The sequence below is a fragment of the Zingiber officinale genome, chromosome 7A, assembly GCF_018446385.1.
Source record: "Zingiber officinale cultivar Zhangliang chromosome 7A, Zo_v1.1, whole genome shotgun sequence".
Classification (NCBI taxonomy): Eukaryota; Viridiplantae; Streptophyta; class Magnoliopsida; order Zingiberales; family Zingiberaceae; genus Zingiber; species Zingiber officinale.
The window spans coordinates 108,847,323-108,991,501 of NC_055998.1; the positions used below are offsets into that span (position 1 = coordinate 108,847,323).

The 144,179-nt window shown below is 36.1% G+C and overlaps 1 protein-coding gene across 3 annotated transcripts; it reads right to left on the reverse strand.

The window, feature by feature from the left end:
- Nucleotides 1-2,500: 2,500 nt before the first annotated feature.
- On the reverse strand, nucleotides 2,501-112,718 carry LOC122001977. 3 transcript variants are annotated; one of them, XM_042556976.1, is made up of 42 exons: nucleotides 112,238-112,718; nucleotides 112,026-112,104; nucleotides 110,151-110,228; nucleotides 109,985-110,065; nucleotides 109,371-109,444; nucleotides 109,213-109,267; nucleotides 109,096-109,144; nucleotides 108,798-108,935; nucleotides 95,376-95,457; nucleotides 90,917-90,995; nucleotides 90,794-90,840; nucleotides 90,475-90,669; nucleotides 89,199-89,274; nucleotides 81,210-81,290; nucleotides 81,012-81,092; nucleotides 71,632-71,708; nucleotides 71,473-71,527; nucleotides 71,328-71,376; nucleotides 65,906-66,043; nucleotides 56,518-56,599; nucleotides 56,322-56,400; nucleotides 38,447-38,493; nucleotides 26,775-26,986; nucleotides 26,497-26,584; nucleotides 26,252-26,371; nucleotides 25,872-25,990; nucleotides 25,719-25,791; nucleotides 25,518-25,637; nucleotides 25,070-25,138; nucleotides 24,822-24,992; nucleotides 24,684-24,731; nucleotides 24,398-24,539; nucleotides 22,563-22,660; nucleotides 22,193-22,337; nucleotides 22,032-22,114; nucleotides 21,829-21,939; nucleotides 21,509-21,583; nucleotides 5,354-5,419; nucleotides 5,033-5,221; nucleotides 4,842-4,952; nucleotides 3,427-3,507; nucleotides 2,501-3,038 (listed from the first exon to the last, which is right to left on the reverse strand). In XM_042556976.1, exons 1-42 carry the CDS (start codon nucleotides 112,337-112,339, stop codon nucleotides 2,859-2,861), a joined length of 4,125 nt encoding a protein of 1,374 aa, XP_042412910.1. In that variant the 5' UTR covers nucleotides 112,340-112,718; the 3' UTR covers nucleotides 2,501-2,858. The 3 variants fall into 3 exon arrangements, with proteins under 3 accessions (XP_042412910.1, XP_042412911.1, XP_042412909.1); XM_042556977.1 differs by having other exon boundaries at nucleotides 71,632-71,702; nucleotides 109,371-109,447; XM_042556975.1 differs by having other exon boundaries at nucleotides 109,371-109,447.
- Between the last annotated feature and the right edge of the window lie 31,461 nt (nucleotides 112,719-144,179).

The following is a 144,179-nucleotide window of genomic DNA, read 5'->3' on the forward strand; positions in this document are numbered from 1 at the left end:
TTAGTTGCTTAAGAAAAGATTTTAATACAAACAGATCAAAATTTAATAAATTTAAAAATAATTTCGTACAAAATGCAGAGCTTGCACAAGTTTAGTAGAAAACTGACTAACTAAATGTTGAAACTAGTAGGTTTATCTAATAATAATATATAAACGCTAATATCGTCGATCTCACAATAAGATATATAGAAGCAAATCATAGAGATCATTTTATTCTAAGTATAACGACTCTTTACATGAGGAGATCATGCATTTAATGAAATATTTTATATCCATAGATATTTAATCTTAAAATTTATTAAAATAAATATTCATATAGCTACCAACTATATAAATCCGCATAGAAAAAATAGTTAAGGTGAAATTGCTCTGTGAAACAAGCCTGACCGATGCCCTTCACACTAAGCCGGGCAAATCGAGCCTACGCCTGATTTTACCGATTCAAACTTGGAAAGGACATTTCTAGTACGTTGGATCCACGCCTCCTCGTATATTAACCCAACGGCATCATCCAAGCCATCCATTGACGAGGCTTGAGTCAAAAGCTGACACTGCTAAGCTCGGCGAAAAGGTCTCCGTATTGAACAAGTACTCATGATGTAGATTAAGAAAAATCAAACCAACAAGATTACACATTGGCAATCATACAAAAATAACAAACACAAATAATTACCAATGAAGATGTTATGTGAGGCGGCTGCGTGAGGAAGCCACAGGCGATGAGAAGCCTGCTACTTGTGGTGAGAGGAAGGAAAGGGTTACGAGCAACTAAGAGCATGTCATGCCAACATACGATGAACAATTTGGTCTTTGGAAAAGAAGAATGGACTCTTGGTTGAAGACTGACTTTGGAATGGTTCCCATCAAGTGGAAGTTTGAGGTCTTGGATAATAAAAAAGCTCAAGACAATGAGAAAATAGTTGAAGAGGGGCAAGAAAATTCAGAACTCCACAAGCTCAGAAAGAGAAGTTTCATGGTGGACCCAAGTCCCTCTTCACTGGATTAGTAAAGTGTTGAGCCATCCACCTCTTCAAACATTTGACTATGTTATAGATAAACCATCTAGGGAGACAAACGCTAGGAAGACATTTGGACCTAAAAGGCTTACTAGAGATTTGTGAACTCCATAATGTTTGAATCCCAAGAAAGGAATTCCTTGGATGATAAAAGGGCTCATAGGGTGCCAATGGATTTAAGGATGAGTGCCAGGGAGTTTCATCTTAGGAAATTGATTCACTGGGGTTAGTTTCATGCATAGGAGCATATGAGATATGTTCAAGAGGTATAAAATGATGTAAGAATATTAGATTAATGAGTCATTCGTTGTAAATACTTTCTGATTTGCTCTAGTTGCTAATGAAATCATCTTCAAAATTAGTTGATGTAAATTAGATACTATAGGGTCAACTAAAGAAAATATAAAATGATATTGAATTGTATGAAATATCAAATATGCTGATGCAATAGGTGTATTTTAGTTAGGATTGGGAGATACAAAAGTTTGGGATCAAAACTAGGCTTAAGGATATGCTTATAAATATATATATATATTTCAAATAGATATACGTAAAACAAATATCTCAAAATGACTATTATTTTTAGAATTTATAATTCATTTTAAAAATTGGGCGCTCGAGTGTGTTAGGTGTTGAATAGAATATGCTAGTGATTAAGCAACTGGTCTATGTGGAGAGTCAACCATGGAAGAAGGATGATTGACAATGCAAAAAGTTTGGATTGACACCTTCAACATTGAAAAATGATCAAGAAAATTTGATATGAATGTTACAATCCATTAAGGGATACAAATTAAGGATCATTATAAATGCATAATATCAATAATAGAAAAACTACTGACGTATTTTTTTTTAACCCCATATCTAATTCTTTGAACCAATTAAGGTAACCAACCCAATTCCATATAAATTTCTCATCAATCACTGCAGTAAATCTGAAAATGCCATAGTATTACGTTGGTAAGCCGACCTATGCGGTTCTTTCCCCCCACTGTAGAATTGTTCGGACCCCAAACCGGGTATTTATTGATGTATCTTTTTTTATGTATGGAGAGAAAAAATTTAATTCTAATTGGGAGTTGCCTAACCATCCACGAGAGTCTGGGTATTCATTTGCTATAGATAAACCATCTAGGGTGACAAAGACTAGGAAGACATTTGGACCTAAAAGGCTTACTAGAGATAGGAAGCACTAGTAAGAGATTTGTGAGCTCAATTGGGACCCACCCATGATGTTTGAATCCCAAGAAAGGAATGCCTTGGATGATAAAAGGGCTCATATGGTGTGCCAATGGATTTGAGGATGACTAGGTAGTTTCATCTTAGGAAATTTTTTCATTGGGGGTCAATTTCCTGCATAGGAGCATATGGGATATGTTCAAGAGGCATAAAATGATCTAAGAACGTTGAGCAAACACAAATGGAGAGCCTCCAAAATATGTGTGCAAGTGTACGACTTGTCAGAACCATGAGCAATAACCATGTTTTTCAAACACAAATGGAGAGCCTCCAAAATATGTCACTACATTATGCACGTGTACGACCTTATTGTTCTTATTTGTTCATACTCTGCACCAAAACAATTGGGCATTTATCACAGCCAAGCAGAATGTGCACTCCAATTTTGGAGAATTATGTTGAATTATAAATGTATAGATCATAAGCAAATGAACGAAAACACCTGTCTAACACAGTCACATGGAAAGCTATCCCAAATATGTCGAAATATTGTGCCATGCTGAAGAACATGACTTCGAGCGGCTCCATCCATGTAAGAATCCTCAAGTAATGGGCTACAAATCAAAATTCATAAATGGAGGAGAATGATATTTGTTGCTACTCCTATGCTTTTCCAGCGGAACCAAAGAGGTGCATTTTCTCAGCAACCACAGCTTTCATTGCTTCCTTGGTTGATGCCATTAGATGAACCAAATCTTTATGAGGCTTCTCCAAAGACTCCAAGTAAGCATTCCGAACTTCTGTATTAACATTGAACTTCCTCACGCCAAGAGCTATGCACTCCTGTTCAAATAAATTAGATTTGAGATTAGTAATATTTGGTGTTAAGATTTTGGTATTTTCATTTGCTTGGAGTTACTTGGCTCATTATTTGGTGAAACTAAGGAGTACAACTACAGGGATAGAATCTCATCAGTTACGTAACCGTAATCCAGCTCTAGTTCATTTGAATCACTAATGAACTAGTCTGAATATATCTACTGTAGGTAAATCAAATTGGATTTCTGATTCACCAAGTCTTTTGATTGATACTATTTGGCATGTATCTACTTAATGGGCTCTTTTGAAGGCAAAATAAAAACTCTCATATGCGCATGCAATTTTTATTGTGCAAGAATAGAGACAGGTAAATGGTAAAAGTAAAATAATAGTATTAAATGATACTGTGTACCTTAACAAGATCACTAGGAAGTCCAGATGCGCCATGAAGAACTAGATGTACTCCTTTGTTCACAGTCAAAGCTCGAAGTTCCTAGCAAAAAAATTGAAGAATATATTTGTATGAATAGTGTAGAACATAAAAAAAACATATATCCTGTTAGTTTTGTAAGACAAATAATGTAGCTAAACACAAGCAACTCAGTTTTGGAACATCAAAGTGTAGGCTTACAATCATCAAGGAAAACCAACAGTGGCTAAAATTTCAGCAGCTCTTCTAGTTCAAAAACAACAAAGGTATTGAGTATATAGTACATACAGCATGGCAACGAAAGTACAGCAGGTTAATTAACAAGTTTGTGGTTCAGTTTGTCCATTCAGAAAGAGTGAAGAAAAAAGGATCAGACAATATGCTTCATTTACCAAAAAACTTCGAAATTATTGAGGGGTTATCATCTCAAAAAATTGAAACCAGCCAGGTACAGCTTCATTAACTTCAAACTTGGTCCAAGGGGTATTCAACGTGAGATATATTTTTCTTGTCAGTTCATAACACCTTGCAATAACCCACTACACGCCTTGTCTTGGGACTATCAAACTCATTCTAATCAAAGTGAATTTTAAACCATAGTATTGCTACTCACTATCTTTGTTTTAGTGAAGAAACAAGGACAACGTATTAGCCATGTTTATGGCCACAAACTTTTGATGTGAGGATTGTGAAACATGTGAACAAACTGTGGGAAATCAAGCAGTTTAACCATAGAACAATCAAGAAATTTGCATCTCAATCGGGTACAAATTCCAAGAATAATAATTTATACAGAATGACAATCTTGGACTCATTAATATAAAATGAGCAGGTCACGACTGTGATTCTACATAACATATGCATTAAATTTCCAATTTCTATGCAGACTCATTAAGTACTTACATAGAACAAATTAATAAATTTATCGCATTTGGTACAAAGTTGTAAGAATGTATTTTATGCAGAATGATGCAATCTCTGACATTAATATAACATGAGCAACTCAACCATGATTCTACAGAACATATTTATTGCCCCTAGGGCTATGGTGCAGCAGTAAGGATGCTCAGCTGTCTTCCAGGCACCCACAGTTTGATTCCTAACTATGGCGTATTTGTAAAGATTTTTCCTCAAAATAAGACTTGCAACTAAGGATGCTGGGCTTTTGGGCCGCCCGCTGCAAGTGCTTTCCGATTTACCCTGGTGGCTGGTGGAAAACCTCCGTAGAGACAGGCCGGTCATCCGAGACTCGACGCTACCCAGCCTAGTTAATCATTTTTTTTACATAACATATTTATGCATGAATTTTCAATTTCCATTCAGAATCATTAAGTATTTCAAATTGCCAATTGATGTATGGCTGCATATAGTGCTAAAAAGATCAATTAATATGTTACCTTTAGTAACTGAAGCCGAAGATTTGGACCACTAGAAGGGTATTTCCCATGCACATTACCAATGCAGACTGCTAAAGCATCGATTCCTGTCTTATCAATAAATTCTTCTGCCTGAAATGGAAACACCAAAAATAAAAATGATTTTCAGTATGACAGACGTGGATGATCTAAATCCTGCAGAAGTTACATGCCTGCTTAGCTTCTGTAAGTCTAGCTTCATAGTCTTCAACTGTCATGTCATCTTCTGTGCCTGACAACCGACCAAGTTCAGCTTCAACAAGAATGCCTTTATCATGTGCCAATGTCGATATGAATTTTGTGTACGAGATATTCTCTTCAAATGGGAGATGTGAACCATCAACCATCACTGAATTGAATCCCTAAAAGATAACAGATAATTGGAATTTTGGCAACAGATATTAGTTCACTTTAGGAAACAGATTTTAATTAACATTCCAAGTGCATGACACAGCCATATATCAGATGGACTGAGAATATTCATTGATACCTACCAAATCGAGAGCTTCAAGTACCTCAACTTTTGAATTCCCATGATCGAAGTGAACAGTAATCGGCACCTGCCACAATACATAGTGATGTCAACGATATTCTCTTAATTAAGAAGAGAAACAATTTCCAAAATCAAAAAGAAATTAATAATTCTATGATACCAACAAAAAGTAATTAGTGCACGATGACGTACAATATTAAGTCCATTAATAACTGGAAGTAAAACTTTCTATACATGATCCAGAAAAGATTGGCTAACATAGCATGAGTGACTTAACAATGGCAGAAGAAACAAGTATCCAGAAGTTAAGTTTCTGTCAACTTGCAAATCTAGTTATAGTATAGTGATCCTAAGACCTCAATAGGTGATAAATGGAAGCTGAAGTTGTTACTGAGATGTGAATCAGTGTTGAATACGACTATTTCTAAAATATTTATATGTGATCAATAAGAATGTTCCACCAAATCTAAGTGTTGGAATGTGATATAGTACGATGGGAATAGACAAAAGGGTCCAAGAATCAAAGAGTACAGAAATAGAAAACTAATGACTAAATGTAGTTAATCTTTTATTCTGTCAACTTGCACTTTGCATCAGACTTGGTTCATTGCTTGTATCTTTTTGAATTTAAACAAGGAATATGTTGAGATTAAAGGGAAAATATTCCTTGTTAGAACCCCAGGTAGTTTCCCTCTACCTCTATATGTATTATGACAAATATGGAATATTACAAATAAATCCTCTATGCTTGCACATTTACACATGAACCTCTTGCCTATAACACTCCTTTCAAGTTGGTTCCAATTCATTGTAAAAGAACACTTTGTTCAAATATGTTCAACTTTATGTTCTCTTAAAGATTTGGTCAACGAATTTGCTAACTAATAGTTAGCATGATGTTCTAAATTTCTAATAATCAATATCTATATGCTTTATCCCCTTATGAAGGACAAGATTCCAAATGTATGCATCACAACTAGATGATTACAATAAAGCTCCATTAGCTCAGTAGGAGTACATCCTAGCTTGGGTATCAAATTTAAGTCATGAGAGCTCACATGTTGATACGGCCATGATTCTATATTTTGCTTTTGCACTTGACCTTATTGTAATTGTGTGCATTTTACCCTTCCGAAAAATAAAGTTACCTCCTAAGAAAACACGATAACTAGATGTAGAATGTCTATTTGGAGGAGAATATGCTAATTTGCATAAGAGCAATGCATGACCTAAATATAACCTCAATCAAGAAATAACATACCTTTTGTTGAAGTACTTTTCAAGTAATATAGAATCCTCTTAGCTACTACCTATTGACATGGGCTCTCTAGTAACTAATCTCAAATAGTTATTTTTCTTATAAACCTTTTAGCCTTTTGTACTTTTCTAAATCAACATGCAGCCTCCCATGTTTAGGTATTAATTTAACATTTGGATCCATACAAGTTTCTACAGGTCTCTAGCATGCTTAACTCCAAGCATATCCAACACATACTTACATTGTGAGATATTAATAACTTCTTTGGATAAGCAATTCATATACCAAGGAAGTACTGAAGGTGATCCAAATATTTGTTCTAGAAATGCTGATGAAGATAATCATTTAATTTCAAAACTAAAATGGAGTCATCACTAGTGATGAAAATTTTTTAGCTTACACACCAGACCAACCTTCCTATATGAGCAACAAACCTCGAAGGTTAACCTCAAGGCAAAACTAACTCAACTAAAGGGCCAGTTGAGGGGGCTGAATAAGAAGCACTTTGAGCACATCTCGGAGAAAGCTCGTTGGGCAAAGGAAAGTTTGGAGACAACCCAGCATGTCATTCTCTCAGGTGGGGAGCTACCGGCTGGCTATGGGGACTTGAGGAAGCAGCCACATTACTTGGGGAAGCAGAAAAACTATTCTATTAACAAAGAGGGAAGAATGTGCACCTCAGAAATTCGGACCGGTGCACTAGATTTTTTCATGATCTAGTCAAGAGGAACAACAAAAGGAATGTTATTGTCATGCTCACTAAACAAACAAACAGGGGAACAAACAAGTTTAGGGGAGGTGGCTGAAGAATTTGTGGGGTATTTCGATGAGCTGCTGGGTCAAAAGGTGCAATGTATAGATATGGACTGCTTGCAACTGCCTAAACAGTGGCTACATAGCACCCAGGCAGCAAATATTGTTAGGCCAAGTCATGGTGGAGGAAATCAGAGCTGCTCATTTTGATATTGGAGAAGATAAGGCCCCATGCCGGATGGGAATGGAATTTTTCACTTCATGGGAAACAGTTGAAGGGGAGCCTTGGCGCAACGGTAAAGTTGTTACTATGTGACCAAAACGGGGTCGAATCCTGGAAACAGTCTTTTGCAAAAAGCAGGGTAAGGCTATGTACAATGGATCCTTCCCCAGGGCCCCACATGGCGGGAGATTCGTGCACCGGGCTGCTCTTTTTTTTTCATAGGAAACAGTTGGGCCAGATTTTATTGCTGCTGTTCTAAAATTTTTTCAGATCGACAAACTCCTCAAATATTGGAATCATACCTTGATTGCTTTGGTTCCTAAAGCAGATCACGCACCGGGAGTGGCGGACTATCGACCAATTTCCTACTGCAGTGTTTTCTACAAGTTAATCTCCAAAGTCTTGGCTGGGAGCTTAGCTGCGATTATGGGCAGCTTGCTTGATCTAGCGCAAGTGGTGTTTGTGCAGGGGTGATCCATAGGAGACAACATCAGCTTAGGATAGGAACTGCTAAGGAAATATGCCCATAAAAGAATCTCTCCTAAATGTATGATCAAGGTAGACTTACGGAAGACATTTAACACGATGAATTGAGGATTTCTAAAATGTAGATTCACTACATTAACGACTCCCCTAGTACCGGCCCCACAGATATAGATGAAGGTAAATATAAGTACACAGACGTTAAACGCATGATGGGATAAATCTCAGGTCATCAGTTCCTAAGAATCAACCCCTGACCATTACATCAAAGATGTCATGCGCCCACCGTATGCGCTACGCCCTGGGGATCGAATTGAGGTTTTCTAGCATCCGCACTTGATGGTTTTGGTTTTCCTTAACAGTTTCAAAAGTGGATACATGAATGTGTTACAATAGTCTCGTATTCTATAAGTATGGCGAGCTTCATGGTTTCTTTAGCGAGTGGTGGGGCTTAAGGCAAGGTGATCCACTATCACCCCTATTATTTGAATTATGCCTTGAGGTTCTATCGAGGAGGTTGAAGGTGGTTTTTTCACTGCCTTCTTTTCACTTTCATCTCATGTGTAGAGATACCCAGATTACGCACCTAGCGCATGCAGATGACCTGCTGATTGTTGCTAGAGCATATATTACCTCAATCACATTAATAGCGGATTGCTTGAAGGACTTTGGGGATAAAGCAAGGCTGAGAGCTAATCTTTTGAAGTGCAACATGTATATGGCAAGGGTGGATGACACAAAGGGCAAATCTACTTTAGATCACCAATTTTCAGGAGGGCACCTTTCCTTTTCGGTATTTGGGTATTCCTCTTGCTACGGAAAAGTTGTGAATTGCCAATTATGGACCTCTACTTGATGCAATAACGAAGAAGATAAATGCCTGCCCCAAGCACACATTATCCTATACCGGGTGCTTAGAGCTCGTCAGATCAGTCCTACAAGGAGTTGAGTGTTATTGGCTTGCTATACTTTCCATACCTTGTGGAGTTATTGATAAGATATATGACATATGTCGAACATTTGTTTAGTCCTCAAAGCATTCGCCAATTTCCTGGGCCAAGATTTGTCTTCCTAAACAAGGAAGATATGAACTTCGGGATCTATAAGCATGGAATAATGCTCTACTTTGCATGATACTTTGGAACATCCAATGCAAGACGAATTCTTTATGGATGCGATGGGTCCATCACCACTACATCAAAGGAGTTGATTTTTTTTAGCAATGACGCTCGAAACCCTTGGACTCCCCATTGGCTAAGCGACTTATTGACATATGAGACCAAGTGGTTCAGGAGCTAAACGGGCAAGCAACAATGAATATGAGGCTGCTGGAATAGTTTGGTGGGAGAAAAATCGGGCAACAAATGTGTACAATTTCTTTTGGCCAAAGGGGTCGATGACCTCTTGGGCATGGAGGCCAGGAATTCTACCCAAACACCACTTTATTGTTTGGTTGCTTGTTCATGGAAAGCTAACGGCGAATAGACTTCCGTATATACCAGACAAAGGTTGTGCTTTGTGCCACAAGTATGATGAGTCAAATGCACACATCTTTTTTTGAGTGTTCCATTACCAGACTCCTATGGAACAAGGTAAGAAGATGACTAGACATTTGACATAAGGTCAGAACCATGGAGAGCCTACTGTAGGTATTCCAACAACAATATAGAGGCGACTGACGCATCATGAAACCGCGATACTTTGCTGTTTATGATTTATCTTTTATGGGAATGTCGCAATAGACGTTGTTTTGAGAATGATGTACCTGATGTTGATAGGATGCCCCACAAACTACAGACACATGACTACCAATTTGTGGATCTCTATTGATAATATGTCATTTTGACAACCATATATATATTTACCTTTCCCCCCCAAAAAAACAAACCTTGAAGGTTTCTCTATATGAACCATGGTTTAAAATCTCAAGCCATGCCAAAATTTCGATCTAGGATTGAAAAGATCTAGTTTTGGTACCGTATCGTGCCGATATAATTTCAATATTTTTTAAATATAAAATATATTAATTAAAAATAAAAAATTTAATATATATATATATAAAGTCTAATTAAATTATCTCAATATAGCTAGGAGTTGATTAAAATTATTAACCTAAGTTATTTAATTAAACCTAAGTTAAAAAACCTTACCCCTCCACGTTGCCAGTGACCACTAGCCCACGTGAAGAGTCTAGCTATGTTGACTCATCGTCAGGTCCGCAGGACTCGTCCAAACTCATCGTTGGGCCCGCGTGACTAGTTTGAACTCATCATCGGGCCCACGCGACGCATCCGAACTCATTGTTGGGCTCGCGCAATGCGTACAGACTCATTGTCAAGCCTGTGCGACACATCCAGACGCGTCACAACGTGTCGACACCAGAGGCATGCTTGTGTCAATGCCGAGCTACGGGTGGAACGGAATGTTTTGCTTGTATTAGGTGAAACAACTTGAGATTTAAACTATGATATAACCAAGGAGCCAACAAAAAACAACTAATGACTGAAAGAGGCGAACTATAGCAATCTTGGCCGCTAGAGAATGTATAAAGGTAGTCAACATTATAAATTTGTGTACCCTTTGCCATAAGGTAGGCTTTAATTAACAATACCATCTGGTGAGCACTTAACAAAGAAAACCTATTTGCAACTCATGGTGAACTTCCTTGAATGAAGAGACATAAAAATACCTAGTGTCTTTGGAAATGAGAGCATTTATCTTGTTAATCATAGCTTGTTACTACCATGGATCTAAAAGTGTCTTCAAACCTGGGAACTATAAGGGTAAAGAGGAGGCAAATTATTAGGTAGCACTTAATGAACACCTTTACAAGACACAATGGGAATGTCAAAGTTAGATGAAGGGTGCAAGACGGTGACTCTAGAGGGGGTGCTTGAGTGTCTCCATAGTGCAACAATCAAAGGTACACTTGCACGGGGTGCCTCAAGTAGTGGATCACAAGTGGGTGACTAAGGTAGTGGATCAATAACATAAGAAGTGGTCGGTGAATAGAGGGTGGTGGAAGGCTTATAGGTGGAAATGGAAAAGACAATCAGGTAGGAATAGAAATTCAGATAGAATAGTGTAGAGGGAAAGAAAGAAGTGGACTCGAAGACGGTACCATCCTGATTCCTGAGACAAAAGTCTGATGTATATTAGGAGAGTAACATAGATAACCTTTATGTAGATGACTATAACCATCTACAATGCAATTGATGGAAAGTGGAGACAACTTATCACAAGGACACTAGGTGAACCAAGCAAGTCCACCAAAGATCTATAGTGAAAGACAATATATAGCATCTTAAGTAAAGAGAATATTAAAGCAAATTTTCGAGTGTAAAATGAAGGATGATACATGGTTGATGTGATAACTTGTAGTGAGAATAACAACACTCTAGAAAGAATAAGGGACCTACAACTTAGAGTCCAGGTATTTGAATATGATGTTGATTCTTGCATTTTGCTACACTTCTTTGGAAGTGTATAGGGACATGCCATAACTCAATAAAAATGATTGAAAAGAGTGCAACATAAAAGAGGAAAGGATAGAAACAACTGAGGCCTATCTTTCCTAGAAAACACCATGTTGTTTGAGACTAATCATCTATAAAGGTAACAAAATATATAAACTAAGGGGACATTTGGTACATGGATTTGGGAATGGGGAATTGGATTCATTCCCAAACTTTGTATTTTGTTGATGGGAATGAAATCAAGATTTTGAAATGAAACCTACAAACATGGATATTGATAAAACCCACTTCCCACTTGGGTTTTGATGGGAATGAGAATAATAATTAAGTTTTGGACAAAAATACCCTTAATATCACTTTCTCTCTTTGTTCTCTTTCATCGTACTTTATCTCTCCTCATTTTCTCATCACACTTTATCTCTCATCATACCTTCGCTCTCCTTCTCCACTTATCACACTTTCTCTTTCATCGTACTTTCTCTCTCCTCATTCTCTCATTGTATTTTCTCTCTCATCATACTTTCTCTACTATTTTCTCTCTCATCACACACTCTCTCTCCCATCACACACTCTATATTTTTTCTCATCATTCTTTCTCTCTCATCATACTTTCTCTCTCCTCAATCTCTCCCATAACACTCTCTCTCCTGATTTTCTCTCATCACACTTTCCCTCTCTTCATTCTCTCCCATGACACTCTCTCCTTATCTTCTCTCATCACACTTTCCCTCTCTTTATTTTTTCCCATTACACTTTCTCGCTTATCATTCTCTCTCATCATACTTTTTCTCTCCTCAATCTCTCCCATTACACTCACTCTCCTCATTTTCTCTCATCACACTTTCCCTCTCTTCTTTTTTTCCCATCACACTCACTCTCCTCATTTTCTCTCATCACACTTTCCCTCTCTTCTTTTTTTCCCATCACACTTTCTCTCTCATCATACTTTCTCTCTCATGATTCTCTCGTTATATTTTTCTCTCGCATTCAACTTTATCTCATATCTAATTTTTCTTTTATTTTCCTCTAAGGGTAAAAAAGAAAATTTAGGTTTATTCCGATAGTCATGCTCACAACTAACCAAATATTATTTTTAAGAATGATATCCATGCTCATACCCATTTCCATTCCACAATACTATGATTCTCATTCCCATTATAATTTCTATAAGTGAGCCAAACACCACCTAAAAGTATAACTAACTTGACTTGGACTCAAACTATCTCTATGAACTAGAGAAAAGGGTCCAAAAGCATATTTATAAACACTAAAAGGGGACCTAATATGCTTACCTAACTACATGATTCAAATTCAAGAGTTTGAAGATTGGAAATTATATGCATCAAATTTAGGGAGTGAGGAATGACCAAAACAACACTAAATTTGAAGGGGAGATGGTGAAGCCAAGAGAGACATAGATAATGGAGGCACATCCAGCTAGAACAACCCAAGAGACTCATGCCCTAATTCAAATACCCTACCTGTCCTAGAATACTAAAATATATTAGTCATATCAAAGGTTAGAAAAATTCAATGATTTATTAAGTTTCTTGATAGACAATAAATTTATTAGAAACACAACAATATAAATACATAACGAATGTCATAAAGGAAAATGAACAAAAGGTGTCACACAGGCAACCAATAGTACGTTGATGTGACCAGCTAGGAAGAAGCACTAACAATGATTTAGAGCAGGAGAAGACTTGAGTACTCCTTTGTTGGAACAATGATGGGACTGGACTTTATCGACGAGAAAATATCTCGTTGAATGAGAACAGAAATAGATACCAAAAGGGGCTTTGAAATGCCCAAGTAATCCATCAGCACGATCTTGTTCTTATTGTTGGTCTCCTAGAGACATTGATATTTGAGGAATGTAGTGTTGGTGCAATCGGCCTCTAGGTTTCGATGTTTGACAATATACCAACGTCGGGTCGGTTGACTAAAAGTTAATCCAAACAGGATTTGATGTTTGGAAGAGAGAAGTCTAGTCAAGACTAGATGACTAATAAGAGTAAGTCCTAATCGAAGGTTAGGCAGGTGAGAAGTCTACAAAGTGACTAATCTTAATTGAAGGTTAGACAAGGGTAAGTCCAAGAGGTTAGGAAGGTGAGAAGTCTACTAGTGAGTAGTCCTAATTGAAAGTTAGGCAAGTGGAAGTTCTGGTGAGTGAAGTCAAGTCCTAGTGAGTGAAACTAGGTGGTGGAAGTCCTAGTGAGTGAAGCCAGATCCTAGTGAGTAAAGCTAAGTGGCGGAAGTCCTGGTGAGTAAAGCCAGATAATGGAAGTTCTAGTAAGTGAAACTAGGCAACCCTAGGGGGAGGTAACCCTAGGTAATGAGAAGTTTTGGAGGAGTAAACTCCGTATGACTAACTGGTTTCTGTCAACCACGCACGGTCAACTAGACCAGCGAATTCTTAATACTGCTAACACTGTTTTACTTTATGATTTTATATCTATTGTACTAACTCAGTATTGCAGGTAAGTCTTAGTAGATTAGATTGATTAGACACTAAGCAGGACCAGATAAATCCTAACAGGTCTGGAGGACCAGATGTTTGGTAGATAAGTGGAGGTAAGTACTGGAGGAGAAATCTAATGAGAACACATTCCCCGTTGAGGGAACAGTAGGCGCTAGTCAACTTAGATCCATTTTAAAAGTCTAAGTTGAGACCATGATTAGATTTTAGTCTCGATAAAGATAGGATCTAATTCATAAATTTATTTTATTCATGTACTAACTGTTTTACAAGTATCTTTGGTATTTGGGATAACATGTTTTGCAGAAGCTAAAATGCAAGTTAGCCTAGGATGAACAGTGTTTGAGGCACCTCTGAGCTGCAGGGAGGCGCCTCGGAGCTGAATGAAGGTGCCCTGGATAGGGCGAAGGCACCCTCGCAGGGATAAAGTTTGAAGATAAGGTTTTGCTGCAAGAAGGCTCCTCGGAGGTGCCTCGGAGCACTTTGGGGGTGCCTCAGAGCTAATAAAGGCGCCCTTGTATGGATAAAGACCGCAGTCTTCAAATTAGATAAGTGCCATTGGAGGTGTCCTGAAGCTTTAGAGACGCCTCCAACATTGTTTAAAAGGAGGTTAGCAGTAGCATTTAGAACACACATCTTTTACACAATTCCTTGATTGTCCGGCTGCTCCGACCTCTTATTACTGTTGTACTGCGACACTGCTACACCCGACTACTGCAAACGGACCAACTCCAACACCCGAGCTAATCAATTATCCGTTTTCATGTTGGTATCATTTTCTTAAGTCATTTAAAAATTCCTACATAAAAGAAGTGTAGGTTGTTACACTTCTTGCTTATTCATTCATTATTTGATTACGATTGATTAATGAATTATTCATCGGAAAGGTCCAAAGGACCCAGGTCTTGGAGTAGGAGTCATCGAAGGCTCCGAATCAAGTAAAACCACACGCGTTTTGTTTTTATTCTTTCTTACTTAATTGTATTTCTCTTCGCACTCAGTTTTAAAAATCCGAAAAAAACAAGTTTTAAAATTCATGTGATTCACTTCCTCTCACGTACCTACGATCCTACATATAGAAGGCTCTTAGCAAGGCCAATTGGAGTAAAAATAGGCTAAAATTATGACTATGGAAGGCCAAATAAGAATGGACTGAAACACCAATACTTTGGCCTTAAAATAAACTTTCGGGTTCAATAGGAAAATTGGGTACTTCCAAGGATTAACCTAGAGATCCATCTAAGGATGGAATCTTGACTAGATCTGCTGAAGCAGATTAGGTGATGGAATAGCGGATATAGGAGCCGCACTAAGCTTCACTAATGGAGAAAATCTACAATAGTGGCTATGGAAATGGTTAAGAACATGATGCTGCTTGGTTCTTGTGATTTGGGAATCAAGTTGAGAGAGAAGACAACAAAGAGCCGAGTAGATACGAACACGAATACGAATGCAAGCAGAGCAAACATCAATGAAAATGTGAAGAGACTAACAAGACTCATGTGAATGCCAGCGTTACTCAATGAGGCAACATGATGCACAAAATAGACGAGAAGAGACATGCAACCAAAGAAGATGAGTGCACAAAGAAGAATGTAGGATAGATGGCCATAAAATGATGCATATGAACATAAGATCCAAGATAAGCATAGGAGATGAATCTGATAGCATGTTGAGATTAAGGGGAAATATTCCTAATTAAAAGGAATCTTTAGAAACCCTACAAAAAGATATATATGCATTTATAATCCTTACAACTCTTTAGAAGACTATGAGGTGCATTAGCATATTTTTTATAATAATCATTAAACTTGTTTATAGTATCAACATATGTCTCTCTTCTACAAAATTATCAATTTGGTCTATAGTAGGCAAAAGGACCAAATCAATAGTCTAACGAGTTTTAACTTAAAAAAATACTATAAACGGATGCATACATGTAGATTTGTAGATGTCTTGCTAGAATCGTTATCAACGATTTTACATTTATTTTTACCTTTTTATTTTGAGTCCCTAAGATAGTGTGATAGTTGTAGATTTGAACCATAGTGAAAAGAAGGATAGTCGAGAACCGAGCACTCTTTGGGAGGCTCAAGTAAAGGAATCTTTAGAAGGTTCAAAAGAATGCCATCAAAGCACTCTTGAAATGCTTTAAGTGAAAGATTATTAGAACCTTTACAAGGTTCATGTAATGGATCCTTAGGGGCTCATTAGAAGGCTTAACTTGAGGATTGTTAAAGGTCTCTTGAAAATATTCAAGTAAAATATTGTGAGAGGATGTTTAAGCGACCCAGTAAATTAGTGGTTTCCAAGGAAGATTCAACAAGGTTGTTAAGGGTTCTATAGGTGTTATGGTTAAAGGATCATCAATGTTGGGATAAAGGTTTTGATGACGCGTTAAGGGTGCGTTTGGTTCGGGGTTATCCTTGATAACCTTGGTTATCCATCCAAGGTTACCAACGAAAACCTTGTTTGGTTTAGGTAATCGATGATTCCCGAGTAATGTTCCATGCCCAACACGTCAGCAAAAGGAGCATGCAACCTGGAATCAGAAAACCTCGGAAAACTGAGGTTTTTTTTTTATTCCGGGGTTAACGAAATTTTTTTATCAAAAATACCCTCGAATAAAAGAAAAATATGATAAAAAAGAAAAATGTAAAGAAAAAAATAAAAAAAATATAATAAAATAAAATAAAAAACTTAAAAAAAATAGAAAAACATTAAAAAAATTTAAAATAGAAAAAACATAAAAAAATAAGAAAAAAAATAAAAAATAGAAAAAAAACGTAAATTTTTTTTTTAAAAAAATTAAAAACGTAATTTTTTTTTTTAAAAAAATTAAAAACGTAAAAAATAATAAAAAAAATATAAAAAATTTAAAAAATATATAAAAAATGGAAAATAGAAAAAAAATATATAAAATAAATAAATAAATAAAAACCATAAAAAACATAAAAAAACTTTAAAATTTTTTAACAAAATAAAAAATGAAAAAAATAAAAAAACAAAAAAAAATAAAAAAATAAAAAAAACACATAAAAATAAAGAAAAATGTGAAAAAGAAAAAATAAAAAAACGTAGAGTTTAAATAATAATAATAATAATAATAATATATGGTTAGTTTTATAACTAAGGGTAATATAGTAAAATATTAAACTAGGTTATTTATTAAAATCTTCAAACAAACAAGTTTTTGTTGTATTACCTAGGTTGAACCAAACAACATTTGGTTATATTTTATTCCCCATAACCTTGGTTATGTGATTACTTGATAATCACATAACCAAGGTTATACATGATAACTTGAACCAAACACACCCTAGGGTTTTTGATGAAAGATGGTTTTCATTGTACTCCCTTCCAACTAAGAGTTAAGGTTTTGAGGGTCTTTTGATTTCAAAAGAAAACAAATTGACAAGAGGCTCTTTAAGGGTTAAATATCAAGGGGCTTACTTAAGGCATTATTGGAGGTCTCTTTAAAAGTCTAAGTCAGAGGATTTTTCTCCGGTCAAGACATTAAGAGAGTTAATTGAAGTCAAACTATTGGGGACATCTCCTAAAATTTTGGTGTTATCAGGAGTCTTTTGAGGTTAAGTTATAAAATATATCTTTTTACAATTAAGTCATCAACAGATCAATCTAATTATTAGAAGCATCTTTTACCATTATCTCAATCAAGAATTTTTTTTAGGTTAGGTCTTGTACTTCAATTATGAAATTTCAATAAGGTGAAAGCTTTAGGTGTCTTTTTGGTCAGGTAGAAGAATAATTATCCTGTGAAATTTCCCAAGACTAAGATTATTTTCAATACTTTGGCCTTTATAACAAACATCCTCTACTTAAATAAATAAAAATAACTTGTATTCCGGTAGAATTTTTGGTCACAGACCATTAATGAATCGAAGGGTCGACCTAGGTTCTTTGCTAATATCACAACCATGGTTTAAAATCTCAAGTCATATCGAAGTTTCTATTTATGATTGGAACGATACAATTTCGGTACCGTATTGTGTCAATATGGTTTTGATATTTTTAATATAAAATATATTAATTAAAAATAAAAAAAACAATCTAAATACAAAAAAAAAATTAATATGGGATTAATGTGATAGTTCTATTAGGGTTTGATTAAACATGTTTAGATTTTCTTATTTATAGATAGGAGTTGATTGAAATTATTAACCTAACTTTTTCTTCTTCTACATCCCACCCGCATGCGCACGATGTCTCCTTCACGCACTCGTGGGCATCCCCACAAAGGTCATGGTGGCCTTTGCAACTTGCATGCCCGCAAGCGCCCGAGTATCCCCGTTGTGACCCACAAAGGTCGTGGTGGCCTCCCCGACCCTACGGAAATCACCGCCGGATCGCGACGCTTCCATAACTCCACAGATTTCACTGTGAGATCACAGTGCCTCTATGACCCCACGGTGGCGAACCGAGTAGGTGTCGGTCCCGAGCAACTCGTAGAATAAGAAATTTTGCCCATTTCGCTTAGTATGGAACGAAATTTTAAATCATATTCACAACTTATGTGGTATTCTGCTTCAGTGCTGTTTATTTTAGCCTTATAAATTTGTTTATATTTATCATTAAAGTACGGTGTAACATATTTTATCTAAGCTTGCATTCCATTTCGAATCAATATCTAATAGGTTTTGTACCATCACTAAAGGCTTAGGCACACGCCAATATTTCCTAATAGGTTCACTAAAGGTGAGTTTGGCAAATCATACATGTCATGATAGTCAAAGAAGTATTTTATTTCAATTAAACAATCAAGGAATGCATGAGGATCCATTCTTCTATAAAAAAACAAAACTTTTATCCAAATATATCAAAACTTACTAGAGTTAATCATTTCTAGAAATATGGCGAGTTCTCTTTACACATAGGATTGGGTGATAGTAGGTGAGGGTTTTATAATTCATAGGGCTATATCTATATGAATGGTAATATTTTCTAAATCATTTGGATGGTTCATTTTAATTCTCATAAATCTAAGCTCATTTTTTATTTTGATTTTAATAAATCTCTCATCTCTTTTATAGTAGTGGGTTGTAATTTCTTTTCAACATGTTGACCTAAGATTTTTGGTAAGTAATGGTTCTTATAAACAGAAGTCTGAAACATAATAAAATAGATGTAATTAAACTAAATATGACATTTGTTTTTTTGGTAAATGATGGTTAAAGTAGGATAAGAGATAATGCATAAACAATAATAACAACCAAATCTTATCCCACTAGGTGGGGTCGGATATATGGATCATTCTATGTCATTAGGCTCTATCTCCTACTATATCATCATCTATATTTAAATATAGTTTATTGTTTCTAACCAAGTCTTTTTTTAGTCTTCCACTTCCTCATTTGATGTGCATATTTGTTATAGTTTCACATTGACTAAGTGGAGCATTTATTATCGTCTAAGTACATGTTAGTGTCATCTTAAACGTGTCTCTCGGAATTTTCCTTCAATAGATGTAACCATGACTTCCAGTATTTCCCATTAAGATTCGAGTTTAGCAGTTACTCCTTCATGTCTCTCCTGTAAATAACATGTACCATAGTACCGTGTCTTGGATGTATCCAGTGAATTCATCGATGATTAGGACTTAAAGCTAATCCTTGATGTAACCCTATCTTTATCGGAAACACTTCGCTTAATCCACTTGAAGTCTTCACTTTACATCTTCGTACATATCCTAATTAGTTCAATATATGTTACATTAACATCTCTCTTTTCTAGAATTTTCCGTATAATTTCTCTTAGAACTTGATAAAGTTTTTTCTAGGTCAACGAATACTATGTGTAGATCTTTCTTTTATTCTTGATACTTTTTAATTAGTTACCGGAGAAGTGTATAACTTTTATTGTCGACCGTCCATGCATAAGTCCAAATTGATTTTTAGTCGGGTCTCTTTCCTTAATTTTTTTTCTATTACTCTTTCCCAATTTAAAGCTTGGGAATTAGAGTACTCTTTCCTTATAGTATGACTCATTAGTTTAATACCCTTATATTTTGCACAATTTTGTACTCCTCGTTTGTTCTTATATAAGAGAATTAGAATACTTACCCTCCATTAATCAAGTATTTTTTTCATTTTCAATATTATGCTAAATAACTGTATAAGTTATTCCATACCTTATTTTGGTAGGCATTTTCATACCTCTATCCGAATATTATTTAGTCTAACTACTTTTCTATTTGTGCCTCATTTAAAGCTTGTTCTACTTGTGAAATTTGAATTCTACAATAAAAATTTAAATTTCTATACTCATTTAACCTACTTAAATTACGTAAGTTAAGTTAATCACTTAAATCTTTATTAAAAAGTTGATGGAAATACCTAAGAGATAATAGATGAGGGTGTATATTCATGTTTTCAAGGACATATGATGTTATGTAGAAATTTCATGTGAAAAACTAATTTAATGCAAAAAATTAAATTACCGGCTAAATAGGAGCGGTTGTATTTTGCTAAAATTATACAAGTTTTGTGGATGTTAAAGTTGCCACGGTATTTGATATCACTTCCTTTTTGTAAATTCCTCTTAAAATCGGAGTTAGAATGATTTTCGACTTTGTATTATATCCCAAAACAGACTCACCATTTAAATATTTTGTTTCTTTTGATTTTTTTTATCTTTCTCAAAGAGGCGGCATGACAAGAAAACTTCTTAAGTAATTAATGGAAACTTTGGTTAAGAGTATGGAATCATGACAAGATGCAGGAGTGATGGCTAGTCTAAAGCAAGAATGGCAAAGATGGCAGAGAAGTAGAAAAAACTAAGTTTATTTGGTTGGTGAGGTTTTGGATGATGATGCTGTGGACAAGCAGTTGACGTTTAAGGTGATTGGAGAAAATAGTGTTGGTTTGATTGGGCAATGTGGGTGGAGACGGTCTGCCATGGTGGTGTGCAGGATATAACATGAATGGATCCAAAGGGGACTTCGTAATGTCACGGTAAGTGGGGCTCAGATACCATTTAATGCAAAACGAATTAATTGTGCTAACAAAAATTCAACCTCTCGACTAATGACGAAAAAAATATTAATTTAAAGGTTAGAAAACCCATGATCCTTTTATCAAGTGACTATAAGACCATTTTTTTTAAATAACTTACTGTATTTCAGAAACTTTTTACAGTCTTTTCTAAAAAATCTAAACAACTTAGACATTTTAAAAAACTAGTAAAATTCAATAAAATTGAAGAGATTTAAAACTGCAAACATTAAAGAAAAACCCTAAATGTTTCTCTAAATCTCAAACTGAATCAGTAAAGTTGCAAATTTGAAGAACAAAAGCAACAAGTCATGTCAGACATGTGCAGATAAGGACTATTGGGGTAGGCTAAGAGTTGGGAAACTGAATGCTTAGAATTTAAAGGCGAGAAAATAACGAAGTTGACTACAAATTGTGGAGACTTTATCATTTTTCCTACAAGAGTGCAAACTCTAGATAACAAGCACTTACACTGGACATTTCAGCAGCACAAATGCAACATGAAACTAAAGGAGCACCACCATATTTCAGAGCACCTGGGTGAACCTGGCAACAACAAAAGTAGGATAACTAAGCATTGAAAATTGAAGGAAATTGTTGGGAGAAGTCAAAGACAATATTGTGTACACGAAAAGCTGATCATATTAAGCATTAGATCACAGATTGCAATGTCCAGCTTATTTCAATTTTCAACTAGGAGAAATTAGAATACACTTTCAAACACATCTGAAAACTATAAACTATACTTGTTATTCATTTTACTTTGCAAATCAATAATTGGTATTTTGTACCTGCAAAATTGCAGGACTATTTTCAGCCTCAGCTGCAGAAACAACTGCTTCAATTCCTTCAAGATTATATACATTGAATGCTCCAACAGCATATCCACCCTTCTCAGCATCCTTATGACAGAAGGTTAAAGTATACAAATATATGTCAATATAGATTTCAGTTAGCACAATCTTTAATATGGTAAAAAAGAACACAAGCTTACACGAAGAATGTCTTTTGTTGACCAAGGAGGGCGAATCCAATTCGTTACAACATCAGTAAGAGCATTGTTATCACCCACATTACCTGTTAGAAATCAAAACTAATATTTAGGAAATATAGTGATGGCGATCTGGATTGGTGTGTTGTAGAGACCTATACAACCTGGGAAAACAATATATGGGACCCCTGGATGACGGCTTTCTGGACCTAGCTGCCATAAGGGAATACCTGGTAATGCTTGTCCAATTACCATAGCACGCTTTGCTTCTAAAGCTTTTGTAGCAATATCTGAAGAAGTAATTCCACCCTGACCATCAAAACTGAAGATTAGAATGAAAAAATACATATGTAAATTTTGCTATTAAAGTTGCACATGCATTGCAGTTTTCATAAGTTCAACAATATTGCATAGCGTTCAAATGCAGAAAACAATTTTATACATTATCATAAAATAAAAGAGCACTTCTGATGGAAGTAAAAGGTTCATCACACGAGGGAGACATAAGAGGCATCATGGTAGTTTGCTGTGTACCTTGGCAAGGATATAACGGGGGCGTGTAATAACCCGTTGCACAATAGCAACCAGAGAAGAACTGACTTTTGAATTGATATCTAGGCTTTCTTCAGGAGCTGCATATGAGCACAGAAATGCATATGATATTTAAAGGAAAATAGTTATCTGGGTGTCACCATTAACTCAATGTGTGCAGATGACATAGGAGATGTTTAAATGAAAACCACATAAAATGCATCATTTTATGGAAAGTAGGGCCAATCCCCCCACAGTCATTAATTGATGAGGTGTACATAGAAGGGCCGACTATTTGTACATATGTGGTCCTCTCTATCAGTGGTGCATGAGTAAAGCCAACATGACGAAACATTAACACGGACATTGCTTAAAGAAGCATCTAAATGGTCTATCCACCTGAATCAGCCAGTTCACATACTGCTGTTTGGCATCAATCTTGCATTGTAAAGATTTGGTTCACTAATCTATGTAGCCCATAGCTGTGCCAGTCAATGAAAATGCATAGGCTGACTGATTGACGAGGAAGAAGGATCATACATTTCATAAACCAAATACCCAAATAATTAAACACTGTTCTCTATGAATAGATATAATTATGATATAGTGAAAGCACATAGATCAAGATCAACAGTCCAAAATTTCCCATATATACTTAGTACAAGGATTATTTGAAAGTGTCTTGTGAATTTCTTTGGTTGTTGAGATAAGTCAAGCAATAAAACTAATATTACTCAAGAATTTATTGGTGGATTTACAACTCAACAATGCATGCCAGTGACTTCAAAAAGAGTTACTCTTTTCTCTAGCAGTGAATTTGGTTCCTAGGATTAGCAATGTGCCCCAAATAGGCCAACTTAAGCATGCTAAGCAAATTGGATGGGCTAAGCAGGATAAGCAGACTGGGCAAGTAGAGATGACTGGAGTGAGTTAGTAGGCGGTCAGGTGGGTTTATAACTCCATAAATATTAGGATGATTGTCTATTGAAACTTTTGCCTATATGCATCTTGATAAAAATATGAAAATATTTTGATTCTCTTTGACATGGGATAATTCTATTGTGTGCAAGAATGCATGATATTTCTGAAGTTACAAATGTAGAAATTCTTTGATGTGATGAAGTCATCTTGTGTGTTGGTTAACAGGTGGAGCGGTAAATTCCGTTTGTGTGCAGACTAGCACGGCTCGACACTTCGATCCTTGATTCTTCACATATTCTATTCATTTCATGTGAATTTAGATATTCTTCATTAATCATTCTATCCTCACGCCCCACTAAAATTGTAGAAAAATAAAGAACCACTGCTCAAGATAGCTTGTACCTTCTATGGATGTAATTATTTAGGGCACCGTATCTTAATCATTGGGAAGATTTTAAGGTATTTGACCACTAGGCATATATATATCAATTTGGATGTGATTGATGTAAGACTATTCCGCTTTTGAGGAAAGGCCTCTTTTTTGGGATATATATTGATATATATTGGGTACATTATTCCATAAATAGATGATCCATCTTAGTCTATTATGGAAGTATGTAACTTTTTTGGAAGAGCAAGATTCACATTGTATTGATAGGTTGAGTTTAAAAAAACGGAGTCTATAGCTTTGGACTTTGTGAGATGTAAGCTTAAGATGACCAAGTTGGGACATGCTAAAATTAGAATGGTAATTCTATTCTTTCTATAAACAAATCCATGAAATCTTGGAAGTCCATAACAACTCTGAAAGCATATGTCCATGTAAAGGAAAATTCACAAACATAGAAGAAAGGATAAAATCATAAGTCTACAAATAAAAGAAAATGCACAAACAGAGAAGAAAGGAAAATACTGACATGTTCCAGTAACAAGTTGCCTGCTGGTCACCAGAAGAGTATCCTTCCCTGCTTTCAAAGAAACACTCGCAATTTCAGCTACACGATTGATCTCTTCATCCCGTTCTTGAAATGATTTCATGGAAACATTTTCAACTGAGACCTGCTCCAGAGAAAAATGCCATAACTCAACGACACATGAATAAGAAAACAAGGAAATTTGTATATGCAACACAAAATAATCACATGATGAAAAGTTTCATGTAATTGATAGAAATTTCATGGTTGATTTGAAAGAGTAACTTACCTCAACACATTTTAGTTTGTCAGCAAATTTTGATACAAGTGCTTCAACCTGAGCATACGTCATAGAAAAAATAAAAGAGCATGATTAAGTCATCTGAAATCACACAAGAAACACAGGCATAAAGAGAGAAGAATAGACCTGTTTTGTGGTTTTAGGAACATATGAGCCCACTATTATGAGGCCTCCCGTATTGACTTTGGTTATGCCAACATCACTTGGACGGATAGGAGGTTTTGCCTCTATTCCAATTCGAGCTGATACAAAGCTTGCAGCAGTACGACATAAGAAACGTTTTCCTTTGACTTCTGCCTGTAAAGGTTTAGAGAACTAAGATGCAGCAAATCTTAAATGGGTAAGCTTGGAAACAGAGAAGCTCATATTCATACCTGGATCATTCCTGAAGCAAAAACGGAAATGTCTCTTTCACTTGCAGCATTTACAATGCAAATAGAACCCTGACAGACATGGAATGCATTTAAGATTTATATCAAAAATGACTTGACTGCAGCATGCGCGAGATCAACACTATGCTACACAAACATGATAAAAAATAAGAGTTCAAAGAAAACAATGGGCTTCAAATGAGATGAACTTCAAATAAGCTACAATCCCAGTTCTTGTCTAATGGAAGAATGAATTAGAGCACCCTTTTTAGATTAGGTTGCCAACTCCAGGGATTAATTACTTCTGCATTGTATAGCAACATTGTTTAGCATTTCTGGCATATCTGTAGTAGCTTGGTTTGCTACTCTAGAATATAAAATTTAAGGAAATACCAGTGGCATCTTGCAAATTTAAAAGAAGCTAGCAGATATTAAGTCAATCTTTGCATACCTTTTTCAGGTTACAAAGAAGTTCGCAAACAGCAGCTGGCCCTCCTTTACGCAATAGGTTTATAGAAACTGAAGATACATTGCTGGCTGCAACTCGTCCTTTAGTTTTCTCTTCAATCCACTATAATTTATATTGACTAGTCATTCGCTGAACCCTGAACTGAAGTAACAATCAAGCTGACAAATTTATCATTAACTCTACCTCTCTTAGATTGGAAGAACTGTAACCAAATGCAGCATCCTTGGCAAATTCAGTTTCTCCAGCAGGAACAAGCCTATATAAGAGACATGATGAAACTTGAAGGCAGGTTGGTTTTTAGAATTCACAATTCCAATGAGTGAATTGAGTATTGACCTATCAGCATCAGCAACATAGTGGATGTCATTAATCGTATAACGTCCTCCTTGTAGAAAGAAAGGACAAATAATCCATGCATCCATCTCTCCTAGTACTGATACAGCAGCATCAGCTTCCTGGAAATACATTTACAATTAGATAATCTAGATAAAACTTTGCACATTATTTGATCTACCAAAAAAGAGAGCAAAAACTCCAGTATACGCTAGTGTCGAAATTTGCATGCCACTGTACTCTATGCCTCATTAATATATATCACCAGTGCCTATGGACACTCCACATAGCATGTGTAACATTTTCATCTTAGGGCTGTCTAAGAACAAAAAAGGTATGGTTCCCCATGCGATTGCAAAACAAACATACATTCAAACCTTTACCTCAGGAAAGTGACCCCGAAGAGTTGAATCACCTCTTAGTACAATTGTGTAGTCAATGCCACTAACAATTGCAGCTGCAGCTTCTACATTTCTACATATATCTTTTGTCAACAAAATGGCCTGTGAAAAGGCAGATGTAGTTTATTACTTAAAGAACAAAACAACCCACGATTCCGATAATAATATTTCTTTGGATAAGAGACAGACAGATTGATATGACCTCTTAAAATGGCTATAGATTATACCTTTTCAGTGGTCAGAGATCTTGAATTAGTTAATATAAAAAAACATTTCGGTCTTTTGCTGAACTGCTCAACAAGCATATCCACTTTCCTACATTTCCAGACTTTTGCAATCAATAAGGAGAAATGGCCTATCTAAAAAATCATATACTGCACTAAAATTTTGCTAGTCATTGCAAAACAAATCATGGAAAGCCTAAGGTAAACATGGGATAATAATCATAAGATCCACTAATTAAAATTCTTAGAGATAATTGTGGTATGATTTCCTGGATGCCTACCATTCTGTCATGACTTCTATGTCGTGAACCGTCTGAGTTCCTGTGGGATCATCATCTAATACTACGAGAACTTTTGATGTATTTTCACATTGTAGTGAAGTAACACACAAGGGGTTGGTGGGCCATTCTGGTGGGAGGGATTTGAAAATATCTGCTTTACTGATGATAGGGATTTTCCCTTCAACTCTCACACCAGTTAATGCCTCGTATACCTGTCAAGTAAAAGAGCAGTGCTTCTACAAAATCAGCCACCTAACCAATAAAATAATATATTTCCTTGCAGAAGATGGAGACCAGAAACGGAATAGACGAGTTCAATAACAAAGTTAAAATTTAATATTAATAAGTGGTCAGGGTAGAGCAATAACACTAGTTTAAACTAGTTAAAACTTACTATTAATAAGTAGTCAAGGTAGAGCAATAACACTAGTTTAAACTAATTAGCACGTAGTTTGTTGACCGGATAAGAACATTTTGACAAATGAGAAATAAGACTATTTGATTGCAGTTGTCTCCAAAGAAAAACAGTTCTGATGCAAGCTTATTTCTTCAAGGCGATGTAAATATAGGAGAAAGTTATAAACAAAAAAAATGAAAAGAAAAAAGAAAAAGATGAAAAAGACACTATACACGTGGTAAAAAATCATCAAGGAATTCCCAATTAAAACTTCATTGTAACATGAATATTTTGATCACTGGTGTACGATGGTTATCAATGGATAGATTCAAAGAATGAACATAGATTAACTATCTGACTTGAGGACAAGGAGAACAATCCCTCTGAAAGTCTACCATGGCACACAAACATCACAAGAAAGTATTCCTTGAGCTATAAGGAGACCAACTGAAGTCAATTCTTGTAGTTGACATTACAAAGAATGTGCTAAAAGAGTCTGTGCTCAAGGAGAAAACACATTGCTCTGCACACATTAGTGGAACAAATTTTGGCAAAGTGATCTTCATGTAGAACAATGTCATCAAAGAGGATATCTCGAAACCCAATTCCAAAGAGAATAGTTTTTTGTGCATCGAAGTGTATATATGTAGATATATCCATATAGTCATATGTTGCAGTGGAAGGTGCTGGGCAGACCACATTGAGCCAATTGTACACATTCTTATCTTGCATTTTGCAAGAGGCTGTTTTCACGATTCGAACCCGTGACCTCAAGGTCACTTGACAGTAACTTTACCGTTGTGTGTGTGTGTGTGTGTATATATATATATATATATATATATAAGGGCAGCCCGATGCATGAAGCTCCCACCATGAGGGGTCCCGGGGAAGGATCCATTATACGCAGTCTTACCCTGCTTTTATATATATATATAGTTTAAAATTTCATAATGTATAGGCATTCCGATAAAGCTTCTTCAGCCTCAAATCAACTTTGCTTCTCCAAAAAATGATAACAAAAGTTTTATAGTATCTTTAAACAAGATGGGGAAGTAAGAACTAGGGTTCTAGTTGTAATTGGTAAAACACATGTAAATGCAAAGTTGATGTATAACGTGAGGACTATCTAAAGAGATTAATCAAAATAATAATCCCGTAATTAATAGTTTAGATCTTTTTCAAATGGGCGGTAGTGCATCTTTAAATGGTTTTACTATAAGAGCTTTATGTAGGACCATGGCGAGGTTTTAAAAATATTGAATTTCTTGACCACATTTTCAAACTTAAAAAAGCTTTATATGTTAAACGAAAGCTCCTAGAGTTAAGTACGAATTACCTACAAAGTTTTTGAATGAACAAGGCTCTAAGGTCAGAGAAGTTTTAGTATTGAGCATGATCAAAATGATTTATTATTTGTACTACTGTCTGTTGTTTTTTTGGTGCTAGTAATGAATTCTTGAATCAGTGATTTAAAAGTTGTATGCAAAAAAAGAGTTCGAGATTAGCATGATGGGAGAGCTCAGATTCATTATTGGGACTTCAAATCACTTATTTGAACTAAGTTGTCGAGCGTGCTAAAAACTTGTGTGTCATTGTGTTGAGAAGGTGAAAGGGGAGAAGAATGAAAGAGAAAATAAGTGAATGATGATCACTGCCCTCACGAAAGCATAAGAAACACAACTAAGTTGTCGATTTTTGTCACAAACTGTGAAAGAAGCCTTGCAGCTAATTCAGGCCACTAGCAAAGCCATTGTCATCATTGTGAACCACAAGTGAAGCCATCTCCATCTCAAGATCACATGGAAAGCATAGTCTCGCAGATCTCACATTGAGGTGATCAATTTCACTTGAGGTCAACAATTTTACCATTGTTGTGAACAATTATTGAAGCGCGTTTTGGGACTTCGCGGAAGCCTTCATTATTTTGTGGATCTCTAACTACTAAAGATTTAGAGAAAATAGTGAAAGCATTATTTTCAATGGCTAAAGCTGAATCTGCAGTATCTATGAGATAGATGGCTTTGCAATCACTCGTGAACGCAATTGTCGGTGGCAGTGGCCTTAGCTAGTTACTTGTGGAAATGAATGATCCACCAGTAAAAGAAGCGTAGAGTGTTCTAAGGCGATTTAGGTGGATTTTTCTTGTTTGTTTTATTACATATAGCTTGCGTGAGATTTAATTTGCAATAGATGATATAATTATGCAGTTATTGTAAACAAAATTATTTATATTCTATCTCTACTCTTATTGCTTGACAATTTTCTCCCATATTACTTGTCTTTTTATATTCACTATTGTATGTTTATTTTTTTTGTTCCCTTTTAAAAAAACATGATGAATTAAAGAACATAATTAATTATGTTAAAAACAAAATAATAAATAAAGTACATTACAGAGTTTTGGTTCCGTCATCTAAAAGAGTTACATGATGATTTAAACTAAATTAACAAGATAATGGATGGAGCACTAATTATAGAGTTTTGACTTCGTGCTATGAAAGGGTTGCATTATTAGTAATATAAACAAGATAATAAATGCATCACTTACATTATAGAACTTCGATTCCGCCCTATGAAAGAATTATGTGACTACTTATAATATCCTGTGAAATAGTTGTGTGATTATTTGTAGTATAAAGCTTGGGCTCCATCCATTGAAAGAGGTGCATGACTAGTTGCAGTATAGAACTTCAACTCGGTACTCTAACAAAGTTGTGTGAATATTAAAGTATAAAATTTCAACTCCATACTTTGAAAGAGTTGTGTTAGTATTACTACTATAGAGCTTCAGCTATGCTCCAAAAAGAGCTATATGTCTACTTATAGTATAGAATTTTGACTCCATCCTCTAAAAGAGCTGCATAACTGTTTGTAGTACTAAGCCCTCTAAAAGAGCTACATGACTACTATATAGTATAGAGCTTCAACTTTAAACTTTGAAGAAACTATGTGAATAATTATACAAATTAATAAAACAAAAAATGCATCATTTATACAATAGAGCTTTGGCTCCACGTTTTTTTTTGGAGTTGTCTGATGACTTATATTGAATTAGTAAGACAAATGTATTACTTATATTATAGAGCATTGACTCCAAGAAAAAAAAAGCCCTTGTGTTATATTCCATAAATTTTAAAGGGGTCTAGTTGTACGTACAAAATATATTGGACTTTTTGCAAAATTACAAATTTAATAAATCAAACTCAAAATTTCCAAATTGGTGTGTTCTCCACTTTCCCCACTCACGACACCACATGTGTCGGTGCTGCCTATGTTCATTGCTACCCATATATCATACTTACTTAAGGCGTGAAACACTCAAAAGCATATAGGTGTTATGGGGCCTCAAGCACATGACGCAAGATGAGGCGCACATCTTATCGAAGTAAGGTGCTCTGGGTATAAAGCTTTACAATTCAAACGTATATAGGGAATTTTTGCCAAAATATTTCACTAATAAAACTATTGAATAATAATGCAAATATAAAATTCACTAGCAAATACATATGTTATACACATAATTCAAATTAAAGCAAAACAACTTCAAATATCTAAATCATCAAAATCTTCAGCATCTTCCTCAATCATATCATCATCACAGGATATTTCATATTTGTATAGCTGAATCTTCATTGGTTTCCTCGACCAATTTCTTCCTCTGCTTTATCAGTAAGTTGGCTTATAGAAGATCTTCTATTAGTTCCTTTTGATGTAGTTGCCCTTATCAAGTACTAAATCATTTTCTTAATAAGTGTTATCATTCAATCCCCCATCAACCATTCATTGCTATTGTCTATCTCATCAAAAGAAATAGGATCGACAACATCACACATATCATATCAACGACTCAAAGCCCTATTATACTTAATAAAAACTAAATTATTTAGTCTTTTTTGCTTCAACTTATTTATTCTTTTGGAATGAAGCTTCACACAAAACAAAATTTTATTTTTTATAACAAATTTATTTAATATGTTCTTAAATATTTGTACTTATATGTTCAAAATCACTCCAGTTTCATTCACCAAGAGAGAAATAAGTGCCCCATGCATGCTATGTAATTATTTAAAAGGGTAATTAAAGATATGGGTTGAGCTTTAAAAAAAAATTTTTGGGCCTGATTTGCATCCGTAGGTCTTGTTTCAATGAGGTGAGAAAAATCATGCCTCGAGTGCACCTGTCACCTCTCACAAGGCGCGTGCCTAGGTGTAGCCAGGCAAGAACCTTTAATAACTATGCCCTGCATCTTCCCTCTCACGATCTCCCTAGCGATATCCAATCTTCCCTCTCCCGATCCTATTTTTCCTCTAACATGAATATGATTGGGGAGCAGCAGTAAGAATAGTTGCAAAGTGTTGTGGTCGCAACTTCATTGTTAATTGAAAAGAAATTCTCTTGGTGATTTCAATGAAGGTTAAAAATAAAGAAAAGCTCAGAAGACCAAGTGCAATGTGGCTTCTTATAAGGATTGGATTAAGTACTGAGATTTCATTCGGTAAAGGCTGTGGGAAATTGCTTGGTAATAGTCTCTCTCATGACAAAAAAAACATACACATGTTTCTTTGATAAAGGTACATGCAAATAATCTAAAAAGGAAACTTGGTTTGAAACAATTCAATGCAATGAATTCTGCACCATGAATTCTGCAGGTATTGACCCATATTGTGCTTCATCATAATTGGAGTCCTGATGAAGTGGTTTTTGGACAATACTAATTGATGGATTTTTAAAGGGAAGAAGGATGATCAATTAGATTGGATGATGTTCAAAGTTGTCTAATTTATTCACACACAAAGAAAAAAGCATACAAGTATCAGTTCAGCCAATGCATGAACCCATATGATTCTACTAATGGTATTCGTGCAGTTTGTAATTACTGTAGCAAATGTATTTGAGGGTATATTTTGATGCATTTCCTAAGCCAAGCTAATATGACTTGAGTCCTCAACCAGATGAGTTTTCTTGCTTGTTTCATTATAGATTCAATTTTATGAAAGTATATAATTATCAAGTGATTAGGCAAAAAAATAGTTCTATATTTGTAATTATCATTGAACATTTGGCTAAAAGTGAAAGGTATAGACTTAATAGAGTAAAAACATAATATATGGAATTTAAGTTTAGTAATATTAGACTTAATGAGACAATTGTTAAGATAGGAGATGACGAGTTGTCTATAACTGAAAGTTTTAAGTATTTAGGATCATTTTCTTAAAAGGATGGAGGGATTACATAGAATAGAAGCATGATGGTTGAAATAGAAGAGAGCGTCAGATGTTCTTTGTGATCATAAAGTACCTCTAGCACTTAAAGAAAAGTTTTACAAAACGGGTATTAGACTTGATATGTTATATGGAACTGAATGTTGGGCTATGATGCAAGCACATGAGCATAAGATGAGAGTTGAAGAGATTAGTGAATGTGCGGACATTCAAGGATGAACACGATAAGAAATGAAAATATTTGAGAGAAAGTCGGGGTTACACCTATTGAGGGAAGGCTCCGAGAGACACGTTTAAGATGGTAAGGGCATGCACTTAGACGACCAATAAATGCTCGAGTTAGCGATATGAAATTATGACAAATGTCCATATCAAACGAGGAAAAAGAAGATCAAAAAAGACTTGGTTAGAAATAATAAAATAAGATAAAATTTATTTAAATATAAATAATGTAGTAGGAGATAAAACTCAATGGCGTAGATTGATCCATATAGTCGACCTCACCTAGCCGAATAAGGCTTGGTTGTTGTTGTATGTTTGTAATTATCAAGTATATATGCCTTCACATTGCTTGAACGTATTGTTATTTATCTCACCTTATTGCTTCTTAGAATTTGTTTATGACAAAAATGATTAATAGAAATAAAAATATAAAAACATAGAAATCAAACGTAAAGAAACGGAGAAACTAAATGTTTAATTATATAACCGAATGAATAAAGTAATCGATAAATTGTTTATTCTTAGTTTCAGCTTGGTACAATGAAATGAATTGTGTGTTATTGGTACTAAATTAACAAAATGATAAATGCAATGCTTATAGTACTGAGTTTTAACGGTCTCTAGAAGAGTTATATGATTACTTGTAGTATAGAGTTTTGGCTTCGCACTTAAAAAGGGCCTTTAGGTCTTTTCAAGCATGTAGGCTTCGACCATTCTATATGAGATATTTTTCTCATTAAGTGGATTGCATGTTGTTCGACATATTCTTATATGTATGTATATGTGCATACACATGATATATTTCATATTGGGTGGATTGTAGATAATTTATCACATATATACACAATACATCTTTACTAGGTATTGTGTGTCACTCACCCTATACTTTTATATATCTCTATGATGCACTTCGTTTTAGATGGATTGTGGTATGTTCATCTCTATATACGTTGTATATTTTATTGAGCAAATTGTGGATTGTCATCCCTATATATATATATATATATATATAAAGTTAAATTGGTACAAAATAATAATCATGATTATTTGTCATTCATTGGATTCTTTTATAAAATATTACATCATGCACTTTTCTCTTATATTCATTTTTCATTTTATGCTTACTTTTAAAGTTTTTGACCTCTGTTATTTGCTGAGATAAGTACATAGCAGTGATGGAATTTTATTTTGGAGGTATGCATTTAGTTATCTTTTGTCTATATTTTGCTCGGCCATTGTTGTATTCATGCGCAACAAATGAAGCTAGCTTCACGACAAGTTAGCTCATCCGGGATGTGACACATAGGTCTTTTCGTGCTTGTGTATGCTTCAGTCATTTTACATAAGATGAATTTCTCACTAGATAAATTACAAGTGCTTCACCCTTTCTTTTGTGAGGTGCATCTTTAGGTGGATTGTGAATCATTCACCATTTACATAATTATATGATATGATTCGTATTGGATAGAGTATTGGTCATTCATCCCATGTATATGCTATACATGTTTACCGGGTGGATTGCAAACCGTTTATCCTATATATATTAATATGTACTTCTAATGCACTTTGTACTGGGTCGTTGAATTTTATAATAAGAGATTAATGATGTTAAGTGAAGAAAATGATAACCTTGTCTATTTACATTTTAATAACTACTATTTACATTGTGCACTTCTCTCTGATATCTACTTTACATTTTTATGCACATGTTTTGGGTACTTGACCTTCAGGCTATTTGCATTATTTGCTAAAATTTGTGCATAGTATTGGTGCAATTTCTTCAAAGGAATACATTTAGTTAGTTTAGTTAGCTGTTATTTATATTTTTGCTGACATTATCATTATTGTAATTCGGGCACAGCAAGTGAAGCCAATTTCACGGCAAGTCTAGATTATATAGGGCGTCATATTTTCTTAATGAGAAACATGAAAAAATTGTTTCTTAAATTATCCTTAAGCTTAGTTCTAGGTTCTCTTCTTCCATCTTTCATCGCTAACTTTTTTTCTTTATTCTTCATCATTGGTAGTTTATCTTTGTTGCTTGACCTTCATTGCCGATTTCTCCTAGATTCTCACAAATATTACAAAGCATTTAGAGGAGGTTGTTGAATCTCAAATAATAGAGAATTGCAAAATATCAAGGCTACCTATAAACTATCTCAAATGGTCCTAACTTGTTCATATTGTGCTACATAAAGGAAAAGGAAGGCTAAATCAACTTACAGATACAGAACCAAAATTAGGAGACCCCGAGTTTAAAACATAAAATTCAATGGTTCCTGAGATTAGTCACATGTGTACGTTCTTGGCTACTTCTAAAAATATTTGGGATGCAATGGAACAAGTCAAAGCAATATATGTGGCTCAAGTATATTGTAAAAACAATGGCTGCTAAACAAGGCAGTAAAACAGTTACTAATTGTGTCAATCAAATGAAAAGTTTATAGCAAGAACTTGATAAATATAGGGTGACAAAAATCAAAGGTTGTGAAGGACATCAATGAGAAAGATAGAATTTATGATTTTATTTTGGGGATCAATCTAAAATTTTAATTTAATGCGAATCTAGATTTTTGGCAAGTGCTTTGATAAAGTGGTAGCACTAATTTAAGAGAAGAAAGTAGAAAAGAACTTATATTCGAATCACAAAGCATGCACAACTTGACGATGGTAGATAGTGGTGGAGAGATTCAACTACAAACATGGAAACAATGTTATTTTCTGAAAATGGAAAACTTGGACAACCAAAGGCCCCTAATTGTTATAACTTATGGTGAACCTATTGTCAGAAGGCACGTGAGGCCCTAACCATGACAGTTTGTGACAAACCCATAGTAAGATGGCACACCTTATGAGTGTTGAAAGTTTCATGGCAAGTCTCCAAGCCAAGAGTGGGGACAAAAAGGAGAACAAAGAAGAAACAAAGGTCAGGTGCATATTGCAAAGACACAACAAATGAAATAACATCAAAGGAGCCAAGTGGTCTCAATCAACAACGCATAAAGAGTTGAGATTGCTAATTTGTACCTTTGTCAATCCTTTAAGTACTTAATACTTATTCATTGGCGTCCTCAAGTGAGTTTACATCCTTTTTTAGATTAAATGTCTCAGATACAACCTTTAGATTAGGGATTCAAGAGCTACCAACCATATAGACACACTCACCAATTCTCTTTTCCACACTCTTCATATCCAAGTAATAGGAAAATAGCCATAGCTAATAGTTCTTTAACTCAGTTAGTTGGGATTTCTTACATGCTACATTGCATGGTCTAGATTTTTTATGTCAGTTTATTGCTTGGATCATAGAGCGTGTCACTGCTGTCACTTTTTCAGTTGTTGCTAATGGAGGATTATTTAGGCATTTCAGGAGAGGACGAAACCTCAGGCAAGTGGACCCACAATCTCCTTATTTATTTAGATTATGCTTAGAGGTCTTATCATGGCTACTTCTTCGGGCAACCTAAAGCACAACTTTTTGCTATCATCCAAAGTGTGCAGAGATGCAAATCACACACCTGGTTTGTTTATGCAGATGACCTACTCCTCTTTGCTAAAGGTGACACTACATCAGTTCTTGCTAGTTGTCTGAAGCAATTTGGGAACATGGTGGGATTGCACACAAACAAACTTAAGTCCAAGATTTACATCGCTGAGGTGGATGAAAGGGACCAAAGCTATCTTGATAGAGACTTCAAGAGTTTAGGAAGGCACATTCCCTTTTAGATATCTTGGCATTCCATTGGCCTCAGTGAAGCTTAGGTTCTTAGACTACAACAACTCGATGGATTCCATTACTAGAAGGCTCAACTCCTGGTCATGACACATGCTTTCATATGCAGGGAAAATGCAACTGATAGCATCATTGAGTGCTTCTAGATGTTCATTTTACCATTGCCATTTGGAATTATCGACAAAATCTATGCTTTGAGCAAGGTTTTTATATGGACTTCCAAGCATCCACCAATTTCATAGGCTGATATTTGTAGACCAAAAGCAAAGGGAAGTTATGGGTAGATATATCTCAAGGGATGGAATAAGGCCTTACTATCTAAAATGGCTCATTTAAGACAAGCAAGAGTACTAGTGGATTCGATGGATCCATCACACTTGAGGCAAATAGACCTATAGGCATGGCAGGCAAAGCACATAGACTCCCTATGTTGGTCCAAGTCCTCTTTATTTACAACGATGATGGTGGTGAGTTCTTAGCTGAATGACCTCTAGCTGATCCTATGAACCATAACGAAACTCTTGAGTTCTTATAATCATTATGTTGTTAGTTTACATTAAAGAAATGTTAGTGAACTTACCTTGATCATTATTTCTCTTAATGTTGGTCCAAGACATGTTTCATTCACAATGATGGCGGTGATGAGTTCTTAGCCAAGCGACCTTCTTTAGTGAACTAAACCGCAATGAAACTGTTAGAGGCAATTTATTTTAAGGAAAACAAATATGAATCTCAATGATATATATTATGTAGAATTCTTACAATACATTTGTCCTTATGGAGTGGGCAAACCTCCTAATACGGAAACAAATAGTAATTTTTTAGAGATAACCTCCTTATTAGTCCTAAGTAGTAAGTACTATATATAGATATAAATAGGTGCTAGTTATCAATGGAAGTTACAACCAACTTCCTTATTTTATGCATTGTAGTATAAGTGTTATGCTTTCTTGGTTTTTCTAGAATATGTATAAATGATGTTCTTATGTGGCACCATGGCTAATAATGTGGCATGCAGATCATATCAGAAACTCTCAAATTCTTCCAATCATTATGTTGTTAGCTTACAATAAAGAAATTTTAGTGAACTTTATTTGGTGAGAAAACCTTATCATGCTACTAATTGAGCTTTGATGATGACAATGGAATGAGAACAAGGAAGGAGAGGTGGCCAAGCTATGTGGAAGGTAGGTAAATTGAGTTAACAGGAGAGTTGGATGATATACAAACTGGGTGGATGATGTATTTAATAAGTTAAAGTATAATAACAGTTTGATATAATTGAAAGGGGCCAAATTTGGTAATAACTTTAAAAGTACAGAATATAATGTTATGATTCTCCCAATATAGTTTCCAATAGGAATGCAATAGATTACAAACAATTTTATAATTACTGAAGTGATACTTGAGTTTCCTCCAGCAGGCGTAGTGGTTTAAGACTGATTCATTCTCATGCAGCATTATACCTAGGAGAAAGCTCGAGGACTGAGACCAGCCAATCATCAAATCGCCATTGGATTCCCTGCTAAGTTCTCCCTAGTACATTGATGATTGTGGACTAATCCAAAACCAATCACTTGGCAATTGTCAAGCCTCAAACAAGAGGAGAATTTAAGGCCACTGCTTAGTTCATCTGGAGTATGTTCTACTGGTTTACATGGCCATGTAATTGTATACTGGTAGGGGGATGAATTTTCTGTTGGTTGACCTAGGACAAGCAGTTTAGTTACATGGTACAAGTGCCAACAGGAAAAAGAAATCCAAATTGCAGATCTAAATATAGGCAAGCACTTGGTCAACTACACAGCTCTCCCAAGATATAGCACTTTAGTTTTTCCCCCTGCAATCAGATGGGTATTTTCACTATTTATATAGCTGATTAAGCTATACTGGTAGAACAAAGTACTTTTGTGGAAATCTGTTTGGCAAAGTAAGCAAAGGCAAACCTGAGCATGTTTGTCAAATTTATACCTATAATATAAGAGTTTCCAAGAAATACAAAAATTTAATACATATTTCAAAGGTTTTGACTGTCTAGAACAACAAATAAAAGACAAATTTAAGAGCGTAAGTTCATAGAACTTCACTGGAAATGTACCTTCACAACAGCTGCATCATCATATCGACCCCAACCAGATGCAGAACCTGCCACAAAATATGTTCATAAAACCAGAGTTGAACAATTAAACAGAATATCTGAGGATAAGGATTTTCTATGACAATTTGTAGCTAGTTCAATCAAAATGAATCGAACTGTAGAATGCAATTGTTCCTCCATCTATTTGTATTTAAAATCTACAGTAAACTGGAGCATCTCATTACACTGAAATATACAAGAGATGCATATGTGCCAAGAAAAATGTACATTTATAGCTCACTTCCAAGGGATTGTTTCTTAAATAACCGGGTGAATGAAGTACCATTGTGAAGAAAACATGTTTAAAATTTTGAGTCGTGCCGGAGTTTCGATTTTATCACAAGAACGATACCGTTTCGGTATAATTAATTAAAAAAATTATTAATATTTGATTTCTATAGATATTTACTATTGAGTTATATTTAAAATGTTGAATTTAAATTTTGATATATGTTTGATAAGGTTATTTTTAGAGACGGATGGAGGATAAAATTAATGAATAAAGGAGGAAAAATTAATGAATACAGGAGGAAAAATTAATGAATGAAAGGAAGAGAAAAAAATAAATAGGGAAAAGGAATTACCGTTTAATAAATAAAAAATTATATCTGAAATTAAAAAAAAAACAAAAAATCAATTTAAAAGAAACGCAAAGTCGCAACAACCACCACTACCTCATGGAGACATCCACTGGGTCACGACAACCACCGCAACCTCGCGGAGGCGTCCACAAGGTCGCAACAACCATCGTGACCTTGTGGAGTTGTCTTTGGGGTCGTGGTGCCAGTGCCCATCGGCGAGTGGAACCATAAATTCCATTCATATCAACCGGCATGGGCCAACACTTAAAACTGTGGAAGAAAATTCAGTAAAATAGAAGAATGAGGAAAAGTGATGCTTCTAAATAATAGCATATAAGCTTCAACAGTGGTTATCCAAAGAACCTATTCGTGACTTCGAAAATACGACTATAAGTGATGCATATGTAAAGGTAATCATAAGACAATGGATATAGTTAGAAAGGACTACCTAGTGGACTTAACCCAAATTTTTTTGGCAAATCAACATGATATGACGGCCTGTGTGTTCGTCACTAATTCCATAGAATCGGCATGTGTGTTTGGGATTATAAGAGATGCATATGTAAAGGTGATCATCAGACCATGTATATAGTTAGAAAGGACTACCCAGTGGACTTAACCCAAATATTTTTTGCCAAATCAACATGATATGACGGCCTGTGTGCGTCACCAATTCCATAGAATCCGGACTGCCAACTTCTCTTGTACTATCTATCACTGCCACAGCTTCTCCTACAAGATTTCTGCTTGCCACTTTTGGATATCCTTCAGCAGCAGCATGCTAGTACAGCAGATCTCCTTCAGCATCCCTTGGGCAGCAACATGCTCATCTCCCAGCACAAATCATACAAACACATGTTCCCATGTTTCTCTGTCATTCCCCTTAAGCTGGGAGTATAGATATTATCAATGTCTAGCTTGTTACTAAAGAAGGAAAGGTCTCACAAAAGAAAAAGATAAAATTAACTAAGACATTTAACAAGAGTAGATGGAGCCCTCATACTAGTTCAGCAGATTACATCCTCTTTCTTGCATCTTTCTAAAGGTTTCTTGTCTTCACATTACTCCAATTTATTTCAGATCTAAGGTAGAGACAATGTTATGATGGATAAGATGAAAGCATTCTAAGGATACATGTAAACTTGTCACTCTCCCTTATAGAAAGTCTACTGGTTGCAAATGGAAAGTCAACATCCAATATCCCCTGATGGCTTAATTTACATAATGGTGGTCAAAGAATTCATAGATATACGATATTAGCTTTATATTCACATTCTCTTTTGTAACAAACTGCTTCCAGTTTGTCTCTTCCTTACATTAGGTGGCCTTCCTTTGAACACTCCACCTTCTTGTTTCTAATAAAGAGAATTCTGGCTTGGCACAGGACAGGACTAATAAGTGGCAACAACATAAAGGAAAGGGTCAGTGTAGTTGTTTGGCCCACCCACTGCGCATTTAGGTTCCCATGAAAAAGGGGAACATCAATGAAATGGTCTACAATCATTGGCAACTGTATCCTAGTGAGCATCAATTATTTGTTAAGAATGTTTTCCTCCATGTCAATTTAGATGAGGTGTACAAGAGCAACTGTAACCTACTTGGGCAGTATGGCTTCGTTCGCAAATTTTAAAGTCTCTATATGGCTGAAGCAACATCTCAAATAGTAGTTTGGTAAATTTAGTTCCCTTCTCAGTTTATATGAGCAAGAGTAAATCATATCATTCAATATTTCCCCTTACTTCTTATTGTTTATGTAAATGATAACATCATTACTAGAGATGATCTAAGGATGAAAATGTTCCATCATTAGCAAGTAAAACTAAGGATATAGGTAATCTGGAAAAAGCAATAGTGTAGAGGTTGCCCATTCAAAGGGAGATATTTATATCTGACAACTAGAATATATGCATGATATACAAGAGGAGGCTAATGTGGTAGGAGCTAAATTCAGTTGGCACTCTCATTGATCTAATGTTAGACAAATGGTAAGGCAAGGGGAATCATTATCATATCCATATAAGTATAGGAGATTAATTTGAAAATTAAACTATTGCTAGACTTCAAATCTTTTGTTGTGAGGGTGATGAATTAGTTTCTTAAGGCTTCATATCACGATAATTAGGAAGGAGCTCCAAGGAGTATGTGGTACCTCAAGAATGATACAAGAAAGGGTTGATTATACTAGGGCTGTAATCAAGCCGAGCCGAGCTTGAGCTTATGCCAGCTCAAGCTCGAGTTTGAAAAAACTACATAGGCTCGAGCTCGAGTCGAGCTCGAGCTCGAGCTCGAGCTCGGCTTAAAAAAATAAATTAAATTCATTTTCAAATGGGGTTCGAACCGTGTATCTAAAATACATCAAATGACACGCTCTAGCCACAAACTCCTCCTTGACTTATTCTTTATTTTAAAAGTAATAATAATTTTAATTATTAAAAAATTAAATTAACCTGGCTTGATAAGGCTTGATGAGCCCTCGAGCCAAGGTTAAACGAGCTCAAGCTCGGCTCGAATGTTAAACGAGCCGGCTCGAGCTTGGCTCAAGCTCGGTCAACTTCGAGCTTGAGTCGAGCTTTGATCGAGCTGCTCGCGAGCGGCTCGGCTCATTTGCACCCCTAGATTATACCATGATCATATAGATCGTTAAATTGTAGGTTACCTAGATGAAGATTTAGTATGTTCTACTAGGTGAGTAGACACTCTCCATGTGTCCATTCCAGCATAAAATTGTAGCACTTTCATCCATACCATCCATATTAATAGCTGGTAAATTGGATTAGTCCATAGCTAAATAGGGGATAATATATTTGAATTAGAGCATGTGAATCATGTAAATCATTCCGTCATCATGTACATGTACAGCATGTAAGCAAGACATGATAGCATCAATCTATTAGTTTATATTTGCACATTGAAAATGTAGTTCTCTGATTCTTACTTTGGGCTCATGATTCCTCCTACATTCCAGGAACTGCAGCCATTTCTTCCAGCCATACCAGAAACAATTCCAGTGGCAATTTCAGCCATTCCAGAAATTGCAACACACCCACACCCATTTTAATAATTCATAAGATACTGTTTTGTAAGAATCGCATCACCCTACCCGCCCACCCACCTACCCAAACAACAATAACAACCAACAATCATAGGATTGTCTATATGGATCCTTCTACGTTATTAGAACTTATCTCCTATTATATTATTATTTATAATTAAATAAATTTTATTTTATTTTATTTTATCGTTGTTAATCAAGTCTTCTTTGTTGTTCCACATCCTCATTTAATGTATATATTTGTACTAGTGGGAAAAGGCTTGGTTGTTGTTGTTGTATTTGTCCTAACTTCACATCACCTAACAAAAGCATTTATTGATCGTCAAAGTCAACATTTAAAATTTCGAGCTATATTAGAGTTTTGACAGAAACGATACAGTTTTACGTGTCGTGCCAATACGGTTTCAGTACTTTTAAAATATAAAATGTAATATAAGATTAAGAATCATATTGTATTATAAGATTAAAAACATGTGATTCAAAATTTAATTAAAATAATAGTATATTTATAAAATTAATTAAATTATATTTATTAACTTTTAAGGGGGGCTTTGGCGCAACGGTAAAGTTGTTGCTTTGTGATTAGAAGGTGGTTCGAATCATGAAAGCAGCTTTTGCAAAAAGCATGGTAAGACTACGTACAATGGATCCATCCCTGGAATCCCACATGGCGGGAGTTTCGTGCCCTTTTGATCATTATGGAAAAAAATTGTCTAAAAAGGAAAAAAAATTGTAAATTAGGGGAAACAAAAAGGAACAATAAGTAAATAAAAAATTAATAAATGAAAAAGGAAATGAAGAATAAAATAAAGAAAAAGAGAAAAGGAGAAAAAAATAGTGAAAGAGAAAAAAGGGAAATAATTAGTAGAAAAGAAAAGGAATTAGTAGGAAAGACAATAAACAAGAAAGGGGAAAGTAATCAATTAGTAAGAAAGGAAAAAAAAACCAAAGAGAAAAGAAAAGAGGGAAAAGTAATTAATAGGAAAGGAAAGTAATTAATAGCAAATAAAATAAAATAAAAGGAATAAAATTTAAAAAGAAAAGAGGAAGAGAAAAAACAAATAACAAAGTTGTAGGCTATTCGCGAGTTGTAGTAGCCTCGCAAACACCTCGCAACTATACGAGGCCACGATAACCTCACGACCTTGCTTGGTTGTCGTGAAGCCGCAACGAGCTCGAGGACTTGCGGTTATACAAGGCCACTACGACCCTACAGCTAAGCGAGGTACTCGCAAGGCAATCACGACCTTGCGGAGGTTCCACGCTTCGTTGTTTTGGTGAGAAGAAACCTCACTCTATGGTTCCATCATTGTCGGTAAAAATTCTCTTTTCTTTTCCTCTTTGGCTTTGTGCCAAATCCAATGCTGTATCAATCTACAAACACAATGACAAATTTTGTCCGTGCTAATCAGGATAGCACGAGACTTTAAACCTTGGTCTAAGAATATGTTTATACGATCTTAAACGTCTACTGGAGTTTTTCTTCAATAGATGCAACTCTGACCTTTTTTTTCTAATGTTTTAATTTTTTTCATGTAAATCCTCATATGTTCTTACATCCTTATATTTGTGACTTTTATCTTCTGTTTATATGCTCGAATCATAATTAAACATAGCTTCATAATAGACCTAACCACCATTTTGTAAAACATCCCTTTAAATTTTACAAAAACTTTACGTTCACAAAGAACACCTGACAAGATCATTCAACCATTCTATTGTATTATATGTAAGTCATCCCACAACTTCTCCATCCTTTTGCAAAATTAATCATAAATACTTAAAACTCTTAGTTACAGCTAGCTCATCATCTCCTATGTTAACAATTGTGTTACCATATCTAATATTACTAAATTTAAATTCTATATATTCTGTTAATAATCTACTAAGCCTTAAAACTTTTCACTACCAGTGTTTCCTACCAAAATTCAAGTTTCGATTTACTCCTTCCAAAGACATAAGAAAAAAAAAGAAGAAAGAAATGAGTATATGTATAACAAAGTATGAAGAGTTTCAAGAATGTGACCATTCTATCTTTCTGCAATAATATTTTTCTATTGGATATGGTGGGGAAAGGGCATGGAAGAGTGGTTAATAATATCAAGGATAGAAAGAAATGAGGATATATTAATCTCAATTTTAATATTGGCAAAATAAAGTTCAAAGTTCTAACTCATTTTGAAAAGCACCATGTTATTCAAGCATAATCAATAATGTGAGGTATAGCTATCATTTAAAGTGTTGAGCTGTACCGATAGGCACAGCTAAATTTTATCATTCAACCCTGTAATTAGCACGTGAAACCCTTTGGCATAGTGGCACATGTTGGTGCGGGTAGCACTAACAGTCTAACCTAGGTTTTGATGAATGACAAATAGGTTAAGTTAGTTTTATTGTTATCTGACACTTTGATCGAGTGTGCAGGAGAAGTCCAGACAGGTCGACGGGCTGACCGGATGTCTGGCACGAAGTCCAGCTAGGTCGACGGGCTGACCGGATAGCTGGCGAGAAGTCCAAGCGGGTCGACGGGCTGACCGGATGCTTGGCGAGAAGTCCAGCTAGGTCGACGGGCTGACCGGATAGCTGGCGAGAAGTCCAGACGGGTCGACAGGCTGACCGGACGTCTGGCAGGTAAGTAAGGTAAGTCACTGGAGGGGAGTGACTGTGAGGACGCGTTCCCGGGAAGGGAATATTAGGCGTCGATCCGACTTAGATCCATTTCGGATATCTAAGTCGAGATCGTGACTAGATTCCGGTCTCGGAAAGACGGAATCTAAGTCATACTATTTGTGCTAATTCATACTATTATAAAATGTGCTAACAATCTATGTTGCAGGTTATATATTGCCTCGGACTAACTTTGTTTTGCAGGAAAAGGGAGTTTTCTGGAACAAAGTGGTCCGGGCGCCCGGAAGGCAAATTATATCCAGCCAAGTCGTCGCCACGTGGAGCATCACGGTTTGAGCAGCTACGTCACATTCCAGGCGCCCGGAAGGAATCCAGGCGCCCGGAACAACATATAAAAGAAGCCCCAGGCAGGAGCTTCAAGGAATCAAGCATCAATTATCAATCATCAATCTGAGAACTCTTCTACTGCTGGTCCTGCTGCTCTGCTGCGACGCCAACAAAGCTCCGACAAAGTGCTCCTTCGGTCTTTAGTTAAATTCCTTGTCGGTATTACTTTGTTTCATTAGCATTTCCTGTATTCATCTTGTAATTATATTCGAATTGCTAGTGATTGCCCAACGAAAGTGGTCAAGGACCACGGGCCTTCGAGTAGGAGTCGTCATAGGCTCCGAACGAAGTAAAAACAACTGTGTTCATTTACTTTTCCGCTGCGCTTATACTTTGTATTTTCGAATCGATATTCCCCCCCCCCCCCCCCTTATCGAATCTAACGGTCCTACAAGTGGTATCAGAGCAGGTACCGCTCTGATTTGGTGCAACCACCAATCAGACTGGGGGTAAAATTTTTTGTTTCCTTTTTTTTCCTCGGTCTTCAGTTTTACACTTAAACTCAAAACTGGTCTATCATTTTTTTTAATATTTTTTGTTGAAATTAAATCTAAATTGGTGCAACACCAATCTAGATTTTTCTTCTATTCTCTCTTCCCGCACTACTAATCCAAGACCAAGTCTTGGGATTCTTTTTCGGTTATTTATCTGTGAACAGGATGTCCCAACAAGAAGGCTTCAGCACAGTACGACCTCCACTCTTCAACGGGGACGATTTTCCGTATTGGAAGAAGCGCATGGAGGTCTACCTCAAAACAGACTTCGACCAGTGGATGAGCGTTACGAGACCCTACAAAATTCCAGCAGACACTTCCGGGAATATACTGGATCCTGAAGACTGGACAGCTGATTTGAAAAATAAAGCGTCAACAGAAAATAAAGCAATCAACACTCTACAGTGCGGATTAACAAGAGAAGAACTAAACAGAGTCGGTCCACACAAAAACGCTAAAGAGCTGTGGGACAAATTGATCGAGCTGCACGAGGGAACGAGCGACGCCAAGGTAACCAAACGAGACTTGCTCTTAAATAAAATTTTTAATATAAAAATGCAGGAAGGTGAAACGGCGAATCAGCTCCACGCGAGGATCAAGGATATCCTCAACGAGCTTCATGCGATAGGCCACTAGATGGAAAATAGAGACCTAATAAGGTACGCATTAAATGCTTTTCCACGTAATAGTTTGTGGGCATCAATAGTAGATGCCTACAAAATTTCTAAAAATCTTTCCAAGTTAAAGTTAGATGAGCTTTTCTGTGAATTAGAATTACATGAACAAACTAATGCTGGAGCCGAGAAAGGTATAGCCTTATTTGCAGGTTCCACCAAAGAAAAGAAAAGCAAGCCTGAATTTGAAGAAGATTCCGACCAAGATTCTGAAGACGAAGAACACCTGGTGAACTTGGTAAGAAAAATGTTCACCAGGAGAAAAAGGAGCTTCAGCAAAAAGGATCTTCAAAAGATCAGTTCTCCCTCAGAACAAAAGAACGTGACTTGCTACGCTAGAAGAACGAATGCCCAAAACTGAAGTTCGACAAATCAAAGCCAACCAAAAAGAAGGCACTCAAAGCAACGTGGGACGACTCCTCGGACGAATCGGAGGAAGAAGAGCAGAAACATCAGAGCCACCTCGCACTGATGGCCCGCGAAGACGAAACAGAAGACGAGTCGGAAGATGAAGACGGGTCTGAACCCGAAACAAGCCACGAGTCCGTACTCGTTTCCGAAGGCCCGAATGAGGTAAATTTTAATTTAAACAAAAAATTTTTTAGAATTATTTCCTGTTTAAATAGTAAATTAACTAAAATAGAAAATGAAAACAAATCACTTCTTGAGGAAAATCAAAACCTCAAGGAACAAATCAAAATTTCAAATCCAACTCAAGATCTAACACTTGAGGAGGAGAATTTATCACTAAAAAATGAGATTAACAATTTAAAAGAAATGTTAGAAAAATTCACAACAAGATCAAAAAATCTTGACTTAATCCTGAACAATCAAAAAGCATGTTATAATAAAACCGGACTCGGATACAAGTCAAACTCAAATAAAACTTTTAAGTCATTAATAACTCAATACAAATCAACTAATCAAGCTTGGGTTCCAAAAGCATGTCTGACTACGCAAATAGGACTTAATCAATATTATATACCTAAAGAAAAAATACATTATATAAAATCGAATAAACCAAACCAAAATCCAAAATACAAACCTAAATCAAATTCAAAATCTAAACACTTTAAAAATCAACAAAATTATCACCAAGTTAACCATAACTATAAAAAGAATCGACACAAACCTAAAACCAAAATTTAAATTAATGGCCAATAATTCAGGGGGAGGCTCCAGAATAGCTGGCACCTCCAAAACTAATTTACCCGACAGGGTAACCCAAAACAAACTAACCCGGCAGGGTAATTAGGATTAGAGACCAAGTTTAACTTGAATCATGGTACTGGTGAAATTTCTGGATGATAGTACGTTAGGGAAGCTTGGGCATCGCATGTCTAGAAAGATATGGCTTCGATCTGAAGCATTTGGCCAAGTGGAACTGACCGAAGCTACCCTCAAATGGATCCTAATCAGTTAGACCAAGATTTAGTACTAAGCTCCGTGGATAGGACTATTCGGAAAATCTCGAAAGGTTGGTTATTTCTAATGACGTCCATGTGACTCACCAAGCATAGAAATTTATCCGAAGAATGCCTATTTGTGGAGACCAAAGCTAAATCTGAATCTAACACAAGTTAAACCAAAACTCCATAAGAAAAAAAAAAATTTAATTTCAAAATTTTAATGTTAAAACTTAAAAGTTAATTTCAAAATTTTAATTTTAAACTTAAAAATTAATTTCAAAATTTTAAACTTAATAATTAATTTCAAAATTTTAATTTTAAAAATTAATTTCAAAATTTTAAACTTAAAAATTAATTTCAAAATTTTAATTTTAAAATTAAAAATTAATTTCAAAATTTTAAACTTAAAAATTAATTTCAAAATTTTAATTTTAAAAATTAATTTCAAAATTTTAAACTTAAAAATTAATTTCAAAATTTTAATTTTAAAAATTAATTTCAAAATTTTAAACTTAAAAATTAATTTCAAAATTTTAATTTTAAACTTAAAAATTAATTTCAAAATTTTAAATTTAAAAATTAATTTCAAAATTTTAATTTTAAAAATTAATTTCAAAATTTTAAACTTAAAAGTTAATTTTAAACTTAAAAAATTAATTTTAAACTTAAAAATTAATTTCAAAATTTTAAAATTTTAAAATTTTAATTTTAAACTTAAAAAATTAATTTTAAACTTAAAAATTAATTTCAAAATTTTAAACTGAAAATTTTAAACTTAATTTTAAACTTAAAAATTAATCTTAAAATTTTAATTTTAAATTTAAAAATTAATTTCAAAATTTTAAAACTTAAAAATTAATTTCAAAATTTTAAACTTAAAAGTTAATTTCAAATTTTAATTTTAAAACTTAAAAATTAATTTCAAAACTTAAAAATTAATTTCAAAATTTTAAACTTAAAAGTTAATTTTAATTTTAAACTTAAATATTAATTTCAAAATTTTAAACTTAAAAGTTAATTTCAAAATTTTAATTTTAAACTTAAAAAATTAATTTTAAAACTTAAAAATTAGTTTCAAAATTTTAAACTTAAAAGTTAATTTTAATTTTAAATTTAAAAATTAATTTCAAAATTTTAAACTTAAAAGTTAATTTCAAAATTTTAATTTTAAACTTAAAAAATTAATTTTAAAACTTAAAAATTAATTTCAAAATTTTAAACTTAAAAGTTAATTTCAAAATTTTAATTTTAAAACTTAAAAATTAATTTCAAAATTTTAAACTTGAAAGTTAATTTCAAAATTTTAAGTTTAGAAAGTTAATTTCAAAATTTTAATTTTAAACTTAAAAAATTAATTTCAAAATTTTAAACTTAAAAATTAATTTCAAAATTTTAATTTTAAATTTAAAAATTAATTTCAAAATTTTAAACTTAAAAGTTAATTTTAATTTTAAACTTAAAAATTAATTTCAAAATTTTAAACTTTAAAATTAATTTCAAAATTTTAATTTTAAACTTAAAAATTAATTTCAAAATTTTAAAACTTAACTTAAATAATGTCTGCTCAAAAAGACTAACTTTAAATCGTACTTACTGTAGGAAACCAAGTGGATTTTGGACAGTGGTTGCTCCAAACATATGACTGGAGATCGCACCAAGTTCACTCAACTCACTTACAAAAGCTTAGGAACAGTTGCCTTTGGAAACAACGGCAAACTCAAGGTAATTGGTATAGGTAATATTGAATTAAAATTAAACTTTATAATTACAAATGTTTTACTTGTTGAAAATTTTAAATATAATCTTCTGAGTATAAGTCAATTGTGTGATATTAGGTATAAGGTTAAATTTCTATCCACAGAGTGTTTAATCAAACATTTAGATAATCCTACCATAAGCCTAAAAGGTTTTAGAAAAGACAACATCTATGCCATCAACTTAACCATTTCGTCCATTAAATGTTATTTAACACAAAAAGAAGAAACTTGGCTATGGCATAGGCGGATGTCTCACACCAACTTCAGAAATATAAGTAAACTAAATGGACTTGTGAGAGGCTTACCAAAATTACCTAACTTAGATTCAACCATATGTAATGCTTGTCAACAAGGCAAACAAACTAAATCCACTCACAAACAAACAAATCAGCCACAAGCTAACTCAATATTAGAACTTCTACATTTAGACCTTTTTGACTCCCATGGAGTCAAATCTATAAATGGAAATTTATATTATTTAGTAATTGTAGATGATTATTCTAGGTTTACTTGGGTAAAATTCTTAAAACATAAAGATGAAACTTTTGAAATTTTTACAAATTTTTGCAAACAAATTGAAAACGAAAAAGATATTAAAATTAAAAGAATTAGGAGTGACAACGGGGGAGAATTTAAAAATCACAACTTTAACAGTTTTTGTCTTGAAAACGGTTACCATCATGAGTTCTCATGCCCTAAAACCCCCCAACAAAATGGGATTATAGAACAATGTTAAATGAGTATAACCTACCTAAATACTTTTGGGCAGAAGCCGTTAGTACAGCCTGCTATGTACAGAACAGAACAACAATAAATAAAACCCATAACAAAACATTCTTCGAAATGTTTTATAATAAACAACCAAATATAAAATATTTTAAAGTATTTGGGTGCCCAGTTTTTATCTTAAATACAAGAGAACACTTAGGAAAATTCTCCTCTAAAATTGAAATTGAAATTTTTGTAGGATATTCCCTAAACAGTAGAGGCTATAGAATTTACAATAAGGTTACCTTAAAAATTGAAGAAACAACTAATGTAAAATTTGAAGAAACTAAACAAGACTTAGAACTTACACAACCACCTGAATTTGTTCCAGAAACCAACCAGACTCTAAGTCATGAAGAAGAAGAACAACATCAAGAAAATGAACCCCCTAGAACTACAAGAGTGAATCCCAACCATCCAACTGATCAAATAATTGGTGACCCAGACCTAAGGGTTCAAACCAGATCATCTTTTAGGAACTTGAGTCAAATCTCCCTGATTTCAAAAATAGAATCCAAAACTGTGGATGAATCCCTACTAGACCCAGACTGGATTATAGCCATGCAAGAAGAACTAGCCCAATTTGAGCGTAATGAAGTTTGGGACCTAGTACCACCATCTAAGAATAAGAAAATAATAGAAACAAAATGGGTATTTAGAAACAAATTAAGTGAAACTGGGGAAATTACTAGAAATAAAGCTAGACTAGTTGCCAAAGGGTTTAGTCAGGTTGAAGGACTTGACTATGATGAGACCTATGCCCCAGTAGCCAGATTAGAATCCATTAGAATGTTACTAAGTTATGCAGCCCATAAGGGATTCAAACTATACCTAATGGATGTTAAGTCTACCTTTCTTAATGGACTAATTAAAGAAGAAGTTTATGTAGGTCAACATCCTGGGTTTGAAAGTCTAGAACACCCTGATTATGTATTTAAGTTAAAGAAAGCATTATATGGACTTAAACAAGCACCCAGGGCATGGTATGAAAGGCTAACATCCTACTTAACATCTAAAGGATTCAACCAAGGTCAAATTGACCCAACCTTGTTTGTTAAATCATTAAATACAGACATATTTATTTCACAAATATATGTAGATGATATAATATTTGGTTCAACGAATTCAGATTTTTTAGAGGAATTTATTAATCTAATGGAAAAAGAATTTGAAATGAGCCTAGTAGGAAAATTAACTTATTTCTTAGGATTACAAATCAAACAAACAAATGAAGGAAATTATATTTATCAACACAAATACACTAAAGAATTACTTAAAAACTTCGGAATGGAAAATACAAAAGAAATAAAAACACCTATGGCAGTAAACACAATCTTAGATAATGACCCAAATGGAAAATCAGTTGACTTAAAATATTATAGGAGTGCAATAAGTAGCCTACTGTACTTAACTGCAAGCCGACCTGATCTAGATACCAAACTTGTGCTAAGGAATCCCATTTGACACAAGTTAAAAGAATTTTTAGATATCTTAAAGGAACAACAAATGTAGGAATTTGGTATCCTAGGACCAATAATTTTGAACTAGTAGGGTATTCTGACTCAGATTATGCTGGATGTAAATTAGACCGCAAAAGCACAAGTGGTGGATGTCAATTATTAGGTTCATCACTTGTTAGCTGGTTTAGTAGAAAGCAACATTGTGTTGCTCTATCTACAACTGAGTCAGAATACATAGCTATAGGTGAATGTGTTGCACAATTATTATGGATGATGCATACTCTAAAAGATTTCAACTTAAATATCACAAATGTAAAAGTATTAATTGACAATATAAGTTCAATTAACTTAACCAAGAACCCTATGCATCATTCAAAAACCAAACATATTGAAATTAGGCACCACTTTATCAGGGATCATGTTACTAAAGGTGATATTGAACTCAAATACATTGAGTCCAAATCAAATTTAGCAGACATTTTCACAAAACCACTCCCTGAAAGTGAGTTTAGCAACTTACGTCGAAAATTAGGGATGTGCTCAATAGACTAGGAATTTTAAATTTCAAAATTGTTTTCAAAAATAATTCTTTCAAATTATAAGTTAAACTTGTTTGTTTTCAAAACTTTTCATTTTTAGATTTTCAAAAACAGTTTTTGGCCTTAGACTAGTTTTAAATCCTTAGAAAACATGTACCCATAGGACTAGTTTTTGAGCATCTCACCAATACCTTAGGTTTACCTTGCTTGTGTTTGACAAACATAGAAAGAGGTGAGATGCATAGGCAATTGTCTGGACTTAAGATGCTTATTTCAGTGCATCAGCATAAGTCTGGACGTTAAATACAACTCGGATATTAATCAGATTAAGTTCATCAGTCAAGTCAAACACTGACTGATTATAATCAACTTAATCTGACTAACCAAGTGAAAGCTACTATCTTCTGATAGTTAGTTAGTACCTAATTGGTTAGACAACTGGTTAAATTTAAGTATCAAGTTCAGGGGGAGAAATTAATTAAAATTTTGTGTGTTTAAAAAAAAAAAAATGCTTTTTAAAATTAATCTATGTTTGAACATTAGTTTACAAAAAGTTAAATTTAACTAAGTGTTTGAAAAACGTGGAAGTTTAATTCCACTTAATTTTCAAACCTGATTTAAAAAGTTGACTATTGAAAATTAAACTTTCCAAATTTAGCTTTTATCAAATTAGCCTTAAAAATTTATTTTGGCAAATTTAATCTTACTTAATTTTTGCTTTGTTTTGAAAAATTGAAGTTGAAAATTTACCTTTTGAAAAATAAATGTTACTTAAACCAAAAAAAAAAAAAATTTGAAAAGTTGAAAAACCTGATTTAAAATTTTACACGCTTGAAAAGTTAAAACTTGATCAACTTTAAATTTATACTTTTCAAAATTCAACTTGTCTCCCCTCAAGTCAACTTGATTTTTTTTACTTTGATTTTTTACTTTGAATGTTGAACCAAACTCAGATATTTTTTAAGATCAGCTGTTTTATAGTAACTCTACACTTTGTTTACCCTTGTTTTTTTTTATGAATGCCAAAGGGGGAGGGTTAGGCGGTTAAGTTAGATAAACCAAATTGAAAACACTAAAACTAACTTTAAAACCGATGTACCTGTTTTTTGCGTTCTTTCACTAACTTAACCAGGTTGTCATTCCATCAAAAAGGGGGAGATTGTTGGTGCGGGTAGCACTAACGGTCTAACCAAGGTTTTGATGAATGACAAATAGGTTAAGTTAGTTTTGTTGTTATCTGACACTTTGATCGAGTGTGCAGGAGAAGTCCAGACAGGTCGACGGGCTGACCGGATGTCTGGCACGAAGTCCAGCTAGGTCGACGGCTGACCGGATAGCTGGCGAGAAGTCCAAGCGGGTCGACGGGCTGACCGGATGCTTGGCGAGAAGTCCAGCTAGGTCGACGGGCTGACCGGATAGCTGGCGAGAAGTCCAGACGGGTCGACGGGCTGACCGGACGTCTGGCAGGTAAGTAAGGTAAGTCACTGGAGGGGAGTGACTGCGAGGACGCGTTCCCTGGAAGGGAATATTAGGCGTCGATCCGACTTAAATCCATTTCGGATATCTAAGTCGAGATCGTGACTAGATTCCGGTCTCGGAAAGACGGAATCTAAGTCATACTATTTGTGCTAATTCATACTATTATAAAATGTGCTAACAATCTATGTTGCAGGTTATATATTGCCTCGAACTAACTTTGTTTTGCAGGAAAAGGGAGTTTTCTGGAACAAAGTGGTCCGGGCGTCCGGAGGGGATCCGGGCGCCCGGAAGGCAAATTATATCCAGCCAAGTCGTCGCCACGTGGAACATCACGGTTTGAGCAGCTACGTCACATTCCAGGCGCCCGAAAGGAATCCAGGCGCCCGGAACAACATATAAAAGAAGCCCCAGGCAGGAGCTTCAAGGAATCAAGCATCAATCATCAATCATCAATCTGAGAACTCTTCTACTGCTGGTCCTGCTGCTCTGCTGCGACGCCAACAAAACTCCGACAAAGTGCTCCTTCGGTCTTTAGTTAAATTCCTTGTCGGTATTACTTTGTTTCATTAGCATTTCCTGTATTCATCTTGTAATTATATTCGAATTGCTAGTGATTGCCCAACGAAAGTGGTCAAGGACCACGGGCCTTCGAGTAGGAGTCGTCACAGGCTCCGAACGAAGTAAAAACAACTGTGTTCATTTACTTTTCCGCTGCATATTTCCCCCTTTATAGGATAGAGAAGGAGAAGAGGAATGCCAAATGGGAAGTAGGCATCAAGTGAGCGCTGATGCATAGCATTGTGCAACGCAATCGAAGAAAATCAAAAAAGACTTGGTTAGCAATAATAAAATAATATAAAATTAATTTAAGTATAGATGATGATATAATAGGAGATATAGCTCAATAGCGGAAAATGATTCATATAGCCGACCCCACCTAGTGGGATAAGGCTTGGTTACTGTTGTTGTTGTAATAAATAAGCCTAAACCAACTACTATGTATATAAATTTAGTTAATTTTAAATTAACACAGTACATCTAAATCCTAATCACCATATTGAAAAAAGGGAAATCATAAATATTAATTTAATTTAACTTAATTAGTAGAATAAAAAATTAAATGAAACTTTTTTAAATAAGATTAAATTTGAAAGATATACAAGCAGCAACAATAACAATAACAATCGATCTTTTACCCCACTAAGTGAAGTTGGCTATATAAATCCTCCTACACCATTAGACTTGATGTCCTATAATATCATCATCTATATTTAAATGAAAAATATGCAAGCAAGTGATAAAAAGATATGATCAAAAAATTAGAATTCAGTGAGACGGGAATCATTAATGATTAAATAAAAATTATTGAAGTAAAAAAGCAATTTATTTATTTCACTATTTTATTTCATTTAATTAAAATGACAAATATCATTACAATATTTTTAAAAAGACTATATTCACTTTAAGTTAAAGTTAGAGGATTAAAAAAATAATTTAAATTTGATTTTATCATAAAAATATTAAATCTAAAATTTTCAAATTTGTGTAAATCTAATTTGAGTCAAATTTATATTTTTATTTAAAAAATTAGTTTAAGACTAAATCATGATATTTTACATCCAAAATTTAAAAAATAAATACTTTTTTTTTCATACACTCTAGTAATTGTGGCCCCTTACATGAAAAAAACAAATTAAAACCAAATGAGAGGATTTAAAATTATTTTACTTCATCTAAGAAAGTTTTGTTTAGGTTTTACTAAACAAAATATATAATGATATATAGTGCACGATTTTATTTTAAATGCTAATGAATAAATTTCAAACACAATTACATAAAGTCATATAAAATACGTTTATTCAAACAAAAAAATACATCAAAAGAAAAGTTGAATATAATATAAGTGTAAACTATTATGAAACAAGAGAATTATACAATTCACAAATAACTAAATTTAAAATTAAAACATAATTAGTCGCAACTATATTTAATCAAAAAATTGAGATGATTAAATTAATTAACAAATATGTTATATATTACCAATCTTAATTAATTAATTGTAAAAAAAGTTAATCATTAAGTGGAACTGCTATTATTAAGAATTCAATTAAATAAGTAGAGAAACTCTATTGGCATGATATGATACAATGCCAAAACTATATCATTCCGATTAGAGACCAAAGCTTTGGTACTACTCCAAATTTTAATCCTTAGATATAATGTGCTTTATTGGAACAAACACAGCTTTTAATCCATACATTAGAATCAACCAAAACAAATGGTGCTCATGCATATTTATGGATACTATGCGGAAACAAGGACATATTATATTTACATAATTGGCATGGCTTGCACTCAAGACAAAAGACTAGACGCAAGGAGAACTAACCACTCTAATGCTATTAATCAAAGTGATGAAATGATAGTTTATCTAAAGAAAAAATGGAGCCGGTAGAAGAGATGACGACTAGCTAGTACAATCCACAACTAAATTGAAAATCATTGTTTGGACAATTATCTTAACGAAAAATCAAATAGAAATGAAAATCAATCTATGACTTAGTAGCTTCACTTCTTTCGAGGAAAATGAGGAAATGATTTAACTGACCTAATACAAAAAGCTGGTGTGCCACACTTGACAAATGAAGTGGGATTTTAAGAGCAGAGCTTTCATTCAGTACAATTCCCTACAAAAAAAAAAGTCAAAAGCATCAAATAGAAAATGGCAAGGTATATTTGTAAATGGACTTTATATAACAGTTCACTAAGATAAAAAATGAGAAAACCATAGAAGGGTTTCATACAAGATCTTTAACAAAGATGTCGATTGCAGAGTATGGTGTATAGTCATTTTCGAGCATGTGAGGTACACGGTTTCCAAACATCCTGAAGCAGAAACAATATGATGTTTTAGGTATTATGATGGAAACAACAATCAAATATATAATAAAAATGAAGTGATTAATTATACATCCAAGTGTTATTATCCAATTTTGCATATTTTAAAAATTCCATTAAAATCCTTAGCTCTTTTAAAGAATTGCAATCCTAAAATCGTCAAAAATAAATCAGATCTTAATTGTTTCAATGAGTTTGTTAGATCATACTCGCATTCAAATGACTAGCTGATGTTTATATTTAATATATATATATATATATATATACAAACATGATCTGAGATCCTAATGCATTAGTGAATTAAAATTCCACTTTTTGCTATTTTTTTATCATTTATTTAACTTCTCACAATTAAGTTGGCAGTTATGATTCTTAAATGAACATTTTGGATCAGATCAGTTACAGTAATAAGTGTCATGGACTAATTAGACCTATTTGTAATATTTCATATTTGCAATAATATGTATATGTGGGTAGAAGAGTATTTACCCACGATTAATTGAGGAAGAATTGTCCCTGACCTCAACTTGGTATCAAAGTCACCCCTATTCTCTCCGACCTCCACATGACTTCTCAATGCAGATTAGGACCATCATGCTGATCATCTGTATGATCACAATCTCTGGGTATCCATGGAAGCCCCACCCACTAGTGTCTCTTCCTTGACCTTTCTCTGTTTGAGTTTGTCACCCATGTGCATCAACGTTGGAACCAAGTCATGTGCACAAGCCAACTCTCTCTCTCTTGAGGTTTGCAATTGCATCTCGTTTTCTGGGTCCACTATGCACACCCGAATCCCTGACTTATCTACTGATTTCTCATCTCAGACTTATCTCAATCTTTGGTGACTTACGTTTCCTATTGTCCTAAAGCATAACTTGGCCAGGAAATCTTTCTGCGGCCCATCTTCAGGCCAAGAGAAGAAAATTCTCAATCAACCAGTACCAATCCACAACACAACAAATTCTCCATCAACTTATTCAACACCTTGTTCTCCATTGCAGCAGGCACCTCATCTCGCAGTCATCACAAGCTCATTTGATCATTAAATGCTAGCCATGTTCTGATTCTGGATCTTCTTCATTGTTATCAGTTCATCAAATTGACAATATTGGTGGTTGAACACAATTTCAGCTGCCACTCTTGAGCCCAACCCACAACAGCAAGGTTCTCTTTCCTGTTTAGGACGGACACATCCCAAGCCCAAGCAGTGGGTTGAAGCATGTCTAGCAAGTTCAGATTCAGAAATAGCTTGAAGAATGTCTAGCAAGTCCAGATCCAGTAATTTCAGATTTCCAGCCAAGATTTCCAACCCAATTCTTTGTGGGCCTGTAGCATAATTTTAAAGTCCAATCAAGTGCTCTTCTCATGAACTGGTCACAACAAAAGCATGTGAGACCAACAATCGAGTGAAAATTCACCAGTTTGAAATGTCAGATTTTCAAGGAGGTCAACAGTGGGTTGGAGGAAGTCAATCTGGAGGACAATTTCATCATGATAAGCCCCTTTTGGTCATCCATCGCTCGCTGTAGCTCATTCAGATACTCCCTCAACAGCTCAGTTATGTTCCATGGTTTTTGTTCCAGTGAAAGAATACTTAAAGATCTTTAGGCTCTAAGCTATTATCAGTGTTTTCTCCTAGCTCATCACCTTATCTGGCTAATGGAGGTGTTTCTACTGTTTGTCTATCATGTGCCTCTAGGTCATCTCCTTGAATCCAATATTCAAGGGCCGTTGAACATATCTATGGTGACATATCCTCTTTTGCTATTCTCCCACCATTTGCATGACCTATGGATCTCATAAAGTCAAAATGTTTCACTATCAGTTAAATGTAATGGAGATGCTTCCTTATCACTAATGTTGTAATCTTCTGCGTTTTATTTTTCTAGGTTTCCATTGAACCTATTGTCTATTGTTAGACTCAATAGATCATTAAATTGTTCTATCACCTTTAATGCTATTTCAGTTTTGTAAAGCCCGAAAAAATTCCCGAATTTATTTTAGAATTATTCTACGATTTTTCTGGAATTTTTAGATATTTTTCCGGAATTTTCCGAGTATCGGAAGTAGCAAAAATAATTAGAACCGCAAAATAGCTTAGGCGGGAATCGAACCCGAGACCTATGGTTTCGGGATAATGTTAGTAACCAGTTGAACCCAGCAGGGCCGTGCTGAAAGGAAAGGGAATCAGGAATATTTATAGTTGGGTTGGCCGAATTAATCACTTGATTTAAATAGGAAGATTAATAGGGTGAAGAGTTATTTGGTTTTATTTTCACCGTGACCTATTCCTCTTCCAAAACTTCACCGCCGCCCACACCTCCTCCTCCTCCTCTCTCGGCGCCCAAGCCCAAGGACCATCGGGTCATCTTCCGGCGACGACTCCAACACGAAAAAGGTTCTTCTCCGCGAGAGGAACGCGAAGACGTGAGCGGATCGTCGAGAAGATCATCTCCACCGGAGTTCTAGCGATTAGAATCGTAAGAAATTACGAATAGGAGGTAAGAAACCCCTCACCTGCAGTATAATAGCTTCCGATTGAGTTTTTATGATTTAGTTAGGATGTATGCAAATTTTTTATCGATGTCTAGGGTGTATTTAATTCTCTTCGCAGATTAGGGATGTAGTTGAACACCTCTAGATGGGCCGGACACGCTTTCCCTCTTCAGATAGGAGGTTAGACGTTGTCGGGTGCCTAGAGGTGGTCTCCCTAATAGAGAGGAGAGTTAGGGCACACTAAGTGTTCGATAAAATAGCTAGTTTAGTAAAATGCACCATATGCATCTCCAACAGCTTAGTTAGATACATTAGAAGTATCTATTCAGTATTCTCAGTTTATTACAGCTTATATGGATCAGATATCCAATGGGTGGGCTCCCACAGTCGCCTCTAGGTTTAGATAACCTAGCTCTAGGTTCAGATAACCTAGAAACAATAGAATAAGCAAGTATTAGCTATTTCAGTATTTTATTTTCAGTGGCACTGTACTGGATCAGATATCCATTGGGTTGGACTCCCACAGTCGTCCCTAGGTTTAGATAACCTAGTTAACCCTACTAAATTCGGGACTTGCAAACCCGGGTCTAGTCAGGGATGCGCGCACAGCAAGTACAGTTGCCGGGCCCAAACAGCATGATTATGTATTTTCACTTACTATGTATTAGTTTTCAAAACTCATAAAAATCAGTTATGTTAGTTGAGTTTGAATTCAGTTAGCTTCAGTTTAGCTCTTCCTTGCTTACACATTATGATAGCTCATGTTCAGTTCTTGATTGCTATGCTTGTATGATCACATGCCATGTTTATATGTTTAGCCTAGTCAGATTATTTCAAATAGCATGCTTTAAAAATCATATTGCATCGTCACATGTTTTTGTGAGGTAGATGGTTTCTTACTAAGCTTGTTAGCTTACAGATACTACTTTTCTTATACTGCAGATAAAGGTAAAGGAAAAGTGGACTAGCAGTGGAGGCTGGAGGTCAATGCAGATGAGGATGTGTGTGTATGGAACTGGAATCAAAGGTCCTTAGGGGACGTAGCAAATTGAGCATTTGACTCTTTAGCATTTACTTTAGCATTTTATTATTGGTTTTGGTTTTCATGTTCTAGGCACTTTTAGTTGTGTGTTGCCATGAATTCCTAAACTATGTCATATGTTAAGTTAGATTACTAGTTTATGTCGTTAGAATGTATTACATGTTGTTAGACTAGTTTATGATGCATTAGTTAGATGTTATGTGGGGTTTTGGCACGTCAAAGTGCTGAAATCAGAGTTCCCCGGGTGAAATCAGACTCTGATCGGTCTCCCGACCGATCAGGGCCTGGCTGTGTCACTGGATCGGTCAGTCGACCGATCCAGTACAATACAGTAGCGAGTCCCCGGATTTCCAGGTACCTGGATCGGTCAGCCGACCGATCCAGTACAACACAGTAGCGAGCCCCCGATTTCCAAGTGCCTGGATCGGTCAGCCGACCGATCCAGACATACCTGGATCGGTCGCGCCGACCGATCAGGACACTCCTGGGTCGGTCGGTAGACCGATCCAGCTGGGGACAGAAGCGATGTAGCTTCGGGATCGGACAGCCGACCGATCCAGGGTCTTGTAACCGTACCAGTATCAGCAGATCGGTCTGTGAATCGATCCGGAGGGTGTTACCAGTTGTAAATACCTCCCCTAGCATGTGTACAACTCCAAGGTACACCCGGAATGTTAGTGTCAGAGTTAACATTAATCAGATAATTAGCAAAAACTCAAATTAGATCAGTTTTCCGCACAGTGTAGTTTAGCATTAACTGTAGCGATTCGCCTTACAGCCTAGTCAGTAGAAGGCGGGTCGTTACAAGTTTCCATTTAGGATTTAAGTACAGGAAAGGTAATTAGTTTTGGGCATAAGTTTGCAGGTTTTACAACTTGATGAGTCGGCATTGTATGTGGCTCTCTTAGCTACACCTTCATTCACCCCTCCTAATTCATTCGTCTTGCTCATCCATCTTGCTCTAAAACATGAGGTAGATGACTCAAAACTATCAAAATCTTCAACCCTTAAATGTGAATCATGTCACTTAAGGTCTCAGCAAACTCATAAAGCTGCTTCTGCATCATGCATCACCTGCTCTAGTTCATTCATATGTTCACAGTACAAGACATCTCTACCTTTGGTTTCTAATATTTTGTCACTTCTAAAATGATGTTTTCAATTATTGATGATTATTCTCAAATATTCTGAATTTCTGATGCTTTCTAATGAAAGTTTGTTTTGAACGCTTTTCTATCTTCTACTCCTCTTATGATGAAATTAAAACCAATTTGGCACCAAGTGTGTACCATTGTCAATATTAGGGAATACTTATCTCTCTCTTTTCAATTATTTTTGTCTCTCTTTTCAATTATCAATCCTCATGTTCATATAGACCCATGCCCCAGTAAAATGGTGTAACAAAAATGAAAAAACCAACATCTTTTGAAGACTGCTTAGACTTTACTCCAATATGTCTCTCTTCTTTCTACATGTTATTCTTACTGCATATTATCTCATTATCCTTATGCTATCCTCCACTCTTCATGGTCAAATTCCTTTCACTATTCTTTTTCTACAATATGATATTATTCTCTACCAACACAAGTCTATGGATGTACTTCCTTTGCTCCCTTGTGTCCCTTACCATGATAAGTTATCTTCATAGTCCATCAAATAAATTTTCTTGAATTATTATTGATTTGAAAAAGGTTATTGTTGTTGTTCCACTAACACATGTCATACTTTTATCTCTCCTGATGTGACATTTTTGAGATCCTTGTTCTCCCTCTTCATTATATCTACTAAGTCTGTTCAAGAAGTTCTGCCTATTCCTACTCTATTGTCCTTTCTAATCCAACTGGTGACCACCCTTTACTACTATGGCCCCTCAAGGCACCTCCAATGCGGGTGCATTATTAATGACTATTTCATGGAAACGCTTCGCACCTCCCCAAGACTATTGCTCTCCAATCGATAGTCATCAAGCATCATCCATCAGATCCCCCTATTTACATTTTGCAAAGGTACACCTAAGTATGTAAGTGTTCCACTTATCATCCACTTTATTATTTTATATTCTAAGCATCTTAGATGACATGTCATTGTGTCTTCTTTATTCTTATACACAATTCCTAGAAATGTCTCATAGACACTTTCGTATCTAAGTTGGCGGCAGGCTATGATAAAGTTTACCATGGGTGGCAAATGAGTTTTCTCAATTAAATATTCACCAAATGGTATTGTTGAACAAATTAAAGTTAGCCTAGCGGTCAAGGATTACCAAGATTTATGTTGTTCGCCACCATAATACGTTCTCTCCCATGCTAAAATAACTTCAATCTACCTTTGTCTCTCCATAGTTGTTGTCTTTCATTGCTCCATTAGCTTGATATCAAAAATGTCTTTCTTTCAAGGTAATCTTTTAGAGGAGGTTTATTTAGAGCAACCTCCAAGAGTTGTTGCTCAAAGGGAGAAAGGTATGGTGTGTAAGCTGATGAAGTGTTTGTACAAACTGAAACAATCTTCAAGAACTTGGTTTGAGAAGTTTAGCTCAACTCTTATTTAGTATGACATGACCAAATGTGTGCTATTATCAAAGTGTTCTACCTTGCTTCATAGTTTTAGAAACTTATTATTCTTATTGTCCATGTGGACGATATTAACATTATTCGCGATTGGCGACACCATTAGAATTAAAAATTAAAAGGATATATTTGTCCACATGTTCAAACTAAATAGCTTAATAATATTAAGCGTTGTTTCGTATGGAGGTTGCTCATCAGAAAAAGATTTGTATATATTACAGCGCAAATATGTATTGTATATGCTTGAGGAGGCTAACACGATTGGCAATAAACCTATGGATACTCCCCCAAGAATCATAATGTCAGAGCAGTACCAGGAAAGGGGAGTCGTTAGCTGATCCAAATAAACATAGAAGGTAATAGGAAAATGACTATTATAGTTATCAGACATCTCATGTGTTGCTAGTGTGATTAGCCAATTTCTAAAGAACCCATGTCATGAACATTGAATAACAAACTACAAGGATCGCATGTTACCTAAGGGTGTTATAGGGAAAGGTATCTTATTCCATGATTGGCATCCTTTCTAGATCATAGGGTGATCTAAATATCTAATGCAGATTGGATAGGTGCTCCGACAGATAAGTGATCTACAACATGCTATTGTATTATACTAGAAGGTAACCGTATTTTCTTACTGGAAGAGAAAGAAATAAATAGTGGTGGTAAAGTTGAGTACAAAGACAGAATACAGGATATGTCTTTAGCTATATATGAGCTCCTAAGGATTAAACATTTGATTGTGCTAGATACACTCCTATGGAGGTGATGAAACTGAGAATCAAGTTGTGATATATATAGCCTAAAATCAAATTTTTCATGAGAGGACAAAAGATATAAAGATCACTATATTGATTATCATTTGATTCAAGAGAAGTGCAATATAATGATATCATCACCTCCTTTGTTAATTCTAATGATGAATTAGTAAATTTGCGTAATGAATCGTTAAAGTCCCTAGAGTTGAATCCATTTATAACAAGCTAAGTTCCTACAATATATTGGAATTAGTTTGAGTTGATTATTTGACTAAATTGTTAGAGACCTTGAGTTGAATACATTTGTAACAAGCTAAGTCTCTATAGGACTATCATATAATTGGACTCATTTGTAAATATGTGTATAGTAAGGGTTCATTTATGATGTTCTATAGGGTAAAAATAAAAAAGGCACCCCTAATTATCATTTTCATCAAAAGGGCGCCACTTTTCAAAAAACATCAAAATAGAGCTCCAACATATTTTCTCATCTTGACAATATCTTTATTCCAGGGTTGTTTTAGCAGCTAGAGCATAGTTGTTCCAACGTGTAGCAACTACAGCTAAAGATGATATAACTTATTAAAGTAAACCGACTCAACTTATTCAAAATTACTATACATAGAGCACCACTATATCAAAATACTCTTGGACAACTTTGTTAAAATTGCTTGAAAGTAATCAAAATCGCTTCAAATTGATCAAAATTACTTGTTGTAGTCATCATAGTTGCTACAACCATTTTAAAGCAAGTTTGACTAAGTTGATAAAGAATATTTTGGTACAACAATGCTTTATGTGCAGTAAGTTTGACTAAGTTTGAGTAATTTTGTACTATGTTGTAGCAACTATGCTGTAATTACTACTTTGTCCGAAAATTCGGCCTAAGTGGCCGCCTAGGCGCTAGGCGGCCGCCCGCCGACCCGAAAACCACCCAGGCGGCCAGCCTAGGTGGCGTAGCCGCCTAGGCGCCGAACTGTTCGGCGCCCAGGTGCCTGATTTGCGTGGGCGGGGTTCGGCGCTCAGGCACTACTAGGGTTTAGATGCCACTTCAGTGAAAAAAAAATGTGGACAAAAAAAATGTTGTTTCTCCTCTCCGCAGCGACACTGTTTCTCCACTCCGCAGCAACGACAACAATGACAACACTTCTCCTCTCGACCTCTCTACAGCAGCGGTGGAAGAACTTCTCTCCACAGCGTCTCCTTCTCATCACTTCCGCTGCCAGCCAGAGAGAGAAAGAGCGATCGAGCTTCGGCAGTGATTGTTCCTCCCATTTCTGCCTCTCTTTCTCCACCTTCGTTGAAGAGATCGTCGGTGAGTGCATTTTGTTGTTTCTCCCTTTTTTTTTTCTTTTTTGAAATTTTGCTAGGGTTTAGATGTTGTCGCCGGTTAAGTGATACTTTCGTTGTTTCTCTTTCTTCGTCTTCTTCTTCTTTCATAGTATTTATTCACTGTCATTTAGTATTTTATATGATTTTGGGCAATGTGAAGTATCTTTCAATTAGTAAATCGTTTCAATTAGTAAATCTTTCAATTAGTATTTTATATGATTTTGCATATGTCCACATAAATCAAGGGATACCGAGGAATCTGCCTAAGCTCTAGGCGCTAGTCTGCCGCCCAACTAGCGCCTAATGAATTTTAGAACCTTGAATGACTATAATGGCACTGAAATTTGGGTATTTTGGGATGAGAGATATGGTGAGTTGTTGTTTTGATGTTTTTTGGGAAAGGAGGGACACCCTTTTGGCAAAAACAATAATAAGGGGCATCATTTTGATTTTCCCCTATTTTATATCAGTATTAATATAAAGAAGGATACCTAAGATTTATTGAGAAATAATCCCCCTATTCTCAACAATCACATTATCCTTCCGATCAGTTTTTTAATACCTAGAGTTTAGCATGATTTTCTTGCTTTTGGTTAAAACTTGTGATGCTGATGGATATAGTTGTGGATTGATTTGCAATGGGTATCATTAGCTCTGTATCAGCATGATAACGCTGTCTTTGGTCAAAACTTGTGCTGCTAATTGGATATAGGTGTGGATTGATTGGGAATGGGTATAATTAGCTCTATATCAATGAAGTTCATGATTTTGCATGGGAATTTTGGCCATGTCTATGACTGAACATCTAATCATTCCATTCAACTTCAATAAGAAAAGGCAACTCCAGAAACTCTGAACCTTTTCCAAATCAGTTTACATATAGAATTTAAGGCATGCCAGCAAATAAAAATAATTTCAATTGGCTAATTACTTGGGAACTATTTAGTACAGGAAAAGTGAAGTGGACAATTAGCTAGCCCACATTGTAAAATAGTGCCAGCAAGAAGAGCTCTATCCATAATTATTTTACTCAAAATGTACTGCATAATAAATCAAATATTCAGTACAAGAAAAAAAAAATAGAATGAGGACAGACCATGAAAATCCTCCTGTGTGTTGAATAAGCTCAAATAGTTCTCTGGTTTTTAATCCAAGACGTGCACTAAAGGCCATTGCTTCAGCGGCAGCAGCAATGTGAACCCCAGCAAGCAACTGATTAACCATTTTTACTGAACTGAACAAAAATACGAAAGCAAATAAGCTCCTAAATACTAAAATCTTGGAAGATGATTAAGAGTAATTATAGCATGCATCAAGATAACAAGTCACCTTTCAGAAAATAAGAGAAGGCATTCTTTTGTTAACAGGGTAGCTAAAAATCATGTCAATTTAAAGCGTCTCTGGATGGGTTGAACTGAATTAATCTCCAGTATGAATGAGCAAATTCAGCCTTGTTTGGTGTCATCAGCAGTGAATGAGTATATGAGATTATTCGTGATTGTTTAGATAGATGAAATTATCATTATAGGTGATGACATGGAAAAAATTGCAAGGCAAAGTGCATCTTATAAGTAGTTATAAATGAAGAATTTAGATGATAAAATGCTTCTAGGCAAAATGGATTGCTCATTCAGCAGAAGTCATTTAGATCCCACAATAAAAAAAAATGTTACGCTTAAAGGAGTTTGCATCCTAGGTGCTAGGCATATTGACACTCCAACATATCCAAATGTCATATTAATAATAACGAAAGTCAGTATCCAATCCAAGGAAATACCACTAATTTTATAAATTGAAAAGATTTCCTATTACATAGCCTCATATTTGCTGTGTGATAAACTAATTTTTTGAGTCTTCATATTTGGATCCTCAAGAGAACTCTGACAGTTCTTTAAAATCCTTAAGAATGTCCCAAATAATGGGTTTCCTATATTTCAGTCAAGGATATGTTGATTTATAGGGTAGTTGATTGAGTAGTTTTCCAACTGATAGACCATCAACATTGAGTAGTCTTTCTCTTAGAAAGAATCTAATATCTAAGAAAAACAAATTATAGTGGCAAGATCAAAGGGTAGAGATAAAATATAGGGTTATAGCTAAATGTAGCAATTTGAGTCAACCAGCTATAAACAAGTCATATCTCATTGACCGCCCCAAAGTTTAAAATCTCATTTTGACTTGGTGTTTTGGTCATTGGCTAGAATGAAATTTGCCAGTGCATGCCGACAATGATGACACTCATTGTCAGAGGTACTAGCAAGGTGGAAGGAATCAAGGAGGAGAGGAAGAAAAAGATTGAAGAATGAAGAAGAGAATTATGAATCTTGATCCCAAACCTTTGCATCTCGCTGACTCGCACTGCCTTGCCATTGCCACAGAAGGGTCATGTGCTTAGGGGAACTCTTAACATTGTGTCATGGAAGCATCACATGATCAGCTTCATCATAGTCTCGCAAAAGCTTTGTAACAAGTTTCATTGTTTCGAGCTATTTTGCATACAAGTCAACAAGCATAATGAAATGGCTCACTGTGCCAATCAGTAGAATAGAATTTAAATTTTTGCTCATGACACATTTAATACAAACCCAACCTGACCTATATAATACACAAGTAAAAATTATTCAACAAGTTGATCCAAGTGCTTTAAGGTCATTTAATTAAATGAGTTAGACGGTCAAAACGGGTCATGTTACCGCAGATGAAACCCGACTCAACCATTTAAGGCCATTTAATTAATTAAGTTTGAAGATCATAAGGATCCTCGTGTTATTAAGAGGTTGAACCAACTCAACCCATTTAATTAAATGAGTAAGACGGTTATCAAGAGGTCATTTCCTATTAATTAAATGAGTCTAATGGGTTGAATGAGATGACTTAAACTTAAAACTTTACAAAGAAATAATTTATTAATTCAAATAATCATGCACAAGCTTGAAAGCATAATCCATATGATTATATATTATAATTTATTTGTAATTATATTTATATTAGATTATATATTTATAATTTATATAGATTATTATTAATATGAATTAAGTATATATATACATTTATACTTTTTTACCTCAATTGGTTTGAGCCTAGTAGTGTAATAGGTCATGTCAAATTTTGCCACCCTAGCTATGACTCTTGTTGAATGCGGATTTGTCTTGGTGAAAAAATTAATGACCCAATTAGACAGTGCATCTGCTGAACAAATAAAACTATATTGTGATATTCAAACTACATGCTCAGTATCACTAATCAAATTTTTTTCATGAGAACAAAACTTATGGAGATAGATTGTTATTTTGTCAAAAAAAAGAAACAAAATAAGGTGATCGTTCCAGCATGAGTCCAAATGATCAACTAGATTGCTAACTAAATCTTTAGTAGGATTTAGAATCAAATATATTGATAACATGTTAGGATTTTGTGATATCTTTGAACCATGTTGAGTGGTTCAAATATATTGATAACATGCTAGGATTTGATTATTGATATTGTAAAACATGTAATGTGGCAAAAGGCGATTTGCTCGCCCCCAGCGCCCCCGCCAACCAGTCCTTAGGTCAACACGGAGGAGGTAAATCACGGGTGGCTACTAGCCATTAGTGCAGTGACCAAGGCATGCTTAGACGCACTGAGTTTCGACCCCAGGAAAAATAGAGAAGATATTGTAAACATGTAAGGACCTAGAAGGGGCTGCCTAGAGTTAAGAATTTTTCAATTCTTCACTGTAACTTAACTCACACATGGAAAAATAGAGAAGATATTGTTCAATTAACAAGGTAGCCAAAGAGGAAAATAAGCTCCTTACTTTTGTAAGCAGTCCCCTCAATCCTAGTGTAAAATAAGTCGTCGTGTTATTATTAGAGATGTTAAAGTTGATAGGGTGATCACTGATCTCTCGTGATGCTACTAAAAGGATTAGTCAATACATTGATAGGCTACTTTTATCTGGCAAACTTAGAAGTCAATATTTAATTAACAGGATAAATACGCAAAATAAATATCACCATATGCAATCCTATCTTATGAAATTTAGTCTTGATATAATAATTACTCTGCAATTCTTGACTGTTAAACAACCTTAGGATGCAATGAACATAAAAGAACGTAATGAACATAGCCTAAAGAAAAGTAGATTAGGATACCCATTCAAGATTATATAATTAAAAATGGCCAATTTATCAGTATAAAATTCACAACGCTTTCCTTCCCTTCCTCTCGCTCCTCCCTTCCTTTCTTCAACTCTGTTTTTTTTACACCCTTTACTCTCCTGCATATGGACTAAGATGTTCTCTATATCTATGTCATCCTCATGCACAATATGGATTCAAGTTAGGCTTCCTCGTGTCAAGCGTCAGAAACTTTGTTGAACAACAAGTGACACCAAGGTTTTAAATTTTGAGTTGTGCTAAAGTTCAAGTTTATGTACGGTTTCGGTATGGTATTGTATCATGTCAATACAATTTTAATACATTTTAAATATAAATATATTAATTAAAAATATTTTTAGTAATATTTGATTATTATAGATGCTCATTATTGATTTATATTTAAGATGTTAAATGTTGAGTTCAAGTTTTGATATTAACTAATAAAATGCTTGATCCTTATTGAGTTGGGTTAGCTGAAGTCACCAAATAAACATGACATGATGAAGTAGATTTAAATTTAATTTAATTTGCATTTATTTTGATAAATTTAAAATTAAAGCAAATTGATATATTCAATAATCTAGTTCATAATAGTATATTTTATAAAGATAGATATTATATCTAATTTTTCTTAACAATTTATTTCCTTTATCTTAAAGAATTTTTTTTCTCTATTCATGCCATGAGCAAATGAAGGAAAGAAAATAATCATCCTTTAAAAATGTGTATTTTTGTTTATCTCGTGGACTTACAAATGAAAGAAAAATTAAGGTAAAAAAGTTTTTTCTCTTTTTTTACTTGAGGAAAAAATTAAGAGAGGAAAAGGAATTGGAATTAACTTTCTAAAAAAAATAGAAATGAAAATTTTATCTATATATATATATATATATATATATATATATATATATATATATATATATTAAAAAAACAACGTTGCTGACCTCATAAGGCCGCCAAGAGTTCTCAACTCCGTGTTAGTTAGCGGGCGGAATAGTAAATTTCACAGGTGTCGATTGACACGATAGTATTTTATACCATGACTAACACATCAAGGGTTGGTTTTATTACAATCAAATAACAAATTCAAGTTGTTCCTCACATCCCATATTTGTCCTCAATATCACCCAATGCATACTTGATGAACCTTTCACTAAAGCTTAATATCTCCCGAAGGCTCTCCACTTCTGTATAGATGATATAATATCTATAGAATATATATCTTTCTGCAAATCTCAAAATAAGCAGCAGGCACTAATACTCAGGTCCCCATTTCAATTAGCCTTATAATTATATATGGGCAAACTTATAGGGCAAAAGAGCTTTATTTTTATCAAAAGACACCCTAAGCCTAAATTGTTCCCAAATTACCTTTGCTTGTCTAATTTGATTCATAAAAAAAATACAAACTCATCTAATTAGTAGAATAAATCTTAATTTTATAAAATACAAGAATTGAATAAAAAAGTATATTAATTTTAAATATATAATAAAATAATTTTATAAAGTATTTAAAATATAAAAAAATCATGTCGGTATAAATATAAATATAAATTTATTCAAAAAAATGATTTATATTTTTATAAAATACCTAACATGATAGAAAAATAATTGCAACCATAAAAGTAAAAAAAGTTGCAGCTAAATTTATCAAGAAATAATTTTATAATATCTACTAAATTCATCCATAAATTTTAATTTTGCAAAAAAAAAGTAATCATGTCAACAAAAATAGAAGTTTAAATTTATATTTTTTAATAAATTTTATAAATGATTTAAAAAAATTAGAAACGATAAAGATAATCAATTCTATTATAAAGGGTAATTTGGGAAAAAATAAGTTTTAGGTGTCCTTTGATGATTTAAGAAGTAGAGGAACTCTTATAATTTTTGCTCTTGTATATTCTTCACCTTTATACTTGTCAATGTGTCGGTAGTTCAAAGATAAGACAATAAGGTTATCGCCAAAGGGAAAAATGAGAGATACTCAAGAAGGTGCCTGCTTGGAGCAGCCAACCAAAGAAACTATTGCTATTATAACTCAGGTGACAAGTAGGGAGGAAAAAGAGAAGGAAAAATTAAAATAGGAGAGAGGCTGAAAGGAAACAGAAAAATTATAAGAAATATATTTTAAAAATACTGTTAACAAAACGTGTCGCTCTTTTCACACTCCAGCAATATAGCTTGTAGTGGACAAAATTTATCATTTCTGAACTTCATCTATGAAATTGCATCAATAAATAGGTTAGTGTGAAATGATAAAATACTCATAGTATTGAAGAATATACTCAATATATATATATATATATATATATATATATATATATATATATATACTGTGACAATAACTTTCTAATTATTTCGGGAGAGAATGTTTACCTTGCGGCTCCACATCCACCTTTGATGACATAGAGCTTCTCACTAAGCACTGTTAGACATGGATGTTAGGTTACTGCATCCTGTGTTTATATATTGCAATTGAAAAAAATGTTCACAGCATTAATGACCAACTCAAGTATATTACCAGAGAGTATAGATCCAGCACATAAAAGAGCTTCATCAGTGCCTGAAGTCATTATCTAGAGGTTTAAGAGAAATAATGGCAATAAGCAAATATGTTTTGTATTTTTTTTTCATATGCATAACATTAAGAAAATCATTCAACACAAAGGCTAGGTTTAACCGTTAGTGTTCCATCTGCTGCTCTCTTAACACCGCCAGATACTGGTGCATCCACCAAATTCAGACCCTTGTCTTCAGCTACGAGAAAAATACAACAGCTTAGTAGATAGCAGTCATAATGCACTCCAAATCATGGAGAAATCAGTAATCAGGACTTTCAAATGTAATTTAAACCACCAACTTGAAGGGATCTAAGTGTGAAGATGAAAAATGTTTCCTTGGAAAATAAATAAAAGACAAAAAACAACATGGATTTGAAAGATTTTGCTAGTGATAGATAAGGATCATCAAATGTCTCAGAAAATATAGTAAAGTTGAAAGGAATAAAATACTATTCTTTTGAAAGATAATTATTCCATTATATTTATAGGCCTCAAAATAAACTCCTATAACTAAAATACTTACCTAGGACTAAACCCACACGTAATCAATGGCTTTACTTAGATAATCCTAAATTTCCCTGCTCAAGTTGGAGTATATGTGGTAAAAAAGTGATAATGCTCACCCCAAGTGCCCAAGTGCCCCGTCACTCTAACCCCACATTGTGTCACTCTGACCCCACATTGTGACAGGGTGGTAAACCATGGTACCGAGCAACCATCTAGCAGAGAGGGTACTTCGCCCCAGGAGCATGCACTCACCTGGATTCAACCCAAGCTTTATGTGGCAACACCTCTGGCAGGTACCCAGGGGGGTGCTCAAGTTGGAGTATAGGTGCTATGTATATTCAACTTGTTACATAAACCAAAAGAGATCTCAAAGAAAAGACTAACTAAAAAACTAGACAAAAATGAAGACACGATAGTACAACAGCTAGATTGAAGCGGATAACATCTTCAAGAGAAAGATCATCAACAAAACAAAGTTGATGGCAATCTTTTGATATAATCTTATCCCATGATTCCCCACAAATTGAAGATACTGAATGATTCAGAAGTTCATGAGGATGACAATTTATGAGAGGTTGTGTAGAGTTTCAGATTGATCAGGAATTAAGCATTGATCCTTGGGACAAGCTAATATTGGCAGAGAGACAGTTTAATATTAATCTGAGAGACAAAGATATTATGGATATGTAAAATCTGACAACTACTCAAGATAACGAGGATACTGGAAGAAAAGCTTAAGTTAATCTATCTTTTCAAAGTTACAATAAACAGAAGACTAATGAATGTCTTGCATACTTTAATGGAATTAGGATTTCAAACTCTTATTTAAAAAGGAAGAAAGGTCATGAGGATACTCCGAGAGATAAGAAACAAATAATAGATAATAACCAATCCCATCTTAAATCATGCACACCAAATCTTGCGGACAAGGTACACAAGAGATGGTGATATACAATTTAGCAATTCAAAAAAAAAAAGGATCCATCACCTTTTCCTTCTCTTGATTTTTTTTTTCCTGCTAATTAATCTCTCTTTTCTTTCAAGCACGCCATGGTCGATCCCAAGCTTGGATGAGAAAGAGTGAGGATTGTGTTAGATTGTCAGCCAGCGCCCCAGACATTGAATTTAGTTAAATATTCAATGAATGGATCCATTAAACTATTGTGTGTTCGGTCATTCCCCCAAAGGAATGCATTGCAAGGTCCAACTGTAGCATCTCGGTAAGGACCTGGTATAGTTTAAATATGCAAGCATTCACATTATAGGTCCGACTATAACGTATGAGTAAGCACCGCTATATCTCTATGAGAACTTGAAAGTAGTATTAAATATGCAAGAGTTATCATACATAGGTTGCATAAGAACAAATATTATAGAAAAATTAGTAGTCTAAGATTTGAAACATGAAATAGAGAACCGCTCACTGATAAAGCAATGGAGGTGGTAAATAGAATGATTTGGAGAAGTTAGTATTTTGTGTGTACAAGAGATAAAATGGGTAAAAGAGAAGGTAAAAATGATAGAGAACTCGAGTTTTACACAGGAATGAGTAAAACATGAAATGGAATAGGTATTATTTAGATAGTTCATTAAAGGATGAAGTTTAGAAAGGGGGTAGGATTATAACTCTCAAGATAGTAGTGGCGAAAGAACTATTAAAGTAATTCGCATATATGCACCTCAAGTAGGATTAGATGAAGAAGTCAAATCAAGTGTTGGGACAATCTAGATGAGTTATTACAAAATATTATGTCAAATGAAATGATTTTAATAGGAGATCTAAATGGGCATGTGAAAAATAAGGAATATGATAGAGTGCATGAGGGTTATTGGTTTAGAACAAGAAATAAAAAAGGAAAAACCATATTAAATTTTGCTATAGAATATGACCTTATATTAGCTAACACGTTTTTTTAAGAAAAAGTAAAGAAGGCTAGAAAGATTTTAAATATTGCAAGGTTATCTTTGGAGAAAACTTAACTACCCAACGTAAGTTAGTAGTGTTAGATATATGCCTCAGACATAGTATAAGTAAAATATGCACGACTCTTATAATTAAGTGGTGGAAGTTGGATGGGAAGCAAAATATATTTAAAGAGACAGTAGGAGTACAAATATTAGGAGAAATATACAACAACTCTAATGGATAAGATGGTATCAAAGTTGAAAATAATAGTCAAGAGTGTACTTGATGAGTTAAAGGGATGTGCACCACCAGGGCATCTAGTAAAGAATATTAGTGGTGGAATGAGAAAGTATAGGAGAAAGTGAAGAAAAAACAAACAACCTTTAAGTTATTATATACTTGTAAAATGATGAAAACTTGAAAAAATATACAATAGCTAAGAAAGAGGCTAAAAAAGTAATGAATGTAGCTAAGAATAAAACGTTTGAATGTTTATATAAAAAATTAGATACAAAAGGGGAAAGAAATATTTATAGAATAGCTAAAGCGAGAAAGAGTAAGACATCATATCCAAATAAGATGTATTAAAGATAAATGTAATAAGGTACTAGAAATGATAAGGAAATAAAAGAGTGGTGGAAGAAGTATTTTTATCAACTTTTTAATAAAGGTTGAAGTGACCTAGGTAATTTAAGTAGATTAAATGAGTACAGAAATTTAAATTTTTATCGTAGAATTCAAACTTCAAAAGTATAACAAGCATTAGATGAGATGTAAAATGAAAAAGTAATTGGACTAAATGATATTCTGATAGAGATATGGAAGTGTATAGTAAAATAAGGTATTGAATGACTTACAATGTTATTTAACCAAACGAAAAAATATCTAATCAATGGAGGGTAAGTACTCTAATTCCCTTATAAAAGAAGGGAGGAGACGTACAAAATTACGTAAACTATAGGGGTATTAAACTAATGAATCATATCAAGAAACTTTGGAAAAGAGTAATAAAAAAATTAAGGAGATCACAACGATCTTAAGTCAAAGGTTAACAATAGAAATTATACATCTTCTCGGATAACTAATTAAAAAACATCGAGAACAAAAATAAGATCTAAAAATGATATTCATTGACTTAGAAAAAGAAAAGGTAGCCCGGTGCACGAAGCTCCAGCCATGTGGGGTCCCGGAAAAGGATCCATTGTACGCAACCTTACCTTGCTTTTTGCGTGAGGTTGTTTCCAGGATTCGAACCCGTGACCTTTTGGTCACAAAGCAACAACTTTACCGCTGCACCAAGGCTCCCCTTCTTTCGTTGACCTAGAAAAAACTTATGATAAAATCACAAGAGAAATTATATGGAAAATTCTAGAAAAAAGAAGTGTTAGAGTAGTATATATTGAACTAATTAAAGATATGTAATGATAAGAGTGGATAAACAGAAATATTTCCCATAAAGATAGGATTATATCAAAGATCAGTTTTAAGTCTCTTCTTTTTACACTATCATGGACGAACTCTTTGGACACGTCCAATACACAATACCGTGGTGCATATTGTTTGTAGATAATATTATTTTATTGGATGAGACACGTGAAAGAGTAAATATTAAACAGGCGGGAAACACTAGAAGCGAAAGGTTTTATGCTTAGTAGAATAAAAAAGAATATATGAAATTTAAGTTTAGCGATATTAGATGTAATAAGACAATTGATAGGATAGGAGATGACGAGTTATCTGAACTGAGAGCTTTAAGTATTTAGGTTCATTTTTACAAAAGGATGAAGGAATTGAGAGAATTGTCTTACATAAAATACAAGCAAGATGGTTGAAATGGAGGAAAATGTCGGGTGTTCTATGACTTAAAGTTCTACAAAATGACGGTTAGACCTACTATATTATATGGAGCTAAATATTGAATTATGACTTGAGTACATGAGGAAAGAATGAGAATTGCAGAAATTTGGATGTTGTGGATGTGTGGAATAGAATACACTCCGACAGACAAATTTAAAATGGTAAGGATATGTACTTAAAAGACCAATAAATGCTCCAGTTAAATAATGTGAAACTATGACAAATATGCATATCAAACGAGGAAGACAAAAAAACTTGATTAGCAATAATAAAATAAGATAAAATTTATTTAAATATAAATGATAATATAGTAAGGATAAAGCTTAATAGCCTAGAAGGATCCATATAGCTGACCTCACCTAGTGGGATAGGGTTTGGTTGTTGTTGTAATCTCTCTTTATTTCACTCTAATTTCCTTTTTTCTAGATCCTTTGTTTTTGAAATTTCCTCCTTTCCTTTCAAATTTTTTTGGCATTCTTAGTTTCCTTTTCTGAAAAAGGGTTTGCTAGATCAAGCCATAAGCTAATCTTGTTGATATATGAACTAATCACTTCAGTTGTTTTGAGACTAGGAGATAAGGATCGGGCAACCACAATAAGTTCTAGGCAGCATGTGTGGTAGGTGTGACTAGACTCAAAGGAAAAAAGTATAGTGGAGACTAAGGTTCAAATCTCAAGTTGTGCCAATGTTTCAGTCTTTAACTAGAATGATATTGTATAGTATCAACGTTCCGATGTATGGTGTTGGTAGTAAATTGGAGGTGGAAGGAGAAAAGAGATAAATAAAAATATAAATAAGTGCATAGTTAACTTTAATTTTTTTCCCATCTGGAATTCTACCATTTTGATATTATCTTACATGGAGACAACTACAAAATAAAAAATAACAACACTATCTCAATTTTAGAATGTCAAGAGGGGTTGAGTACAACAATAATAACCAAACCTTTATCCCACTAAGCTATATAGATTGTCCTACGTCATTGAGTTTAATCCTTTATTTTATCCTCATCTATATTTAAATGAATTTTATCCTATTTTATCATTGTTAACTAAGTCTTCTTTAATCTTCCTCTTTCTCAATTAATGTACGTATTTGTCATGCTCTCACATTACCTAACTAGGACATTTATTGATCGCCCAAGTACATGTTCATACGCCTTTCCCTTTAATGTTTACATTTCTTATCTATTTATCCTCACATGTTTACATCTACCTTTACATCTTAATCTCTACGACTCTCATCATGTGCTCGTGTGCTCACTTCATACACCAACATTCAGCACTATATAGAATAGCAGGTCTAATCACTGTTTTGTAAAACTTCCCTTAAATTGTAGAGGTACCTTATAATCACAAAGAATATGTGGCGTCCTTTATTTTAATCATCCTGCTTATATCCTTTATAAAACATTTCTATCAACTCCTCTATACTTTTGCAAAAATAATCCTAGATACTCAAAATTTTGGATAACTCATTGTCTTCTATCTTAACAATTTGTCTTGTTGCGTCTACTATTAAACTTAAATTTTATATATTCTATTTTTACTCTATCAAGCCTAAAACCTTTAACTTCTAATAACTCCTACCAAGATTCAAGATTAGTATTTACACCACATGCAAAACAAGGTGTGTTGAGTGTTGGCATGAAATGATACTCGTCGACGTGAGACATAACAACACAGGAGACATTGTCTCGGTGCCAAGTAGTATGGAATTTATGTAATCTATCAAAACAATATGTTTCAACCATTTCATCCAGCATGATATGAGACTTCAAACCATTGTGGCAGCATATCTAATCAAGAAAGGGTTACTATTAAAGAAGAGGAAAAGATTAATATATCAATGGAGGAGATTGAAGAAAGTGAAGCAAATAGGGAGAGACACAAAAGAGGAAGGAGAAGAGAACTTGCATTTACATCCATGATAACCCTACAAAATGCTCCAAGTGCCTACCCCTAGGTGTAACAACTACCACCCCACCACCTTGAAATTCATGAAGTTCCTTGTATCTCCCAATAAACTCATTTGATTCGATACCTTTGCCACATCTTAATTTTGTGTAATTGGGGTGACATGACATACCAAGCAAAGAGGAGCGAAAGGCCTAATGCAATAAAAGAAATCAAGTCATGAACTTGACTCCAACTATGAACTCACGATGGGAGATAGGGAGCTAACATCGTGGGGGGAAATCACCTAAGAAAAGAAGATCTACACTGAAGAGTCGAAGGCCTTCTACATCGAAAAAGGAGGGAAGAGGACATAGATACAAGTTCGTGCATGTTGGCTAATTAGAAAGAGGATGAGTGGAGTTTATGTTGCTCAGTGTAAAGAAGGAAATTTTGCTAGATTATTGGTGAGTTAGGCACTTCTTGCGTAGGATACCCTTTGGCATGCTAAAGTACAAATCAAGATGAATTTATTTTTTTATAGCTTATCTCCATATGAGATCATGTTAAAATCATACCCTACATGGTAAATAAATGTTGATACAATTATCTTCTTTTTTCTTCATCCCATTTATTGGTCCCATACATCGAAACATAGGTATGATATAAACGATACCGAAACAATATCGTTTCAATTAAAGATCAAAACACTAACATGGTACGAGATTTTGAACCTTGCTCAATATAAATTCCTATAACTACAACAAACAAATTGGGACTCACAACACATAACTAAAACTCTAATTTCTTGACAATTCTAAAAGTGAGCAATCAAGGAAGCATATAAGCATGTGAATGGTTAAAAGAGGATATTATATGCAACTACAATCTACTATAGCACCACTCATAATAATAGGATAGAAAACCAACACAACAAAGATAAGGAAGATAAAATTTCTCAAGTTAAATTTATTGCCACTATTAAGATGATATATTGAATGTTGATATCATAAGAAGATATTGGTAATCTCATGTGAATTTTCTAAGAATCACAACATCCCGTCATGTGATTAGAACTGTGAGTGAATCAAATTATGGATCGTATACTTATTGTCACATAAACAAAACATAAATTGAAATTGAACATATTAGAACATAAGAAAACATCAACTAGAGTCTCAAGTAGTTTATGCGAATATTGTCCCAAGTGCGTGTATAAAACATAGAGATGATAAGATGAAAAGTCTTTATAAGAGTAGTACTATAATTATGCCCCAGTCGGTTTGATTTTCAGCTTAATGCATTATTAAAATCCATTAAAACAGCATGCTAATTTAGGCAATGTAAGCATGTTTTATTTTTCTTTTAGTTAAGCACGGTGCAACACTTCCTACTGATTCTATTAGCATGGATGAAACTTATTGTTTTGTGAGTGACCAAGTAGTTTAGAAAGTCGTGTGACATATGTCATAACAAAGCTCTACATATTTATCTTCTCATCCATCATGTCGGAGAGAATATGCTCGGTTATTTGCCTATTCTCAACTCCATGGTCACAAACAATGAACGATTACTTATAATCTAGTCAATCAAATTGCTTCATCCTATTGTAAATGTTTTAGTTTATTAGTTGCCATATCTTAGACTAATGAATTAGGTTAGGATTTGAAAACAAAGGGAGAAAAATTCAATTCGATATACTTGGGTAACATTATGTTATAGTCCCAAGTGCAGGATCCAGTAACAGGTCGAGATCCGGATCCGGACTTACTCATACAACACGTAAGGGGGAAGAGGGGGGAAAAACTAGTCCTACAGAGTCCAATTGCTCAATTTTTCTTCCTCTCTTTATTAATAATAACACTCCTTATATAAGGAGTCAAACATGACACGATTCAGGAAAGACCAACCCATAAAAGAAACAAGGAATCAAAAATAGAAAAGTTAATTAGGTCATTATTTGTTTCTACTAATTAGGCAATAGCTAATTTATTTCTACTATAGCAGTAGCTAATTAAGCAATAGTTAATTTTTTTCTACTAGTAGCTAATTCGTTTTATTTACTTCCGACTATAGTGGCGTCCAACAAAGGCGTCCACTTGACATTATTGTTGATGGACAAGGGGCGCACACGAAGTCTAAGGAGTTTAATTCTTCCTCTTGTTCCTCCACTTTTTCCTTCTATTGATTTCTCTTCCTCTTGTTCTACTTGGTCTTCCTCTTACACCAATGCAGCAGGTTGACTTGTGTCAAGCAAACCATAAACCAATACAGTTTGGGATTAGCATGAAATTGTATTGATCACTAACCAAAATAGACGATTTAAGCCTCAACATCAAAAAAAATATTTCTACGACCATTAAATGTTGCGTCATGAAAATGATTTTCATTTAAATAGACAAAATTAATTACAATATTTTGGTCCAATATTTATGCTCAAATCATAAAGGACGGGTTTCATTAATGTGCTGAAATACCAACTCATAGCGTTAGTGTCCAATTAGAGATGGAGGGAGACAGGAAATAAAGAAGAGTAAAAATAACAAAAGTCAGCTATATACCTAAGGCAAGAGGTAAAGTCCAAAATATCATTCTATGCTAAAGAATGATTGAAACTGTATGATATCGTCACCATGTTGTACTGACACAAGTCCTTCTTTAGCATGCATTGAAGCATTGTGAGATGAATGCATATAAGTAAATGAATTAAAAATAATTTTATTCATTTTTTACTTCAATCCATGGAAAGATGAATTCATAAGTATCTTATTCCACTTAATTTATTTACTAGAAGAAATAATTCATAGAGAATACATATCTAATTGAATTAACACTTTGAAAAAACAAAGCAAAAAAAGAATAGCAAACATAAATTCATCTCGGAAGTGTTGCCACAGGACAAGGTTTGTTGGGTGTAAGAACGATATGGTACTAATTAGTGTGATCGATATAGGTGGCAAAGGGGAGATTACTCTAGTTGATCAATATTGGATTTTGTTAATTATATGAATACGTTTCCACCATGACATTCAAATTTTAAACAATGCATCGAGCACCATGTTTAATATGCATATGAATACATTGTCTCATGAATATGAAAATCCAAATTTTTGTTCAGTCTTAACTAACATAATACAGCAAAGATCTCATACAGATCAAAACCACCATGCATACAAGCATAGTAGCTAATCTGATGGTTATCACTGTCTATAAAGTAAATCATATATTTATCTGATAATAATCAAACAATCAACAATGGGCAACAAATGAAGTTTAACCTTCCATCCTCCAATATTATTCTTTTACAACTAAATAAACCGTATCTGTAAACTACCTCTTATGCGTTTCTCAAGATCCATTAAGAATCCAGGTGACACAGTGGAAGAAAGAATGATGGTTGCTCCAGCAGGAAGAACTGCAAATTACAAACAAAAAAAAAATATTAGTTTTTGGAAGTACTTTTGGAAGCTTCATCCAAATCAGGAAGTAATTTGCAATTTGGTAATATTCTTTTTTCATGTCAAATAATTACCTGAAACAGAACCATCATTTCCATACAGCACATTTTCAGCTTGAGATTCATTAGCAACCATTACTATAAGCACCTCTGCATCTGAATGAGTACAAGTTGTGAGTCATACAACATTTCTTTTATTTCCATTTGAAAGGATCAATATCAGAAACAAACTATTAAGTCATATTGCATGACCAACATATCAACAACTTGAGATCTCAGAAAACCAAGAAATATAAAAAGTGGGTACTAGACTCTGTGCTACTTTGCTAATGGATTAATAAAGAAGTAAAAGTACTTTTTCGCTCGTTAATAAAAGAGTAGGTAAACATAGTAGTACGCATCACCTAATCATCATTGGTTGTTTCACATGGATTGAGTAATGGACGAGGGTCGTGCTCAACACAGTTTGCAGACCCGTTTCAGCATGAATGGATTAGCCAGGGACAAGGTCAGGTTGCACATTGAACTATTACTATTTTTAAAACTTTACTACATAAAATATAAATGTTTAAAATCTCATGTCTCTGGAGGTTCAGTATCAACGCAAAATGATACCATTTTGATATTGTATTATCTCGTGTCGGTACACTTTCATATTAATTTTATTTAGTTTATATAAAGTAATTAATTATTTTATTATAATTATTTTACTCAATGATTAACTAGATTGTAATTCATGTTTATTCTTCTATTTATATTAAATGATTAACTTGAATGTCTCATTAATGAGGGTTACAAATGTTTGCAACCAACTTTAGTCACTTGTAAATTATATACTTACTTTGTTTCACAATTATTTAAACTTATAAATTCCTCAACTTCTACAACAACGATCCGAGAATGAGCAATGAAAAAATGAAAAATCCCAGTCTTATGCAACACTAGAGCAATTTCATATTTGATCGAAGATGTAAAATATTATGCAGAGAATCAAATTTTTTTCAAAATATAAAGATCTAAAATATTATAATTTGGGTTTAGATTCGATTTTTAATTTCATAACTAAATTTTATTTAATTTGATAATTATAAAATTTATAAAAATACAAGAAAAAATTAAAACTCTGCATGAATTCAACTTAATCAAATTTGAAAATTTTAGATTGGAGACTTTTCTGATAAAATCATATTTAAATTTTAAAAATGTTTGCAGCTTTGGAATTGTGAAGAATTTTTTTTAAAAAAAAAAACGCACATTAATCTGATCCAATCAGTCAATGGACACCTATTACAAACATTGTATATTAAAATTAGTAAAAGAAAATTAAATAAAATATTTTCTCAACTTAATTAAATAAATTTATATTTAATTAAAACATCATGTCAAACCTCAACTACTCCTTGACACCCAAACCAAAGCCCCGAAAAAGCGTAGTGCAAGAAGAGAAGAAACTTGACATGATCTTGTCAAAATCTAGTTTTCCAATCACTTGCTTGCACTATCTCTTGATTTCTCTCAATGTCACAACCAAGGTTTAAAATTTCAATCTGTGCCGAGGTTTCGGTCTCAGACCGGAATGATACGATTTCGGTATCGTATCGTGTTGTGTCGATACAGTTTCGGTATTTTTTTATTTATATATAGTAATTATAAGATAAATATGTTTATGGTGTATATAAAAATAAGTTGTATATTGATTTATTATAAGTTCTCAATTATTGAATAATTTAATATTGTTAGAAAAAATAATTAAAAATAATTTTATTTGTATAGAATTAATATATCAATAATTCAAATTAAAATGGAACAATAATAATAATATAAATTAACTATTTATTCATTTAGTTAATTATTAATTAAATAATATATATTTTAAATAGTAAAAAATATTAAGTAAAAAAATTTAAAATAATAAAAATATATCAGAATATAAATATAATTTATTAGAATTTTTTTAAAAAAATTAAGAAATTTTTAGAATTTTTAGATTTTTTTACAAATTTTTCTTAAAGATTTTTTTTTATATGCACCTAAAATTCTTTGGTGTGCCCCTAATCCCCTTCTCCTATGTGCAATCAACCATAATTAGATTGACCTTAGTTAGATTAACTAAGATTTGTATTTTAATATTTAAGCAATATGTTTATTAATTATGTTAAGTCAGTTAAGGTTAATCAAATATTTAATTGTGTTGGTGCGGTTAGGATTGACGATCTAACTCAGGTTTTGATGAATGACAAAATAAGGTTAAGTTAGTTTCAATATGATCTAACACTTTGATGAAGTGTGCAGGAGAAGCCCAGCAAAGTCAACGGGCCGACCGGATAACTGACCCAAAGCCCAACTAGTCGACGACCGGATAGCTGGCTCGAAGCCCAGCTAGGTCGACGGGCCGACCGGATAGCTGGCACGAAACCCAGCTAGGTCGACGGGCCGACCGGATAGCAAGCACGAAGTCTAGCTAGGTCGACGAACTGACCTGATAGCTGGCACGAAGTTCAAACAGGCCGACGGGCTGACCGAATATCTGGCAGGGAAGTTAAGATAAGTCACTGGAGGGGAGTGACTTGGTGAGGATGCGTTCCCCGTTTGAGGGAACAGTCGAGAATCTAAGTTGAGATCGTGACTAGATTCCGGTCTCGGTAAGACAGAATCTAATTACTACTCTTTTACTATAATTGTGCTAACTTCTGTTTTGCAGGGTAGTTTAACTTTCATTTTGTCTCGGACTAACATTTTCTTGCAGAAAAAGGACTTTTTGGAGAAAGATGGTCCGAGCGCCTGGAAGGGATCCGGATGCCCGGAGTTGGTCCGGGGCGCTCGGAAGGGATCCGAGCGCCCGGAAGGCAAAATCTATCTCGTTGTAGATTTGGAGCTCGCTGATTGGCCGGACCTACGTCACGGTCTATGCGCTCGGAAGGGATCCGGGCGCCCGGAGCATGCCTATAAAAGAAAGCCTCCACGGAGCATAAAAACAAGAATGCTCCATTGCGCTTTGCTAGTGCGACGTTGTGAAGCCTCTTCGACAACCTGTGCTGAATTTTCTTTTCTCTATTGTCGGTATGCTTTGATTATTCTTGTACTTACATTTGTAACATCTTGTGAATTATTAGTGATTGCCCAACGAAAGCACTCAACGAGTGCGGGTCTTGGAGTAGGAGTCGACGAAGGCTCCGAACCAAGTAAAAACAATTTGTGTTAGCATTGTCATTCGTATTTCCGCTTCATATTTAATTTGAAATTTTAAATCGCTATTCACCCCCCCCCCCTCTAGCGAGCTCTACGATCTAACAAGTGGTATCAGAGCAGGTACCGCTCTGATTTGGTGCAGCCACCAATCAGACAAAGGATGTGAAGTTTTCTTTTCTTTTCGGTTTTCAGTTTTATGATATAATCCAAACCAGTATCATAACCTTTTTGGAAATTATTTTTTTTCTTTGCAAGTAACTGAACTGGTGCAACACCAATTCAGTTTTTATTTCATTTTTTAATTTAATCCCGCACTACTAATCAAAGACCAAGTCTTGGGATTCGTTTTCCTTTTCTCTCCTTGTGTGCAGAATCAATGTCTCAAATCAAAAGTTTTAGCACAGTTCGTCCACCTCTTTTCAACAATGACGACTTCCCCTACTGGAAGAAACGTATGGAGGTCTACTTGAAGACCGACTTTGACCAGTGGTTCAGCATCACCCGTGGCTACAAAGCGTCTGTTGACAACTCCAGAAATTCATTGGACCCGAAACAATGGAATCCGGACATGAAGAAGAAAGCCCAGACGGATTTCAAAGCACTCAACACACTGCAATGTGGGCTTACAAAGGAAGAACTGAACCGAGTGGGACCACACCAGAACGCAAAAGAACTATGTGACAAGCTCGTCAAACTTCACGAGGGAACAACGACGCCAAGGTAACCAAGCGAGACCTTTTAAATAAGTTATTTAATATTAAGATGCAGGAAGGAGAATCCACGAGTCAGCTTCACGCGAGGATCAAGGATATCCTCAACGGACTTCACGCTATCGGCCACCAAATGGATAACTGCGATTTAATCAGGTACGTTCTAAACGCGTTTCCTCGAAATGCATTGTGGGCATCCATCGTGGATGCCTACAAGATTTCGAAGAATCTTTTTAAATTAAAGTTAGATGAGCTGTTTTGTGAACTTGAGTTACACGAGCAAACTAACGCCCAAACCGAGAAAGATATCGCTTTGTTTGCTGGTTCTTCCAAGAAAAAGACAAAGAATACCTGGTGAACTTGGTAAGAAAGATGCTCACAAGGAAAAAGAAGAACTTCAGCAGAAAGGACCTGCAGAAAATCGACTCCACAACTGAACCAAGAAACGTGACCTGCTTCGGATGCAACAAGAAGGGCCACTACAAGAACGAGTGCCCAAAATTAAAGAAGGACAAGTCAAAGGCAACCAAGAAGAAGGCACTAAAAGCAACGTGGGACGATTCGTCTTCAGAAGAATCAGAAGCCGAAGAGCAAAGGCATCAAAGCAACCTCGCGCCGATGGCCCAGGAATCAGAATCGGAGGACGAATCAGAAGACGGGTCCGAACCCGAATCGAACCACGAGTCCGTACTCATTTTCGAAGGTCCCGAGGAGATATACCTTAGTTTAAATAAAACGTTTTTTAAAATTATTGCATGTTTAGATAGAAAGTTAACTGTAGTTGAAAAACAAAATAAAATGCTCCTTGAGGAGAACCAACACCTAAGGAACAAATTACAAATTCTAATCCAAATCAAGTTTTAACACTTGAGGAGGAAAATTCAACACTAAAAACTGAAATCATAAAACTAAAAGGGCTTTTAGAAAAATTTACAGCTAGATCAAAAAATTTATACCTTATCTTAAACAGTCAAAAGGTTGTTTACAATAAATCTGAACTTGGATACAAGTCAAATTCTAATAAATCATTTATATCTCTAATAACTCAAAATAAACCACAAATTAAAGCTTGGGTTCCGAAAGCGTGTCTAAATATGCAAGTAGGATTAAATCAATACTATGTACCTAAAAATAAAATATATTATGTGAAATCAATTAAACCAAAGCAAAAACCTAAATCAACTAAACCTAAACCTAAACCTAAACCAAACCATAGAAATAATTATAAAACCAACTTAAACCAAGATTATCATCAAGTCGATTACAATTATAAAAGTAATCGACATAAACCCAAAACTAAAATTTAACCCAGATCAATAATTCAGGGGGAGGCTCCAAACTAGTTGGCACCTCTAAAATTAACCTACCCGGTAGGATAATTAGGATTAGTTTAAAAAGGGACTCAGTTTAACTTGACGTATGATACTGGTGAAGTTTTGGATGATAGTAGGTTAGGGAAGCTCAGTCTATGCATGTCTAGGAAGATATGGCTTCGACCTGGTGCATTTGACTGAGTGGAACTAACTGAAGCTACCCTTTACGGATCCTAACTAGTTAGACCAATGTTTTGTACTAAGTTAAATGGATAGGACTATTTGGAAAATCTTGAAGGCATGGTTACTCTAATGATTCCTAAGTGACTCACTATAGCCCAGAAGTTTATCCAAAGAATGTCTATTTGTTGAACCCAAAGCTAAACCTGAATCTAACACAAAGTTAAACCAAACCCTGAAACTGAATCTAACTCATCTCACAAAAATTATAGGTTTCCCTGATTGAAAACTTAGATCGAGTGAGATGACCAAGGACTTCGAATCGAATCAAACCAAATTAAATTAAATCTAATTAAATTAAATCTAATTAAATTAAATCTAACTAAATTAAATCTAATTAAATTAAATTAAATTAAAATTGAAATTAAATAAATTAGAATTAAATTTAATTTAAAATTAAATTTAAAATTAAATTAAACTAAATTTAATTTAATCTAAAACTAAATTAAAAATTCAATTTCAAATTATTTTCAAAAAAAATAATTTAACTTAAAAATTATTTTAAAATTTTATTTATTTTAAAAATTATTAATTTAACTTTAAAAATTAATTTAACTTAAAAATTATTTTAAAAATTAATTTAACTTTTAAAAAATAATTTAACTTAAAAATCATTTTAAAAATTAATTTAACTTTTAAAAAATGATTTAACTTAAAAATCATTTTAAAAATTAATTTAACTTAAAAATTATTTTAAAAATTTTTAATTTAACTTTAAAAAAAATAATTTAACTTAAAAATCATTTTAAAAATTAATTTAACTTTTAAAAATTAATTTAACTTAAAAATTATTTTAATTTAACTTTAAAAATTAATTTAACTTAAAAATTATTTTAAAATTTTTTAATTTAACTTTAAAAAAAAAATTTAACTAAAAAATTATTAATTTAACTTTAAAAATTAATTTAACTTTTAAAAATTAATTTAACTTAAAAATTATTTTTTAAAAAAAAATTAATCTAACTTAAAAATTATTTTAAAGTTAATTTAACTTAAAAATCGTTTAAAAATCCTTACCTAAATAGCTAAACTTAAAATCATTTCAAGTAAAATTAAATTTAGAGGGTGTTTGGCTGAGCTTATAAGCTCTCTAAAAGAGCTTATAAGCTATTTTGGAGCTTATAAGCTCTTCAAATTTGTTTGGTAAAATTTTTTTCAAACAGCTTATAAGTTGTCAAAATAAGCTGTTTTGGAGCTTATAAGTTGTTTTTAAAAAAGTATGGAAGACCCTACTTTTTTAAAAAAGATCTTATTTTAATAATTTTTTTCTCTAAAATATCCTCATATAATTTCATAAATCCTCATCTTATTCTTCATAACTTTTTATAAGCCTAATATCTTTTTATCTCCGCCGACTTCTCTTCCAGTGTCGTGTCATCTTCTCCGTAAACGCCTCTTTCCAATTTTCTCTCCCCCAGTACAAAAATTCACTCAAAACACTCTATTAATAAAAAGCCCAAAACCCTTTATTAATAGTATTATACCTTTTTTGATAATTTTATTAATAAAAAGATCTTATAATACCAAACACATCAATACCTTTAAGTTGATTGTAATAAGTTTAACCAAACACTTTAACAACTTATTTTTAAAATATGACCTAACAACTTATAAGCTCCTAAAACAACTTATAAGTTGTACGAGCTTATAAGCTGTTTTTAATAAGTTTAGCCAAACGCCCTCTTAAACTCAAACTAATCTTAATTCCTATCTGTTGTAGAAAACCAAGTGGATCTTGGACAGTGGTTGCTCCAAACATATAACTGGGGGTCACACCAAATTCACTGAACTAACCTACAAAAGCTTAGGAACAGTTGCCTTTGGGAATAACGGTAAACTCAAGGTAATTGGTATAAGTAACATTGAACTTAGAACTGACTTTATTATTACAAAAGTATTACTCGTTGAAAATTTCAAGTATAATCTTCTTAGTATTAGTCAATTATGTGACACTGGATATAAGGTTAGGTAACCCTTCTATAAGTTTAAAAGGATTTAGACAAGACAACATCTATGCAATTAACCTAATCACTTCTTCAATTAAGTGTTACTTAACACAAAAAGAAGAAACCTGATTATGGCATAGAAGAATGTCACACACTAACTTCAGAAATATAAGTATTAATAATCTAGTTTATTAATGTCACACACTATCCTGATTGTGACAAGTATCGAGTTTCAATAATCTACCACCCAATGATATAAGATTTCAAGCCATGGTAATGTGCAAACATTGGAGTCAATTTCTATCTAAAGCATTAGCATGAGTGTATGTCAATTATAAACTAATGGTATATTTGTATTCATTCTTTTTTTTAGTTATAGGCTTAATGGTTGAATTATCAACTTCTTTTGAGAGCTATTCTTACCTTTTATTGTGTTATACTTATGTTGGGCATTGATCATTAGGCTTACTCACAACTAAGCAATATCTATTAATGGTTAGTTGATTTATTGATCGCAGGCATGTCTTGCCATTCAAAATACATTATCTCAAAGAAATATGGAAAATTGATTTCCTCAAATACTAGAATAAACAATATTAGGATAGTTATTATTCCTAACTTCTATTTCAGTTTTGCATATGATGCAGAAATCAAATCAGTAAGAACCTTTTGATACTTCCAATGGAGAGCCAGCAATGGCGCCCCCTAAATCAGCAAACCTGGATAATGTTGGCTTGTATACCTAATCACCACCAAAAGGTTACAATCAAATAGTAAGAAAGGATCATTAGATAGCGTGATCACACCTTGTAAGAACATAGCCAAAACTATAACTATTAGCTGATCCGAATGGTTGAGCAAGAACAAATAAACAAAGAGTTCCTAACATACATTAATTTTCAGTAGTATAAAACAACAATCTCTTAAATGAGTGGCTTAGGAGCAAGACAAATATTTTTGCATGTGACAAATTGATCCAAGAAACCGTAAATCCAAAAAAATCCATGTACCGAGTGGGTTTCAACTAGTTGTCTCCTAGATTACATGAAATGTTTGCCTATTAATTGATGTTGAATTTTCAGTGAATTTTTCAACGAAAACTTAAAATTACTACTGTAGAACTAAGAATATCCAGATAAACACGTGGTGTTATTAGTAAAGACAATAGAAAACTACAAGCATTTAGTGTAGCATTAATATATTAAAATTTTTAAAAAAAAGTTATATGGGCATATCCAAGGACGGCTCTAGATTTCATTGTTAAACAAGTTTAATCAATTAGATTTAGAAGATGTTAGAGGGAATGGGAGGGTTAAAAACAATATTAATTAGACAGATCAAGATGGCCTAGTATTACAAATAATGTGGCCTTAGAGCTTACTGGCCTTGCAACACTTGTAGCATCCATGATTCTTTGAACTGTTTCAATGATTAAATTCCACTGCACAGACACAAAATGACCCATAATAAATTTAATTCGAACCAATTCCTACCAGCATAGTCTCCAAATGGAAACTTATGATAGTATCTACTAAAAATAAAGATCATCATCTGGCGCTAATTTTGTCAATTAAGATGAATGAGGTCCAATCAGCTAAAAGGTGGGGTTTTTTGTTAAGGATGGATTTACTAATCTTTTATTGGCAGCAGGTTCCCATATCGCACCTCAATATTGCATAAGCCACCCTTTTTAACAATTCATTAAAAATAGAATTGAAGCATTTGCCATTAATGACAACTCTTGTGACTTTCCTCTTTTTATTCCACTTTTAAAGGGAAACATTATGATAAATATCATTTCTAAGCACAACCATTTATTGAAATGTTGTTTCTGGTTCAAAATCAAACATTTCAGATGTATTGTCTCGATTATCAAATTGAATTAAAAAAAATATATATCAAGAAAAAGAAGTAAAAAAGATAATATCAACAGAATCCTTACATCATAAGCAATAACTTGAAAGTTTGATCTTAACAAATGAGCTGCCATACCGAATCCCATTGCTCCAAGGCCTACAAAACCAATTTTATCCACAACCTTCGATTTTTTAACAATTTTATTAGCAATTTGCTCTGGGTTATATGGCTCCTTATTAGCTGCCTCACTGACATCCACTCCAAAAGTTTTTTCCCACATCTGTGAAAAATAGAAAATTAGGTTTCTTGAACAAATGAATGTTAATACCAGGCTTATGAGCATCATATGTTATGCATCAAGCTAGAATAGAAGTTCAACTAAGAAACATGAAGAATAGGGAAACCTTCCATGGTCCGGCAGAACAATCATCTATATATGTAGCAGAATATCCTACAAAATAGAAGAATTGAAAAAGGTAAACCAATATACATAAGGCATAAAGAAATAAAGTTAATTTGCAGTGTACCATGTATAGATGATTGATGAGCCACAGATAGTAATGGAAGAGGAAAAGTCACTGATTTCGCCATCCCCATCACAAGCCCCTGTATTTGTATGAGAGAATCAAATTAGAAATGCTTATTTTCTATCCTAATAGATGTTGGAGCGGAAAGAACTAGCTAATCAAACCTATGTTTTGATTTTGGCAAAGGTTCAAAGTTAAGCTTATTTGTGGTCTAACAAGCTTACCTGAGTGTGCAGGCAAGACCTAATTGAGGCTAGGCAACAAAGTCCTAGTCAAGGGATTGGGCACGAAGTCCTGGTCGAGAGGATTGGGCACGAAGTCCTGGTCTGGGCAAAAGACTTGACAGATCAAGAACATCAGGCAGAAGTCCTGGGATCGCATACATCAGGCAGAAGTCTAGGCGGGTCGAAGATCAGACGTCTAGCAGAAGTCCCGGAGGTCAAGATCGGAGACTGAGCAAAAGTTCAAATAGGTGTTTGGCAAAGGTAAATTCTCCTGAGAGGAGTAGGTGAGAACGCGCTCCCCGTCAAGGGAATAGTAGACGTCGGTTCAACCTAGGATTTCACGAGAATTCTGTAAGTCAGAATAGGGCAATCTCGAGACTGTCAAACTAAGTTAAAATGCTATATTTTGCCTTTTGGGGTAACTCTGCGGTGCAAAAAATCGAAGTTGGAAGTTGGCCAGAAAAGGGACTTCTAAATGTCTGGGAAGGGTCCAAGCGCCCGGATGTTCAGGCGCCCGGACTAGCCCGAACCCAACCACTCCAGCAAATGAGTTGGGCTCTGATTGGCCAGCACACTTCAGCGTCCAAGAGCCAGAGCGGTCTAGATGCCTGGGTGAGGATAAAAGTTGTCTGATGAAGTTTTGTTGAGGGGACGCCACGTTAGCCTGATGGGGGCACCCGGGATCGGTCCAGGCGCCTGGAAAAGGCTATAAAAAGGGCTTCGACCAGCAGCTTCAGAACACAATTCTCTACGACTTCTGTACTTGCGTGCTACTCTAAAAAACTCTCCACGACGTCCGAACGTTGATTTGACAACCAACACCAAACTCTCCGAAGGGAAGCTTTGGCGCAACGATAAAGTTGTTGCCATGTGACCAAAAGGTCACAGGTTCGAATCCTAGAAACAGCCTCTTGCAAAAAACAAGGTAAGATTGAGTACAATGGATCCTTCCCCGAGACCCCGCATGGCGGGAGCTTCATGCACCGGGCTGCCCTTTTATTTACTTTGTAATTCAGATTTCATTTAAATTCTTCAAGCTATTAGTGAATTACCCAACGTAAACACTCAACGAGTGTAGGCCTTGGAGTAGGAGTTGTCACAGGCTCCAAACAAGTAAAAGAAAAGTGTTAGCCTTGTTTTTCTTCTTCTTTATTTTAATTCTGCTGCATATCTCTCGAGTCTTATGAAAAAAGTCACGAGCGCTATCACCCCCCCCCCCCCTAAGGATGTTTCTTGATCCTACAATAGAAAGAAAGCGAGCAGAAGAAACAACAACTACAAACAATGGCATTCAAGTCTGGAAATTTTGCAACCATTAGACTATATATATAGATAGTATTTAGATATATATTCCTTTTGAACTTTTCAAATCAAAAAAAGAAAATGATTAAAACAGGGTATTAACCATACGAACTACCTAAAGATGCATATGCAAGAAAAATAAGTTTAGACACATTATGAGCTTGCAATAGGCTAGAGTGATCATTACCCAAGAAATTGAAATGTTTATTACATCCATTTAAATAATTTCTTGAAGAAACCTTGAAGTCTATTTGTGGAGCATATTTTGACATTACTAACTCTAAATAAAGATTTAAAATTTTGAATTGTGCCAAAGTTTTAGCCTTAAAATGGAGCAATACGATTTTAGTACCATATTGTACCATGTCGATACAATTTTGATACTTTTTATTTTTAAATATAAATATATTAAATGAAAATTTATTTTTGTTAATGTTTAACTATTATAATGTCCATTATTAATTAAATATTTCACATGTTGATTGCGTTGATATTGTGATAAAAAAATTATTCATTTTTGATGATGTAATTTTATTTGAAATGAATAGATATTTTTATGTAATTACTATTAGATTAGGCAAATAATTTAAAATTCTATTATTAGATTAATTTAATTTTATTTGTTATATGTAATTATAAATATAAAAGCAGATGAAAAAATAAAAAGATCCAAAAAAATTAAATTTTGAGAATTGAAACATCATATTTAGGTTTAAATTACATTTTAAATTTTATAATTAAATTGATTTAATTATATAATTATAAAAAAAATTTAAAAAAATATATATGAAATTTGATTTGGGGTCAACTGAATTAAATTTGAAATGTTCATATTTACGATTTTTTTGATAAAATCACATTTAAATTTAAAAATATAGATTTCTTAAAATCAAAAGTTATAAAACTTAGAACACAAAAAATGATATTAAATACCAAATTTTATTTTATTTAAATTTTGCATTTGAATTATTTTTTTAAAAAAATAGATATCTAATTAAGCTAAAAAATATTAGTATTTTGAGTTTTATAGTGTAAAAGTAAGTTTAAGTTGAATAAAATTCATCATATAGATATGGTGATTAAAATCAAGACGGTTCAAATCATACCCAATTTGAATTTATTTTATCTATTTAAAATAAAACCAAAGTTATATCTAGGATAGGCTGGTTCAACATATTTAATTAGGCTAGTTGTATTTTTATGAGGTTAAAAATTATTTCATTATGTTATTTGTTTATTTTTCTTTCTTTCTATTCTCATTCCCAATTCCTACAGCCTCAAAACTCACAAGCCTCACATGCCTTTATAAACTGCGATCACACGAGCTACCTATCATCATTGTCAGTAATCATTTGCTACCACATGAAGCCCCAGCCACACCCAACGCTTGTAACAACACTAGCCATGAAACTCTATTTCTCTAGTAACATGCTTTCTCTCCTCCTTCGATGTTTCTTTATTTTACTTTTTCCTTCTCTTGCCAACTTTAGTGTCAATACTGGTGCCAAGAGTTTCGCATACTAGTCAACAAATAGACAATAAATTTCATCTATGTCAATCGGCATGGCTTAGCACTTCAAACATTGCCCTAAACCCCATAAAATGAGTATTTGATAAACAAGGCGTCTTTGGCTTCAAAAAGTTGGGTAGAAAAATGGATGTTTCTTTTATAGCAAAATTTACAAACAAAAGGATCACTAAGGCATTTAAATGATTCAGGTGACATTACCACTAGCCTCCTCATGTCAGTTCTTCATTAACGTCAACATTATTTAGAACATAAATTGAAATCAAAAGATAGTATAACAAACTAAACGTTATCATGCAAATGCAAGATCCAAAAAAGATGAAAAAATGATTAACAATGTAGTTAATTTCACTCAAGCTAGGGCTATTCTGGAAAAGTGGAGGGTGAAGGGAAGCCTTCAGATTACACGCTTATTGCACTCTAGCACCTGCATCCCAGATTGGGTTGGTGAGTTTCATTTTGTTTTTATGAAAGGAAGGAATACAAATGATTACTACATGTGTGCCATGTCAATATTATCAACTAGTTTGAATCAAGACACCATCTTATTCTTGCTCAAGCACAGAAAAGAGTCCAAATTGAAGGGATGGCTAAGAAGTGCTGCACTCCAGGCTTCCATATACTTTAGTACACAGATGATACTTTTTTTTACAAAGGCAGATGTGAGGTCCATTCTTAATTTGCATATACTAACTGCAGCTTTCACAGTCTTCAACAATTTGAAACTCAACTTGAGCCCTCTTTGGCTTGTGTCAGTTGAGTCAAGGACTAGGGACTGCTGCTTCCTGAGCTGCTCAAATGCTCTCTAGTTGATCTTCCTATCTAGTATCTTGCCAATGGTTACGGCAGTTCCAACTTTGTCCTTCGGCAAGATCTTATATTGAACAGCTGCTCAAACGGTAGGATCTAATTTGGGGCAGATCAATTGTGTTTCCCTGTTTATAGGAAGACCCTTCTGTTTGCTGATCCAGTCTGTCTCACACTGTGTTCTGTTATAGTTTTGTTATTTTGTAGGACTCTCTGTGTTTGTGTTAAACCTTAAAGGCAGTCCGGTGCAAAAGCTCCCGCCAATGCGAGATCTGGGGAAGGATCTATTGTACGCAACTTTACCCTCTCTTACAAGAGGCTATTTTCCCTACACAAATTCATGATCAACAAGTGACATGGCAACAATTTTACCATTACGTGCTAAGGCTCCCCTTCATTATATTATTAGAGTGAACTACACTAATTCACTCAAATCATTTTTCAAAAAAAAACAAAAAAAAAAATCAAATGTTATGCTCTTAATGATAGCGATTCTCAGTTATACACTAGTAGAATAATTGGATCAAAAAATATGATCAGGATTATTGATTGTTAAGATAAAGTAATGCAAAGACATTAAACTGGTTGAAACCCTTACAATGTCATTCTCCAAATTTTTCAAATACTGCGTCAGAGTCTGGTCGACACTCAACAATCTGGGGATTATATCTACAAAGATCCTGCAGATAAAAATTATCAATTATATAAGTACAAATTAACCAACAACACATGGTTGTTATAAAACATGTCACCCCATCCCTAAAATATATTAATTTTTTCCCGACATATGCATGCAAAAAAGAAACATTATCCAAACTGAATGAATAAAACATCATTTATGATCCAAGTTCTTCTCTAGCAACTAATGCCCAACACTCCTTCAAAAATAGAAATTGATAAATAGCAATCACAAATTAAACTTTCTATCTTTGGATGGAAGCATTATACAATTAATAATTGCATCTCTTAAATAATATGGTCTCACGCATATTTTGACAAATAAACCACAAATGCCTACTGATGTGTGTATTTCATATAGGTTTTATCATACTTTGACGCATGTCTCATCCCATTTCATATTCATATATTTCATATTATCGTCTCTTTATGCTTCATTTTGATACTTTCATATTCCGGAGAACTGCTTTTGTGTATTTCTTTTGATAGGATGCGAAAAGGAGCGAAAATGGAGATTAAAGATCAGTGGTTGAAGTTCATAGGCCTGCCATGAGTGCTTGTGCCAGCCCACACGAGCCGTGCTCCAATCGGCAGAACCCGACACGGGCGCCCATGCCTGCTGACATGACCTGTGGCCAACGCTCCACTATAGTCGCCAAACCCAACACGGGCGTCCGTGCCCGCCGTCATGACCCATGTCAAGGCACTCGCCCTTTGCCTATAAAAGGTTGATTTCAACCCCTAGGAAGGAAATCTAGATTGGGTGCTGCCCAAGGGCCCCAAGAAGGCTTCAGAGGATGATCTAGAGGGGATCCATCGCCATCTACGCTGTAAATTGAGATCAGGAGCATCCGAAGGAGAAATCTTTTAACAAGACTAAGGGGGCATTTGGTACGCGCGTTTTCCATTTTCATTTTCTGGAAAACGCGTTTTCCAGAAAATGAAAATGGAAAACGCGCGTACCAAACGCCCCCTAAGCTTCTTCTCTTGTTTTCTAAATTTCTGAACTCAAATATGAATTGTAATCATTCTAACTTGATCTTTGGTTGTAACTCCATTTCTATGGAGTAGATTTTGAATTTTAGAACTAAGATTAGCCCTTTGTTATACAAGCACCTTTTCTTTGACCTATAAATGTTTGAATGTCCTTATTTGATGAGATGATTTATGGTCCAGATCTACTGTGTAAACACGATATCGATGCCAAAAGCACAAGATTTGTATCCCACGAGGATTTGGGAATGAACCGAAAGAAGAACTCAATCCTCCGATTAGTGGAAAACTGGGACACGAAGAGTCAGCTACAAAAGTAGATCGGTATTCCACGAGGAGTCATAGACTATCATAGAGCTTAATGGATTAATTCCAATTCATCGTCACATAGTAGTAGAGGGTTACTAGGAGGCTGTGGGATCTCGTGGTAGGGTCACCTTATGAAAGTGATCCCTAAGCTTAGCTACTCTGAAAGTAGACAATGATTTGGAGTTGATACATATAGTTCCAAAAGTTTACATTAGATATCATAGGATAGTCTACCTATTTGAATCACCATTGAGGATAGGAAATCAACATAGATTGTGTTTACTATGCCTTCACCGATTGAATTCACCTAGATCTCTCTCTCACTCTTCTGCCTTCTTTCTATCTTTTTAATTGAATCTCTTCTCTCACTCCTTTCCTCACCCCCTTCATTGGATTTTCTAGTTCTTGACACTCAACACCCATGATTAGTCTAAACAGTTGAATTTGTTTAGTAAACTAGTAAGATATCTTTTATTACTTGACGACATCTCCGTGCACTTGCGAATTTATCCACATCACCTACCTAATAAACAAATAAATAGAATCTTCAATTGCAACATGAGATTCAAGGTTTTTTTATGTTTGCATACTATGCACAAAGCTTAATTTCAGGGAATCATAAATCACTCAATTATAGCCTAACAATTACCTAAGTTGTAAGCGCTCAACGTTTGAGTACGATGAGGCTTTCTTGTAAGCACTCAACATTTGAGTAGGATAAGGTTGATCTCATCTTCTCTCAGTAAAGGAATAGCAGTGGTGCCACTGTTTACAATGTTGAGCTATATAGATCAAAATTGAGCGAAATTTTTCGTTCCACGTGTTGACCAACACATGAAAAGCTAAGAATCACAATGAGCATGACTTAACATCTTCCTTTGCAACTTCATCATGAGAGAATTCCTTTGTCATCGTCTTTTGCAAGAAGCTCCAACTTTTAATAGTACATCTGGTTGTTCATGTTGGCTACTCTGCGTTGAACCCTTCTTCTTGGCACTGAAGTCCTAGCTTCTTGCTACACCGACACTAGCTTGTGTCAAGATTCATGTTTCTCCAAGGTCAGCTCATATGATGTTTCTCCACTCCAAGTTTCCTGGTCTCTTACTCCTCTTTTTCCTCTAACATTAACGATGCCTAGATTCTTCCACCCCTCCTTCCCTTTTTCTTCTTCTACGCACCTCTAATATTGAGGACACCGACAACACATCTACAACCCTCATCAGGAATAAGAAATTGACAAGAAGGAATAAGATATTGTGTCGTGTTAGTCGACATGAATAGAATTTATAGTTTCACTCGTCATCCGACACCAAAATGGTCAGCACTCTCAAAGTCCCGACAAAGCAGCGACCTCGCGGAGGCTTGAGAGAGGCCTCACCAGGCTGCGAGGCCGTCGCAACCTCGCAGAGACCGACATGACATCCCAATGTCCTCATGGCAACCTCATGAAGACCTACACGAGGTTGTGGAGGCTGTATTGACCTTGTGGCATCCTCCACAAGGTCACGAGGTTGTTGCGCTAATGCCCAATCGTGACCTTGCAACGGCAGACAGCTAGAAACAATTGTCGCGAAGAAAAAAAAATCTCCATGGAAAAGGAGAAAAAAAATGATTATATTTTTTTCTTGTTTATTTCCTTTCTTCTTTTTCCCTTTTTTAATTTTGTCATAGTTAATTCCTTTCCTTCTCTTAATTTTTTTCCTTTATTCATCAAGGATTAAAAAAAACTCTTTAGGAAAGGAGATAGACTGCTAGAAAAGATTAAAAAATAAATATAATATAATTTTTAGCCTTATAAAATTTTAAGCCCGCCATGGCGGATCCCAAACTCGAATGAGAAAAGGTGAGGGTTGTATTAGGTTGATGCAGCCAAGGCAAATCTTCCAAAAAAAAGGCAAACGAAATGAATAAAGAACAAAAATTTTTAACAAGCAAAACAAGAGATAGATTCAAACCCACCAATAGTTTTTTGTTCAAACTATACTGGTTTTCAAGACCGGAGCTATCAACCAATCAACCATCTCTCCCAAAGTTTATTTCGATTTTATTCCTACAAATGGAATATGACTATATGATACACTTACTATCCATAGAAACATCTTAGACACAAATCTATCAAACTATTGTGCTAATGGTAGATTGTTCCCAGAAGGAACGCGTTGCAGCGTCCGACTGTAGCATCTTGGCAAGGAACATCTCCATAAGAACTCAGGTATAGTGTTAAATATGAAAGAGTTCTCACACCATAGGTTGGATGAGAACAAATATTATAGTAAAACTAGTAGTCTAACGTCTCAACAAGGAGAGCTACATCGGTGTAGTATTAAATATGTAAGAGTTCGCATTGCGGAATTCAACTGTAACGCAACAAATATAGCTACATTTTTTAGAACTTCGGTGTAATGTTAAATATGCAAGAGTTCTCATAAACATAAGTTGGATAAAAATAAATATTATAGGAAAACTAATGGTCTAAGATTTAAAACATGGAACATGTAACATAGAAATACTCGTAAAACAATAGAGGTAGTAGATACGATTAGGAGAAGAATTAGTATTTTGTGTGTATAAGAGACAAAATGGGTAGGAGAGAAGGCAAAGATAATAGAGAACTCGAGTTTTAAGTTATAGTACACAAGGAGGAGTAAAATAAGAAATGGAGTAAGTATTATTGTAGATAGTTCGAAGTTGTACGAGTAGTTAGAAGGGAAATAGGATTATAACTCACATTGTAGTGGCGAAATAAACTATTAACGTAATTAACATATATATATATATGTATCTCAAGTAGAATTAGATGAAGACGCCAAATCTAAGTTTTGGGATGACCTAGAACATTCCGCCAAACAAAATGATTTAATATGAGGAGATCTAAATGGGCATGTTGGAGTGAAAAATAAGGAATATGATACGGTGCATGGAGGTTATGGGTTTGGAACAAGAAATAAAGTAAAAAACTATATTGGATTTTATGATAACATATGGTCTTATACTAGCTAATATGTTTTTTAAGAAAAGAAAAAAAAACACTTGGTCAAGTTCAAAAGTGGGAATAATAAATTGTAAATTAATTTTCTTATGGTTAGGAAAAAAGATAAAAAGATTTTCAAAGATTGTAAAGTCATCCTTGAAGAAAATTTAACTACCCAACATAGGTTAGTAGTGTTGGATATACACCTCAAGTATAGTATCAATAGATTAAAAAAATATGTACGACTCTAAGAATTAAGTGGTGGAAGTTAAAGGATGGGAAGAAAAACACATTTAAGGAAAGGGTTGGAATATAAATATTTTTAATCTATTGATGATGTGGGATGTGCACCACCAAATAAAGAATATTGGTAGTGGAATGAAAAAGTACAAGAAAAAGTGAAAGAAAAACGAAAGCCTTTAAGGCATTATATACTTGTAAAAATGAGAAAAACATATATATATATATATATATATATATATATATATATATATATATATATATATATATACTAGCCAAGAAAGAGACTAAGCGGTAATGAAACAAAAAAAAATGAAACTTTTGAATGCTTATTTTGAAAAGTAGATATAAAAGAAAGGGAAAGAGACATTTACAAAATAGCTAAAGCGAGAGAGAAGAAGAAAAGAAATCTTATTTAAATAAAATATATTAAAGATGAATGCAATAGGGTATTAGTAAATGATGAGAAAATAAAAGAGTAATGGAATAGGTATTTTTATTAACTTTTCAATGAAGATTTAGGCGACCAACTAACTTAGGTAATTTAAGTAAGTCAAATAAGTATATAAATTTAAATTTTTATCGTATAATTTAAATTTCAAAAGTAGGGCAAGCTTTAAATGGGATGCAAAATGAAAAGTAGTTTGACCAAATGATATTCTAATAGAGGTCTGGAAGTGCCTAGGGAAACAAAGTATTAGATGGCTTACAAAATTATTTAACTTGATATTGAAAATAAAAAATATCTGATTAATGAAGGGTAAGTACGTTCCCTTATATAAGACCAAAGGCGACGTACAAAATTGTGCAAATTATAAGGGTATTAAACTAATGAGTCATACCATGAAATTTTGGGAAAGAGTAATAAAAAAAATTAAGAAAGGAGATCACGATGACCGAAAATCAATTTGGATTCATACTTGGAAGGTCGACAATAGAAGTCATACATCTTCTCAAGCAACTAATTGAAAAGTATCGAGAGAAAAAATATCTACACATGGTAGTAGATCTAGAAAAAACATATATATTTAAATGCAAGATCGCATACCTAATCAATATATTTAAAGATTGAATCTAAAGCTCCATCTTAAATATAACTCAATAATAAGCATTTAGCAATCAAATATTAATAAAAATAGTTTTTAATTAATATATTTTATATTTAAAAATGAACCAAAATTGTATTGACATGACATGATAAGATATCAAAATCATATCGTTTCAGTCAAAAATCACAACTCTAGCACGGCTCAAAATTTTAAACCTTGATTAACGGTTCAACTCAATATTTCAATCCTTACTAGCCACATCTAGCACCCAATGCATGTTTTCTTGTTCCTCATTCTTCTTTTTCTTTATCTTTGGCAGTTACGACTTAGCACAAGGGTCAACTCACATCTCCGCCATCAACTATTAGGGCTTGCGACAAAGAATGGCACCAGGCTCAATACAGCGGCTTAATGCCATCACATCTTATTTTAGTCCCTTAAAATAAAAAATAAAATATAACATTATTCTATGGAAACCTACTAATGCAAGAGCATACAGTAGCACAACCAATTTATTTCCTCTGATACGGTTATGTTCCCCTTCGAGTTGTGACGAGAAGAAAACCAGCCTCCCTTTTGGGTCTTGAAGGACGATAGAGACTACTAATAAGGAAGATGACCCGTCCGTGGCCTCCTGAATCGGTTGCGCTCTATTCAGAGTCCAGGCGAGGCAGAATCGTCTTTCTAGTGGCTAACATGGCATGGCATGAACATATTATGTTATGTCTTTTGATGAACTCTAGATTTGGTTTTTTAACGTTTTCTTTTATTTATTTTAAATTTTTAGGATTAGTTTTCTTTTCTAAAAATTAGTTTAGATTTTATCTCCTTTTTTAGGATGAGTTTTCTTTTACTTTTCATTTATCTGTTGCGACTTTTTCTTATTTTTTAGGTTATTTAAATAAAGGTTAGGGTATGTTGAGTTTGGTTTTAATTTGAATAAAAATTTATTTTCGTTTAAACCTAGAGGCAACTCCTCTTTGTTTACGAATTATCTTTCTATGTCTTTCTCCGCAAACCTCTAATTCAAATGTCGCACCAGGAGATTTCTTCCCTACGTCACCTACTTAGAAAAAAAAACTAAAAATATATGATTACACTATGTTAACATATCCAATAGTATTTATTGATATATTTTGTTATTAATTATATATTAATAAACATTTTTTTATCAATAAAATATGATTTAGTCTATCGATAATGTGAAAGACATATATTTAATTTAATAATATAATATAATAATATAATTTTAACAATATCATTCCATTAAATAATAACAATAACACAAGTCTACCTAATAATAACAATAATATGAAATCATCAATACTATGACTAATATAATAAATTATTCATTTTTATATTGTGTTATGTGATGTTTGTTATCTTTAGTTTTAAGATTGTTGAACTTCTTTTTTTTTGACATTTTCTAACAATTTTGATTTATCAATCTTAATACAATATGGTAGATACTTAAAATGTTAATACCAATTTTGGCAGTCATGCTCCATATACCATTTACTTCTTAAAAGGTATTATAAATCAATGTAAAATTTTACAAGATGGCTAATATTATTATATTCTAAAACACTGCCCCTTAAACTCATTCAAATGAATTATGGCAGATGTACTAATACTTAATACCATCTTCAGATATGGTTAGTAAATCTACTAGTTGGTCATTAGAGCTAATAAAGGTGACAACCTTGACCTCTATGTTTTTGATTGTCTTAGGAAACAACAGATAAGCGGCCATTGCATAGTAGCTAAATTTGATGTAATAGAGCTTCATTAACTTTATGAGGGGAATGTCCCAACTTGGTCATCAATGTTGACACAGATAAGCTCATATAAAAGTTAGCTTCTTGATTTTCAAGAAAATTATACGAAGAACGCACTATCCTTATGTGGATATTGTGTCTATAGAACTTAACCAATTAGCATGTATATACACTACAATTACCTCAATACAAAAACAAGATACCTTTTCTAGGAACAAGAACTATTGAGGTAATGTAAAATTTTCAAGATTTCTTTCTAATGATCATGGCATGGGATAGCCAAAAACGAACTGATCGCACTGAATAGCAAGCCTTGTAATTGGAAGATAGTTCAGATTCTCTATTACTTATATGACTCTTGAAACCAATTAGTGGTTACCCTATCCAAGTATCTAAATGAATGACATCAGTTTAATCCATAACATAGCAGCATCCTCAAGCTATTTCCGATAGGTATGTAAATGTTTCATTCAGTTTAATCCTTAACATAGCAGCATCCTCAAGCTATTTCCGATAGGTATGTAAATGTTTCCCGTGAGATAGCAACCTCTATACTAAGAAAGAACATGACATGACCAAAATCTTTTAGTTCGAAATGTTGAAAAAGAAAGTCCTTTTGTCATGCAATCCTAATATAATGTTGACCACTATCAAATATAACCTTGACCACTGAAGAAAATGTGTCAAGATAGACTACACCCATTCTCAGTGTCCACCCGACAAGTTTTCATTTGGTTTACAATACCATCAAGAGTGTATTCAATAGTGAAAATTCACTTAGAGGTAATTGTAAACTTCCCTAGAGAGAGAGAATACACTCTCAAGCACCATTAGAACAAAGAGCATCCATCTCAACTATCATAGTTTGCTACCAACTGAGATCTAAGCCTATTGACATTGGTAGAAGATGGCTATATAGCTGAAGATGATAGAACAGAAAAAATATGATAGAGAAACATAAGATCATTAACAAGAAAATGGAGAGGAAGAATAATACTTTCTAGTACCTTTGCAAAAATACAATAAGGAGGTCCAAATAAAAGGCAACAGGAAAGACTGAGAATGAGAATAGGCGACTTGGATGACTAAAGTCTCCAGAAAGTGTGAGAGCTTGCTCATGTCTTGATATTTGATTGTACAAGTGGAGGCAATTTGTCGACGATGGAGATCATGGTAGTAGAAGGTGTGGAAGCAACAATAAGATGAGAATAGTAAGCACCATCTACTCCAGCTTAAATGGAGAGGGTGAAGATATTAAGAATGGAGTCAACTAAAGAAAATCTCATCAATGAAAATATGAATGCACACAAGTTGACTCGAGTTAGCAAAAGGAGACTACGCTAGCCTCAACGCCCCCGCCAACCCATTCCAGGGTCAACACGGAGGAGGTAAATCACTAGCGGCTACTAGCCCTAGAATAGTAACAAGCGCATGAGGGAGGCATTTACCTCGGCTATGTCGAGATTCGAACCCCAAACCTCAAGTTAGCAACACCTCGTATACTAGCCACTAGACCGTCCCAAGGGGACGGATATAGTAGTTATAATAGTCCTAGAGATAAGAATGTCCAAGAAAGACATAATAAGTTGGGATAATTTATCTCATTCAAGAGATATTGAATGTACAAAGCATGATATCCATGGTGGAAGAGAACATAGAGGACTCTAAAAGAAAAGACAACGTGTCATTTGTCAAATTGTATGTGGTAGGAAGTTCACCCCAATGAGAAAAGAAGGAACATTTATATATAGTAGAGTACAAGAAGCCTCAAATAAGTCGTGATTCTTCCTTTAATTCACACATTCAATTGTAAGGTGTAGGTATAGGCATGGTTTGAAATTTCGTACCATGTCAGGCGAATAGTCGAAATGTATCATTCCAATAGATTACCGAAACTCAATACTATTTAGCACCAAGACGTCTCCTGTGTTGTTGAATCAATCATGTCGACAAGCATCATTTCATTTCATTTCATTTCAATACTAGACACCCCTTGGCAGGTTAAAATTTAGATAATATTATTATTGTTATAATTTATCTTCATATAAGATAATGTCAAAATAGTATAATTATAGATGGAAAACGAACATTGAACTTAACTATATAGTGTTATCTTTTTCTTCTTAATATCTTTCCCCCTTCCACCTCTTATTCGCCATAGTCACCATACATTAGAACATTGACATAATACTAACATAATATCGTTTCATTCAAATATTAAAACACCAACATGGCTTGAGATTTCGAACCTTGGTAGAGGATGATTAGTAAAGTATATAAGGCCTAAAAGATATAAGTGAAAGATAAATACTATCACTAAGAAGAACTTTAATAGGCAAACCAAATTAAGTGTTTCACAATGATCTTCCGCTAAGAGTCACCTTGTAATTCAAGAATAATCATCTATTAAAAAACAAAATATTTAAGGTTTAAGTGGACCAAAATGGACCAGGTGCGATCTAAATCCCAATAGCAGTGTAAAGAATGAATTAAAGAAAAAGGTGCATATGCAAGCTCATTGATATTATTAGGGATTTCTCAATTGACATGATACACTAAGTAGATGAAAGAGTGTATATTACTCCTTACGCCTTCTACAATGTAAGAGGATGATCTAGAAATATGGGTTACACAAAAAGTGGATATACTAGCTAGGCCAAAGAGGTAACTAGTTAAGATAAGGCATCAACTACAACTTGAAATTGGAAGGACCAAATATACTACTCCGTAAGAAACTATGACAGTGGGGCTAGAATAAACTAATGGATTCTTCTAGGAAGTAGCATCTAATTGCATCACACGAGTTCTCTAGAGAGAATAACTGAGTGGGTAATGATGGAGAGATTAGCAAATATTGTGATGACCACCATGGCCTTACAGACAGCTTCATGAACCTCCACCTAATCCTCTAGAAGACAACTAAATGGCTCAAGCAGTGAGGAGTTTTAGTTACCCTTGGTCTATGGACTAAACCTAGTTGATGATGCCCATAAAACATATTTCCCCATTTAATTCTTACATGGTGATAATCTTAGAGATCGTAAGCCTAGAAAATATAATTATTAAAGGTATTGAGGAGGCAATTGAAGAATCAAACATTTTGAATTAGTGGAAATTATAAAGGATTCACTTGGCAAAAAAAAAAATCACATTACAATTTTTTATTATTGCAACAATGATGAGTGGGGAAATGATTATGAGTGAAAGAAGAATATATGGGATTTTTCAAGGACAATTTCTAGAATGGACAAAGGGAGGATTAAGCTTTGTTGCTCCCTCCCTATTTTAGCAAGGTCGACTTGAATCAAGTAGGCTTAATTGGTTCATTCAAGGAGTTGATGCTAGTGTGGCAGCATCACTATATTTCAAATTTCAAAGGGATTAGAGCCATGATGGTCAGATGTAAGATCGACTGAATACCTTACTGACTGACAAGAGTCTGTTGAGAGAATGATTACTTAATTGTTAGACACAACCAAGCCTTGATCACAGCAAGGATCATACCATGGTTTAAAATCTTATACCACATCAGGTTGCACGGTTGAAATGTATCACTCCGATAAATTCTCAAATCTCGATACTACTCAGTACTATCTTGTATTGTTATGTCAATTATGTCATGTCATACTGCATTCAAACCTCTTGGCATGTTACAAAATGCTTCAAGATAAATTGAAATAATGTTTGTCATTTTTTTATCCATACAAATTTGTACCATTCCAAATGGGACACGGTTGTGTTCTCTTATTCTTTATTTTTATTTTCTTCCTCTTTCTCCCTCTAATTTTCCATCGGCGCCATACTGAAACAGTATTATTCCAATCAAAATTTAAAATTCTAACATGACCCAAGATTTTGAACCTTAGATCAAACAACTACTTCAAATGTAGTTCCATCAATGGTAGTAGAGTAAGGAGACACAAAGGTTAACTCCATTGCAGGAAGGATCATGGATCAAGATCACATGACCAAAAGAGAGAAGGGATCACTATTCAGTATTATAAGGCTTAGATACCATGATATAGGGAAAAATTAAGTTAAATACCCTAGCAGTTTGCTATGCCTTTATATATTATATAATTAATGTAACATGTTACGAGCAAAATCTATATAGTAATCCTTGCAATTAGGTCTTTTGGTCCTAACCAATTTTGAAATCCCAAGTTGTGTCTAAGTTTTAGTCTTCAACTAAAATAATCAATTTGTCGAAGTGTCAACACATGGTGCTAGTGGCAAATTTGAGGAGGGGGAGAAAGAAAAAGAAGAAGACGATAAGACATCAACATAACTTTGGGTAATGTTTAAAGTACCATTTTATACTAGAGTTTGGAGTTTGGGTCCCAAATGAGAATGGCACGATTTAGATGCTATATTGTGCTATACACTTTGGATGCATCAAAACATGTTGAGATGAAATTAAGGATTTTTTTCAAATAATTAATTGAATTAAAATTTTAGAGAAATAAAGAATAGAAACTAACAAATATTACTTGAATTTGTCTTAAAGCATGCGGTAGCATGTCAACTATTACTATGATATAATATCAGTCAATTAGCACACATGGCACAAAAGAGATTACCCATGTTGATAAATATTAAGTCTCGATAATTTATTGGAATGATATATTTCAATTGTATTGTACAAATATTGTATAAAATGTGAAACCATGGTCCTAATATCAAGGTGCATGACCCCTAATTAGGCGTGGGCACAAAGAACAATATTCTGGAGTTGAACCAAAAACAAGCCAAATTGAGCACTTGAGAGTTTTCCAATTTAAGATATGGATAATATGTTAACTTTTTTATACGGAATAAATTTTAGATTTTCATGAATTTAGCCTATTCTACAATGTCTTATTAGTTCATATATAGTAGCTCTAGGTCTAAGTTCTCACTTAGCTACTTATTCCATTTGATAACCATGTCTATTCCAAGGTTTTCTTATTTTTAGGATACTGATCCATTATTCATTCAACAGAACCTTTGATATTCACTAGGTCAAAGTCAGAAAATGATTCTATTAGGCAATTTCGAAAGATATCATTAAATTTATTTTGCACAAATAAAATATATTGTGTGTATAGAGGTTCCAAACCCTAAAAATTTTGAGGCATGCTGGTTTTGATAAAATTCATAGTTATACATACAGTGTAATAAATTATATATATAATATTTCTATTCTATAGTTCTTGTTTAGCACCTTTACCCGCTCACTAACTCGCACATGTTTACTTGATTGTGCAAGTTATGTGCTAGGGTGTCCTCAATGCTAGACAGCATCAATTGCAGCTCCTGGATCCAATAACGTATAGCCTCTAACTATTGCCTAATGGCCTTTCTTTGTGCTTTGCAACTACACGATCGTGACCTTACCCTTTAGCTCTGACCCTAGCCTCTACAACCGCATTCGTAGTTCCATTTAGCTAGCATTTCCCTTCATGTTCATGTACCTTACAAGCTTAATGTATGCCAGGGAAAGTTGTGCAAGGCATTCTGAATTCGTTCGCATTATATTATTTTGCTACAATATATATGTTAACTCCATCGAAGCATGTAACCATTTCCTTCGGATTAGTTTCCAAATATTAGGATCCAGGATCTACTAGTTTCTAATATTCCTTAGATGCATATTGTTAAGCATCAATATAACATTTTGCCAGCATGACTAGTTCAATCCTTTAAGGTACAGCAAATCATATGGGATCCAAAGTTGCAAGTCATGCTAATGCATGCACAAGCATACCCAAGATCCAGAAATGAAATGATAGGGACAACCTGAACATGAATATATAAGAAAATTATGCAAAGTATAAAACCCATCCTGAAATAGTGAGTTTCTACAGTGACATGTTAGTATCTTGGAACCTATGGTAAGATACAAAAATAATTTATGCACCGATTGATATACTTAATGCCAGAGACAAAAGACTCTACAAAAGTAGAATAGGTAATACAAGATTTATTCTAAAATAAGAAATGACCAAATATGATATTCCTACCAGGAACTTCCAGCAGCATTTGAGATAATGTCATAGAGAACTCGTGGATGAATTCCTGCTCTAATTCCAAGATATATGGCTTCCACACATGCAACAAAATGAATACCCTCTAGAAGACGATTCACTGTCCAAATCTTACTACAAAGATGAGACAAAAAAAGGCTTTATCGAAAGCAATACTAGGTAATTGTAACATGAACTATGATGTCAAAACTTGCAAATTGGTAATTAACTAATCTAAAAAGAAAAGAAATATTTTTCCTGGAAAGAACAAAAGGTTAAGAAAGAAAATGTTTACCTTGCAGTACCAATTTCATCATGAAAAAGGTAAACATTTTCACTGATAGCTGTTCAAGTGCTAAACAGTCAGGTATCCTAAAAGAAGAATCATAAAGAGGCAACATGTGTAACATACCAGAGAAAAAGGGTCCAGATTTTTCATTTGTGCTTTCCCATCCAGATGCAACAACCTATAGATAGGAAGAATGGTAATAATAAGTAAATAGCTGCAAACTAACAATAAGAAAAGCTGACAGTCCAGAATAGACATATCATATGGTATGCAAAGCTTACAATAATTTTCCCCTTCAGCTCCTCAGAAACTCCACGGAAAATATAGGAATCAATAAAGCCGACATCTACTCTCTCTTCTGGACCAAATAGAGACAATTAGGCATAAATAGCAGTTTTGACATTTTAAGAAAGGTAACAAAAAAATTTGCAATACTAGATGGTCCTAATTACACTTCTCTAGAGTATAATGATGAAGAATTAATTTCAAGTCAAGAACCAAGCCACAATCACAATACGCAAGCAGTGCATAATTTCATGCACCATCCAGACTAGCAGGAAGTTCAAAGATGAGGATTGTTAGGAAGAATCCTCAGTACAATCACCATACTATAGCAGTCCATTACATATTAAATTAGTTCTGTTCTGACTATTTCTAGTTATGCACTCATAAGAAGTACATAAAGTTTTTTGTATTAGCTTAGTGAAGCATGCCCAGGTACAGTCCAGTAACATTCTTATACTGCATATGGCACTTTTGCAAGAGAAATAGAATGAGGAACTGTGCTTACCTAAAGAATACTACATGCACATTTCATGACAGGAAACAAAATAAATAAGAAATAGGACATGATCACTGGATGACAAGAATTATCAAGATCTTATATCATCAAAACCTGTGAATAGCTTTTGTATCTTCTGGATGTGGTTTCCTGAAAACGATGATCGAGAGATAATGACTGCGTGTTTGCATAATCCTATCAAATACAAACTAGTCAGACTCAACACCAAACATAAGTTAATACTTAATAAAGAACCACGACAGGAAACGGAATATGCAACCTTTAGCTACATTATTCTCTCCACAGAAAAAATCATATATTTCATTTGCAGAAGCCATAACCATAAAAAACGTAGCACCTGCAACAAAGATGATAAATCAGAAGGCCTTCAAGAATGTAAAGGAAAAGGACTTGTAGAAACAAAAGAGTGTCCACATATGACATCGATGAGTTAGTTCATGCCCTCATTAGCTTTGCACTAAAAACTACATGACCAACCATGGATACAGAAATGATACTGCTTTCTTATATCTATTGAATCTAACTGAGATATGAATAGATAATTGTAAGGAACTAATGGGGCAATAAATTTGTATTTTGGAGAAAAAACATTATCCATTGAAAAATTCCAAAAATTGCCAGTCTCCACTGTGTAAGGAACCAAGGTACACATAATAGTATTTTCCATCATCACGTATGAGAGCATTTGATCAACATATTCATATCTAGTATACCTCAAGGTTTAAAATCACGTCCCAAGCTGGGGTTTTGATCTTAGCCAGGAACAAGGCATGTCGGCCGGGTCAAGTGCCAATAGATGTGCAAGCAAGTAAAAGAGGAGAAGGGAGAACAACAAAGGAAGATGATGTTGTGATGAAGTAGGATCTACTTTCTTCTCTTTTGTTTATTTAGCAAATTGATATCTTGTTATATTGTGGTTTTGGCTATTTGTATTGAAATTTCATGTTCATTGTAAGCAAGATTCAAAATCTCGAACCACTTTGGAGTTTACATGAATTAGTACTGTTTTGGTACCGTACATATAGCGTCAGTGGAAATAAGACGATGAAAAAGAAGAAGCGAACACAACTTTATAGTTAACTAGTATCAAGTTTTGATAAATTATGTATGCTAACTAGTATCAAGTTTCGATAATTCATCAAATCAATGCGTTTCAACCATGCCACTCGGCATGGCATGAGATTTCAAACCATGATTGTATGAACTAATTTTGATAGTCCAATGTGTAACTTTTTGATATAGAAATTTAATGGCAATTTAAGTTAACTCCACATTCAAATTCCTAGATAAAATATGAATTTCTATTGCACCAATGTACAACATCTAGGTCCACTTTGTGCCACAACTAATTGAAGCTTGCAACAATTAGTGAGGTGGAACTCTTCACATCCAAAAATAACTAGACATTTAGAAGAGTGACATTGTCTACATGAAACTTGTCCGTGTGGAACTATCAACTGGACCAACTTGGATTCAACATGCCTCGTCATGGTTCTTGTGGTTTATGAGGTTAGCATCTAGCTTTGTTGTTCATGTTGAAACAAGTATTGCGTTAATGGAGATAGATGGCCAAATAAGTTTTTGCTAAATGATTTTGTCAACAAAGAAGCCTTAAGTGGCTTCAAGAGTTGGCAATTTAGAACTAAAGAAAATCTCTGTAGCATGGTATCGAATTTGGAATGCTTGAAAAGAAGGTGCCCCTGTATGCACCTTTAAACAAGCATGAGGGGATTGATGCTCCTCGCCCATTGTTCCACATGGAAGAGTGCAACAATCCCCTGAGTGCTTACATTCCAATCTCAAGTGAGTAGCCATTTTGAATGGAATTGCTCCAACTCAGTTAGCCAAACTCTAAGTCATTGATGAGCATAAGGGAAACTATAGAAGTTAAGGTGCTCCACACCCATAATCTCACATGGAATAGTGGGATTGTGCTGATTTTATTGAGGAAGTGCTCTCTCCCAAATTAACAAACATTTTTGGATGGCCAGGTTTTTCCTTGCTTCAACAGCAATGCATGTTGATATTTTTCACAAGTCGCTTCACTAGAAAAGGGTTAATAAGCATTCTCTAGCAACTAGATCATAGTACAACTCGGAGGAACCAGTAATAGAAAACAATATTACTCACTGACCCATTGCAGCTTCCATAGCACTTGCGCACTTCACTCCGCCCAACTCCACGAACCTGCTCATCAGAGACGACTCGACAATCTGAAACCATGATGTAACTAAACCACATCAATAAACAAAGATTTAAAAAAAAAAAAAGAATGGAGCCGTTGCACAAAGAAGAAAACAGAAAAGGCCAAAATAAAATTTTAGCAATAAAAACCGAGAGAAAAACCTCGAATGCTTGGAGGCGAAACCCGGACTTGACAAGCAAGGAAGCTATCTCTAAGCCGAGCTCGTCGAGCCCCATGAATCCGACGACAGTGGAAGACGCCATGATATCGATGAAGAGGAAGACGATGGCGATCGGCGGAACGAAAACACGAAGAGACAGTAGTGGAAAGTAACAGAGCCGTAAGTGACTGACTGCCGTCGGAGGTAGTTAACCGTGGTAATTTAGATCGGCTTTTTAGCCTCTTTTATCTCTATCACGATTGCCCTAAACACCGAGTGCAATTTTGTCTGTGGCTCAAACTCACGTGATCCGAGGAACCCCTCCTAGTTTTAAGCACAGAAATGCATTCCGCGTCGAGTGAAACTCAGTGGAACGATTTCCTGCTTCCAATCGCGCCGCTAAATTTGGACGCTGCGTGCTCTCTCGAATGGACGAGTGCCGCGATTCGGTATCTCTACTGGATGTTGATCTTTCCGGTACAGCTGACGCTCGAACTTTCGTTGAGATTAGAGATCCACGTATTGTAGACGTGTCCGGTGATTAATTTGGCGTTCGGATAATTGAATACGACGAAATAAAATAAGTTTTTTAGTAAAATGGAGGGTGATGCGCTGCATGCCCCATTTTTTAGCCAGTATCATGCAATGTGGGCTGGCATGCCAGTTGTTCATTCGATCACAACAGGTTGTCTTCCGCATGATGATGTCACGAATCCACCCCGATTAGATCTCATAATTAATAAATTTAATTAATCTTATTAATTAATTAATTAATTTTCAGATGATATTTTTTTTTTAATTTTTTCATCGATTATCAAGATAATTATACATCCCATTTAGAGAAAAAACTTTTACAAATACATTATACTTAGGATCAAATCATGGATATTTGAATGACAATTTGAATATCTTACCATTATACCATAGCCCCGGGGGCTCATGATACGAAAGTCTCATAAAAAAATGATAATTCCAATTAACCTCATTGACTATTTGGGCGACCGGTCCAATCCTATGAAAATTTTCTATCGGTTATCAGGATAAAAAACGGAGTGCTCACCACTAGCACCCCACTAATTTATTTCAGGACCAATACAGAAAAGATAAATCATGATAATTAAGAAGATAAGTGGATGAAAAGTGAGTTATAGGGAATCCTCGGAGACCATGATTCATAATTGTGAGGATCATGCATAACTTGGCTACAAGGAGAATGAAGAACTCAGAGTATTCGAAAGGAAGAGCTCTAGGAGCTATCTCAAGCTCCGTTAGGTATTGTAAAAGTCAAACTATATGGAAGAATCGAGAAGTCATCTGCATGAAAGCTCAAGAACTAAGCTGTATGTAAAACTCAAGATGTCGAGTTGTACGAGGAACTCAAGATGCCGAGTTGCACGAGGAACTTGGGATGTTGAGTTGTATAAAAACTCAATGTTAGTGTTGAGAGTACAAAATTGAACTTATAGTTTGATATATCGCTAAATTTAAAGTTAGCCTATTTGAGGATCTAATGAAGTTGTGTCGAGTATACAGGTGTAGAAAACTTGACAAGTGGACAAGTCCTGATTGAAAACTAGTCAAACATTAAGTCCTAGCGAGGTTAGGCGATGCAAGTCCTAGTTGAGAACCAAGTGGTGAAAGTTCTAGCAAGGCTAGACGTTGCAAGTCTTTGTTCAAAATCACACAGTTAAAGTCCTAGCGAGGTAAGATGATGGAGTCCTAGTTGGAAATCAAATAGTGACAAAATCCTAGTAAAGCTAGGCAATTGAAGTACTGATTAGGAATTAGACAAGAGTTAACTCCCAGTTGGGAACCAAGCAAGAAAGTTCTAGTTGGGAACTAGTGGATCAAGTCCAAGTGGAGTCAAGTAAATAAGTCCAAGTGGAGTCAACTAAGAGTTGAAAGCTTGACAAACAAGTCCAAATGGAATCAAATGACGAGTTGTAGCTTGGTAACTCAATTTAGATGGGTCAGCTAGGAACTGAACATCTAGACCTAAGGTAAGTGTGAGTAACTTAAAATATTATATCATACTCCACTACTAAAAAAACTATTTTTAACAACGAATATTAACGATGGTATCAAATACCACCGTTATTGGCGGTTCAACAACGATGGGATTTAGTGCTCGTCGTTGATGTGTATGCATTAATGACGGTATTTATTCATGTCGTTGATGCTTTGGCATTAACAACCGTATTTGTTATTTTGGTCGTTAATGTCATGCCTTTAACGATGAAATTTCCTCCTGTCGTTATTGCAACATTCTAACTAGTTAAGGAAAAATTGTAATAAAGATTGACATAGTGGATAATATTAGTTTCGTTAATTCACACATGAATATAGAAGTGACATAAATATACCAAAAATATAAAATATAAAATTACTAAAAATAATAAAAAAATTCAGAGGCTTCGAAAAATGAGACTTAAATTAAATTGAAGACACAAAAATATCTCCTAATCCAATGGTTGAGATAAATCAAATCAAATATACTAAACTATCTTATAATCCAACGGTTGAGATGATTTTTGACTCAAATAAAGTAAATAGTATTAAACTCTACCCTCATCTAATCCCATGTGTTCAGCCCCAATCCTAATCCAACCCACGCTCATTTTTTCCCCTAAATGCATCAACCCTTATTTTTGCCACCTATATGCGTCTAAGCCCCTAAACTCCCCCTGCTTCTTTGCGCGTGTGACTCTTCATCTTCCTCGCCTTCTTCCATTGCAGCCGAGCTCGAGATATCAGCAGATCTGACAGGCAGCAGGTGCGCGCAAGTCCGACGGGCAGCAAGAGAGCGCAGGTTCGGCAGGCAGCAGGGGCTTGCGCGATTCTTCATCTTCCTTGCTTTTTATCGTTGCTGTTGAGCTCGAGAGATCAGCTAGTCCGATGGTTAGCTAGTCGTGCACGACTCTTCATCTTCCTTGGGTTCTGCTGTTGTCGTCGAGCTCAAGAGATCAGCAGGTCCAGCGGGTAGGAAAACCCTATTCCTGCAGTGACATTGTTGGTTCCCTATAGTTCCGTCTCCCCTTCCACCTCTGTTTCAGGTGAGATATTTTTCTTTCTTCCTTTCTATTACCTCTTCTATTTTCTCTTCATTTTCAATGACAGAGATCCTTAGAATGATTACTTGTATTTCCTCATCGTTTTCTACCATAGTGATCCTTAAAATCTAATTACTTGTATTTTCTCTTTGTTTTTTATGTCAAAGAAGCTTAGAATCTGATTATTTGTATTTTCTCTTCGTTTTCTATGGCAGGGATCCTTAGAATCTGATTACTTATATTTCCTCTTCATTTTCTACGGTAGGGATCCTTAGAATATGATTTATAGTTAAATTTATACACCTTTTTGAATATAGAATGACACCCGATAAGAAATGGATGGATCTTATTAATGTTCGACTTGGTGAAGCATATGGACAAGGGATTGAAAATTTTTTAGACTATGCTTTTGAAAGAACAAGGGCAACAAATGAAATTCGATGCCTATGTGTTAAATGTGCAAATGCACATTTTGGGTCTAGGGAATCTATTAAAATGCATTTGATTGTTTATGGAATATTTCAAAATTATAGATTTTGGTATCATCATGGAGAAAAGCCAGAGGATGAACTACACAATTCGGAAACTGAAGTAGATGATAATGATTACTTCATGGAAGATCTTCTAAGAGATTTACATCCACATTATGATGATTCAAACGGTGCTAATATTAGTGAGGAACCAAATGATGAAGCTAAAATTTTTTATAGATTATTAAATGATTCAAAAGAACCTTTGTATCAAGGATCAAGGGTTTCAAAATTGTCAGGATTAATAAAGTTACTTCATCTCAAAAATGTTGGAAAATGGACAAATAAATCATTTAGCATGTTGTTGCAATTGTTGAAGGAAGAAATATTATCAGAAAATTCCGATCTTCCAGATTCATATTTTGATGCTAAAAAGTTTATTAGAGATATCGACCTTTCTTATGAAAAGATTGATGCATGTAAAAATAATTGTATGTTATTTTGGAAAGATCATATGAACTTGGATTTTTGTGAAGTGTGTGGAATATCCAGATGGAAGGAGGAAAGGCATATGGGGGAACTCAATTCAAAGCTAATGGAAAGAAGATTCCAAAGAAGATATTACGTTATTTCCCACTGCAACCAAGGCTGCAAAGGTTATTTATGTGTTCAAAAACTACCCCTTACATGAGATGGCACAATGATGCAAGGGTTGATGATGAAATTCTAAGGCATCCAACTGATTCTATGACACGAAAATCATTTTATGAAAGATATAATGATTTCTCCTCAGAGGCTCGCAATGTGAGACTTGGTCTCGCAAGTGATGGGTTTCAACCATTTGCAAATGCAAAAGCAACATATAACATTTGGCCTGCGATCCGTATTCCTTATAATTTACCACCATCGATGTGTATGAACTTATCTAACTTCATTTTATCCATGTTAATTCCTGGTCCAGAGAGTAGTGGAGATGCAATTGATATCTATTTGCAACCGTTGATCGATGAATTGCTTGAGTTATGGCACACTGGAGTAGAAACTTTTGATACATCAACTGGCGAGAAGTCCAGATGGGTCGAAGGGCTGACCGGACGTCTGGCAGGTGAGTAAAGGTAAGTCACTGGAAGGGAGTAACTGTGAGGACGCGTTTCCGGGAAGGGAACATTAGGCGTCGATCCGGCTTAGATCCATTTCGGATATCTAAGTCGAGATCGTGACTAGATTCAGGTCTCGGAAAGACGGAATCTAAACCATACTTTTTCATGTCAAACTCATGAATTGTGCTAACACTTTGTTTTGAGGATAAGAATTCCTTTGATGGTACAGTTGAAATGAGATTGTCGCCTAAATCATTTTCTGGAAAAGATATTTTAAGTCAAGTTCAGGATTTGAAAGGCATAATCTTAAGTAATTAAGGATACTACTAGAAAGACAAAAATATCTCATGACAAATGGGGTGATAATTGGAATAAGAAGAGTATATTATTTGAGCTACCATATTGGGAAACATTGTTATTAAGGCATAATTTGAATGTGATGCATATTGAGAAAAATATATGTGACAGTGTTCTTGGAACAATTATGGATGTTAAAGGCAAGACTAAAGATAACCACAAAACACGTCTTGATTTACAACTCTTGAATATAAGGCCTGAATTACATCCTGTTGCAATAGGAGATGATCTTGAGTTTCCCACAGCACCTTGCACATTGTCCTTGTAACAACCACCCCTTTTACTACTACTCTCTAAGGGTGACCGTTACCTAACTCCTACTCTATTCAATAGTGTCACTTATGCTATTATTAGCGACACTTAGATTTATCACGACCCTAGAGGAATTCCTACCGAAAAATTTCGGGAAAATCTCCCCTGTACCGGTGACCAAATCAGCAATACAAATAAATAATAAACCATCAACCACATGCGGCTGGTATATATACTTCACAACCACGCAGTAATAATGTCACAATAACTAAAAGGAAACTATTCTAGCAATAGTAAACATATAGAACTCCAACGATAAGACATAACAAGCTACAAGTGTGGAATAGACTCAATTACAATCTCAACTTCATCATAGCATTAAGGAGAAAAGAAAAAGGAAACTCTAAACAGGTAAGTTTTGACAACTCCTTAGCAAACTCTTAATCTCTCCATAGTCCAGTCATCACACACCTTCATCACCACCACCTTGTCGCCTTCCTTTCATACTTTAGCTTTTCCTTTATCTGTAGTAGGAGGGAAAAGAAATCTATAAGCGAAACGCTTAGTAAGTACTAATCTATCTCACAAAAACTCGAAGTGCATAGAAATAATGCAACAATACTAAAATTAAAATGCTAAAAGAAAAGCTGCATGTACTCATCTAATAGCAAAGTACTCATGGTGTACAGAAATAAAACTGAACACTGGAAATAATACTAAAGGAAACTGCTCATGTGTATCTAGTAGAAAAGGACTAAAAATAGGAATCAATACTGCTCATGTTAAACTGATAGCAAAGAAAAACTAAAGAATCTACTCATGTAATTCTAATAGATAATCATACTGCTCATCTAATAGGTAAACATGAAAAACTACTCATCTACTAGATAAACATGGTAGAATAAAGAACGAAACTTTCTGATTTTTAGAACTCTATGAAACTTATTTCATTTGTTATAAACTTAATCTTTAATACTTTATGTTTATGTCAAACTCGTTTTACTTGTTCAAAAACTTATACTTATAATACTTCAAAATAATAATCAACTTCTTCTTGGGCCCAGGTTTAGTACCATCTTATGCGCGTTCCCTAATAGGTTGGGGTAGCGAGCCACCAATCTTAAAAGAGCAGACCTTGGTCTACCAGGGCCAAGACCTTGGAATTGGACACCTGGATTTGTTTAACGACAACCTTGTGAAGTCGGGTACTAGCCTCTTCTTAAAAGTAAAATACTTATAATCTCAATTACTTCTTCTTTAAATGCCTTGGCATTTTAATAGACACCTTGTATGCCAAAATCCCTAAAGTCTTGACTTTGAAATTTACTTAAGGCCTTGGCCTTTCTCTTTCTTTTCTTTTTCTTTCTTTTACTTGTTAATACTTCTAAAAGTATTTAATAGGATTCTTATTTTTCCACTAGAATACATGGATGTTCATGCTTGTTAAAATAGAAAATGAAAACTAAAGAAAACTGCACGTCTAATAGCAATAGAAAAGAAGTCTGCTCATGCTTACTAATAGCTAAGGAAAAGCTAGAAAAGAAAACTGCACTTCTATTAGCAGGAAAAGAAATCTGCTCATGCTTACAAATAAACCGAAATACTTAAATCACATGCTGTTCATGTCCAGTTAAAGACATATTACTAAAATCTGCACATTCTGATTAATTCTAACAAAGTGGGACACAAGGAAAGGATGCAGTTAATACTTAATGAACTAAAATTATGCACTTATCAAATCTACAACTAAAATCCGGAAACCAAAGAAACCACATCCGAAACACTAACTATAAGGTTGTTCTTGCTTGTGGAATTAATCTTCATGCTTCTACAAACACTTACAACATACGAGCAATGCACAGATGCCACAACACTAAATCGAAATGCAAGGAAAAGAAAACAGCCAATCATGCTTGCTGGATAGCAAGAGTTTCACAAAAAAACTGCAAAACAAGGAGGGGAAAACTGTTCGGGCATGGTAAAAATAGCACACCAATACTATGACCTGTACTCTACATGTCAATTCACTACTTGCAAATGTCCCCAAAACCCAGCTTAGTCACAAAGAGCACGACACTACACCAAACAAACTAAACATAGAGCTGTTCTTTTCAAGTTTAACAGAAAAACTATGGCATGAAATGCTCTAATCTGCATGGTATAAGGAACTATTAGCATAGGCAGAAAATGCTACAACTTACACGGCATAAGGAAACCCCATTGAAACTTAGCTGCACCACCACAAACCCAATTCTGTAGAAATCTCAATCAAGGTTGAAAGTGGCAGATTCGGATGGAATCATCTAAACCAGGATAGTATAAATATTATCTACACCTATCCAAGATTCATCGCAGAAAACATCTAAGCATGGAAACTCACGGCAGATTCAAACACAAGGAGACATACAATCCGAAAGCAAGGAAAACAAATCGAAGCTCGGAGCAACTCCTACCACAGGTGAGTAGTACTTACCTAGCGTTCTTGGACTTACAACCGAGAAGAGAAGAGGCTTCTAGAGTTTTCGTCAGTGACTACTCCGCGATCCCTTCGTATCTTCGTGCTCTCCCCAGCGAGACGATCACGAATCCGTGAAAAGCCCTCGGAGAAACCCCTTGGCCGGCGTCGGAACCCTAATTCCTCTTGGTATTCGTCCGAGCAGCGTTGTCGCGTGAATGAGGAGAAGAAAGGATCGGGAGAAAAATAATCCCTATTCCTCATTCAACATATTCTTTTATAACTAGGTCAAATTTTGGATTCTTATTATAACTTATATACATCTTGCTTCATACATGGTTAACAAATCACGTGTAGCCCAGTTGGTTGTCTGTGTCCGGTTAGGTCGGGTTCGGCCGGAGATCTTGGGTTCAAGTCTCACCTTTAATATTTTTTTGTCAAAACTTCTTTCTTTTTGTAAACATACTAAACGACCTCCAAAAATTATGTAAAAATATTCTAAAAATTCCTAAAAATCTCTAGAATATTTTAAAAGTATTTCTAAATATTTTTGAAGAAATTTAGAACTCAAAAATAAGGAAAATTGGGTCGTTACAGTCCTCTAGTGAGAAACATCAGCTTTGTTTATTTCTTAAACAATTAAAAATGTCTGATGACTTTTGTTCAAACATTGCGAATTGTATAAATGTTAGGGAAAACAAGGTTTCAGGTTTAAAGAGTCATGATTGTCACATCTTACTAGAATATCTTATTTCTCTTGCAACACGTGGATTATTTTCAGAATCAGTGTATGAAGCTCTTGTTGAGCTATCAATGTTCTTTTCTAGTTTGTGTTCCAAATCACTAAAGATGGAATACTTGAAACAACTTGAAAGACAAATTCCTATCACACTTTGTATGTTGGAAAAGATTTTTTCACCCTCATTTTTTGACATCATGATACATTTGCCGATTCATTTAGCAATGGAAGCTATGCTTGGTGGACCTGTTCAATATCGATGGATGTATCCAATAGAACAAAAGTTGAGTACTTTCAAATCATATATTCGAAATAAAACTCATCCAGAGGCATCAATTGCTGAGGGTTATATCGCAAATGAGTGTATCAGTTTATGCTCAAGATTTTTCGACACATCTGATTGTGGATGTATGGAAAGTAATGATGATTTATCCATATTTTCATCCATTGAAGAGTTATCAACAGGAATAGCATGCAATTTGGATCGTGTTGACCAAGAGCGAACTCACATCTACATATTAAAGAATTGTGAAGAAGTTCAATCATTTTACAAGTATGAAACTATAAACTTATTCTTCCATATTGTTGTTTTAATTATGATTAATCTCTAAATTTCCTATGTAGTGACTACTTGTAAATCCGTGCTTCTAGTCATTTGGTTTTGTCCGATGAGGAATGGGATAAACAATTTATTAACTGGATCAGAGTTAGAATAAGTGAGATTTTTAATGTACATACATGTCTTTGTTTTCACCAATAAATTATATCTTGAGAGTAAGATTTTTTTTTTCAAATTTGATAGGTCGAGAGGTTACATAAAAATGACAAAACCAAAAAAATGGAAGACCTACTTTCCTTGTCACGTGGGCCTACACAGTATGCAAAGTCATTTGTATGTTGTAAAGTAAATGGATATAAATTCCACACTGAAGAGCACAACAAGGGTCTAAGGGCATAAAATAGTGGTATTATCATTGTTGGGAACTATGGCGCAGAAAATATTGACTATTATGGAGTGTTATCACATATTATTGAATTCCAATTTCTTGGTGAAAGGCGAATTGTGGTTTTCAAGTGCAAATGGTTTGATGTGCATTCTAGAGAAAGAGGGATCAAAGTGGATAAATATGGTTTTGTTAGTGTAAATTGTCAACGGATTTTGAAATCAAATGAACCTTTTGTATTGGCCACTCAAGCATCACAAGTGTTTTATGTGATAGATAATACCTCAAAAGGTTGGCACATAGTGACAAAAACATCTCCTCAATACTCATTTAATATGTTGACGAAGAGAGATTCAATGCCCACAAATATAGATGATATCCCCGAAGCTTATCAAAATTGAGGATAGAATAATATAAATCTTTATTTGCTTTGTGTAAGTGTTAGTGCTTTAAACTACTAAATGTATTATTTATATTATTTTTTCATTTAACTAATATAATAATGTATTTGTTGTAGGATCATGGACTCTCAAAATTCATCTTTGGGTACTAAGAGAAAGCTATTTATAGCACCAGGTTCTTTAGCTCGAGGACGTGACAAAATCACAAGGCATTTAGGATTGTCTGGACAAAATCATATTTCTGGATCAATTGAACGTGAGCCTTCTTTGGTGAACACATGTAACAATGATATGCAATGTGCGTCTGAACAAGTTGACCATGTGGAAGACTCTCAAGCTCAAATGGAATCTAACCAAGGTATGAAAAAGTAATTTATAGTGTGGTAAAAATATTTTCATGTTTAGACAAATCATTTTCATGTAAATCTAAACTACTTATTTTCATGTTTAGACAAATCATCTACTCAACAAAATCTAAACACGTGAGGTAAAAATAAGTGTGGTATTGTATGTAATTGAAAAATGGAGAGAAACTTCTTATAAATTTCTATATGGGTCGAGCTGTTGGGTTAAATCATCAAGCCTTTACAAGACATTTGGGTATAATTGTAAGAGATGGAAACATATGCCCAGTTCAAGTTCTTGTGTGGAATAAAATTGGTGAAGATGCTAAAAATCACATGTGGGTTGTTGTTACGGTGAGTCTCGTACCAATCTTTAAATTTGATGGATTTGGTGCATTTCTATAGGAGACTTGATCTATGCTTCATTTTGTAAAGCTATGTGATTTATACTTTCTACAGCTAAGATTTAGATGCATCATATCATGATATATATTGGCATATAATTTCAAATATATGGATTTATGTGTGCAAGTAGTCCTTTATTTTTGCCATCGTAGATGGAATTGTATCCATATCATAGTTTATTGATTTGACTCAAACCATATCATATGAAATATTCCTTTATTGGACTCAAACATGTCATATTGTTTCAACATGTGTTTAAAATATTTAATACTAACCAATTTTTTTATTATATGAAATATCTCATTATTATATGCTTACCAAAAATTTTCAGGATAAGTTTAAAAATGATGATATTGAGCTATATCGTGAGGCAACCCTTAAACATATGCAACAATTATGGAAGAATTGGAGAGGCGAGATGAACTCCAAATTTGTAAAACCATGCAAAAGACGTCAAGAAGTTTTACAAAATATTCCCAAGGGTATGGATAAACAAGGTTGGGAATGGTTGGTTAAAGAATATTTTTTAAGTGGAAGTTTTCAGGTTATTCTTGTCCCATATTTTATATGTTATAAATTACTTTCTTAATTTAAATGTCCCTTTTTTTTTTTATAAAATTATACTAATATTAATATATTTGCAGAAAATGAGTAAAACAAATACACAGAACAAATCCTTAAAATCTATGACACATCGAACAGGAAGCAAGCCTTTTAGGCAATTGGCATATGAAATGGTAAGACATATATTATAAGGATTTTATATTAATTTAGACATTAAATTGTGTCTTATTAATATTTATAGGGAGGAAAAGATGGACAACCTCCATATTTTGCATCAATGTTTTTTGAGACACGAAAAAAGGGAGACCATATTGTTGATCTCGATGCAATGGAAAAATATGTGAGTATATAACATTTTAATTCATTTCTTCACATGATATTTGATTCATCATAGATTTCAAAATCTTTTAACTTATTTAAGGATGAGATTTGTGAGGTTGTTCGAGAAGATTCTTCCTTGTCAAATATTCAACTTGTTGAGAAATGTTTTGGACCTCAATGACATGATTATGTTTTTGGCCATGGAGGAGGAGTGAGGCCTAAAGATGTGAGAGAACCTATTGCATCAAAGCAAGAACTTCATCATGAGAATGTCACACTACGTGAGAAAATGAATAATATGAAATCTAAATTTAAAGCTTTTAAGGAGTTAATGATGAAGAATTTACCACCTAATGTGCAAGTGACTGCATCGGCTTCAAATACTAGTGAAGGTTGAATTAGTTACTTTAATTTTTTTTATTATTTCTTTTTTATTACTTGATAATGAGAATGAATAGTTTTGTTCATTTTGAGTTGTAAATGCTTCATAGGCACACAAGAAATTGGTGAAGAACAATAGAATGAAGGTTCATAGGCACACAAGCAATTGGTGAGGAACAAGAGAATGAAGGCTCATCTTAGTGATTCACGGGTATTCTTGAAAACACTTTTCGTACTTTGTTATAATGTTATGGAATATGTAATATCTTTTACATGTTAGGAAATAACACTTTTCGAAATTTAAAAAAGAAACTTTGTCCAACTCACATGCATGTCATAGCCTACATCGGATTGTTGATCTACATGTGCTGCACACTTTTCTTTCTTTACATCTACCTATCACGAATTGTTTTCATATAGCAATTGCAATATTAATTGTTCTTTGAGGTAGATTGGGTAAGTTACTCACTGATGGATCAACAAAGTTAAAAGATTTTTGTACCTTACTACTGGATTTCACATGAACATCGTTGCATTCCAATTTTAGAATTGTCATGTCTATTGCTACATATGAACAATCAGATTTTGGTTGAATAACCATAGCCTCCCTCACTAATGGTTCCTTAACATCATTTCCAAATAAATTTTGTACCGTGTTTCTACCATTTATAGTAAATTTGCTATTTTTAGTAGTTTGTATATAAAGATTTCTAAGTTCTGTTAAAGTTTTTATTGTGATACTCATTTTTTTTTGTATATTTATTATAGGTATTGGAGCTTGGAAGGGAAATAGACTTTTAGAAGTTTTTGAGAATGTCAACATTTTGCATACGAAGACTTTAGACAAATGAATACTTTTGATATAACGGATGTTAATTTTGTTGGATGATAACTAGACATTGTGATATCAAGTTTAATGATATAGAAACAATTATCATGAATTATCGGATGATGTTTTAATATATTATGTTTTAGTTTTTATTAGCATTCATTAATGAATTTATATAGATATATATATTGACAGTTCCAATAAGTGATATCATTGTTGCCATTAACAACGGTATCCAAAACCGTCATCGCCAATGATGACAGTACGCTAAGCCATCGTTAAATAATTAAACGATGTTAAATTGTAGTATATATAATTGTTGTTATTATTATTAACGACGGTACTATAACCGTGGTTACTATCATTAACGATGGTATCTAAACTCGTCGTTACTGTCACTAACGACGGTAGTTAATACCGTGGTTAAAAACTTTTACCGACGGTATTTTATTTCTCGTCGTTAATCAATTCCTGACAGGTACTTTTAGTTACAACTTCCTACGGTATTAAATACCGTCGTTGATGACCTTTAACGACGGGAAACGCCCCTTTAATGACGGGAAATCCCGTCGTTAAAGGGCCCTTTTTTAGTAGTGCTCATTACACTTAATCGTTGTAGGGAAGCAAAGTTCGACGACTCCAAGAGACTTAAGGGAGTTTGGACGAATGGCTAGTGATACCTCTCGACAAGTGAAATCAAAGAGCTCAAGCAACCATAGCTGGGTCGGGGCGACTAGAGTGTATGGGCCATCAGAGCTGCTTCCAAGCGATCGGTAGAAGATATTATCTAACGATCAGGCGAGTTCGGTCAAGATCAGGGTTGATCTTTCTTTAGGTGATTGGAGGCACTTAGGTCGACCAGAGAATGCGGACAACGTTATATACTCGATAGACATTGCAACCTCTAGGCGACTGGGGAGCCTCAAGTCAACTGAAGGATGCCACGTTAGCAACAGACAGAGGTTATATAAAGGGCCTCGAGGCAGAGCTTTAAAACCATTTCTTTCCATTCTTGTGCTATTATGCTCGTGCTCTCGTGCTTTCTGTGTTGCGGCATGCTTCAACTTCGTGCTTCAATTCTGATCGACAACACCTAACATAATCTTTCATTTTTCTTGTGTTGTCATATATGTTTTATTTGTGCTTAATTTTTAATTTTTTTTGTATGGTTTCTCCACCTTTCTAGAGACTTTTCTAAAAAAGAGAAATTAAAAAATAATAATCATATTTTATTATTATTGTGTGTGTCTATCTATGCTTTAATCGATAACTTAGTGAACAAGTTTTGCATGTTTACATTGTTTTGGTGCTTTTGATTAAATCGGTGTTAGATTAATATTTCAATTATTTTTGTTGTGCTACTTTGTTATTAGTTATTTCTGAAAATATTAGCTCAAAAAATTCATAAATCTATTTACCCCCCCCCCCTCGGACGCATGCGCGCTAACATTAAGTTTGATCCTACACTTAAGATATTAAGTTGTATAAAGAACTTGAGAGTTTGAGTCGTATGAGAAACTTGGGGATCTAAGTCGAGCAAGGAATTGACAGGGGCTCTTAGTCTTTAAGTAAGAAAGAGGGTTGACCTATCTTTGAGCATCATGAATCCCCCCTCCCCATAACCCAGGGACAGAAGCAAAAATAACTAAAAATGGGGAGAAGATATCCGACAAACAGAAGCCCCGATTGAAAAATAAAGAGAAACCCTAAATCAAATTTTCCATCTTCATTTCTTAAATTATTGGAATTGCAATTTCAATACAAACTTTCATCTTGGATTCTTCGTAAGCTCATTAAGTTTTCATGTTTCATTCCTGTAATTATTTATCATATATATATATGATATTTTCTATACCAATTGATTACTTACCAATAATTTTCATATAGGTTAATTATGAGTAAGAATAAAATTGATTCCTACTTCAAGAAAAGATATTCAAAAGATAGTTTTCTAATATTGTTCGTGACAATATTTAATCTAAAGTTCTCAAAATTTTCAAAGATAAAGCTCCAACTATAGAACCTTCTCCAACTAAGTTTCGAAAGATTGATAAAGACGATAATATTGCTATTGAATGATATTCTGATTCATGTAAATCCATATGGAGTTATCCACCTAAGAAAAGAGAAGAAATCATGCACGCTTATTTGATTGTCAGTCCTTGTCAAATAATCCCACATAAGTCTTCTAAATACGTTGGCAAAATTAAAGAAAGTTTTTACCTACTTGGTATAAGTTATTTCTTGATTTGTTAGATTATTCTCTACCAAAAAAATGTAACTTATTGTCTTCCATACTTTCTTTTTGTTAAATCAAATACACATTTTGGGTCAAATAATTTATTGTTGATGAATTTCATTCTTTAAAAAAAAGTGAATGATAGTGATCCGGCAGTAAGAATGGGGAACCCACTTCCTGAAGGGTCTCAGCTTGAGAACCGATGAAGGGCTGACTAAGCGGTTAATGGACGAGCCGATCATCCGGGTATGTCCGAGCGGAGTTAGATAACCCATCCATGGGTTTGGGTTTCCGACGCCAAGGCAGGAGGATCGAAGGGCCGACCGGGAGCCCGAACGTCAGGGGCCAAAGAGCCGAGCGGGCAACCCGCCCGGACAAAATAAGGGCGAGGGGAGAAAAAGGTGGCCGAGCGGCCTATGCGCTTGGCTCGGGATATGGAATATCAGCAGAAGCATGTCTGATGATTAGGCCGTACATAAGATCGCACGATGGAGGATCTTGCCGTCACATCATGGAAAGGTTGATACAGTAGCAGTATGACCTCATGGACGCCTTTTCTGACGGGTCCATATCTGGGCATGGCCCTTCTGACAGACCCATGCCTGAGCATGGTCAAATGCAGGTGGCTGCTTTGATTGGCGTGCCCAGGCTTCTTCGAGGGGTCTATATAAGGCCTCCATTTCTTCACCGGAGGTATGCTCATCTTCATCTTGAGGCTACCTTCTTGTCATTCCTCGCCTGACTTGAGCGTCGGAGGACCGTCGCCGGGACACCCCTCCCGGCTCGGTTTTGTTGCAGGTTCGCCGGAGTACTCGAGGATCCAGTAGAGAGCGCCACGTACCCAGCGTCCGCTGACTCTTGGTTCGGACAGGATCAAATTGGCGCCGTCTGTGGGAACGCTCCTGCATCCGATCGGAGACAATGGACGAGGCTGGACGACAACACACGGTGACGCTTTCAACAGAAGAACTCGAGGCTCTGGTCGAGATAAGGGCCGCCAAACTCATGGAGCAAAAACAAAAAGCATCCGCCGAGCGGGCGGAGCAACAAGCAACATCTGCGTCTGGTGGCCGAGCGGAAGCACCTCCAACCACCGTCGCATTCCATCGGGCCTTATTTCGCACCCCTGAAGCCATACCAGCCCGAAGAGATAGAGGATCTTCCTCAGATGAAATGCCAAGGCGGGATGACAGGAAGGGGAAAGCTCCCCGAGCGGACTCCTCCCCCGAGCGGATCAATCGCCAATTTTCGGAGGCTATCCTACGAGACCCTCTGCCCAAGCACTACGTGCCTCCGACGATCGACGAATACAATGGAACAACGGACCCGGATGATCATCTGGGTAAGTTCGATAATACAGCCACGCTCCATCAGTACACAGATGGAGTAAAGTGTAGAGTTTTCCTTACCACCCTCTCGGGATCGGCTCAACGGTGGTTTCGAAGGTTGCCGGACGGATCCATCACGAGCTTCAAGGAATTCCGAACGGCCTTCCTCCACCACTTCGCCAGCAGTCGGCGTTACCAGAAGACAAGTGTCAGCTTGTTTGCCATCAAGCAAGAGCCGAGAGAATCGCTTCGAGCTTACATTCAGCGGTTCAACCAAGTGGCGATGGATATCCCAACGGCCACATCGGAGACAATGATGAATGCCTTCACGCAAGGCCTTGTGGATGGGGACTTCTTCCGATCGCTCATCCGAAAGCCGCCCCGAGATTATGATCACATGCTGCATCGGGCCAACGAATACATAAATGTGGAAGAAGCGCAAGCCGCTCGGAAAAAGGAAGCTCCAGCCGAGCGGGCACCTATTCATGCCGAGCGGAAACAGCAAGCCGCTCAGCAGCCGCCTAGAGGACCGAGGGCCGAAGCAATCCGATCCCCACACGCCAGATCTCACGTACAAGAGGTGGTTGCCACTCGGCCCAAGCCAAAGAAGAGGTGGACCCCTATGTTCTGCTCCTACCACCAGACGGATACGCATAACACGAGGGATTGCCGAAGCCTTCCCTTTGTGTCCAATCCTGTTCCCAGGAAAGCCGAGCGACGGTCTCCTCCCATCGACAGGAGACTTAGGACTCATGAAGCTGACCGAACCCGCACCGAGAGGCGACATCAGCAGACACCCGATCGGCACCGATCCCCGAGGCAGGAGAATCGCCGGGCGTCCAGAGAACGGTAACGAAACAATACTTCCCGGGGCGAGATCAACGTTATTGCTGGCGGGCCGACCGGAGGAGACTCCAATCGAGCCAGAAAGGCGGGCGTCCGGCAACTTCAGATCCACGCGGTCGGTTGCAGCCAGGAGCGGGCGAGTGGACCGGAAATCACTTTCGGACCCGAGGACTTAGAAGGAGTAGAAGTGCCCCACGACGACGCACTGCTCATTAAAGCGGTAATAGCAAATTACACCATTCACCGCGTATTTGTTGACACAGGAAGTTCGGTCAACATCATATTCAAGAAGGCGTTCGATCAGTTACAAATTGATCGAGCCGAGCTGCTGCCCATGACAACCCCGCTCTACGGGTTTACGGGTAACGAAGTTCAGCCGGTCGGACAAATCCGGCTGGCCACCTCGTTGGGAGAAGAGCCGCTCAGGAGGACCAGGACAGTTAACTTCGTGGTGGTCGACTCTCCCTCATCCTACAACGTCATTTTGGGACGACCGGCGCTCGGCGAATTCCGAGCAGTTGTCTCAACCTTCCATCAGAAGATAAAGTTCCCCGTGGAGGACAAAGTAGGAGAAGTGCGGGGAGATCAGCTAGCAGCTCGGCGGTGCTATATAGAGATGATCCGAGCAGAAGCTTGCTCCGCTCGGAAGGCGCCCCGAATCAAGGTAAATGCCATAACCGAGAAACCTCCTGCTTTAATTTATGATGAAAAGGAGGAAGTTCAGATCCATCCGACCCAACCGGAGGCCACGACTTTTATCGCCTCGGATCTGGAAGAAGAGCAGAAGGAGAAGCTGATCCAATGCCTCCAGCGAAATCATGATGTCTTTGTCTGGTCGACACATGAGTTGCCCGGAATTTCGCCGAGCCTGACGCAGCATGAGTTGCATGTCCGACCGGACGCTCGGCCAGTGAAGCAGAGAAAAAGGGACTTCAGTGCCGAACAAAATGCCATCATCCGAGCGGAAGTAGAAAAACTTCTGAAGGCCGGCCACATACGCGAGGTGCAGTTCCCGAGCTGGCTGGCCAACGTAGTATTGGTCTCCAAGCCGGGCGGCAAGTGGAGGGTCTGCATCGACTTTCGAGATTTAAACAAGGCATGCCCCAAGGATTTTTATCCTCTGCCGGATAGATCAGTTGGTGGACTCCACGGTCGGCTGCGAACTAATTTGCATGCTTGATGCTTACCAAGGATATCATCAAGTACCGCTCACCCGGAAGACCAAGAAAAAGTAAGCTCGTAACGGCTGACGGCACAATGTGATGCCATTCGGATTGAAGAATGCCGGAGCCACCTATCAACGCTTGATGAACAAGGTTTTCAAGGAGCAGATCGGGCGGAATCTGGAAGTTTATGTTGACGACATTCTTATCAAATCCGTCCGAGCGGCCGATCTTTTCAAGGATATGGAAGAAACCTTCCGAACACTGCGCAAATATGGAGTCAAGCTAAATCCACAGAAGTGCCTGTTCGGAGCTAAAGGCGTTCTTGGGGTACATAGTGACCGAGCGGGGAATCGAAGCAAATCCCAGCAAGGTGAAAGCGCTGCAAGACATGCCGTCCCCTAGAAATACTAGAGAAGTGCAGAGGTTGACCGGTCGGATAACTGCTTTATCCAGATTCATCTCCAGAACCGCCGACCGGAGCCTTCCATTCTTCAAGGTTCTGCGCAAGGCTGCTAAGTTCCAGTGGGATGAAGAATGTGATCGAGCATTTGAAGAGTTGAAGATATATCTTAATTCTCTGCCAGTGTTAGCCAAGCCGATCGGAGGTGAGTCACTTTATATGTATCTGTCGTCAACTGAGCATGCTGTGGGCTCAGCACTTGTGAGGGCGAACGGCGAAGAGAGCCGGTGTATTTTCTAAGCCATATTTTAAAAGACGCTGAATCTCGTTACAAGTTGGCTTTCGCTTTGGTTCTAGCCGCTCGGCGCCTGCGACCGTATTTCTTGGCTCATACCATTATTGTCCGGACGAACAGTCCACTTGGAAGAGTGCTGTTGAATCCAGAAGCGTCTGGACGGCTTATCAAGTGGACGACAGAATTGAGTGAATTTGACATCCAATATCAGCCCCGCTCGGCGATTAAAGCCCAATCCTTGGCTGATTTTGTGACCGAAGTGCAAAGGCCAGAGCCGGAAGCTATGTGGAGAATATATGTGGATGGATCCTCCACTCGGCTTGGAAGTGGGATCGGAATATTACTACTCTCACCTCATGAAGAAAAGATGCACCTATCCGTCCGGCTAGATTACAAAGCTACTAACAATGAAGCAGAGTATGAGGCCCTCATAGCCGGATTGCAGGCAGCACGGCATGTGGGAGCAGCTCGGGTGACACTCTATTCTGATTCACAGTTGGCCGCTCAGCAACTTTCCGGCACCTTTGAAATCAACTGTGTTCGGCTCAAACTCTACGTCGAGGCCTTTGAAAAACTCAAAGCTACTTTCCGAGAGGTGCTTATTCAGAAGATCCCCCGAACGGAGAACCAGGCTGCCGATGAGTTAGCCAAACTAGCGAGCTCAATAACGCCGGTCGCCGTTCAGCAACCAATTGAAAAAACGCTACTGGTGGCGCATGTCGACCGGATGCAAGGCCTCGCATTTCCAAGTGACTGGAGGACACCTATTATAGAATTCCTCCGTTCGGGCACCACACCATCCGATGAATATGCAGCCCGGCTCCTCAGAAGAAGAGCCGGTCGGTTCACACTCATCGGAGATCAGCTTTACAAGAAAGCTTTCTCGCGCCCTTTGCTGAAATGTGTAAGCTCGGAGGACTCGACATCCTCCGGAAGTACATCAAGGATCATGCGGGGTCATCCGGCGCTCATTGGCCAAGAAGATCCTCTTGGCCGGATACTTTTGGCCGACTTTACAAGATGACGCCAGACAGTATCTACATGCCTTTCATGCCGAAGTATCACAACTTCTCCCACCGGCCGAGAGGAGATGAAGGCATCAACCATCTCATGTCCGTTCGATCAATTGGGAATGGATATTGTGGGTCCATTTCCGATGGCGACCGGGCAGAGGAAATTTTTACTAGTGGCGGTAGATTATTTCTCCAAGTGGGTGGAGGCCGAGCCGCTGGCGAAGATCACTGAACAGATGGTTAAAAAATTCATTTGGCAACACATCATTTGTCGGTTCGGCATCCCTCGCCGACTAGTGTCCGACAACGGGCGGCAGTTTACAGGGAAGATGTTAGAGGATTGGTGCAAAAGCTACGGCATTGAGCAACATTTCACGTCCGTAGCCTATCCTCAGAGCAACGGTCAAGCTGAAGTCGCCAACCGGGAGATTCTTCGTTCTGCGCTCGGCTCGACCATTTGGGAGGAGTTGGCCGGAAGTGCCGGGCGTCTTGTGGGCTATCCGAACGACGCCAAAAGAAGGACGGAGTCACACCGTTCCATTTGGTATATGGCGGTGAAGAGTCATACCGGTCGAAGTCGGCGTCGAGTCGGCCAGGATCCGAGCTATGATGATGACACCGAGCGAAGAAACATGGAGCTGGACTTGGTAGAAGAGGAGAGGGCAAAGGCGTCCGTTCGGTGATGGCATACCGTCGTGGATGAAGCAAAACTAGCCGTGGCGTAATTCCCGGATCGTTCAAGTCGGCGATCTTGTGCGGAAGAAAGTCAAGCGATTCGGCGACGTCGGCAAGCTTGAGCGCCATGGGCGGCCCTTTCAAAATCATCAGCTCAGCTCGGTAGCGTATTATCGGAGGATGAGGACGGACGGCACTAGATAGGCGTGGGCGCGAACCACCTCCGACCTTCAAGGCGGGGTGAAAGGTGTATCATTGTAAATCACCACCGTATATTTCATTTTTCGACTAAATACTTGAAATGCAGAGATGAAAAGTCAAAGGAGCGAATATAAGGCATTATCATCGTAGCGCGAAGGCCCCCGAGCCGATCGGCCGGGAGGTTTATATGGTTAAGACTTGTAAGCAAAAATCCCGTGAATAAATAAAGGCATCGTCAACGAGGAACGAAGGCCCCGCGCCGTTCGGCCGGAGGTAAATGGGTCGAGCCAAGCGCTCGAGGATCGAAGGCCCGTACCATTCGGACGGAGGTATATTATCCGAGCCAAAATGCCGTTCGGCCAGGAGGGCATTATCCAAGCTGGGTGAGAAGGCAAAGAGCTACGCCGAACGGAAGTGTCAAATAGCTTAAGACCGTCTAGCCAGACGTTAAACCGTAGAGCAGCGCCGACCTACCGCGCCGGCGAGCACCGTCGTTAAAGATCGAGCGCCGCGCCCGGAATACCGGCGAGCTCCGTCGTTAAAGATCAAGAGGCGAGCCGGCGTCATAAACCCTCCGAGCGGAAGACCGGCGAGCACCGTCGTTAAAGATCGAGAGCCGCGCCGACCTAAATATCCGCGCCGACGAGCTCCGTCGTTAAAGATCAAGAGGCGCGCGTCTATAAACCCTCCGGCGGAAGCCGACGAGCTCCGTCGTTAAAGATCAAGAGGCAGTGGCGTCTATAAACCTCCGCGCCGAGGAGCACCGTCGTTAAAGATCGAGCGGCTATAAATATGCGGCCGACGAGCACCGTCGTTAAAGATCGAGAGCCGGCCGGCTATAAATATCCGTGCCGACGAGCACCGTCGTTAAAGATCGAGAGTCGCGCCGATAAATATCCGCGCCGGCGAGCTCCGTCGTTAAAGATCAAGAGGCGAGCCGGCGTCTAAACCCTCCGAGCGGAAGACCGGCGAGCACCGTCGTTAAAGATCGAGAGCCGCCGGCTATAAATATCCGCGCCGAACAGTCGTTAAAGATCGAGGAGGCCGGCTATAAATATCGCGCCGAGCTCCGTCGTTAAAGATCAAGAGGCGAGCCGGCGTCTATCCGAGCGGAAGACCGGCGAGCACCGTCGTTAAAGATCGAGCGCCGCGCCGATAATCGCGCCGGCGAGCACCGTCGTTAAAGATCGAGGGCCGCGCCAATATCCGCGCCGGCGAGCACCGTCGTTAAAGATCGAAAGCCACGCCGACCGGCTATAAATATCCGTGACGAGCACCGTCGTTAAAGATCGAGAGCGCCGACCGGCTATAAATATCCGCGCCGCGAGCACCGTCGTTAAAGATCGAGAGCCGCGCCGCGAAATACCGGCGAGCTCCGTCGTTAAAGATCAAGAGGCGAGCCGGCGTCTATAAACCCTCCGAGCGGAAGACCGGCGAGCACCGTCGTTAAAGATCGAGAGCCGCACATCCGCGCCGACGAGCACCGTCGTTAAAGATCGAGGGCCGGCCGGCTATAAATATCCGCGGCGAGCACCGTCGTTAAAGATCGAGCCGCGCCGACCGGCTATAAATATCCGCGGCGAGCTCCGTCGTTAAAGATCAAGAGGCGAGCCGCCCATAAACCCTCCGAGCGGAAGACCGGCGAGCTCCGTCGTTAAAGATCAAGAGGCAGTGGCGTCTATAAACCCTCCGGCGGAAGACCGTCGAGCTCTGCCGGCGACTCTAAACATCCGAGCGGAAGACTGACGAGCACCGTCGTTAAAGATCGAGCGCCCGGCCGGCTATAAAATATCGCGACGAGCTCGTCATTAAAGATCAAGAGGCGGCGTCTATAAACCCTCCGGCGGAAGAGCACCGTCGTTAAAGATCGAGAGCCGCGCCGATCGGCTCGCCGGCGAGCTCCGTCGTTAAAGATCAAGAGGCGAGCCGGCGTCTATAAACCGAGCGGAAGACCGACGAACTCCGTCGTTAAAGATCAAGAGGCGCGGCGTCTATAAACCCTCGAGCGGAAGACCGGCGAGCACCGTCGTTAAAGATCGAGCGCCGCGCCGATCGGCGCCGAGCACCGTCGTTAAAGATCGAGCGCCGCGCCGATAAATATCCGCACCGGCGAGCACCGTCGTTAAAGATCGAGAGCCGCGCCGCGCCGACGAGCACCGTCGTTAAAGATCGAGCGGCTATAAATATCCGCGCCGATGAGCTCCGTCGTTAAAGATCAAGAGGCGAGCCGGCGTAACCCTCCGAGCGGAAGACCGGCGAGCACCGTCGTTAAAGATCGAGGCCGACCGGCTATAAATATCCGGCCCGAGCTCCGTCGTTAAAGATCAAGAGATGAGCCGGCGTCTATAAACCCTCCGCGCCGGCGAGCTCCGTCGTTAAAGATCAAGAGGCAGTGGCGTCTATAAACCCTCGGCGGAAGACCGCGAGCACCGTCGTTAAAGACCGAGGCCGGCCGGCTATAAATATCCGCGCCGACGAGCTCCGTCGTTAAAGATCAAGAGGCGAGCCGGCGTCTATAAACCCTCGGAGCGGAAGCTAAAGATCGAGAGCCGCGCCGACCGGCTATAAATATCCGCCGACGAGCTCCGTCGTTAAAGATCAAAGACGAGCGGCGTCTATAAACCCTCCGCGGAAGACCGGCGAGCTCCGTCGTTAAAGATCAAGAGGAAGAGCGTCATAAACCCTCCGCGCCGGCGAGCACCGTCGTTAAAGATCGAGCGCCGGCTATAAATATCCGCGCCGACGAGCTCCGTCGTTAAAGATCAAGAGCCGAGGCGGCGTCTATAAACCCTCCGAGCGGAAGACCGGTGACCACCGTCGTGAAAGATCGACAGCCGCGCCGACTTAAATATCGACGAGCACCGTCGTTAAAGATCGAGAGCGTCGACCGGCTATAAATATCCGCCGGCGAGCACCGTCGTTAAAGATCAAGAGACGAGCGGCGTCTATAAACCCTCCGGCGGAAGACCGACGAGCACTGTCGTGAAAGATCGAGAGCCGCGCCGACGAGCACCGTCAAAAATCGAGAGCCGCGCCGATCGGCTATAAACATCCCGAGCGGAATAACGAATGCCAGAGTAAGAAATCGTGGAAACTACAAATATTAAAACGTTCAGGCCCGATTGGGAGTTAGTCCTTCGATACTCGGCGTTTGTGGACTTCACAAAGGCAGGATACATGCAAAGAGAGTAGGCCACCTCGCTCGGGCTCTATGCAATATGCCAAGCCGATCGGACGCGTGAAGGAGAACTCTTACGAGCAGGACTGACTCTAAGTATCAACGATAAGTAAACCAAAGAACATCAGGGACGATTAGTAGGAAAACAAGCAAAGGAACAGTTTCATTAGAAGAATTATGCCGAACGGCAGGTACAAAAATTTTACATCCGCCGAGCGGATGAAATACAGAAGGTACTTGAAATAACCCGCCTCACTCAGGGTCTTCAAAGTTGAAGAAGGCGTCCGGAATATCATCAATCATGGCCGCCAGGTCGGAGGCGGGAATATGCATTCCCTCGGGAAGGTGGCCCCCTTTCTTTAAGTATGTCATCGTGACTTTGACCGCTTCGGCGAAGGTGGAAGAGACGTTGTCACCGAATTTTACGCCGAACCTCTCCGAGTGGAGGTATTCTTGGCGCGCTGCAGCTAGGCGACTCGGCTTTCCCTCTTTATATTTTCTGAGGGCCGCTCGGGAAGCGGTTAAGGTGTCTTGTACAGCCTTCAAGTCCACCTCGGCCTTTGTGCGCTCTGCCGAACGGATCTCCCGCTCGGCATTCAGCTCAGCCTCTAGCTTCTTAGACTGCTGATCTAGGGCCCGGACTTCGACTTTCATTTTATCCAGATCAGCAATCGCTCGCCTCTTCCGGCCACTGGCGCGCTTCACGTCCCCGTCCCGCTTCTTCACCAAGTCTTCGAGTCGGGCCACCTCCGCAGCCAGATCGGCAGCCTTCTTCTGTTCGGCCTCGAGGGTTTGTTTCCCCCGCTCGGCCGACGGACCCCCCGACAATTGAAGTTTTTCCAGGAGACCCTCCAGCTCGGCTAGCCGACGGCTAGTGGCGATTTGCTCAGCCCAGCGCTGTAAAGGAAATAACGAAATCAGGAATCAAATAGTGGCATGGAACAGGAAGAAAAATGAATACCTGAGTGGCCTGTTGCATGTTGTTGTCGCCGAGCTGCTTGGGCGTCATGAGGGCCGCTTGAATCTGCGCGTCCTCAAAAAGCTTGGCAAGCGGACCCGTCAAGGTTATTTCGTGAACGGGACTTGAGGGCCGATCGGCGGACAGTAAATATTCCTCCGATGGGAATCGGAGGGTGGTCTTGATGGTTGGGTGGCCGGTCGGCGCTTCTTCAGCTGCAGTCGCCTGGCCAGAGGACTCCCCTATGGTGGAAGTTTCGCCCAACCGATGTAAGCGGCGACGAGTCCGGGGAGGAGAGTCGGTGGGCTGCGCAGGAGGCGATGTCACAGGAGTCCCGATCTGCGACGGCGTGCGATCGGACGAAGTAACGCCGATCGGCTCGTGTGGTTCCCCCTCTTGGGGTGGCGGAGGACCGGAGTCTCTTCGACGTTTTCGCCGAAGTTCTAGCGGTGGATCCCCGGACGGGGGAATTCCCAGCTCGGCGGGAGCCGAGGAAACAGGATCCGCCTCAACCTCCGTTGAAGCGGATGGGGCAGCATCTGTTTCAGGGGCGGACTGCGCCCCCCCTCTCCCGCATCTGCCGGGCGGCTGGGGATGAGACCCCGCTCGGCGAGCTCCTTTTTGGTGGCCGCCTCGATCTCCACGGCCTTCAGTTTCAGATGAGCGGTAGCTTTGGAGCGCCACATGACTTCAGCTGCAATAGGAGAAATTAAAATCAATTAGATAAAAAAGGTAAAGGGAGTAAAGAGTCTCTTACCCATACGGTAGGGAAGATTGGCCCGAACGGGAGATAACCCAAAAATATATAACACCCTTGAGCAACAATGGTCGATCTTGTATCGCTGACCACCAATTATTTGCATGAAGATAGGTGGATTATACGAACTTGCGAGCTCCGGTGAGTCGGCAATGATGCCATTTGGTTGAAATGTCGGTAGCTCGGGAAGTCGGATGTAGAAGAAAAATTCCTTCCAGTGCTTGTTGGAGGTCGGCATATTATCAAAAAATTTAAAGCCTATTCTACTCTGGAAAATGAAAGTGCCCAACTCGGATTGTTTGGGGTAGAAGAAGAAGTGGAATATTTTGGGGTCAAGTGGGATACTATGCAGCTTAAAGAGGACAACCACCCCGCTCAACAACCTAAAGGAGTTCGGTACAAGCTGGCCAAGCGGGATGCGGAAATAATTACAAACCTCCAAAATGAATGGATGGGTAGGAAATCTAAGGCCGCCCTGGAATTGGTCTAGAAAAAAGCAAATGGTGCCGATCGGCGGGTTATGGGGCCGATCGGACGGGCTGGCTATAATTATTTCGTGGTCATCAGGGATCCCATACGTCCGAACGAGGCGCCGGGCACCCTCCTCATCAAACCGACTCTCCATGGTCATATACCAGGGACCGTGAACGTGAGTGACGGGTTCAGAGGAACTTGCCATCTCGGAGAGGCAAGAGAATAGCAAGAAATCAAAGGCAGGGAAACGAAAGGGGCGAAATGAGCAGAGAAGACCTAGTAAGTGAAGGAAGAAGACTCACTGGGAAGGAAACGGGTGAAAAGAATCACCGATGAGGTGATCGCCGCCTAAAAACAGACGCTAGATCGCCGGAGGCCGCAGCAACAGAACGAAGCAGAAGGCAACGCGCAAGCAAGCATGCGGCGAAGGGAGGAGAAGAAGATTTTATACTGCCGAGGCTGGTCGGCCTCCGCCGTCGGATGCAGGTCACGAAAGGCGAGGCCAACATCCGCCCGTCCATTTCAAAGCAATCGCGTCCCATCGTACTAAGCATCGCCGCCACGTGGGAAGAGCCACGTGGCGCCTTGCCACTAGGCGCAATTAATGCGCGTCATACCGCGCGTGTTGCGACTTAATGGGAAGGATTTGCGCAATTTTCGAGAAGATTTAGACAAGCAAGCATCCACATTGACCGACGAGGCATTCAAAACGAAGAGCCGAGCGGCTGAATCCGCCATAAGGGCCGAACGGCTCAAAGAATATTATAGGCGACGGTAAGGCGATGACCGCCCGCTCGGACACATATAGTCCAGTCAGTCGGACTCACGGCCTCCTTCGACTAGACTTGAAGGGAAGGCAAGTGATCCGGCAGTAAGAATGGGGAACCCAATTCCTGAAGGGTCTCAGCTTGAGAACCGATGAAGGGCTGACTAAGCGGTTAATGGCCGAGCCGATCATTCGGGTATGTCCGAGCGGAGTTAGATAACCCATCCATGGGTTTGGGTTTCCGACGCCAAGGCAGGAGGATCGAAGGGCCGACCGGGAGCCCGAACGTCAGGGGCCAAAGAGCCGAGCGGGCAACCCGCCCGGACAAAATAAGGGCGAGGGGAGAAAAAGGTGGCCGAGCGGCCTATGCGCTCGGCTCGGGATATGGAATATCAGCAGAAGCATGTCTGATGATTAGACCGTACATAAGATCGCACGATGGAGGATCTTGCCGTCACATCATGGAAAGGTTGATACAGTAGCAGTATGGCCTCATGGACGCCTTTTCTGACGGGTCCATATCTGGGCATGGCCCTTCTGACAGACCCATGCCTGAGCATGGTCAAATGCAGGTGGCTGCTTTGATTGGCGCGCCCAGGCTTCTTCGAGGGGTCTATATAAGGCCTCCATTTCTTCACCGGAGGTATGCTCATCTTCATCTTGAGGCTACCTTCTTGTCATTCCTCGCCTGACTTGAGCGTCGGAGGACCGTCGCCGGGACACCCCTCCCGGCTCGGTTTTGTTGCAGGTTCGCCGGAGTACTCGAGGATCCAGTAGAGAGCGCCACGTGCCCAGCGTCCGCTGACTCTTGGTTCGGACAGGATCAGATAGTAAAAAATTGTTTATTTTTTTATTCATGAAGGGATTGGTTCTAATTCTTCGCACAAAAAGGCTATGAAAAGTGTTGATACAGCGGAGGCCGACAAGAATGGAATGAATTGTCTACCAAAAGAAATCAAATTCCTTCTCATCCTTTCAACTTAGGCACAATTAATTTAAATATAAAAATAAACAACTAAAAGAAAGAAGTAAGACGACCAAGATTTACTTGGTTACAACCTAGGTGGTTATTAATTCAAGATTTTGAAAGTGCTCTATTAGAATTCTCTTTTATTGTAGGTGGAGAAGCCTTTTATAGAAGTTGATAGCTGAAAAGAATTATTAGGAAAGTGTACAAGACTTGTTGTTCAAGTTATTGAATATTTCCTAACTCTAGGAAACTTTTTAAAGCTTTTGGAAAATCTTATCCGAGGGTGGAAGATGCCTTCAAGAGGGTTCAAGGCACCTTCAATCGGTTAAGTTTATCACCGAAGATAAAAATTTATCTTCAACTAACGGCTAGGGAAGACGCCTTCAACAGCTTAGAAGGCGTCTTCGATACTGTTTATTGAAGGCGCCTTCCAAGCCATGGAAGGAGCCTTCCAAGAGGCAGATTAGCTCCTTAGCTGATCATTCTTCACTTAGGTGATGCTCAGGATAACCGAAGTTGAGCTCACCGAATCCAACTCCAATCTTCTCCTCGAGCAACCTTCCTCCCCGGCTTTTCATCCCTTAGATTGCCGTGTGCATCCTTCTCGTGCACATGTGTACTCTTCCGTAGCACCTCGTCCTTCAGATGCACTAAGCCCGTCGACTCCCTTCTCATGTCATCCTTCTCACTAGCTACGTCTGCCATTTGACTTCTTATGTTTCTAAGCTCTTGCACACTTAAGCACAAAGATCAAACATAATAGGACCTGACTTATTTAGTTGACTACATCAAAACTATTCTGGGTATTTATAATCTCCCTCTTTTTGATATGCATCAACCTAAGTTCAATTTAGAGTTAAAATGCAATAAAATAACTAAAGTAAATAAAATATTAAAATTCAATGAATTAATGAAGTTTGTAAAATAAGTACAGGATAAAAATTCTAAATCTAAAAATATCATTACTTCCCCTTAACTTGTACCTATTTCTTTCCCTTTGATCATATCAAAAAAATAGAAAAAATATAATAAATAGTTTAAAAAATTTGAAATAATTTTCTAGAGGTACATTACACAAATTACTAGTCAACTAATATTTTTTAGAAATAATATTCAAAAATCTTCTATTTTTACTAATTAATTATCTGTTTTACAAAAATAGTTTTAAAAATTATTGGTTTCAAAAAGTTTAAAATTTTTGGTTAAAGATAAACAGAATAAACTATATCCGAGAAAAAAATTTATAAAAAAACATTATTTAATTGACCAGAAATGATTTATTTTATCAGAATAACTGAATTTTCAAAAATAAAATTTAAAAAATATATTTTCAACTCTAAAAATTCTGCTAATTTTTATAGATATGTAAAATATATAGTTTAATGCCAAAAAAATTAAAATGTTTAAATTTATATTTTGTTGAATTTTTAATATTAAAAATAAAATTTTTAGAAAATAATTTGCAATAATTCAGATAATACTAAAAAAATGTTAAAAATTTTATTAAGAACTTCAGTTTTATCACAGAAAAAAAAAATTCAAAAATACATCTACAAAATATTTTAAATTTTTAAAATACTATTTTTGTTAATAAATTTTTAGAAAATAACTTAATGGTAAAAAATTCAAAAATATTTATTTTGATAGATAATATTATATTTTATCATAGAAAAATAAATTTTTCTAAAAAATATCTGTAAAATATTTTTTAACTTTAATATTTTAAATTTTGAAAAAAATAAAAAAAATATATAACAGTAACAAAAAATTTGAAATAATTTTCTGTTAGTAGATTAAATCATCATACAACAAAGTAAAAATTTCCAACTCGAAATATGAACAATAGACATCTAAATAATTTATTTAAACAATGTGGAAGATACAACACATTAAATTTTTAAAGCATGCATATGATTAATTTAAATTATACTAAGCATGATTTGAGAATCCAATATAAATTTTTACCTATTGGGTTAATCAGAAATTTTGGTAGAACATAATTTCTAGCGAGTTTTCTAATTTGACCTCTATGGTTCTTGATATACCAGTTGATTCTATTTTAATTTTTGAATTTTGATTTTTGAAAAGCATTTGAATTCAAACATGCATAATCATTTTTAAGTTTCTCTATTTGTTCTTTGAGTTTTTTATTTTCTATTCTTAGATTATCATACATTACTAAGGGGCATGAATTAGTTAAGTTCTTTTTTATCTTAGCATTTTCTTTTTCTAGTTTTATTATATTCTTAGATAACATCTTGATCAATTCAAAAGATTGTTCAGGGGGTAATGCACGTACCTCACTTACCTCGTGGTGTGATGCTCCCCTTTCATTACAACTTTCTTCTAAAGATCCTCCCCCTTCATCGATGCTCATCTCTAAGCTGCTTTCATTTTCTCCTTGGTAGTCTTACCTATAGGGCTAGTTCGGTGTATTCTTCAACTTCTGATTTTGATTATGACGCTTCATCCCACGTCACCTTTAGGATTTTGAGCTTCAATTTTATTGATCTTTTGCCATTGTTCTTCAATTTAAGGCAGTTCCTTGATGTGCCCCTCTTCTTGGCAATTGTAACACTAGACCTTCCTTTTGCTCCGAGATTATTTCTTAGCTCGCGTCTTAAATTTATTAGATTTAATAAATTTACTAAATTTTCTTACCATTAGGGCAGCTTCATCTTCATCGATTGATACTTTGGAGTCTGGTTCTTCTTTCTTGGCTTTTTAAGGTAAGATTGTTATTCAACTTTTCGATTTCTTTAGGATATGCACATCAAGTTTTGTGAAGTTCAAAAGTAGAAAATAAATTCTCTAGCGTTGTTTCCTCAAAGTCCTCAGACATGTAGTATGCATCTACTAAGAATGACCATTTTAGAGTCCTCAGGAAGGTGTTGAGCGTGCACCAAATTGGATCTCGGTTCATTACCGATTCTCTGAGATTGTTGAGTTGAGTGATAAGTTCTTTGATCCATGATTGAAGTTGTGCTGCCTTCTCTCCATTGTTTATCTGAAGGTTCGTTAGCTGATCAGTTCGTAGGATGTCCCGTCTTGCTAACTTGGCTTTTGAAGTCCCTTCGTGGAGTCCCAGGAACTTCTCCTAGAGCACTTTGGTGGAGTCATAGCTACTGATCTGATTGACCTCATGGGGAGGAAGAATGTTCAGTAGATGAAACTCTACTTTGTCATTCACCACAAAATTGGCTTGTTCTTTCTTTGTCCATTAATACTCTTCTTTTTCATCTCCTTGTTAATCCTTGAGGGTTACAAAATCATATTTCATAATTAAAAGAATTTTAAACTCTGTTTTAAAAAATACCTCCATCCGGCATTTCCATTGCGCGAAGTCTTCCTCTAACTTAGATGGATGAATACTTGTATTGACCATCGCCTCATTGTTTCAGTGGGGGTTAGTCCTTTTTGAAGCGTTCTGGCTCTAATACTACTTGTTGGTACAACAGGGGCCGGCAAGAGAAGGGTGAATTGCCTGCCAAAAGAAATTAACCCCCTTCTCGTCCTTCCAACTTAGATTAGTAGGTATAATTAATTTAAACATAAAAATGAACAACTAAAAGAAAGGAGTAAGACACCCAAGATTTACTTGGTTACAACCTAGGTAGTTGTTAATCTAAAGTCTTGAAAGTGTTCCACTAGAATTCTTCTTTGTTGTAGGCAGAGAAGCCTCTTACAGAAGTTGACAGCTCAAAAGAATGACTAGAACAGTGTACAAGATTTATTGTTCAAGTTATTGAATATTTCTTAGCTCCAGGGGCCTTTTTATAGCTCTTGAAAATTCTTATATGAGAGTGGAATGCACCTTCAAGAGGGTTCAAGGCGCCTTCAATCGGTTAAGTTTTATCACCGAAGATAAAACTTTATCTTTGGCTAACGGCTAGGGAAGACGCCTTCAATAACCTAGAAGGTACATTCAGCACTGTTCATCGAATGCGCCTTCCAAAGCATGGAAGATCCCTTCCAAGAGGCAAATCAACTCCTTAGCTTATCATTCTTCACTTGGGTGATGCTCCGGCTAACCGGAGTTGAGCTCACCCGAATCCAACTTTGACC

Excerpts from the sequence above, each read along its gene's own strand:
- LOC122001977 (XM_042556975.1), bottom strand. The coding sequence starts at position 112,339 with ATGGCGTCTTCCACTGTCGTCGGATTCATGGGGCTCGACGAGCTCGGC. Across the intron at positions 108,936-109,095 it reads GATGAAATTGGTACTGCAAG|TAAGATTTGGACAGTGAATC; the intron begins GTAAACATTTTC and ends TCATCTTTGTAG. Across the intron at positions 25,991-26,251 it reads TTCGGGGTCACTTTCCTGAG|GAAGCTGATGCTGCTGTATC; the intron begins GTAAAGGTTTGA and ends ATGTATTTCCAG.